This window comes from Pseudophryne corroboree, chromosome 7, assembly GCF_028390025.1.
Source record: "Pseudophryne corroboree isolate aPseCor3 chromosome 7, aPseCor3.hap2, whole genome shotgun sequence".
In the NCBI taxonomy this organism is placed as follows: domain Eukaryota; kingdom Metazoa; phylum Chordata; class Amphibia; order Anura; family Myobatrachidae; genus Pseudophryne; species Pseudophryne corroboree.
Window position 1 is genome coordinate 68492082 of NC_086450.1, and position 144179 is coordinate 68636260.

The 144179-nt window shown below is 47.0% G+C and overlaps 1 long non-coding RNA gene across 1 annotated transcript; it reads left to right on the plus strand.

The window, feature by feature from the left end:
- Nucleotides 1-47542: 47542 nt before the first annotated feature.
- On the plus strand, nucleotides 47543-92041 carry LOC134943377 (uncharacterized). The gene is made up of 4 exons (XR_010181501.1): nucleotides 47543-47623; nucleotides 85110-85138; nucleotides 86251-86440; nucleotides 91926-92041. It is a non-coding gene; the product is annotated as an uncharacterized LOC134943377 (long non-coding RNA).
- Nucleotides 92042-144179: the final 52138 nt, after the last annotated feature.

Consider the following 144179-nt stretch of genomic DNA (forward strand, 5'->3'; position numbering starts at 1 on the left):
ACCTAACCGTGGTTTTTTTATACCACCTAACCGTGGCAGTCCGTCCATAATTGTATACTAGTATCCAATCCATCCATCTCCATTGTTTACCTGAGGTGCCTTTTAGTTCTGCCTATAAAATATGGAGAACAAAAAAGTTGAGGTTCCAAAATTAGGGAAAGATCAAGATCCACTTCCACCTCGTGCTGAAGCTGCTGCCACTAGTCATGGCCGAGACGATGAAATGCCAGCAACGTCGTCTGCCAAGGCCGATGCCCAATGTCATAGTACAGAGCATGTCAAATCCAAAACACCAAATATCAGAAAAAAAAGGACTCCAAAACCTAAAATAAAATTGTCGGAGGAGAAGCGTAAACTTGCCAATATGCCATTTACCACACGGAGTGGCAAGGAACGGCTGAGGCCCTGGCCTATGTTCATGGCTAGTGGTTCAGCTTCACATGAGGATGGAAGCACTCAGCCTCTCGCTAGAAAACTGAAAAGACTCAAGCTGGCAAAAGCACCGCAAAGAACTGTGCGTTCTTTGAAATCCCAAATCCACAAGGAGAGTCCAATTGTGTCGTTTGCGATGCCTGACCTTCCCAACACTGGACGTGAAGAGCATGCGCCTTCCACTATTTGCATGCCCCCTGCAAGTGCTGGAAGGAGCACCCGCAGTCCAGTTCCTGATAGTCAGATTGAAGATGTCAGTGTTGAAGTACACCAGGATGAGGAGGATATGGGTGTTGCTGGCGCTGGGGAGGAAATTGACCAGGAGGATTCTGATGGTGAGGTGGTTTGTTTAAGTCAGGCACCCGGGGAGACACCTGTTGTCCGTGGGAGGAATATGGCCGTTGACATGCCAGGTGAAAATACCAAAAAAATCAGCTCTTCGGTGTGGAGGTATTTCACCAGAAATGCGGACAACAGGTGTCAAGCCGTGTGTTCCCTTTGTCAAGCTGTAATAAGTAGGGGTAAGGACGTTAACCACCTCGGAACATCCTCCCTTATACGTCACCTGCAGCGCATTCATAATAAGTCAGTGACAAGTTCAAAAACTTTGGGTGACAGCGGAAGCAGTCCACTGACCAGTAAATCCCTTCCTCTTGTAACCAAGCTCACGCAAACCACCCCACCAACTCCCTCAGTGTCAATTTCCTCCTTCCCCAGGAATGCCAATAGTCCTGCAGGCCATGTCACTGGCAAGTCTGACGAGTCCTTTCCTGCCTGGGATTCCTCCGATGCATCCTTGCGTGTAACGCCTACTGCTGCTGGCGCTGCTGTTGTTGCCGCTGGGAGTCGATGGTCATCCCAGAGGGGAAGTCGTAAGCCCACTTGTACTACTTCCAGTAAGCAATTGACTGTTCAACAGTCCTTTGCGAGGAAGATGAAATATCACAGCAGTCATCCTACTGCAAAGCGGATAACTGAGTCCTTGACAACTATGTTGGTGTTAGACGTGCGTCCGGTATCCACCGTTAGTTCACAGGGAACTAGACAATTTATTGAGGCAGTGTGCCCCCGTTACCAAATACCATCTAGGTTCCACTTCTCTAGGCAGGCGATACCGAGAATGTACACGGACGTCAGAAAAAGACTCACCAGTGTCCTAAAAAATGCAGTTGTACCCAATGTCCACTTAACCACGGACATGTGGACAAGTGGAGCAGGGCAGGGTCAGGACTATATGACTGTGACAGCCCACTGGGTAGATGTATGGACTCCCGCCGCAAGAACAGCAGCGGCGGCACCAGTAGCAGCATCTCGCAAACGCCAACTCTTTCCTAGGCAGGCTACGCTTTGTATCACCGCTTTCCAGAATACGCACACAGCTGAAAACCTCTTACGGCAACTGAGGAAGATCATCGCGGAATGGCTTACCCCAATTGGACTCTCCTGTGGATTTGTGGCATCGGACAACGCCAGCAATATTGTGTGTGCATTAAATATGGGCAAATTCCAGCACGTCCCATGTTTTGCACATACCTTGAATTTGGTGGTGCAGAATTTTTTAAAAAACGACAGGGGCGTGCAAGAGATGCTGTCGGTGGCCAGAAAAATTGCGGGACACTTTCGGCGTACAGGCACCACGTACAGAAGACTGGAGCACCACCAAAAACTACTGAACCTGCCCTGCCATCATCTGAAGCAAGAAGTGGTAAAGAGGTGGAATTCAACCCTCTATATGCTTCAGAGGTTGGAGGAGCAGCAAAAGGCCATTCAAGCCTATACAATTGAGCACGATATAGGAGATGGAATGCACCTGTCTCAAGTGCAGTGGAGAATGATTTCAACGTTGTGCAAGGTTCTGATGCCCTTTGAACTTGCCACACGTGAAGTCAGTTCAGACACTGCCAGCCTGAGTCAGGTCATTCCCCTCATCAGGCTTTTGCAGAAGAAGCTGGAGGCATTGAAGAAGGAGCTAACACGGAGCGATTCCGCTAGGCATGTGGGACTTGTGGATGCAGCCCTTAATTCGCTTAACAAGGATTCACGGGTGGTCAATCTGTTGAAATCAGAGCACTACATTTTGGCCACCGTGCTCGATCCTAGATTTAAAGCCTACCTTGGATCTCTCTTTCCGGCAGACACAGGTCTGCTGGGGTTGAAAGACCTGCTGGTGACAAAATTGTCAAGTCAAGCGGAACGCGACCTGTCAACATCTCCTCCTTCACATTCTCCCGCAACTGGGGGTGCGAGGAAAAGGCTCAGAATTCCGAGCCCACCCGCTGGCGGTGATGCAGGGCAGTCTGGAGCGACTGCTGATGCTGACATCTGGTCCGGACTGAAGGACCTGACAACGATTACGGACATGTCGTCTACTGTCACTGCATATGATTCTCTCAACATTGATAGAATGGTGGAGGATTATATGAGTGACCGCATCCAAGTAGGCACGTCACACAGTCCGTACTTATACTGGCAGGAAAAAGAGGCAATTTGGAGGCCCTTGCACAAACTGGCTTTATTCTACCTAAGTTGCCCTCCCACAAGTGTGTACTCCGAAAGAGTGTTTAGTGCCGCCGCTCACCTTGTCAGCAATCGGCGTACGAGGTTACATCCAGAAAATGTGGAGAAGATGATGTTCATTAAAATGAATTATAATCAATTCCTCCGCGGAGACATTGACCAGCAGCAATTGCCTCCACAAAGTACACAGGGAGCTGAGATGGTGGATTCCAGTGGGGACGAATTGATAATCTGTGAGGAGGGGGATGTACACGGTGATATATCGGAGGGTGAAGATGAGGTGGACATCTTGCCTCTGTAGAGCCAGTTTGTGCAAGGAGAGATTAATTGCTTCTTTTTTGGGGGGGGTCCAAACCAACCCGTCATATCAGTCACAGTCGTGTGGCAGACCCTGTCACTGAAATGATGGGTTGGTTAAAGTGTGCATGTCCTGTTTTGTTTATACAACATAAGGGTGGGTGGGAGGGCCCAAGGATAATTCCATCTTGCACCTCTTTTTTCTTTTCTTTTTCTTTGCATCATGTGCTGATTGGGGAGGGTTTTTTGGAAGGGACATCCTGCGTGACACTGCAGTGCCACTCCTAGATGGGCCCGGTGTTTGTGTCGGCCACTAGGGTCGCTAATCTTACTCACACAGTCAGCTACCTCATTGCGCCTCTTTTTTTCTTTGCGTCATGTGCTGTTTGGGGAGGGTTTTTTGGAAGGGACATCCTGCGTGACACTGCAGTGCCACTCCTAGATGTGCCCGGTGTTTGTGTCGGCCACTAGGGTCGCTAATCTTACTCACACAGTCAGCTACCTCATTGCGCCTCTTTTTTTCTTTGCGTCATGTGCTGTTTGGGGAGGGTTTTTTGGAAGGGCCATCCTGCGTGACACTGCAGTGCCACTCCTAGATGGGCCCGGTGTTTGTGTCGGCCACTAGGGTCGCTTATCTTACTCACACAGCGACCTCGGTGCAAATTTTAGGACTAAAAATAATATTGTGAGGTGTGATGTGTTCAGAATAGGCTGAAAATGAGTGTAAATTATGTTTTTTGAGGTTAATAATACTTTGGGATCAAAATTACCCCCAAATTCTATGATTTAAGCTGTTTTTTAGGGTTTTTTGAAAAAAACACCCGAATCCAAAACACACCCGAATCCGACAAAAAAAATTCGGTGAGGTTTTGCCAAAACGCGGTCGAACCCAAAACACGGCCGCGGAACCGAACCCAAAACCAAAACACAAAACCCGAAAAATTTCCGGCGCTCATCTCTATATATAATATCACTAGTACTGCAGCCGGACAGGTATATATTATATATTTATTATGTAATGACTGATGACGGACCTGCTGGACACTGTCAGCTCAGCAGCACCGCAGACTGCTACAGTAAGCTACTATAGTATGTATAAAGAAGAAAAAAAAAAAAAAGGAAACAACCACGGGTAGGTGGTATACAATTATGGATGGACTGCCGAGTGCCGACACAGAGGTAGCTACAGCCGTGGACTAACGTACTGTGTCTGCTGATAATATAGACTGGATGATAATGAGATGAAATCAATATATATGTATATATAATATCACTAGTACTGCAGCCGGACAGGTATATATTATATATTTATTATGTAATGACTGATGACGGACCTGCTGGACACTGTCAGCTCAGCAGCACCGCAGACTGCTACAGTAAGCTACTATAGTAGTATGTATAAAGAAAAAAAAAAAAAAAAACACGGGTAGGTGGTATACAATTATGGATGGACTGCCGAGTGCCGACACAGAGGTAGCTACAGCCGTGGACTAACGTACTGTGTCTGCTGATAATATAGACTGGATGATAATGAGATGAAATCAATATATATGTATATATAAATATAATATCACTAGTACTGCAGCCGGACAGGTATATATTATATATTTATTATGTAATGACTGATGACGGACCTGCTGGACACTGGCAGCTCAGCAGCACCGCAGACTGCTACAGTAAGCTACTATAGTAGTATGTATAAAGAAGAAAGAAAAAAACAACAACCACGGGCAGGTGGTATACAATTATGGATGGACTGCCGAGTGCCGACACAGAGGTAGCTACAGCCGTGGACTAACGTACTGTGTCTGCTGATAATATAGACTGGATGATAATGAGATGAAATCAATATATATGTATATATAATATCACTAGTACTGCAGCCGGACAGGTATATATTATATATTTATTATGTAATGACTGATGACGGACCTGCTGGACACTGTCAGCTCAGCAGCACCGCAGACTGCTACAGTAAGCTACTATAGTAGTATGTATCAAGAAGAAAGAAAAAAAAAAAAAAAACACGGGTAGGTGCTAGGTGGTATACAATATTATATATATATTATATACAATTATATATATATATATATAATATATATTAAACTCATAAACTGGTGGTGATTATTAAACTGGTGGTCAGGTCACTGGTCACACTATCAGCAACTTGCAAGTAGTACTCCTGAGTCCTAAGCAGACAATCACAATATATATTATACTGGTGGTCAGTGTGGTCACAAACAATGGCAGTGTGGCTGGCACTCTGGCAGCAAAAGTGTGCACTGTACGTTATATGTACTCCTGAGTCCTGAGTCCTGCTCTCAGACTCTAACTGCTCCCCACTGTCAGTGTCTCCCCCACAAGTCAGATAATACAGTCACACTATCTCTCTCTATCACTTCAGCAAGTACTAGTAGTAGTAGTACTCCTCCTAATGCTCCCCAAATTACTACTGTGTCTCTCTCTGTCTCACTCTCTTCTCGAATCTCTATAAACGGAGAGGACGCCAGCCACGTCCTCTCCCTATGAATCTCAATGCACGTGTGAAAAATGGCAGCGACGCGCGGCTCCTTATATAGAATCCGAGTCTCGCGATAGAATCCGAGCCTCGCGAGAATCCGACAGCGTGATGATGACGTTCGGGCGCGCTCGGGTTAACCGAGCAAGGCGGGAAGATCCGAGTCGCTCGGACCCGTGTAAAAAAAACTGAAGTTCGGGCGGGTTCGGATTCCGAGGAACCGAACCCGCTCATCTCTAATATATACGGCACTCAATCCCACCGAATGGAATGCCCGGGTGCCCTCCTATGACCATACGGTCTATGTAGCAAAACCAATGTGCGGCACTCACTCGGGACTTCAATAAAATAACGACTGCAGCGACAAACTGCTGTTGACGTTTCAGTTGTATTAACTTTCTTCAGAACAAATGAGACAAAACAAAAGACATACCTTATATACCTTCACCTCAGACAAGTGCACTCCGTTTCAGGTCACAGGGTCGAGTCGGGGATAGATGACGTCACTGCTTCACGCGTGACGCTGTGAACGCTCACCCCGCAGGACTCCTGGCTGCCATAGAAACCAATAAACAAAATGTGCAGAAAGTAGACTCCATCACCTGCATGTTCATGACAACTGGTTCATACAGTGTAGGTACATCAATAAAGACGCATAAAAATAATACATACAGCATACTTGCCTACTTTTGAAAAAGCATTTCAGGGAGATGTGAAAGTGACACCTATCAGCGCGGGCACGTATCGCTACATCCGTGAGAGGCGTGTCATAAAAATTACTTACATCCAAATGTAAATGAGCCCCAGAGTTAGTAAGATCTACTTTTTGAAGAAAAGACACTGATATTTTGCAAGATTTGTTCGTGTATTGTGTTTTACAAGAGGCTCCATATACTGTAAAGGGGGGTACTCACGGAGCGATATTCTAAGCAATCTGACTAGATTGCTTAGAATTTAAGCATTATCTCTCCGTGTGTATCCCCTACAGCGATAGCGATGCGCAGCCCCGCACATCGCTATCGCTGCTGCTAGATTGGCCTGCATGCAGGCCAATCTAGCGGGTCGCTCACTTCACCCGCTGGGTGAAATGAGCGGCCCCCCCGCACGCTCAGCACACATCTCTCCCACATCGGCCCATCTATATGGGCCTTTAGTGGCCATAGGGATCATTGTGTCTTATAACCAATGCAGGGAAATGGCACTAATGATCCCATTTGAATGTGTGTTGCTCTGATTTATTTTTCCCCCAAGAATGTAACATCTACATAATGGGGATAAGGTGCAATGAGGGAGATTACTGGTCTATTCAGGGAGTGAGGGAGATTGCTGCTATTTCAGGGAGTCTCCTGCAGAACGAGGGAGGGTAGAAAACTATGACATACAGATCGTGGAACATTAACATCTGCAAGTAAAATGATCGGTAATAACAATACTGTTGCATAAACCATCTTGCTGTGTTTAATCCTGAGCGCTCTTCTGTTACAGAAACCAATTAAGGCTAAATTGTTCATTTAACCCCCTAGGCGCTAATGTATTGAGTCTATTAACCCACCTTGCCTCCCGTTGTAGGAGCGCTTTGTTGCGATCACCTCCTCTAATACTGCTGGGTTGCTGATCAATGATTTTGTATTTCAACGTGTTCAATTGATGTTTGTGCAATTGAAAATGTTTAGCTACGGGCTGTGCCTGAGATTCACCTTCCAATACTGAGCGTATGGCTGATCTGTGCATGGCCATACGTTCACGAAATTGGCGATTAGTCTTGCCAACATAAAGTAGGCCGCACGGGCATCTAATAACATAAATGACGTCAGTGCTGGTACACATCAGGATTTTGACAATCTTTATTTGTTTACCTGAATGCGGATGTGCAAAACTAGTGCCAGTTTCCATGTACCTGCAAGTGGTGCATCCGATGCACTTATAACAGCCTGTTTTTTTTTTGTCATAAAGTGCTGTTGACTGGCTGCCGGTTTTATGTTAGAAATGTCATTGCGGACCAAAAGGTCCGTAATGCTTTTATTGCGGGTATAACTAGATAACAAGGAATGCTGTGCTACCATTTGTAGATCCTTGTCAGAAGTGACTATTGGCCAGGTCTCCTTGGAGATGCCTGCTATTCTTTTGGATAAATGACTGTATCGCTGTACTAAAGGAATTCTCTTGTTGCTTGTTAAAGAGGCTGCAATTTTCAGTTTAAGTGTGTCTGCCCGTGGTGTATTCAGGACCTTGTTTTTAGCAACCATTAATTTATCCCAGTCATATCCACGTTCCCTAAATTGTGTGGCCATTTTGTCTATTTCTAATGCTGTATTTGCAGTGGCGCACCCAGGGGGGGTTTCCGAGCACCCAGAAACCCCCTCCACTAAATTTTTTTTTTTTTAGCTGCATGAGTATTATTAATGGCTGTCTAGCGTCCTCTGCAGCCTGCTGTCTTCCTGGTGGCACTTGTAAGTGCAATAAAAGTTTACTTTATTTTAATTATAGTACATATATATCCATGTGCATACATATATACACATGTATATACATACATACATATAAACACACACACATATGATATATATATATACATGTGTATATATATATGTGTACTGTATGTGTGTGTACATATATATATATATATATATGTATGCATGTTTAATATGCTGTGTGTGTGTGTGTATGTATGTATGTATGTATGTATATATATATATGTGTGTATATATATATATGTGTAGAGATATATATATATATATATATATATATATACAGACACACTAGTTTTACGTACCCAGCATATACAGTCCCCACCCCCGTGATTGGCTCCGCCCAGTTCTAGAAACCCCCCCATGCAAATCCTGCGTTTGCCACTGATTTGCTAGATTGTCAGAAATGCGATGTATTCTTAAAAATTGTGAATAAGGAAGACTGTACTTGCAGGCTGGAGGATGATAACTGGCTGCATGTAAAAAAGTATTTTTATCTGTGGGCTTAGTGTAAATATTAGTGTGGATAATGCAATCACTAACAGAGACTGCCACATCTAAAAAAAATTGTCAGTGGTGCTGCTGTGTGCAGTAAATTTGATGGTTGGATCTAACATGTTGACCACATTGACCATATCATTGAATTCCTGAGTTGATCCATGCCAGATCAAAAACAGATCATCTATGTAACGTGCAAAAAATGTAATCTTACATGCTATATTCGAATTTGAAAAGAACAAGTCCCTTTCTATTTCAAACATGAAACAATTCGCTAACGAAGGTGATACACAAGACCCCATAGCACACCCCTGTAGTTGTACATACCAGTTGTTGTCAAATAAGAAATAATTTCTGGATAATGTCAGTTCCAATAACTCCAGGAAAAACCAAATCTCTGGACCCGCATATGCCAAGTTGTGAGATAACAACCGTCGTGCTGCCTCTATTCCTTTTGCATGAGGAATATTTGTATAAAGGCTTACTACGTCCAAAGTACATAGTAGACAATCTGGAGTGAGTTCAGGTAACTGGTTTAATTTATTGATGAAGTCCGTGGTGTCCTTGAGGTATGTCGGTTGGCCTTGAATTACTGGCTGGAAAAAGCTATCCAGGTATTGCGAGATCTAGTAGTAGATGGAATCCCAAGCCGCTATGATGGGACGTCCTGGGGGTGCTACGGGGTCCTTGTGTATCTTCGGGATGGTGTAGAGGACAGGAGCAACAGGGTGCTCTTGCACCAGAGCCTCTGCCGTCTTGGATGTAATTATGTTGTCCTGCACCGCTTGCTGTAAAATTCTCTGAAGCTCTTTATTAAAAGGGATGGTAGGATCATCTTTTATTTGCTTGTACACAGCGCGGTCGGCCAACTGTCGGTGTAACTCCGTCCTGTATTGTTGGATGTCCTGAACGACCACCCCACCACCTTTGTCAGCCGGGCGAATTACGATGTTAGGATCTTGTTTTAGAGACGTAATTGCTGCTCTTTCCCCTTGTGTCAAATTGTTGTGGGGTCTATTACTTGTTTTGGCTGATTGTAGTACCCTGGCATCCAGGGTGCGTGCAAAACATTTGAGAGCGATGTTGTTAGTATGGGGGTCGAATATAGATGCTTTTTTTTACAACGGTGGCAGATGGCTCAAATTCTTTTTGTGGCTGATGGTTGGCAAAGTATTCTTTCAGTCGAAGTTTTCTGTTTAATTTATAAGAGTCCACTTTCCATTGGAACTCGTCGAATCCAGTTGATGGTATAAAAGTGATGCCTTTGTTGAGTACTGACATTTCGTCAGTGGTAAGTGGCCTTTTAGATAGATTAAATAGATACGTTTTTTGTTTGGCTTTGGACGCTTTTTTATGGTTTTTTTTGAAGATTCTGGCATGTTGGTGGCTGCGGCGGGTGGATCTTCCTTTCGGGCAGCGTGCTTTGCGCGGGTATTCACCCCTAAAGGGGGCTTTCCCACTTGTGTGCCCTCGGAATATTCACCATCACTATGTGAGGTATATCCTCCACTGGAGGAGTCTATGCCGGCCCGTTGTCTGTTACGGGAACGAGCAAACCGTTTGAACTGTGGTTTGCCATCTGGGTTATTAACCCACGAGTATACACGTCCCTCCCTTGATAATCCTTTTGAACTTGTTCCAGTTTGTGTTTTTTAAACTGGATCAAATCTTGCTTGTACTTGTCAATCTGTGTCGACAGTTTCTCTAGCCAACTATTCTCGGTGTCGGCCCGCAGGCTCGTAGTGTGTTGTTCCTCAAAGCTGGCAATAGAATCCTTAAGCAGATTAATTTCTCTACTTGCCTCCTCAATGACTAAGAGGATTAAATAAAAACTGCACTTGTTTAATATCCCAACCCATTTACGGCAAAACTCTATATTGTATTTGCCTAAGGTTGGCATATTGCGCACCCGAAATCCTCGAGGGATTTGTTTCTGCCGGTGGTAATCGGACAGAGTTGCGCCGTGCATGTAGAAGTCAAAATGTTTTTTTTTCATCCTGAGTAATTTATTGAATAGTTGTTCATTACTGTCTGTGCCACTGGTTGTAACCAAATCCTCTTTAAATCTGATGGAATCTGCGTCGGCATCTGAAAACAACCAGGTTTCAACGGCTGTTATGTCGATGTTTCTGTAACCACTGTGTTCTCCCGTGTCGCCAGTGCGTGACATGCTTTCAGAAATGCTGTATGAGAATACACCTTAGTGCAAGGGCAAATGTCCCGCATGAAAGCAGAATAAATAAAATGAGGTGGTACCTGTAGATTCCCGTCTGGTGCGTCCTCACACACGGTGTCGACATCCTTGCTACGGGTAATATAAAGTGCAGTGCTACGGCACTCAATCCCACCAAATGGAATGCCCGGGTGCCCTCCTATGACCATACGGTCTATGTAGGCAAAACCAATGGGCGGCACTCACTCGGGACTTCAATAAAATAACGACTGCAGAGACAAACTTCTGTTGACGTTTCAGTTGTATTAACTTTCTTCAGAACAAATGAGACAAAACAAAAGACATACCTTAAATACCTTCACCTCAGACTATGGCAGCCAGGAGTATGGCAGCCAGGAGTCCTGCGGGGTGAGCGTTCACAGCGTCACGCGTGAAGCAGTGACGTCATCTATCCCCGACTCGACCCTGTGGCCTGAAACGGAGTGCACTTGTCTGAGGTGAAGGTATATAAGGTATGTCTTTTGTTTTGTCTTATTTGTTCTGAAGAAAGTTAATACAACTGAAACGTCAACAGCAGTTTGTCGCTGCAGTCGTTATTTTATTGAAGTCCCGAGTGAGTGCCGCCCATTGGTTTTGCTATATATATATATATATATATATATATATACACATATACAATATCGGATAGGCACTCACCCTTCCCTGTAAATGGAACCCCGGTGCCTTTTGGAAACTTTTACACATACGGCATTTCCTAGCATGCAGTGGCACTCAGGGACAGACTCATGGATATTCAAAACAAACAGTGTTTAATCCATTCCAATGCAAAAAAGAACCATCCAACGTTTCGGGGTGCTAACACCCCTTAGTCAAGGTGAACAAATAAGAAGTGTGTGGTATGACAAAGTGGTTACCTTTATACGTGAAGAAGTCCCGCCAGCGGGAGGTGCAGCAATCATTCAGGGGAAGACGTAAACTTCCTTCCCGACATGTGGGTGGATGACGTCATGTACAGGCGCCGGTCACATTATCCGGCGTCGCGCCGTTGGACGTCCCGGTTTCCCTGGCAACCATCCGCATACACGCTGTCCTATCAGGCAGCTGCTGTTGTAGTTATGGAAACGAGGGGTCCCGGCGGTCATGGTCCAGCGCTGTAAAGACATATAAGACAAGTGTACTGGTGTGACAACAAGTGAAATTAAAAATATATATCCTGTAGCATCAGTCTATTGAAGTTGCGTTAGTGAAATACATTAAAATACATGTATGTCTACTATATTAAATTCTCCTGGAACTAGAGAACATATACATTTAAACCAGAGAACTGTAATTGGTGTAGAACCAAGAGTCCACAACAGAGGTGTCTGCAAATCTCAGACTCACCAACAGTTGATGTCCTCCAGTCCTACACACATGCATATAATGTACACGAGTGCATGATTATACTACTAAATGCATATATACATATCTCCTGTAATAGATTGATTCAAAATACACTCCATTGCATTTTGTCATTAAGTCCCTTGGGTTTGATGGTGGCCAAATTATACATCCATCTAGCCTCAAGTCTCAAGAGGTTACCAGCTCTGTCTCCACCTCTCAAGTTCTTTGGGCAATGGTCGATGATCTGGAACCGTAAGTCGTTAATAGAATGACCATGATCAGCGTAATGGCGAGCTACTGGTTGTTCCGAAGGTTTACCAGACAGTGCGATCTTGACCGCTGATCTATGTAATGCAAACCGTTCACGGGCGTTACGAATGGTTTTGCCCACGTACTGCAATTCACAGGGGCATGTAATTAGATATACTACAAAAGTGCTCGTGCATGTAAGTACATGTCTGATGTTGTATGATCTGCCAGTTGAACAAGACTTGAATGTAGAACCAGGGGTCATGAACTTGCATGTTTCACATCCCAGTCATTTGTAGCACCCTGGGGACCTGGAAAGGAATGTAGTAGATACAGGGTTCCCAAAGCCTGTAATGTCAGAATGGACGATCAGATCTTTGATACTCTTACCTCTGGCATGACATATCATAGGTCTTTTGTTATGTAGTGAGGGTAAAGATTTATCGGTTGCAATAATGGGTCACAGTGCACGTAGGGCCCTAGGTACTACTGGACTGGCGGTGTTATATTTTGTAACAAATGGCAAGATCTGAGTGTCTTTTTTGGTTTTCTGGACTAGTAGGTCCTCTCTTCCCATCTGTGCTACTTCATGCTGACTGTTCTGTAGTGTCTTGCAATCATACCCTCTCTCAATAAAGTGTGATGATACTTCTGTCAAGGCGCCATTCAACTTGGTGGGATCGCTGGTAATTCTTGCCACCCTGATGAGTTGTGATTTGGGCAAACCTTTCTTTAAGGCCCCAGGATGATGACTGTTGTGCCTTAATAGTGTATTCTTATCTGTGGGTTTGTAGAATATTTCAGTTGTCATTCTATTGTTGTTAATGGACACCCTCACATCCAAATAATTTAATGTGACTAGATCACTTGCTGCTGTAACCTTAATGGGAGAATTCCTGCCGTTGATATGTGCAACTAGTGCATCGAATTTAGCTTGGCCGCCAGTCCATAAAATAAAAATATCATCTAAATACCTTGAATAATATAAAATGTGCTGGGATGTATTAGGATCATTAAAGAATAATGTTTGTTCCTCCTGCAACATAAAGGTATTGGCGAATGACGGCGACACATTGCTACCCATCGCAAACCCATTGGTTTGGCGGTAAAATATGCCGTCAAACAAGAAGTAGTTTCTTGTGAGGGTTAATTCCAACAGTGTGAGAAATAGATCCAGGTCTAAGGAATCCATGCCCACATATGTTAGGAATTCCCTCATGGCTCTAAGGCCCAAGGCCTGGGGTATGCTGGTATATAAGCTGCAGATATCAATGGTGCAGATTAAGGTGCCTGTGGGAATGTCCGGTAGTGCCTTAAGTTGATTTAGGAACATAGTAGTGTCCTTGATAAACTTAGGTTGTTGGCAGATCAACGGCTGTAGTATACTATCTAAAAAAGTTGAAATTGGTTGATAAAGTGACTTATGTGCAGAAATAATGGGCCTTCCCGGAGGCTTCTCTATATCCTTGTGTATTTTGGGCACCGTGAACAGAACAGGTACAACAGGAAATTCTTGTTAAAGTGCCGTACATAAATTCTTGGAAATATTCCCGGCTGCTACTGCTAGATCCAAGATAGTATCAATCTCCTGTTTGTATTCGCTGGTGGGATCACGGGCTAGTTCTTGATAAACTTGTTGATCCGAAAGCTGTCTGTAGACTTCGGACTTGTAATCTGACAGGTTCATGATAACAATACCGCCCCCTTTATCGGCGGGGTGGATTACTATGTCCCTGTATGATCCCAACTGTTTCAGTGCTCTGTATTCAGACTTAGATAAATTGTAGTGTCCCCCCGTTGAGGCCGCTGTATATCTGGCTACCGAATCATCTACCAGTCAAATGAAATATTTAATTGAGGCATTCGTGGAAGCGGGATCAAATTGTGATTTACGTGTAGAGCTGATGTAGGCTTGGTGGGGATCTGGAACAGCTGAAGGCATGTGTCGCTGGAAGAATTCCTGTAGCCGAAGTTTGCGCGCAAACTTGTGGAGTTCAACTTGCCAACCAAGTTTATCAAATGTATTTGTCGGCACAAATGATAACCCGTTATTAAGTACTTTTATTTCCATGTCGCTGAGCTTGTCGGTCGGACAAATTGTATATTAAACTTTCATTTTTGTTGAGGCATTTTTGGATCCTTGTGTTTTGTTGGCCCCTGCGGGTGGGCGTCCTCTTGCTCTTGTGCCTGCTATGGTGGCTGGAGAGGTCCCTAAAGGGACACTGGGTGATTCGGAAGGCCTTTCTGAGTCGCCCATGGCAAACTCGCTATCGCTATTTGAAGTTATGAGATCATTGTTGCGATCTTCGCGACGTTTACGCCAGCTGTGTTTGGACCTGTGATTATAGGGCCTGTGGTTGCCCGGGTCACCTCCAGAAAGCCACCGATAGACCCTATTGGTCTCATAGTCTTCTTTGACGGTTAGTTGTTTTCCCCGTTTAAACTTTATGAGTTCCCCTTTGTATTTATTTACTTGCATCTGTAGTTTCTGGATCATGTTCTGGTTGGTGGCCAGACTTAACATATCTTTGTGAGTTGTCTCTAATTGTTGTATTTTTTCACGAGTGACTTTGAGCTCACGGCCTGCCTCTTCCACGACCAGTAACATTAGATCCATACTACATGTGTGTGTGTGAAACTGTTAGGCCTGATGGTGGCGTGAAATATTGATTAAAGAAAGTAAAATAGAATGCAATAAAGGAAAAACGCACAAACATTCCCCCCACAACCGTGATGTTTATGCTGAGAGATGGGAAATGGGGACAAATATTTTTAATTTATGTATACTCATTGTAATACAGGTTGAGTATGCCTTCAAAATCACACATTTTTGGTTCCCCTACTGAGATAAAACACACACACACACACACACACACACACACACACACACACACACACACACACACACACACACAATATATCTCTATATATACACATAATATTTATATAATATGTAATATGTATGTCATTATCTCAGTAGGGGACCTAAAAAAGTGGGATTTTGAATTTTGGATAAGGAATACTCAACCTGGAGGGGTAAGAGTTAACTGTCAATGAGCCGATCTAATGTATTCGTGCGAGCCAGTTTGTTGACTTGACAAAAGCCCAATATACCATATAAGAGGATTTAATACATTTACGATATATTTATGAGCCCTAAAAATACATTTGTGAATATGTTATTTATATATAGTAGCACACACATGCTACACTGCAATATACACTGCTCAAAAGAATAAAGGGAACACTTAAACAACACAATGTAACTCCAAGTCAATCACACTTCTGTGAAATCAAACTGTCCACTTAAGAAGCAACACTGATTAACAATCAATTTCACATCCTGTTGTGCAAATGGAATAGACAACAGGTGGAAATTATAGGCAATTAGCAAGACACCCCCAATAAAGGAGTTGTTCTGCAGGTGGTGACCACAAACCCCTTCATAGCTCCTATGCTTTCTGGCTGATGTTTTGGTCACTTTTGAAAGCTGGCGGTGCTTTCACTCTAGTGGCAGCATGAGGCGGAGTCTACAACCCACACAAGTGGCTCAGGTAGTGCAGCTCATCCAGGATGGCACATCAATGCGAGCTGTGGCAAGAAGGTTTGCTGTGTCTGTCAGCGTAGTGTCCAGAGCATGGAGTCGCTACCAGGAGACAGAGCAGTACATCAGGAGACGTGGAGGAGGCCGTAGGAGGGCAACAACCCAGCAGCAGGACCGCTACCTCCGCCTTTATGCAAGGAGGAACAGGAGGAGCACTGCCAGAGCCCTGCAAAATGACCTCCAGCAAGCCACAAATGTGCATGTGTCTACTCAAACGATCAGAAACAGACTCCATGAGGGTGGTATGAGGGCCCGATGTCCACAGGTGGGGGTTGAGCTTACAGCCCAACACCGTGCAGGACGTTTGGCATTTGCCAGAGAACACCAAGATTGGCAAATTCGCCACTGGCGCCCTGTGCTCTTCACAAATGAAAGCAGGTTCTCACTGAGCACATGTGACAGAGTCTGGAGACGCCAAGGAGAATGTACTGCTGCCTGCAACATCCTCCAGCATGACCGGTTTGGCAGTGGGTCAGTAATGGTGTGGAGTGGCATTTCTTTGGGGGGCCGCACAGCCGTCCACATGCTCGCCAGAGGTAACCTGACCGCCATTAGGTACCGAGATGCGATCCTCAGACCCCTTGTGAGACCATATGCTTATGCGGTTGGCCCTGGGTTCCTCCTAATGCAAGACAATGCTAGACCTCATGTGGCTGGAATGTGTCAGCAGTTCCTGCAAGACGAAGGCATTGATGCTATGGACTGGCCCGCCCGTTCCCCAGACCTGAATCCAATTGAGCACATCTGGGACATCATCTCTCGCTCCATCCACCAACGCCACGTTGCACCACAGACTGTCCAGGAGTTGGCGGATGCTTTAGTCCAGGTCTGGGAGGAGATCCCTCAGAAGACCATCTGCCACCTCATCAGGAGCATGCCCGGGCGTTGTAGGGAGGTCATACAGGCACGTGGAGGCCACACACACTACTGAGCCTCATTTTGACTTGTTTTAAGGACAGTATATCAAAGTTGGATCAGCCTGCAGTGTGTTTTTCCACTTTAATTTTGAGTGTGACTCCAAATTCAGACCTCCATGGGTTAATAAATTTGATTTCCATTAAAAATTTTTGTGTGATTCTGTTGTCAGCACATTAAACTTTGTAAAGAACAAAGTATTTAATAAGAATATTTAATTCATTCAGATCTAGGATGTGTTATTTTAGTGTTCCCTTTATTTTTTTGCGCAGTATATATATATATATATATATATATATTAGAGATGAGTGGGTTCGGTTACTCGGAATCTGAACCCCCCCGAACTTCACACATTTTGCACGGTTCCGAGCAGACTCGGATCCTCCCACCTTGCTCGGTTAACCTGAGCGCGCCCGAACGTCATCATACCGCTGTCGGATTCTCGCGAGATTCATATTCTATATAAGGATCCGCGCGTCGCTGACATTTTTCACTCGTGCATTGGAGATGATAGTGAGAGGACGTGGCTGGCGTTCTCTCAGTTTCTGTGTTCAGTGTGCTGCAAATATCTGTGCTCAGTGTGCTGCAAATATCTGTGCTCAGTGTGCTGCAAATATCTACGTTCTCTGCCTGAAAAACGCTCCATATCTGTGCTCAGTGTGCTGCAAATATCTGTGCTCACACTGCTTTATTGTGGGGACTGGGGACCACCAGTATTATATAGTAGGAGGACAGTGCAGAGTTTTGCTGACCAGTGACCACCAGTATTATACGTTCTCTGCCTGAAGAACGCTCCATAGCTGTGCTGCATTATAGTATATAGTAGGAGGACAGTGCATAATTTTGCTGACCTGTGACCACCAGTATATAATATATAGCAGTACGGTACAGTAGGCCACTGCTCTACCTACCTCTGTGTCATCAAGTACACTATCCATCCATACCTGTGGTGCATTTAAGTTGTGCGCAGTATATATATAGTAGTAGGACAGTGCATAATTTTGCTGACCACCAGTATATAATATATAGCAGTACGGTACAGTAGGCCACTGCTCTACCTACCTCTGTGTCATCAAGTATACTATCCATCTATACCTGTGGTGCATTTAAGTTGTGCGCAGTATATATATATAGTAGTAGGACAGTGCATAATTTTGCTGACCACCAGTATATAATATATAGCAGTACGGTACAGTAGTCCACTGCTCTACCTCTGTGTCGTCAAGTATACTACAAAAGTTCAGTAAAATGACCCAAAAATCAAAATGAAAAGCATCTGATGAGAAGCGTAAACTTGCCAATATGCCATTTACGACACGGAGTGGCAAGGAACGGCTGAGGCCCTGGCCTATGTTCATGGCTAGTGGTTCAGATTCACATGAGGATGGAAGCACTCATCCTTTCGCTAGAAAACTGCATTGACATTCCTAAATGGGCCAGGTGTTTGTGTCGGCCACTTGGGTCGCTTAGCTTAGCCATCCAGCAACCTTGGTGCACCTCTTTTTTTCTTTGCATCATGTGCTATTTGGGGACTAGTTTTTAAATCTGCCTTCCTGTCTGACACTGCAGTGCCACTCCTAGATGGGCCAGGTGTTTGTGTCGGCCACTTGGGTCGCTTAGCTTAGTCACACAGCTACCTCATTGCACCTCTTTTTTTCTTTGCATCATGTGCTGTTTGGGGACTATTTTTTTTAAGTGCCATCCTGTCTGGCACTGCAGTGCCACTCCTAGATGGGCCAGGTGTTTGTGTCGGCCACTTGGGTCGCTTAGCTTAGATATCCAGCGACCTTGGTGCCCCTCTTTTTTTTTCTTTGCATCATGTGCTGTTTGGGGACTAGTTTTTGAAGTGCCATCCTGTCTGGCACTGCAGTGCCACTTCTAGATGGGCCAGGTGTTTGTGTCGGCCACTTGGGTCGCTTAGCTTAGTCATCCAGCGACCTTGGTGCACCTCTTTTTTTTTTTCATCATGTGCTGTTTGGGGACTATTTTTTAAATCTGCCATCCTGTCTGACACTGCAGTGCCCCTCCTAGATGGGCCAGGTGTTTGTGTCGGCCACTTGGGTCACTTAGCTTAGTCACACAGCTACCTCATTGCACCTCTTTTTTTCTTTGCATCATGTGCTGTTTGGGGACTATATTTTAAATCTGCCACCCTGTCTGACACTGCAGTGCCACTCCGAGATGGGCCAGGTGTTTCTGTCGGCCACTTGGGTCGCTTAGCTTAGCTATCCAGCGACCTTGGTGCACCTCTTTTTTTCTTTGCATCATGTGCTGTTTGGGGACTAGTTTTTGAAGTGCCATCCTGTCTGGCACTGCAGTGCCACTCCTAGATGGGCCAGGTGTTTGTGTCGGCCACTTGGGTCGCTTAGCTTAGATATCCAGCGACCTTGGTGCACCTCTTTTTTTTTCTTTGCATCATGTGCTGTTTGGGGACTAGTTTTTGAAGTGCCATCCTGTCTGGCACTGCAGTGCCACTCCTAGATGGGCCAGGTGTTTGTGTCGGCCACTTGGGTCGCTTAGCTTAGTCATCCAGCGACCTTGGTGCACCTCTTTTTTTTTTCATCATGTGCTGTTTGGGGACTATTTTTTAAATCTGCCATCCTGTCTGACACTGCAGTGCCCCTCCTAGATGGGCCAGGTGTTTGTGTCGGCCACTTGGGTCACTTAGCTTAGTCACACAGCTACCTCATTGCACCTCTTTTTTTCTTTGCATCATGTGCTGTTTGGGGACTATATTTTAAATCTGCCACCCTGTCTGACACTGCAGTGCCACTCCGAGATGGGCCAGGTGTTTCTGTCGGCCACTTGGGTCGCTTAGCTTAGCTATCCAGCGACCTTGGTGCACCTCTTTTTTTCTTTGCATCATGTGCTGTTTGGGGACTAGTTTTTGAAGTGCCATCCTGTCTGGCACTGCAGTGCCACTCCTAGATGGGCCAGGTGTTTATGTCGGCCACTAGGGTCACTTAGCTTAGCCATCCATTGACCTTGGTGCACCTCTTTTTTTCTTTGCATCATGTGCTGTTTGGGGACTATTTTTTAAATCTGCAATCCTGTCTGACACTGCAGTGCCACTCCTAGATGGGCCAGGTGTTTGTGTCGGCCACTTGGGTCGCTTAGCTTAGCCATCCAGCGACCTTGGTGCACCTCCTTTTTTCTTTGCATCATGTGCTGTTTGGCGACTAGTTTTTGAAGTGCCATCCTGTCTGACACTGCAGTGCCCCTGCTAGATGGGCCAGGTGTTTGTGTCTGCCACTTGGGTCGCTTAGCTTAGCCACACAGCTACCTCATTGCACCTCTTTTTTTCTTTGCTTCACGTGCTGTATGGGGACTATTTTTTTGAAGTGCCATCCTGTCTGACACTGCAGTGCCACTCCTAGATGGGCCAGGTGTTTGTGTCGGCCACTTGGGTCGCTTAGCTTAGCCATCCAGCGACCTTGGTGCACCTCTTTTTTTCATTGCATCATGTGCTGTTTGGGGACTGGTTTTTGAAGTGCCTTCCTGTCTGACACTGCAGTGCCCCTCCTAGATGGGCCAGGTGTTTGTGTCGGCCACTTGGGTCGCTTAGCTTAGCCACACAGCTACCTCATTGCACCTCTTTTTTTCTTTGCTTCATGTGCTGTTTGGGGACTATTTTTTTGAAGTGCCATCCTGTCTGACACTGCAGTGCCACTCCTAGATGGGCCAGGTGTTTGTGTCGGCCACTTGGGTCGCTTAGCTTAGCCATCCAGCGACCTTGGTGCACCTCTTTTCTTCTTTGCATCATGTGCTGTTTGGGGACTATTTTTTTGAAGTGCCATCCTGTCTGGCACTGCAGTGCCACTCCTAGATGGGCCAGGTGTTTGTGTCGGCCACTTGGGTCGCTTAGCTTAGCCATCCAGCGACCTTGGTGCACCTCTTTTTTTCTTTGCATCATGTGCTGTTTGGGGACTATTTTTTAAATCTGCCATCCTGTCTGACACTGCAGTGCCACTCCTAGATGGGCCAGGTGTTTGTGTCGGCCACTTGGGTCGCTTAGCTTAGTCACACAGCTACCTCATTGCACCTCTTTTTTTCTTTGCATCATGTGCTGTTTGGGTACTATTTTTTTAAGTGCCATCCTGTCTGGCACTGCAGTGCCACTCCTAGATGGGCCAGGTGTTTGTGTCGGCCACTTGGGTCGCTTAGCTTAGATATCCAGCGACCTTGGTGCACCTCTTTTTTTTTCTTTGCATCATGTGCTGTTTGGGGACTAGTTTTTGAAGTGCCATCCTGTCTGGCACTGCAGTGCCACTCCTAGATGGGCCAGGCGTTTGTGTCGGCCACTTGGGTCGCTTAGCTTAGTCATCCAGCGACCTTGGTGCACCTCTTTTTTTTTTTCATCATGTGCTGTTTGGGGACTATTTTTTAAATCTGCCATCCTGTCTGACACTGCAGTGCCCCTCCTAGATGGGCCAGGTGTTTGTGTCGGCCACTTGGGTCACTTAGCTTAGTCACACAGCTACCTCATTGCACCTCTTTTTTTCTTTGCATCATGTGCTGTTTGGGGACTATATTTTAAATCTGCCACCCTGTCTGACACTGCAGTGCCACTCCGAGATGGGCCAGGTGTTTGTGTCGGCCACTTGGGTCGCTTAGCTTAGCTATCCAGCGACCTTGGTGCACCTCTTTTTTTCTTTGCATCATGTGCTGTTTGGGGACTAGTTTTTGAAGTGCCATCCTGTCTGGCACTGCAGTGCCACTCCTAGATGGGCCAGGTGTTTATGTCGGCCACTAGGGTCACTTAGCTTAGCCATCCATTGACCTTGGTGCACCTCTTTTTTTCTTTGCATCATGTGCTGTTTGGGGACTATTTTTTAAATCTGCCATCCTGTCTGACACTGCAGTGCCACTCCTAGATGGGCCAGGTGTTTGTGTGGGCCACTTGGGTCGCTTAGCTTAGCCATCCAGCGACCTTGGTGCATCTCTTTTTTTCTTTGCTTCATGTGCTGTTTGGGGACTATTTTTTTGAAGTGCCATCCTGACTGACACTGCAGTGCCACTCCTAGATGGGCCAGGTGTTTGTGTCGGCCACTTGGGTCGCTTAGCTTAGCCACACAGCTACCTCATTGCACCTCCTTTTTTCTTTGCATCATGTGCTGTTTGGGGACTAGTTTTTGAAGTGCCATCCTGTCTGACACTGCAGTGCCCCTGCTAGATGGGCCAGGTGTTTGTGTCGGCCACTTGGGTCGCTTAGCTTAGCCACACAGCTACCTCATTGCACCTCTTTTTTTCTTTGCTTCATGTGCTGTTTGGGGACTATTTTTTTGAAGTGCCATCCTGTCTGACACTGCAGTGCCACTCCTAGATGGGCCAGGTGTTTGTGTCGGCCACTTGGGTCGCTTAGCTTAGCCATCCAGCGACCTTGGTGCACCTCTTTTCTTCTTTGCATCATGTGCTGTTTGGGGACTATTTTTTTGAAGTGCCATCCTGTCTGGCACTGCAGTGCCACTCCTAGATGGGCCAGGTGTTTGTGTCGGCCACTTGGGTCGCTTAGCTTAGCCATCCAGCGACCTTGGTGCACCTCTTTTTTTCTTTGCATCATGTGCTGTTTGGGGACTATTTTTTAAATCTGCTATCCTGTCTGACACTGCAGTGCCACTCCTAGATGGGCCAGGTGTTTGTGTCGGCCACTTGGGTCGCTTAGCTTAGCCATCCAGCGACCTTGGTGCACCTCTTTTTTTCTTTGCATCATGTGCTGTTTGGGGACTAGTTTTTGAAGTGCCATCCTGTCTGACACTGCAGTGCCCCTCCTAGATGGGCCAGGTGTTTGTGTCGGCCACTTGGGTCGCTTAGCTTAGCCACACAGCTACCTCATTGCACCTCTTTTTTTCTTTGCTTCATGTGCTGTTTCGGGACTATTTTTTTGAAGTGCCATCCTGTCTGACACTGCAGTGCCACTCCTAGATGGGCCAGGTGTTTGTGTCGGCCACTTGGGTCGCTTAGCTTAGCCATCCAGCGACCTTGGTGCACCTCTTTTTTTCTTTGCATCATGTGCTGTTTGGGGACTAGTTTTTGAAGTGCCATCCTGTCTGACACTGCAGTGCCCCTCCTAGATGGGCCAGGTGTTTGTGTCGGCCACTTGGGTCGCTTTGCTTAGTCACACAGCTGCCTCATTGCACCTCTTTTTTTCTTTGCATCATGTGCTGTTTGGGGACTATTTTTTAAATCTGCCATCCTGTCTGACACTGCAGTGCCACTCCGAGATGGGCCAGGTGTTTGTGTTGACCACTTGGGTCGCTTAGCTTAGCCATCCAGCGACCTTGGTGCACCTCCTTTTTTCTTTGCATCATGTGCTGTTTGGGGACTAGTTTTTGAAGTGCCATCCTGTCTGGCACTGCAGTGCCACTCCTAGATGGGCCAGGTGTTTATGTCGGCCACTTGGGTCGCTTAGCTTAGTCATCCATTGACCTTGGTGCACCTCTTTTTTTCTTTGCATCATGTGCTGTTTGGGGACTATTTTTTAAATCTGCCATCCTGTCTGACACTGCAGTGCCACTCCTAGATGGGCCAGGTGTTTGTGTCGGCCACTTGGGTCGCTTAGCTTAGCCATCCAGCGACCTTGGTGCACCTCTTTTTTTCTTTGCATCATGTGCTGTTTGGGCACTAGTTTTTGAAGTGCCATCTTGTCTGACACTGCAGTGCCCCTCCTAGATGGACCAGGTGTTTGTGTCGGCCACTTGGGTCGCTTAGCTTAGCCACACAGCTACCTCATTGCACCTCTTTTTTTCTTTGCTTCATGTGCTGTTTGGGGACTATTTTTTTGAAGTGCCATCCTGTCTGGCACTGCAGTGCCCCTCCTAGATGGGCCAGGTGTTTGTGTCGGCCACTTGGGTCGCTTAGCTTAGCCACACAGCTACCTCATTGCACCTCTTTTTTTCTTTGCATCATGTGCTGTTTGGGGACTATTTTTTTAATCTGCCATGCTGTCTGACACTGCAGTGCCACTCCGAGATGGGCCAGGTGTTTGTGTCGGCCACTTGGGTCGCTTAGCTTAGCTATTCAGCGACCTTGGTGCACCTCTTTTTTTCTTTGCATCATGTGCTGTTTGGGGACTAGTTTTTGAAGTGCCATCCTGTCTGACACTGCAGTGCCACTCCTAGATGGGCCAGGTGTTTGTGTCGGCCACTTGGGTCGCTTAGCTTAGCCATCCAGCGACCTTGGTGCACGTCTTTTTTTCTTTGCATCATGTGCTGTTTGGGGACTAGTTTTTTAAGTGCCATCCTGTCTGGCACTGCAGTGCCACTCCTAGATGGGCCAGGTGTTTATGTCGGCCACTAGGGTCACTTAGCTTAGCCATCCATTGACCTTGGTGCACCTCTTTTTTTCTTTGCATCATGTGCTGTTTGGGGACTATTTTTTAAATCTGCCATCCTGTCTGACACTGCAGTGCCACTCCTAGATGGGCCAGGTGTTTGTGTCGGCCACTTGGGTCGCTTAGCTTAGCCATCCAGCGACCTTGGTGCATCTCTTTTTTTCTTTGCTTCATGTGCTGTTTGGGGACTATTTTTTTGAAGTGCCATCCTGACTGACACTGCAGTGCCACTCCTAGATGGGCCAGGTGTTTGTGTCGGCCACTTGGGTCGCTTAGCTTAGCCACACAGCTACCTCATTGCACCTCTTTTTTTCTTTGCTTCATGTGCTGTTTGGGGACTATTTTTTTGAAGTGCCATCCTGACTGACACTGCAGTGCCACTCCTAGATGGGCCAGGTGTTTGTGTCGGCCACTTGGGTCGCTTAGCTTAGCCATCCAGCGACCTTGGTGCACCTCCTTTTTTCATTGCATCATGTGCTGTTTGGGGACTAGTTTTTGAAGTGCCATCCTGTCTGACACTGCAGTGCCCCTGCTAGATGGGCCAGGTGTTTGTGTCGGCCACTTGGGTCGCTTAGCTTAGCCACACAGCTACCTCATTGCACCTCTTTTTTTCTTTGCTTCATGTGCTGTATGGGGACTATTTTTTTGAAGTGCCATCCTGTCTGACACTGCAGTGCCACTCCTAGATGGGCCAGGTGTTTGTGTCGGCCACTTGGGTCGCTTAGCTTAGCCATCCAGCGACCTTGGTGCACCTCTTTTTTTCATTGCATCATGTGCTGTTTGGGGACTGGTTTTTGAAGTGCCTTCCTGTCTGACACTGCAGTGCCCCTCCTAGATGGGCCAGGTGTTTGTGTCGGCCACTTGGGTCGCTTAGCTTAGCCACACAGCTACCTCATTGCACCTCTTTTTTTCTTTGCTTCATGTGCTGTTTGGGGACTATTTTTTTGAAGTGCCATCCTGTCTGACACTGCAGTGCCACTCCTAGATGGGCCAGGTGTTTGTGTCGGCCACTTGGGTCGCTTAGCTTAGCCATCCAGCGACCTTGGTGCACCTCTTTTTTTCTTTGCATCATGTGCTGTTTGGGGACTATTTTTTAAATCTGCCATCCTGTCTGACACTGCAGTGCCACTCCTAGATGGGCCAGGTGTTTGTGTCGGCCACTTGGGTCGCTTAGCTTAGCCATCCAGCGACCTTGGTGCACCTCTTTTTTTCTTTGCATCATGTGCTGTTTGGGCACTAGTTTTTGAAGTGCCATCTTGTCTGACACTGCAGTGCCCCTCCTAGATGGACCAGGTGTTTGTGTCGGCCACTTGGGTCGCTTAGCTTAGCCACACAGCTACCTCATTGCACCTCTTTTTTTCTTTGCTTCATGTGCTGTTTGGGGACTATTTTTTTGAAGTGCCATCCTGTCTGGCACTGCAGTGCCCCTCCTAGATGGGCCAGGTGTTTGTGTCGGCCACTTGGGTCGCTTAGCTTAGCCACACAGCTACCTCATTGCACCTCTTTTTTTCTTTGCATCATGTGCTGTTTGGGGACTATTTTTTTAATCTGCCATGCTGTCTGACACTGCAGTGCCACTCCGAGATGGGCCAGGTGTTTGTGTCGGCCACTTGGGTCGCTTAGCTTAGCTATTCAGCGACCTTGGTGCACCTCTTTTTTTCTTTGCATCATGTGCTGTTTGGGGACTAGTTTTTGAAGTGCCATCCTGTCTGACACTGCAGTGCCACTCCTAGATGGGCCAGGTGTTTGTGTCGGCCACTTGGGTCGCTTAGCTTAGCCATCCAGCGACCTTGGTGCACGTCTTTTTTTCTTTGCATCATGTGCTGTTTGGGGACTAGTTTTTTAAGTGCCATCCTGTCTGGCACTGCAGTGCCACTCCTAGATGGGCCAGGTGTTTATGTCGGCCACTAGGGTCACTTAGCTTAGCCATCCATTGACCTTGGTGCACCTCTTTTTTTCTTTGCATCATGTGCTGTTTGGGGACTATTTTTTAAATCTGCCATCCTGTCTGACACTGCAGTGCCACTCCTAGATGGGCCAGGTGTTTGTGTCGGCCACTTGGGTCGCTTAGCTTAGCCATCCAGCGACCTTGGTGCATCTCTTTTTTTCTTTGCTTCATGTGCTGTTTGGGGACTATTTTTTTGAAGTGCCATCCTGACTGACACTGCAGTGCCACTCCTAGATGGGCCAGGTGTTTGTGTCGGCCACTTGGGTCGCTTAGCTTAGCCACACAGCTACCTCATTGCACCTCTTTTTTTCTTTGCTTCATGTGCTGTTTGGGGACTATTTTTTTGAAGTGCCATCCTGACTGACACTGCAGTGCCACTCCTAGATGGGCCAGGTGTTTGTGTCGGCCACTTGGGTCGCTTAGCTTAGCCATCCAGCGACCTTGGTGCACCTCCTTTTTTCATTGCATCATGTGCTGTTTGGGGACTAGTTTTTGAAGTGCCATCCTGTCTGACACTGCAGTGCCCCTGCTAGATGGGCCAGGTGTTTGTGTCGGCCACTTGGGTCGCTTAGCTTAGCCACACAGCTACCTCATTGCACCTCTTTTTTTCTTTGCTTCATGTGCTGTATGGGGACTATTTTTTTGAAGTGCCATCCTGTCTGACACTGCAGTGCCACTCCTAGATGGGCCAGGTGTTTGTGTCGGCCACTTGGGTCGCTTAGCTTAGCCATCCAGCGACCTTGGTGCACCTCTTTTTTTCATTGCATCATGTGCTGTTTGGGGACTGGTTTTTGAAGTGCCTTCCTGTCTGACACTGCAGTGCCCCTCCTAGATGGGCCAGGTGTTTGTGTCGGCCACTTGGGTCGCTTAGCTTAGCCACACAGCTACCTCATTGCACCTCTTTTTTTCTTTGCTTCATGTGCTGTTTGGGGACTATTTTTTTGAAGTGCCATCCTGTCTGACACTGCAGTGCCACTCCTAGATGGGCCAGGTGTTTGTGTCGGCCACTTGGGTCGCTTAGCTTAGCCATCCAGCGACCTTGGTGCACCTCTTTTCTTCTTTGCATCATGTGCTGTTTGGGGACTATTTTTTTGAAGTGCCATCCTGTCTGGCACTGCAGTGCCACTCCTAGATGGGCCAGGTGTTTGTGTCGGCCACTTGGGTCGCTTAGCTTAGCCATCCAGCGACCTTGGTGCACCTCTTTTTTTCTTTGCATCATGTGCTGTTTGGGGACTATTTTTTAAATCTGCCATCCTGTCTGACACTGCAGTGCCACTCCTAGATGGGCCAGGTGTTTGTGTCGGCCACTTGGGTCGCTTAGCTTAGTCACACAGCTACCTCATTGCACCTCTTTTTTTCTTTGCATCATGTGCTGTTTGGGGACTATTTTTTTGAAGTGCCATCCTGTCTGGCACTGCAGTGCCACTCCTAGATGGGCCAGGTGTTTGTGTCGGCCACTTGGGTCGCTTAGCTTAGATATCCAGCGACCTTGGTGCACCTCTTTTTTTTTCTTTGCATCATGTGCTGTTTGGGGACTAGTTTTTGAAGTGCCATCCTGTCTGGCACTGCAGTGCCACTCCTAGATGGGCCAGGTGTTTGTGTCGGCCACTTGGGTCGCTTAGCTTAGTCATCCAGCGACCTTGGTGCACCTCTTTTTTTTTTCATCATGTGCTGTTTGGGGACTATTTTTTAAATCTGCCATCCTGTCTGACACTGCAGTGCCCCTCCTAGATGGGCCAGGTGTTTGTGTCGGCCACTTGGGTCACTTAGCTTAGTCACACAGCTACCTCATTGCACCTCTTTTTTTCTTTGCATCATGTGCTGTTTGGGGACTATATTTTAAATCTGCCACCCTGTCTGACACTGCAGTGCCACTCCGAGATGGGCCAGGTGTTTGTGTCGGCCACTTGGGTCGCTTAGCTTAGCTATCCAGCGACCTTGGTGCACCTCTTTTTTTCTTTGCATCATGTGCTGTTTGGGGACTAGTTTTTGAAGTGCCATCCTGTCTGGCACTGCAGTGCCACTCCTAGATGGGCCAGGTGTTTATGTCGGCCACTAGGGTCACTTAGCTTAGCCATCCATTGACCTTGGTGCACCTCTTTTTTTCTTTGCATCATGTGCTGTTTGGGGACTATTTTTTAAATCTGCCATCCTGTCTGACACTGCAGTGCCACTCCTAGATGGGCCAGGTGTTTGTGTCGGCCACTTGGGTCGCTTAGCTTAGCCATCCAGCGACCTTGGTGCATCTCTTTTTTTCTTTGCTTCATGTGCTGTTTGGGGACTATTTTTTTGAAGTGCCATCCTGACTGACACTGCAGTGCCACTCCTAGATGGGCCAGGTGTTTGTGTCGGCCACTTGGGTCGCTTAGCTTGGCCACACAGCTACCTCATTGCACCTCTTTTTTTCTTTGCTTCATGTGCTGTTTGGGGACTATTTTTTTGAAGTGCCATCCTGACTGACACTGCAGTGCCACTCCTAGATGGGCCAGGTGTTTGTGTCGGCCACTTGGGTCGCTTAGCTTAGCCATCCAGCGACCTTGGTGCACCTCCTTTTTTCTTTGCATCATGTGCTGTTTGGGGACTAGTTTTTGAAGTGCCATCCTGTCTGACACTGCAGTGCCCCTGCTAGATGGGCCAGGTGTTTGTGTCGGCCACTTGGGTCGCTTAGCTTAGCCACACAGCTACCTCATTGCACCTCTTTTTTTCTTTGCTTCATGTGCTGTTTGGGGACTATTTTTTTGAAGTGCCATCCTGTCTGACACTGCAGTGCCACTCCTAGATGGGCCAGGTGTTTGTGTCGGCCACTTGGGTCGCTTAGCTTAGCCATCCAGCGACCTTGGTGCACCTCTTTTCTTCTTTGCATCATGTGCTGTTTGGGGACTATTTTTTTGAAGTGCCATCCTGTCTGGCACTGCAGTGCCACTCCTAGATGGGCCAGGTGTTTGTGTCGGCCACTTGGGTCGCTTAGCTTAGCCATCCAGCGACCTTGGTGCACCTCTTTTTTTCTTTGCATCATGTGCTGTTTGGGGACTATTTTTTAAATCTGCCATCCTGTCTGACACTGCAGTGCCACTCCTAGATGGGCCAGGTGTTTGTGTCGGCCACTTGGGTCGCTTAGCTTAGCCATCCAGCGACCTTGGTGCACCTCTTTTTTTCTTTGCATCATGTGCTGTTTGGGGACTAGTTTTTGAAGTGCCATCCTGTCTGACACTGCAGTGCCCCTCCTAGATGGGCCAGGTGTTTGTGTCGGCCACTTGGGTCGCTTAGCTTAGCCACACAGCTACCTCATTGCACCTCTTTTTTTCTTTGCTTCATGTGCTGTTTCGGGACTATTTTTTTGAAGTGCCATCCTGTCTGACACTGCAGTGCCACTCCTAGATGGGCCAGGTGTTTGTGTCGGCCACTTGGGTCGCTTAGCTTAGCCATCCAGCGACCTTGGTGCACCTCTTTTTTTCTTTGCATCATGTGCTGTTTGGGGACTAGTTTTTGAAGTGCCATCCTGTCTGACACTGCAGTGCCCCTCCTAGATGGGCCAGGTGTTTGTGTCGGCCACTTGGGTCGCTTTGCTTAGTCACACAGCTACCTCATTGCACCTCTTTTTTTCTTTGCATCATGTGCTATTTGGGGACTATTTTTTAAATCTGCCATCCTGTCTGACACTGCAGTGCCACTCCGAGATGGGCCAGGTGTTTGTGTCGACCACTTGGGTCGCTTAGCTTAGCCATCCAGCGACCTTGGTGCACCTCTTTTTTTCTTTGCATCATGTGCTGTTTGGGGACTAGTTTTTGAAGTGCCATCCTGTCTGGCACTGCAGTGCCACTCCTAGATGGGCCAGGTGTTTATGTCGGCCACTTGGGTCGCTTAGCTTAGCCATCCATTGACCTTGGTGCACCTCTTTTTTTCTTTGCATCATGTGCTGTTTGGGGACTATTTTTTAAATCTGCCATCCTGTCTGACACTGCAGTGCCACTCCTAGATGGGCCAGGTGTTTATGTCGGCCACTAGGGTCACTTAGCTTAGCCATCCATTGACCTTGGTGCACCTCTTTTTTTCTTTGCATCATGTGCTGTTTGGGGACTATTTTTTAAATCTGCCATCCTGTCTGACACTGCAGTGCCACTCCTAGATGGGCCAGGTGTTTGTGTCGGCCACTTGGGTCGCTTAGCTTAGCCATCCAGCGACCTTGGTGCATCTCTTTTTTTCTTTGCTTCATGTGCTGTTTGGGGACTATTTTTTTGAAGTGCCATCCTGACTGACACTGCAGTGCCACTCCTAGATGGGCCAGGTGTTTGTGTCGGCCACTTGGGTCGCTTAGCTTGGCCACACAGCTACCTCATTGCACCTCTTTTTTTCTTTGCTTCATGTGCTGTTTGGGGACTATTTTTTTGAAGTGCCATCCTGACTGACACTGCAGTGCCACTCCTAGATGGGCCAGGTGTTTGTGTCGGCCACTTGGGTCGCTTAGCTTAGCCATCCAGCGACCTTGGTGCACCTCCTTTTTTCTTTGCATCATGTGCTGTTTGGGGACTAGTTTTTGAAGTGCCATCCTGTCTGACACTGCAGTGCCCCTGCTAGATGGGCCAGGTGTTTGTGTCGGCCACTTGGGTCGCTTAGCTTAGCCACACAGCTACCTCATTGCACCTCTTTTTTTCTTTGCTTCATGTGCTGTTTGGGGACTATTTTTTTGAAGTGCCATCCTGTCTGACACTGCAGTGCCACTCCTAGATGGGCCAGGTGTTTGTGTCGGCCACTTGGGTCGCTTAGCTTAGCCATCCAGCGACCTTGGTGCACCTCTTTTCTTCTTTGCATCATGTGCTGTTTGGGGACTATTTTTTAAATCTGCCATCCTGTCTGACACTGCAGTGCCACTCCTAGATGGGCCAGGTGTTTGTGTCGGCCACTTGGGTCGCTTAGCTTAGCCATCCAGCGACCTTGGTGCACCTCTTTTTTTCTTTGCATCATGTGCTGTTTGGGCACTAGTTTTTGAAGTGCCATCTTGTCTGACACTGCAGTGCCCCTCCTAGATGGACCAGGTGTTTGTGTCGGCCACTTGGGTCGCTTAGCTTAGCCACACAGCTACCTCATTACACCTCTTTTTTTCTTTGCTTCATGTGCTGTTTGGGGACTATTTTTTTGAAGTGCCATCCTGTCTGGCACTGCAGTGCCCCTCCTAGATGGGCCAGGTGTTTGTGTCGGCCACTTGGGTCGCTTAGCTTAGCCACACAGCTACCTCATTGCACCTCTTTTTTTCTTTGCATCATGTGCTGTTTGGGGACTATTTTTTTAATCTGCCATGCTGTCTGACACTGCAGTGCCACTCCGAGATGGGCCAGGTGTTTGTGTCGGCCACTTGGGTCGCTTAGCTTAGCTATTCAGCGACCTTGGTGCACCTCTTTTTTTCTTTGCATCATGTGCTGTTTGGGGACTAGTTTTTGAAGTGCCATCCTGTCTGACACTGCAGTGCCACTCCTAGATGGGCCAGGTGTTTGTGTCGGCCACTTGGGTCGCTTAGCTTAGCCATCCAGCGACCTTGGTGCACCTCTTTTTTTCTTTGCATCATGTGCTGTTTGGGGACTAGTTTTTTAAGTGCCATCCTGTCTGACACTGCAGTGCCCCTCCTAGATGGGCCAGGTGTTTGTGTCGGCCACTTTGGTCGCTTTGCTTAGTCACACAGCTACCTCATTGCACCTCTTTTTTTCTTTGCATCATGTGCTGTTTGGGGACTATTTTTTAAATCTGCCATCCTGTCTGACACTGCAGTGCCACTCCGAGATGGGCCAGGCGTTTTTGTCGGCCACTTGGGTCGCTTAGCTTAGCTATCCAGCGACCTTGGTGCACCTCTTTTTTTCTTTGCATCATGTGCTGTTTGGGGACTAGTTTTTGAAGTGCCATCCTGTCTGGCACTGCAGTGCTACTCCTAGGTGGGCCAGGTGTTTATGTCGGCCACTTGGGTCGCTTAGCTTAGCCATCCATTGACCTTGGTGCACCTCTTTTTTTCTTTGCATCATGTGCTGTTTGGGGACTATTTTTTAAATCTGCCATCCTGTCTGACACTGCAGTGCCACTCCTAGATGGGCCAGGTGTTTGTGTCGGCCACTTGGGTCGCTTAGCTTAGCCATCCAGCTACCTTGGTGCACCTCTTTTTTTCTTTGCATCATGTGCTGTTTGGGGACTAGTTTTTGAAGTGCCATCCTGTCTGACACTGCAGTGCCCCTCCTAGATGGGCCAGGTGTTTGTGTCGGCCACTTGGGTCGCTTAGCTTAGCCACACAGCTACCTCATTGCACCTCTGTTTTTCTTTGCATCATGTGCTGTTTGGGGACTATTTTTTTGAAGTGCCATCCTGTCTGACACTGCAGTGCCACTCCTAGATGGGCCAGGTGTTTGTGTCGGCCACTTGGGTCGCTTAGCTTAGCCATCCGGCGACCTTGGTGCACCTCTTTTTTTCTTTGCATCATGTGCTGTTTGGGGACTAGTTTTTGAAGTGCCATCCTGTCTGACACTGCAGTGCCACTCCTAGATGGGCCAGGTGTTTGTGTCGGCCACTTGGGTCGCTTAGCTTAGCCATCCAGCGACCTTGGTGCACCTCTTTTCTTCTTTGCATCATGTGCTGTTTGGGGACTATTTTTTTGAAGTGCCATCCTGTCTGGCACTGCAGTGCCACTCCTAGATGGGCCAGGTGTTTATGTCGGCCACTTGGGTCGCTTAGCTTAGCCATCCAGCGACCTTGGTGCACCTCTTTTTTTCTTTGCATCATGTGCTGTTTGGGGACTAGTTTTTGAAGTGCCATCCTGTCTGACACTGCAGTGCCCCTCCTAGATGGGCCAGGTGATTGTGTCGGCCACTTGGGTCGCTTAGCTTAGCCACACAGCTACCTCATTGCACCTCTTTTTTTCTTTGCTTCATGTGCTGTTTGGGGACTATTTTTTTGAAGTGCCATCCTGTCTCACACTGCAGTGCCACTCCTAGATGGGCCAGGTGTTTGTGTCGGCCACTTGGGTCGCTTAGCTTAGCCATCCAGCGACCTTGGTGCACCTCTTTTTTTCTTTGCATCATGTGCTGTTTGGGGACTAGTTTTTGAAGTGCCATCCTGTCTGACACTGCAGTGCCCCTCCTAGATGGGCCAGGTGTTTGTGTCGGCCACTTGGGTCGCTTTGCTTAGTCACACAGCTACCTCATTGCACCTCTTTTTTTCTTTGCATCATGTGCTGTTTGGGGACTATTTTTTTAAATCTGCCATCCTGTCTGACACTGCAGTGCCACTCCGAGATGGGCCAGGTGTTTGTGTCGACCACTTGGGTCGCTTAGCTTAGCTATCCAGCGACCTTGGTGCACCTCTTTTTTTCTTTGCATCATGTGCTGTTTGGGGACTAGTTTTTGAAGTGCCATCCTGTCTGGCACTGCAGTGCCACTCCTAGATGCGCCAGGTGTTTATGTCGGCCACTTGGGTCGCTTAGCTTAGCCATCCATTGACCTAGGTGCACCTCTTTTTTTCTTTGCATCATGTGCTGTTTGGGGACTATTTTTTAAATCTGCCATCCTGTCTGACACTGCAGTGCCACTCCTAGATGGGCCAGGTGTTTGTGTTGGCCACTTGGGTCGCTTAGCTTAGCCATCCAGCGACCTTGGTGCACCTCTTTTTTTCTTTGCATCATGTGCTGTTTGGGCACTAGTTTTTGAAGTGCCATCCTGTCTGACACTGCAGTGCCCCTCCTAGATGGGCCAGGTGTTTGTGTCGACCACTTGGGTCGCTTAGCTTAGCTATCCAGCGACCTTGGTGCACCTTTTTTTTTCTTTGCATCATGTGCTGTTTGGGGACTAGTTTTTGAAGTGCCATCCTGTCTGGCACTGCAGTGCCACTCCTAGATGCGCCAGGTGTTTATGTCGGCCACTTGGGTCGCTTAGCTTAGCCATCCATTGACCTAGGTGCACCTCTTTTTTTCTTTGCATCATGTGCTGTTTGGGGACTATTTTTTAAATCTGCCATCCTGTCTGACACTGCAGTGCCACTCCTAGATGGGCCAGGTGTTTGTGTTGGCCACTTGGGTCGCTTAGCTTAGCCATCCAGCGACCTTGGTGCACCTCTTTTTTTCTTTGCATCATGTGCTGTTTGGGCACTAGTTTTTGAAGTGCCATCCTGTCTGACACTGCAGTGCCCCTCCTAGATGGGCCAGGTGTTTGTGTCGGCCACTTGGGTCGCTTAGCTTAGCCACACAGCTACCTCATTGCACCTCTTTTTTTCTTTGCTTCATGTGCTGTTTGGGGACTATTTTTTTGAAGTGCCATCCTGTCTGACACTGCAGTGCCCCTCCTAGATGGGCCAGGTGTTTGTGTCGGCCACTTGGGTCGCTTAGCTTAGCCACACAGCTACCTCATTGCACCTCTTTTTTTCTTTGCATCATGTGCTGTTTGGGGACTATTTTTTTAATCTGCCATCCTGTCTGACACTGCAGTGCCACTCCGAGATGGGCCAGGTGTTTGTGTCGGCCACTTGGGTCGCTTAGCTTAGCTATTCAGCGACCTTGGTGCACCTCTTTTTTTCTTTGCATCATGTGCTGTTTGGGGACTAGTTTTTGAAGTGCCATCCTGTCTGACACTGCAGTGCCACTCCTAGATGGGCCAGGTGTTTGTGTCGGCCACTTGGGTCGCTTAGCTTAGCCATCCAGCGACCTTGGTGCACCTCTTTTTTTCTTTGCATCATGTGCTGTTTGGGGACTATTTTTTAAATCTGCCATCCTGTCTGACACTGCAGTGCCACTCCGAGATGGGCCAGGTGTTTGTGTCGGCCACTTGGGTCGCTTAGCTTAGCTATCCAGCGACCTTGGTGCACCTCTTTTTTTCTTTGCATCATGTGCTGTTTGGGGACTAGTTTTTGAAGTGCCATCCTGTCTGGCACTGCAGTGCCACTCCTAGATGGGCCAGGTGTTTATGTCGGCCACTTGGGTCGCTTAGCTTAGCCATCCATTGACCTTGGTGCACCTCTTTTTTTCTTTGCATCATGTGCTGTTTGGGGACTATTTTTTAAATCTGCCATCCTGTCTGACACTGCAGTGCCACTCCTAGATGGGCCAGGTGTTTGTGTCGGCCACTTGGGTCGCTTAGCTTAGCCATCCAGCTACCTTGGTGCACCTCTTTTTTTCTTTGCATCATGTGCTGTTTGGGGACTAGTTTTTGAAGTGCCATCCTGTCTGACACTGCAGTGCCCCTCCTAGATGGGCCAGGTGTTTGTGTCGGCCACTTGGGTCGCTTAGCTTAGCCACACAGCTACCTCATTGCACCTCTGTTTTTCTTTGCTTCATGTGCTGTTTGGGGACTATTTTTTTGAAGTGCCATCCTGTCTGACACTGCAGTGCCACTCCTAGATGGGCCAGGTGTTTGTGTCAGCCACTTGGGTCGCTTAGCTTAGCCATCCAGCGACCTTGGTGCACCTCTTTTTTTCTTTGCATCATGTGCTGTTTGGGGACAAGTTTTTGAAGTGCCATCCTGTCTGACACTGCAGTGCCACTCCTAGATGGGCCAGGTGTTTGTGTCGGCCACTTGGGTCGCTTAGCTTAGCCATCCAGCGACCTTGGTGCACCTCTTTTCTTCTTTGCATCATGTGTTGTTTGGGGACTATTTTTTGAAGTGCCATCCTGTCTGGCACTGCAGTGCCACTCCTAGATGGGCCAGGTGTTTATGTCGGCCACTTGGGTCGCTTAGCTTAGCCATCCAGCGACCTTGGTGCACCTCTTTTTTTCTTTGCATCATGTGCTGTTTGGGGACTAGTTTTTGAAGTGCCATCCTGTCTGACACTGCAGTGCCCCTCCTAGATGGGCCAGGTGTTTGTGTCGGCCACTTGGGTCGCTTAGCTTAGCCATCCAGCGACCTTGGTGCACCTCTTTTTTTCTTTGCATCATGTGCTGTTTGGGGACTAGTTTTTGAAGTGCCATCCTGTCTGACACTGCAGTGCCCCTCCTAGATGGGCCAGGTGATTGTGTCGGCCACTTGGGTCGCTTAGCTTAGCCACACAGCTACCTCATTGCACCTCTTTTTTTCTTTGCTTCATGTGCTGTTTGGGGACTATTTTTTTAAAGTGCCATCCTGTCTGACACTGCAGTGCCACTCCTAGATGGGCCAGGTGTTTGTGTCGGCCACTTGGGTCGCTTAGCTTAGCCATCCAGCGACCTTGGTGCACCTCTTTTTTTCTTTGCATCATGTGCTGTTTGGGGACTAGTTTTTGAAGTGCCATCCTGTCTGACACTGCAGTGCCCCTCCTAGATGGGCCAGGTGTTTGTGTCGGCCACTTGGGTCGCTTTGCTTAGTCACACAGCTACCTCATTGCACCTCTTTTTTTCTTTGCATCATGTGCTGTTTGGGGACTATTTTTTAAATCTGCCATCCTGTCTGACACTGCAGTGCCACTCCGAGATGGGCCAGGTGTTTGTGTCGACCACTTGGGTCGCTTAGCTTAGCTTAGCTATCCAGCGACCTTGGTGCACCTCTTTTTTTCTTTGCATCATGTGCTGTTTGGGGACTAGTTTTTGAAGTGCCATCCTGTCTGGCACTGCAGTGCCACTCCTAGATGGGCCAGGTGTTAATGTCGGCCACTTGGGTCGCTTAGCTTAGCCATCCATTGACCTTGGTGCACCTCTTTTTTTCTTTGCATCATGTGCTGTTTGGGGACTATTTTTAAATCTGCCAGCCTGTCTGACACTGCAGTGCCACTCCTAGATGGGCCAGGTGTTTGTGTCGGCCACTTGGGTCGCTTAGCTTAGCCATCCAGCGACCTTGGTGCACCTCTTTTTTTCTTTGCATCATGTGCTGTTTGGGCACTAGTTTTTGAAGTGCCATCCTGTCTGACACTGCAGTGCCCCTCCTAGATGGGCCAGGTGTTTGTGTCGGCCACTTGGGTCGCTTAGCTTAGCCACACAGCTACCTCATTGCACCTCTTTTTTTCTTTGCTTCATGTGCTGTTTGGGGACTATTTTTTTTGAAGTGCCATCCTGTCTGACACTGCAGTGCCCCTCCTAGATGGGCCAGGTGTTTGTGTCGGCCACTTGGGTCGCTTAGCTTAGCCACACAGCTACCTCATTGCACCTCTTTTTTTCTTTGCATCATGTGCTGTTTGGGGACTATTTTTTTAATCTGCCATCCTGTCTGACACTGCAGTGCCACTCCGAGATGGGCCAGGTGTTTGTGTCGGCCACTTGGGTCGCTTAGCTTAGCTATTCAGCGACCTTGGTGCACCTCTTTTTTTCTTTGCATCATGTGCTGTTTGGGGACTAGTTTTTGAAGTGCCATCCTGTCTGACACTGCAGTGCCACTCCTAGATGGGCCAGGTGTTTGTGTCGGCCACTTGGGTCGCTTAGCTTAGCCATCCAGCGACCTTGGTGCACCTCTTTTTTTCTTTGCATCATGTGCTGTTTGGGGACTAGTTTTTTAAGTGCCATCCTGTCTGACACTGCAGTGCCACTCCTAGATGGGCCAGGTGTTTGTGTCGGCCACTTGGGTCGCTTTGCTTAGTCACACAGCTACCTCATTGCACCTCTTTTTTTCTTTGCATCATGTGCTATTTGGGGACTATTTTTTAAATCTGCCATCCTGTCTGACACTGCAGTGCCACTCCGAGATGGGCCAGGTGTTTGTGTCGGCCACTTGGGTCGCTTAGCTTAGCCATCCATTGACCTTGGTGCACCTCTTTTTTTCTTTGCATCATGTGCTGTTTGGGGACTATTTTTTAAATCTGCCATCCTGTCTGACACTGCAGTGCCACTCCTAGATGGGCCAGGTGTTTGTGTCGGCCACTTGGGTCGCTTAGCTTAGCCATCCAGCTACCTTGGTGCACCTCTTTTTTTCTTTGCATCATGTGCTGTTTGGGGACTAGTTTTTGAAGTGCCATCCTGTCTGACACTGCAGTGCCCCTCCTAGATGGGCCAGGTGTTTGTGTCGGCCACTTGGGTCGCTTAGCTTAGCCACACAGCTACCTCATTGCACCTCTGTTTTTCTTTGCTTCATGTGCTGTTTGGGGACTATTTTTTTGAAGTGCCATCCTGTCTGACACTGCAGTGCCACTCCTAGATTGGCCAGCTGTTTGTGTCGGCCACTTGGGTCGCTTAGCTTAGCCATCCAGCGACCTTGGTGCACCTCTTTTTTTCTTTGCATCATGTGCTGTTTGGGGACTAGTTTTTGAAGTGCCATCCTGTCTGACACTGCCGTGCCACTCCTAGATGGGCCAGGTGTTTGTGTCGGCCACTTGGGTCGCTTAGCTTAGCCATCCAGCGACCTTGGTGCACCTCTTTTCTTCTTTGCATCATGTGCTGTTTGGGGACTATTTTTTTTAAGTGCCATCCTGTCTGACACTGCAGTGCCACTCCTAGATGGGCCAGCTGTTTGTGTCGGCCACTTGGGTCGCTTAGCTTAGCCATCCAGCGACCTTGGTGCACCTCTTTTTTTCTTTGCATCATGTGCTGTTTGGGGACTAGTTTTTGAAGTGCCATCCTGTCTGACACTGCAGTGCCACTCCTAGATGGGCCAGGTGTTTGTGTCGGCCACTTGGGTCGCTTAGCTTAGCCATCCAGCGACCTTGGTGCACCTCTTTTTTTCTTTGCATCATGTGCTGTTTGGGGACTAGTTTTTGAAGTGCCATCCTGTCTGACACTGCAGTGCCCCTCCTAGATGGGCCAGGTGATTGTGTCGGCCACTTGGGTCGCTTAGCTTAGCCACACAGCTACCTCATTGCACCTCTTTTTTTCTTTGCTTCATGTGCTGTTTGGGGACTATTTTTTGAAGTGCCATCCTGTCTGACACTGCAGTGCCACTCCTAGATGGGCCAGGTGTTTGTGTCGGCCACTTGGGTCGCTTAGCTTAGCCATCCAGCGACCTTGGTGCACCTCTTTTTTTCTTTGCATCATGTGCTGTTTGGGGACTAGTTTTTGAAGTGCCATCCTGTCTGACACTGCAGTGCCCCTCCTAGATGGGCCAGGTGATTGTGTCGGCCACTTGGGTCGCTTAGCTTAGCCACACAGCTACCTCATTGCAACTCTTTTTTTCTTTGCTTCATGTGCTGTTTGGGGACTATTTTTTTGAAGTGCCATCCTGTCTGACACTGCAGTGCCCCTCCTAGATGGGCCAGGTGTTTGTGTCGGCCACTTGGGTCGCTTAGCTTAGCCATCCAGCGACCTTGGTGCACCTCATTTCTTCTTTGCATCATGTGCTGTTTGGGGACTATTTTTTAAATCTGCCATCCTGTCTGACACTGCAGTGCCCCTCCTAGATGGGCCAGGTGTCCAGGCAGCCAGACCGAGCGGTGGGGGTGGTGGGCGCAGCAGGCGGGAGGACAGGAATGAGCACACTCTGTGATCGCCAATCACTACAGCGGCACCTGGCATGTGTGAGGGGGTTGACGGACATTAGAGGGTGACTGATTGTATATATATTAGAGATGAGCGGGTTCGGTTGCTCGAGATCCGAACCCCCCGAACTTCGCCCATTTTACACGGTTCCGAGGCAGCCTCGGATCTTCCCACCTTGCAAGTCGCCACCGAGCCCGGGGCTTGCTGTACTCGGCCATCCCCTGCCAGGATTCCAGCATCGGTATGCTGACCAGAGGCAGAACTCTGGGAGGCAACGGAGTCATCTGCCGCCGGGCTCCTGCTCTGAAGGGGGGCTCTTCTCCCCCAATTCTGTGACACCATTGAAGTAAGTTAATTGATAGCTGCCACTATCTTTTCACCATATGAAGTTACTTCTCTGAAAATTACACATAACTTCATATTGGGGGTAATTCCAAGTTGATCGCAGCAGGATTTTTTTTAGCAATTGGGCAAAACCATGTGCACTGCAGGGGGGGCAGATGTAACATGCGCAGAAAGAGTTAGATTTGGGTGGGTTATTTTGTTTCTGTGCAGGGTAAATACTGGCTGCTTTATTTTTACACTGCAATTTAGATTGCAGATTGAACGCACCACACCCAAATCTAACTCTCTCTGCACATGTTATATCTGCCCCCCCTGCAGTGCACATGGGCCCTCATTCCGAGTTGATCGGTCGCAAGGCGAATTTAGCAGAGTTACACACGCTAAGCCGCCGCCTACTGGGAGTGTATCTTAGCTTCTTAAAATTGCGACCGATGTATTCGCAATATTGCGATTACTAACTACTTAGCAGTTTCAGAGTAGCTCCAGACTTACTCTGCCTGTGCGATCAGTTCAGTGCTTGTCGTTCCTGGTTGACGTCACAAACACACCCAGCGTTCGCCCAGGCACTCCCACCGTTTCTCCGGCCACTCCTGCGTTTTTTCCGGAAACGGTAGCGTTTTCAGCCACACGCCCCTGAAACGCCGTGTTTCCGCCCAGTAACACCCATTTCCTGTCAATCACATTACGATCGCCGGAGCGAAGAAAAAGCCGTGAGTAAAAATACTTTCTTCATAGTAAAGTTACTTGGCGCAGTCGCAGTGCGAACTTTGCGCATGCGTAATAAGCGGATTTTCACTGCGATGCGATGAAAAAGAACGAGCGAACAACTCGGAATGAGGGCCATGGTTTTGACCAACTGCTAACAGAATTCCTGCTGCGATCAACTTGGAATTACCCCCATAGTTACAATTCTCATGCTTCCTGTACTGGAGCAAATAGCTTCATCAGTAAAGTGTCTGCTGTCAGTGGGTTCTAATCCTGAGTATGACTGCTAAGAAATGTATGATTTATAATAAAAGACAATGAAATGTATATATATATATATATATATATATATACAGTATATATAAAAAAAATTCAGAACACTCCATACACATACATATATGCACACATACATACATATATTTATCTAAATATAAGGGGGGGGGGGGGGGGGCAACTGGTATGAACTTGCCTCCGGGCAACTGTGACGAACTTACGCCACTGATGCTGACTGTCGGTCAGCCATACCACACCCGTACATATATATGGTACACAGCAGGATTATTTAATCTCCATTTCTTATTGGGTACTATTCTTTGCACTGTAGCACTTTTTAATTATTTGTTTGATTTTTTTCTTGAATAAACTCTTTTATGCGTGATCAATAAAGGTTATGTGTTATTTCATCTTTCTGTGTGACACATATATTATAGTTTTGTGTAAGCTTCGTACAAAAAAACCTTTTGAGATTAAAAATACCAGTGGTTTATCTTGTACAGCTTTTTTTCCACTTGAAACCGGTTCTGGCGTGCTTCGTGCAGGCCAGGCTGCTATTAAATAGATCCTTGTTAGTTTATCTGTTTTGAGAAAACACTGACATTTAACCACTTAACTGACAATTTTCTCCCTCATAACTGGTCAGAAATTGTAAATTTTTGTTTAATTTAATAAAGTTTAAAAACTTGTTTTAAATAAAAATAAAAATATTTGATAAAAAAAAAATATGCCTGGGGGTGTCTCTCATCCTCTCGTGTCCATAGGCCCCAATTGTAAACTTTCCTCCTAGGGTCAAATTACCTAAATGGGCGTTACCTATCTCCCACCCCCAGTGTAAGTATTACCCCCCCACCTCCATAGGGTATTATTCATCCCCCTCCACACATGCAGAGCACAGTGACTGACTGGTCATCAGGACCCCTTGCTGCAGCTGATCTCTGCACTTGCAGAGATCAGCTAATAGTGCTCATGACTGCCCTTTTGGCCCCGATGCATGAGCTCCATAATACCGTTTGTACGGCATTCTGGGACACGATTCTAGCAGTGATATCGGTGGTCACAGACCGCTGCATCACTGCCTGGAAGACCGCAAGGTCAAAGGAGATCGGTGGTGCACACGTGCAGAATGGATCTCCCCTTTAAAAGCCAGGGGAGTCGCACGAGAGATCAAGGGTGCGCACCGGGTGTCACCACACCCGGTGACGCCTCTGGTTACGGATACTCATCACCAGAAGGGCTGCAGGATGATCCATAAGTCATCATGGCATAACTGCTGGACCGGGAAAACACCATTTCTGCACCAGATAAATCACTGCTACACTACCAACATTGATGTTTTGCTAACATACTAAACATGCCAACATTTCAACAGTGTTGATATAATGACTGTCAACACAATATACCACACCCACTTTGCATTAGTCATTGCCTTATCTTCTACTTCTGTGCTTTTACCATGATGACGTATTTCTGCAAAACTCTGTTTGATGAAGAACAGGACGCTGCTCACTGGGCTCCTGCGGGAAGGGCTTTACTGAGCCGTCATTTCACAAACACGTTGTTCTCTTTCCTCAAGACAATACAAAAGTACATTTAAAAAGATATAATGCACCCCACGCCACTCTCTTTCTACCATTTACAAATAAATAATTGACCAGGCTTTTCCCTCTGTACCTAAGTTTATTGGGGACTAGGAGTCTGATCAAAATGGATTGATAGAAGAAGATGATTGGTCAGAAGTATTTAGCAATACGTTTTCCTCATCTACAAATGTCCTGGTTACTGAGACACACTATAAGGTACTCACGCGCTGGCAGTGGCGTAAGTTCGTCACAGTTGCCCGGAGGCAAGATAAATATTGGTGCCCCCCTATTTCCTATATTAAGATAAATATATGTATGTACGTACGTGTGCGTATATATATATATATATATATATACATATGTGTGTGTGTGTGTGTGTGTGTGTGTGTGTGTGTGTGTGTGTGGAGTGTTCTGAAAAAAAATTATATGCTGTATTTATACAATTAATTGTCTTTTATTTTAAATCACACATTTCTTAGCAGTCATACCCAGGATTAGAACCCATGACCTGTTACATTAACATCAGACACTTTTTGCTCCTGTAGTGGAAGCTATTTGCTCCTGTAGTGGAAGCATGAGAATTCTAACTACATGAAGTTATGTGTAATTGTCAGAGAAGTATCTTCTTATAGTTAAAATTCTCATATTTCCTATACAAGAGCAAACAGTGCTTACAATGTAATAGGTTGTGGTTTCTAATCCTGGGTGTGATACTTGTAAAATGTGTATATTCAGTATAATAAAGAGGGTGTGACTTGTAAGGTACAGGGACCAGTGAGAAAGTCGGCCACTGAAGAGATAGTGGCAGCTATCAATTAACTTAATTCAATGGTGTCACAGAATGGGAGGAGAGGTGCCCCCCTTCAGAGCAGGAGCCCGGCGGCAGATGACTCCGTTGCCTCCCAGAGTTCTGCCTCTGCGCGCTGGTATCATTGCCCTAATCTGCTTGCTAAAATGTACCCTGGAGACCATAACACTTGCTGGAGATGTATGGTGGTGGTTGGAGCACCTCTACATATTTGGTGGGATTGTCTTCTTCTTAAGCCTTTTTGGTTAAAGGTAGTAGAAACGGCGAAAATCATACTTCAGGAGAAATTGCCTTTTTGTCCTAGCTTTTGGCTCTTAAATCTACTACGTAGGCCCAAATCTCAGTATAAAAAGACACCCTTACACCACATTCTTAATGCTTCAAAGGCGGTCTTACCGGGTGTAGTACGGTATGCCGGCTCTCGGGCTCCCGGCGACCAGCATGCCGGCGCCGGGAGCTTCCGGCGACCAACATGCCGGCACACTCGCTGCGCTCACCACGCTGCGGGCACGGTGGCGCGCTACGCACGCACACACTATTTTATTCTCCCTCCAGGGGGGGTCGTGGACCCCCACGAGGGAGAATAGCTATCGGTATGCCGGGTGTCGGGATTCCGGCGCCGGTATACTGTGTGCCGGGATCCCGACATTCGGCATACTGAAGACCACCCGTCATACCAGTGCACTGGAAGTCTAATGTTATTCCTACTATGTCTGAATGGTGTACACGTTTGGACCATTACATGGCCATGGATGACCTTTTCTTTTCCCAAGCCTTTACAGCTATTTGGTATCCGTAGCTGGTCTACAAAGAATCAGATCATTACTAATCCTTACATTAGGAGACAACACGAATTCAGTGAGTATGGGCCTAATTCAGAGTTGATCGCAGCAGCAAATTTGTTAGCAGTTAGGCAAAACCATGGGGCTAATCCCAAGTTGATCGCAGCAGGAATTTTGTTAGCAGTTGGGCAAAACCATGGGGGTGATTCCGAGTTGTTCGCTCGCTAGCTACTTTTAGCAGCATTGCACACGCTAAGCCACCGCCCTCTGGGAGTGTATCTTAGCTTAGCAGAATTGCGAACGAAAGATTAGCAGAATTGCGATTAGAAATTTCTTAGCAGTTTCTGAGTAGCTTCAGACTTACTCCTACACTGCGATCAGTTCAGTCAGTTTCGTTCCTGGTTTGACGTCACACCAACGCCCAGCGTTCGCCCAGCCACTCCCCCGTTTCTCCAGACACTCCCGCGTTTTTCCCTGACACGCCTGCGTTTTTCCGCACACTCCCAGAAAATAGCCAGTTTCCGCCCAGAAACACCCACTTCCTGTCAACCACACTACGATCAGCGGAACGATGAAAAAACTTTGTTACGCCTTGAGTAAAATACCAAACTTTTGAGCTAATTTACTTGGCGCAGGCGTGCTGCGTACATTGCGCATGCGCAGTTTGCAACTAATCGCTCCGTAGCGAAAAAAAATAACAAGCGAACAACTCGGAATGACCCCCCATGTGCACTGCAGGGGAGACAGATTTAACATGTGCAGAGAGAGTTAGAATTGGGTGTGGTGTGTTCAATCTGCAATCTAATTTGCAGTGTAAAAATAAAGCAGCCAGTATTTACCCTGCACAGAAACAAAATAACCCACCCAAATCTAACTCTTTCTGCACATGTTATATCTGCCTCCCCTGCAGTGCACATGGTTTTGCCCAACTGCTAACAAAATTCCTGCTGCGATCAACTTGGAATTACCCCCCATGTGCACTGCAGGGCGGGCCGATATAACATGTGCAGAGAGAGTTAGATTTGGGATTTGGGTGAGGTGTGTTCAAACTGAAATCTAAATTGCAGTGTAAAAATAAAGCAGCCAGTATTTACCCTGCACAGAAACAATATAACCCACCCAAATATAACTCTCTCTGCGGGGGGGATTCAATTGTTTGAAAAGTCGGCTGGGTGTGTGTTTTTTCCTGTCTATTAGATAGGAAAAAACAGACACCCAACTGACTTTTCAAACAATTGGATAACCCCCTGCAAATGTTATATCTGCCCCACCTGCAGTGCTCATTGTTTTGCCCAGCTGCTAACAAATTTGCCTCTCGTTCTTGCTTGTCTTATTGTTCCCCTTGCTCTCCTTTCTGCTGTCTGCTTTACTTTATATTATGGGATGTTTTACTGTATGTGTAACAGAGCTTACGCTATTTATAAACAGGTGACCATGTAATTGTTCTGCTGGATATTAAGCTAATTCTACAATGTCCTGTTTTGAAACATACTGAGATGTTGCTTGCTTTTCTAGTATTTTATGAAACTGAAAATACTTAATAAAAACAAATTACAAAAAAAAATAAAAAAATAAAAAATAAAATAAAAAATAATATATATATATATATATATTGCAAGTTAAATCACATTTAAAGCAAAGCACAATTTTTGGACCATATGACAAACGTAACAAATATTTTATATTACAAAAAAAACATTCATATGATTAATCTGATACTATTGATGCACTGATTATATAAGCATGAAAACCATCTACCATCCTCTAAATTGTTCATAATTATATTTCTGATCATTTTCTTTTGTGTACAAAAAGCGTGTCAGTAAAAACTGGTAACCCTGCTGTATGTACATTTAAAATCTTATATTTTATTGCCTCATTTTACAATTATTCTTTTGTTTGATGTATAAGGGTGGGATGTACTAAGCATCGCATCCGTGATGCGGTACATCCTGTCTTTTTTCAGGTACATACCAGCGTTAATAACGCAGGTATGTACTTAGAAATGCACAAAGGACAGCTCTCCTGATAAGAGCTGTATTTTGAGATAGAAGGACCTCCAGGTTTAGTACCTGGTAGTCCTTTTGCACATGTGCAGTGTGACACACGCGCCACAGGGGGTGCTGGGAGGGATCCAATTGGATCCCCCTCAGGGGGAAACTTGAAGAGAAGCCCATAGGCTTCTATTGGGCAACACCATCTAAAGAGCTGGTACATATGGAAAATGTGAGCAAATTCCCAAAACTGCAGTTTTCGGATGTTTGGCTGCATTTTCTCTTTAGTACATCCCGCCCTAAGTGAGTCATCTTTTATTAGGAGGATTTTTCACTGCAGTTAAAAATACTAAGGAATCGATTTTATAAAATTTTCAAGCTGTTACAACTTGATAAGAACTCTGGGCCTGATGATGAGCAATTATCGGCCGACTGTGCATGTCTATGGGGGTGATTCAGACCTGATCGAAGATGTGCTAAATTTAGAACATCTACGATCAGCTTCCCTGACATGCGGGATGACGCCCAGCACAGGGCTAGTCCGCCCCACATGTCAGGCCCTACCCCGTCGTACAAGTACAAAAGCGTCGCACAGCGGCGATGCTTTTGTGTTGTAGGAATAGCTCCCAGCCAGCGCCGCTCCTGCGCGCTGGCAGGGTGCTACTCAACGCTGCCCGGGTTGCAGCGGCTGCGTGTGACATCATGCAGCCGCCCCCCCCAATGGTCCGGGCACGCCTGCGTTGCCCGGACTGCGCCCCCTAAATGGCAGCCAAATACCGCCGGCCCGCCCCCTCCCGCCCAGCGACCGACTCTGCCTGTCAATCAGGCAGAGGCGATCGCAGGGCTAAGACAGCCGTCGGCTGTCTGCCATGCGCCGGCGCACTGCGGCGGCGGCGCGTGCGCACTTCAGACCAGATCGCTGCTGTGCGAACACGCACAACAGCGATCAGGTCTGAATTAGCCCCTATGTATTAAACCTTGGAGAGAGATAAGGTGGACAGAGATAAAGTACCTGCCAACCAGCTCCTAACTGTTATTTTTCAAGCACAGCCTGTAACATGGCAGTTAGGAGCTGATCGGCTGGTACTTCATCTCCATCCACTTTATCTCTCTCCAAGAATTAGTACATCTACCACATAGACGCACAGTGCATGTTCCAAGATGGCCTTGCAACGGCAGTCGCAGAGAGGATTTGTTTGCAAAGTGATTGACAGTCAGGGACCGATTGGGGGAGGTCACGGGGGAGTGGAGACAAAAACGCAGTTGAGTTGAGAACATATGGCTACTTAGAAGCCTGTTCCGATCTGCAAGCGACGTGACACCTCCCCGCATCTCCACCCTTACGCACACACCCACACCCTTGGTACACCTGACTAGCCTTAAATATCTCAAATCTGCTAGTGGCTGCTCCAAAGCCGTCTGCATTCTGATTTTATTTGACAAGCCAGCAGTACAAAAGTGATAAGTACAGGTATGATGTGCAAATGATTCTATCTATTGAGGGCTGTGAAAACGTATGGGGCAATGGGGGTCATTCCGACCTGATCGCACGCTAGGTTTTTTCGCTGCGGTGCGATCAGGTCAAAACTTGGCAAAACTGCGCATGCGTATGCACCGCAGTGCGCAGGCGCGTCGTACGGGTACATAGCGGATCATTGCTTAGCGATGGATTTAACGAAGAATCCGTTCGCACAGCCGATCGCAAGGAGATTGACAGGAAGAGGGCGTTTGTGGGTGGCAACTGACTGTTTTCTGGGAGTGTTTAGAAAAACGCAGGCATGTCCAAGCGTTTGCAGGGTGGGTGTCTGACGTCAATTCCGGGCCCGGACAGGCCGAAGTGATCACAGCGGCTGAGTAAGTTCAAACCTACTCAGAAACTGCACAAAACTTTTTTGGACAACTCGGCTGCAAAAGCGTTCGCACACTTGCAAAGTGAAAATACACTCCCCTATAGTTGGCGACTATCTGATCGCAGCGCTGCAAAAAGTAGTGTAACCCTGATTAAGGGTTTATATAACACAATTAAACTAAGGTAGTTCAAATATTTTAATAAAAATTAAGTATAAGCATATTGAAGTTAACTAATGTTTGTATATGCATTTTCTGAGGTAAATAATATAGTTCACATATATGTAATTGTATGTACATTGATGTAAATGTAGTGGTAAATACAATTTAAGCTTATTTTATGGTTTCACAGTTCATCTAAACGGTTAATGTCCTTGTGCTCCTAACTGTCAATCGGGTGGTATTCATGTGACCGCCGGTCAGCTGACCGACAGTCACATGACCTCCTCCACCAGCCCGATGGGTCACTATCCCGATGGTCGGCATGCCGACCAACAGGGACTATTTCCACTCGTGGGTGTCCACGACACCCATAGAGTGGGAATAGAACCCGTGGCGACCGCAGGTCGCCACCGAGCCCACAGCGTGGCGAGCGCAGCGAGCCCGCAAGGGGCTTGCTGCACTCACCCCTCCCCACCGGGATCCCGGCGTCGGTATGCTGCCGGTATCCCGGCGTCGGAAAGCTGACCGGCGGTCAGGAGACTGCCGGTCAGCAGTACTACACCCCTGTCAATCACCTAGTGGGGTGATTGCCAGTGGGCGGGGCATCACCTCAGAGTGGGTCATGTGACTACTAGAGAGGGGTGGATAGGTGCTGTCAGTGTAGCTGACAATGAGACTGCAGATCCTCTGGTGGGAGCACACACCTCATTGCTGCTCCGGCCGTCGCCCACATTAGAGGTGAGTGGTATACATTGCGGCGGCTGGAGGGGGCTTAGTGTGTGAAGCCAGAGCAGAGCTTCCTGGCTGTAAAGGTGGCGTCAACGGCATTGAGGCTCAGCACTGTTCACAGAACCCGGCATCAGTGCTAGTCAAATCAACCAGCGGTATTAGAAGGGCGCGTCTGTGACAGGGAGGCGGAGAGGGTTCCTTCCTGTACCCCGAGTTATGGCAGCTCTACCTACTACAGACACAGACTCTGACAGTCATAACACAGAAGCCGCAGCAGCAGAGGCTCCATTCTGTGTGGCTGTAAGTGTAAGGGAGAAGTTGGGGGAGTGTGCGCAGGAGGCGGAGACTGAGCAGCAGTGAGGCATTTGTAAGTGTAATACTATACTCACCCCAGCTACACCGAGGCAAAGTGACAGCCCCTGCACTGCAGCTAATATTGCACGCACTTGTAACTTCAAAGGAGTAAATATCTTAGACTAATACTTTGTAGCTATTATAGCAGCTAAGTGACAGTTAATCCAAGAAGATAAAGTACAGTATAGCTGCATAAAATATAATTGATCTCATCTACGGAGGTTCATAAACATTGTAGAGGTAGCTACATTACTCAGCTCACATAATAAGCAGCACCATCTGTGACATTGCTACCTATTGCGCCAACTCCATAACAGTTGCAGAACTACTGTAGCTAACAGAACTACACACAAGTTAGTAGAAGAGTGGCAGGACCGTAGAGTGGCTGCATGTGTGACTCCATATAGTAAATGAGAGGCTCGTAACTAAGATCTAATGGAGGCAGATGAAGAGTAATATGCTGCCTTTTTGGATTTTAAACAAATGTAGCTACTAATATATAAAGCAAAGTTAAAAACTGGAAAGGACATTTTTATTTGATGGCTACAGTTGAGTTTTACGGAGGAGTGCATGAAATATAAAAGGACTGAACTCTTTCCTGAAGGAGATTAAACGCAGCTATATTGAGTAGGTGAATTGTAATTTTCTGCGTGAATCAAAAACATTTCTACATTCAACTAAAGAGTTTGTTAAACAGAGAAATATAACTTCAAACTCAGTTTAGGCTTACAAGGAGAAGCGACAACATACAGTACAGCACATATTGGCCCTCATTCCGAGTTGTTCGCTCGCAAGCTGCTTTTAGCAGCTTTGCACACGCTAAGCCGCCGCCTACTGGGAGTGAATCTTAGCTTATCAAAATTGCGAACGAAAGATTCGCAATATTGCGAAAAGACTTCTCTGTGCAGTTTCTGAGTAGCTCGAGACTTACTCTTCCAGTGCGATCAGTTCAGTGCTTGTCGTTCCTGGTTTGACGTCACAAACACACCCAGCGTTCGCCCAGACACTCCTCCGTTGTTCCAGCCACTCCCGCGTTTTTCCCAGAAACTGTAGCGTTTTTTCAAACACTCCCATAAAACGGCCTGTTTCCGCCCAGAAACACCCACTTCCTGTCAATCACATTACGATCACCAGAACGAAGAAAATACCTCGTAATGCCGTGAGTAAAATACCTAACTGCATAGCAAATTGGCGCAGTCGCAGTGCGAACATTGCGCATGCGCAGTTAGCGGAAAATCGCTGCGATGCGAAGAAAATTACCGAGCGAACAACTATTAGTCAGCACTATAGCACCATAGTGCTGACTAATCCTTCACAGTGGAACTAGTGAAATAGTTAAAGATATCTCACAGTTAACGAAACTTAAGATCCTCCTTAAAGGGCCCCAACGTAAGTGTACCGACATTACTGCAGTACACAGTGAGACAAATTTGAACCCGGGTTTATAGTTATGATTTTTGTTTTGTTTTGTTATTTGTATTTAATAGGGCATATCTATGTGTTCTACAACTACATACGGTGCAACTATTAGATAAATGTTAATGTTGGCAATGTTATTATACCTATGTGCTTACATTAAAACCTATGTATTTGTCTGTTGCATAACATTCTAGTGTAATATTCTTTGTGAAAGCAGATAAAGAATACAGGTATTCTTATACAGCAACAATTTCAGGTGTAAATGTCATGGTATTGTTTAAAATAGTACAACTGTAATCTCACATGCCTACACATAGGACACAGATTGCCTACCCATCAGGCTTACCCAAGCAAGCCAAATAGAATATAGCTTGGGTGGAGGCACATATGTATTAAGTACCCCTGGGTGGTGAGAGAGGGGTTACAGTAGCTAGCGAGCAATCAACTCGGAATGACCCCCAATATGTAATAGCCTGTGAGGTACAGGCTGCTCGGGAATTTCTATGAGTCTGCCCATATTTTTAAAAGGAGCAATCATTTACAAGGCAAAACCTCACAGAACTTCCTGAACAGCCTGCACCTCGCAGGCTATTACATATTACCCTTGGTGTGGCATTTATTAAGGCTTTAGCTATGAGCAGAAATGTTCACATACTGTATTTCTAGCCTGTAATTGAATAGGTCAAATGACAGCTGAGGCAAAATTCAGGAAACTGATCCGTCACCCCGAACGTTGGTGAACTTTATTTGAATGCAAGAAGTGATGTTCAGCCTGCAATGCTAATGCATGGTAACCGTACAGTGTAAGTACAATAACAGTGTACAGTATCTAGGCAGGCCCATCATATGACACACCATAAAATGCATTACAAAGATATACAAGTACACAGTGAAATGTTTAACAGTGATGTGTTGGTGTAAAGAGTGTGTACATTGTGTTTTATCATCCTATACATTACTTTACTACAGCTGGTGGTGACAGCTTAAATATTTTACTTGACAACATCCAGTCTGCCCTATAGAAGCCCAAACACAGAGGTGTGATAAGAATTTCTGGTGTTTCTTTTTATGGGTTTATGGCGCTGCAATATACAGATGGAGCCATCTTTATCTTGGTCTTTAATAGGATTTACTGAGCCAGGGCAGTCGGACTTGGGGGGTCAGTCCGAGTTGATCGTAGCTGTGCTAAACTTAGCACAGCTACGACCATTTTCCCTGACATGCGGGGGGACGCCCAGCACAGGGCTAGTCCGCCCCACATGTCAGTGCCGCCCCCCCCCCCGCACAAATACAAAAGCATCGCACAGCGGCGATGCTTTTGTATTTCTGGAGTAACTCCCGGCCAGCGCAGCTCCTGCGGCTGTCTGGGAGTTGTTAGTCGCTGCCGCTGGCCTCAGCGGCTGCGTGAGATGTTACGCAGCCGCCGCGGCCGCCCCCCCCCCCCAACGGTCCGGCCACGCCTGCATTGGCCGGACCGCGCCCCCTAAAGGGCAGCTTAACGCCGCCGTCCAGCCCCCTCCAGCCCAGCGACCGTCTCTGCCTCAGAGGTGATCGCTAGGCACCGACGTCTGCCATGCGCAGTTCTGACCCGATCGCTGCGCTGCGACAAACTGCAGCGAGCAATCGGGTCGGAATGACCCCCTTAATCCCCTGCTGTAATGACCTAATCCCCTGATGTATTGTTCTCTCTGTATTGTATTGCAGCTGAGAACACTAGATGAAAGGCTTATGCTAATAAACCTTGGTGCACCTAGGCGCAGCAGAGAGGCCAAGATGCGCGTGGCTCCATCTGTACTTCCCTGCAAAGCAAATAATGTTTTGTTATTTAGTTTGTTTACCTTTGCAAAAGTATGCCCATTTTTTAATGATAAGCTGGAGGCTGTGACTAGGGTGATGCGACTGAGTGGCCACCATGCGCTCCCCACCATGGCCGCCCACCACTGCCACTCTGGCATTAATGTGTGGCTTCATGAATAGGCCCCTGGTTCTCCCGACTGGTGTCTGCGGTGCCCACAGGTGACACCCATTCCTGTCAACGTTGTGGACATAACATAATGCGGTTATAGCATTGCCTGTCAGTGACCTGCTTCTGCTCCTGAGCTGTGTGCAGGGGGAAGGAAACACAAGAAGGTACGTTAGCCACCGGGGAGCAGAACACAAGACATACGTGTGGAGAGTGCATAAATGTACAGATAGATTAGGGAGAATTACATACTGTAGCACATGTGTGGGCATACAGATGTGGTAGAGAGCACATGGGTGGGTATACAGATGTGGTAGTTGTAGAGAGAGCACATGGGGGGCATACAGATGTGGTGGTGGTAGAGAGAGCACATGAGTGGGCATACAGATGTGGTAGAGAGAGCACATGAGTGGGCATACAGATGTGGTGGGGTTAGAGAGAGTACATGTGTGGGCATACAGATGTGGTGAGGATATAGAGAGCACATGTGTGGGCATACAGATGGGGCAGTGGTAGAGAGAGCACATGGGTGGGCATACAGATGTGGTGGCAGTGAGAGCACATGGGTGGGCATACAGATGTGGTGGGGGTATAGGGAGCACATGGGTGGGTATACAGATGTGGTGAGGGTAGAGAGAGCACATGGGCAGGCATACAGATGTGGTGACAGTGAGAGCACATGTGTGGGCATACAGATGTGGTGGTAGAGAGAGCACATGTGTGGGCATACAGCTGTGGTGGTAGAGAGAGCACATGTGTGGACATACAGATGTGGTAGTGGTAGAGAGAGCACATGGGTGGGCATACAGATGTGGTGACAGTGAGAGCACATGTGGGGGCATACAGATGTGGTGGTAGAGAGAGCACATGGGTGGGCATACAGATGTGGTGGGGTTAGAGAGAGCACATGGGTGGATAAACAGATGTGGTGAGGGTAGAGAGAGCACGTGGGTGGGCATACAGATGTGGCAGTGGTAGAGAGAGCACGTGTGGGCATACAGATGTGGTGAGGGTAGTGAGAGCACATGGGTGGGCATACAGATGTGGTGGGGGTAGTGAGAGCACGTGGGTGGGCATACAGATGTGGTGGTAGTAGAGAGAGCACATGGGTGGACATACAGATGTGGTGGCAGTGAGAGCACATGGGTGGGCATACAGATGTGGTGGGGGTAGCGAGAGCACATGGGTGGGCATACAGATGTGGTGGTAGTAGAGAGAGCACATGGGTGGACATACAGATGTGGTGACAGTGAGAGCACATGGGTGGGTATACAGATGTGGTGGGGTTAGAGAGAGCACATGGGTGGGTATACAGATGTGGTAGTTGTAGAGAGAGCACATTGGGGGGGCATACAGATGTGGTGGTGGTAGAGAGAGCACATGAGTGGGCATACAGATGTGGTAGAGAGAGCACATGAGTGGGCATACAGATGTGGTGGTGGTAGTGAGAGCACATGGGTGGGCATACAGATGTGGTGGTAGTAGAGAGAGCACATGGGTGGACATACAGATGTGGTGACAGTGAGAGCACATGGGTGGGTATACAGATGTGGTGGGGTTAGAGAGAGCACATGGGTGGGTATACAGATGTGGTAGTTGTAGAGAGAGCACATTGGGGGGCATACAGATGTGGTGGTGGTAGAGAGAGCACATGAGTGGGCATACAGATGTGGTAGAGAGAGCACATGAGTGGGCATACAGATGTGCTGGGGTTAGAGAGAGTACATGGGTGGGTATACAGATGTGGTAGTGGTAGAGAGACCACTTGGGTGGGCATACAGATGGGGCAGTGGTAGAGAGAGCACATGGGTGGGCATACAGATGTGGTAGAGAGAGCACATGAGTAGGCATACAGATGTGGTGGGGGTAGAGAGAGCACATGGGTGGGTATACAGATGTGGTGAGGGTAGAGAGAGCACATGGGCAGGCATACAGATGTGGTGACAGTGAGAGCACATGTGTGGGCATACAGATGTGGTGGTAGAGAGAGCACATGTGTGGGCATACAGATGTGGTAGTGGTAGAGTGAGCACATGTGTGGGCATACAGATGTGGGAGTGGTAGAGAGAGCACATGAGTAGGCATACAGATGTGGTGGGGTTAGAGAGAGTACATGGGTGGTTATACAGATGTGGTGAGGATAGAGAGAGCACATGGATGGGCATATTGATGTGGTAGAGAGACCACTTGGGTGGGCCTACAGATGGGGCAGTGTAGAGAGCACATGAGTGGGCATACAGATGTGGTAGTTGTAGAGAGAGCACATGGATGGGCATACAGATGTGGTAGTGGTAGAGAGACCACTTGGGTGGGCATACAGATGGGGCAGTGGTAGAGAGAGCACATGGGTGGGCATACAGATGTGGTGGCAGTGAGAGCACATGGGTGGGCATACAGATGTGGGGGTAGTGAGAGCATATGGGTGGGCATACAGATGTGGTAGTGGTAGAGAGAGCACATGGGCAGGCACACAGATGTGGTGGGGGTATAAAGAGCACACGGGCAGGCATACAGATGTGGTGGGGATATAGAAAGCACATGGGTGGGTATACAGATGTGGTGAGGGTAGAGAGAGCACATGGGCAGGCATACAGATGTGGTGACAGTGAGAGCACGTGTGGGCATACAGATGTGGGGGTAGTGAGAGCATATGGGTGGGCATACAGATGTGGTAGTGGTAGAGAGAGCACATGGGCAGGCATACAGATGTGGTAGTGGTAGAGTGAGCACATGTGTGGGCATACAGATGTGGTAGTGGTAGAGAGAGCACATGAGTGGGCATACAGATGTGGTAGGGTTAGAGAGAGTACATGGGTGGTTATACAGATGTGGTGAGGATAGAGAGCACATGGATGGGCATACAGATATACAGATGTGGTAGAGAGACCACTTGGGTGGGCCTACAGATGGGGCAGTGGTAGAGAGCACATGTGTGGACATACAGATGTGGTAGAGAGCACATGGGTGGGCATACAGATGTGGTAGTTGTAGAGAGAGCACATGGATGGGCATACAGATGTGGTAGAGAGACCACTTGGGTGGGCCTACAGATGGGGCAGTGGTAGAGAGCACATGTGTGGACATACAGATGTGGTAGAGAGCACATGTGTGGGCATACAGATGTGGTAGTGGTAGAGAGAGCACATGAGTGGGCATACAGATGTGGTAGAGAGAGCACATGAGTAGGCACACAGATGTGGTGGGGTTAGAGAGAGCACATGGGTGGGTATACAGATGTGGTGAGGGTAGAGAGCACATGGGTGGGCATACAGATGGGGCAGTGGTAGAGAGAGCACATGGGTGGGCATACACATGTGGCAGTGAGAGCACATGGGTGGGCATACAGATGTGGTGGTAGAGAGAGCACATGAGTGGGCATACAGATGTGGTGGGGTTAGAGAGAGCACATGGGTGGGTATACAGATGTGGTGGGGTTAGAGAGAGTACATGGGTGGGTATACAGATGTGGTGGGGTTAGAGAGAGTACATGGGTGGGTATACAGATGTGGTGGGGTTAGAGAGAGTACATGGGTGGGTATACAGATGTGGTGGGGTTAGAGAGAGTACATGGGTGGGTATACAGATGTGGTGAGGGTAGAGAGAGAACATGGATGGGCATACAGATGTGGTAGAGAGACAACTTGGGTGGGCATACAGATGGGGCAGTGGTAGAGAGAGCACATGGGTGGACATACAGATGTGGTGGCAGTGAGAGCACATGGGTGGGCATACAGATGTGGTGGCAGTGAGAGCACATGTGTGGGTATACAGATGTGGTGGGGTTAGAAAGAGCACATGGGTGGGCATACAGATGTGGTGGGGATAGAGAGAGCACATGGGTGGGCATAGGGGATGCGGTCAAGATCCCGCCGGATGAAATCCCGGTGGTCGGAATCCCGACAACGGGATCCCGACCGGCACAATCCCGACATATTCTCCCTCTGTGGGTGTCCACGACACCCATAGTGGGAGAATAAATTAGTGTGCCAAGTGTAGCGAGGCACCGTGCCCACAAGGGGCTGCGTTACGCTCGCCCCCCTGTCGGGATTGTGCTGCTCGGGATCCCGGTGTCGGTATTCTGACCACCGGGATTTCATCCGGCGGGATCTCGTACTGATCCCGGGCATAGAGATGTGGTGGGGTTAGAGAGAGCACGTGGGTGGACACATAGATGTGGTGGGTATACAGATGTGGTGGGAGTGGAAAGAGCACATGGGTGAGCATACAGATTTGGTGGGGGTAGGGAGCTCACATGGGCAGGCATACAGATGTGGTGGGGGTATAGAGAGCACATGGATGGACATACAGATGTAGTGGGGGTATAGAGAGCACATGGGTGGGCATAAAGATGTGGTGGGTGTAGAGAGAGCACATGGGCAGGCATACAGATGTGGTGGGGGTATAGAGAGCACATGGGCAGGCATACAGATGTGGTGGGGGTATAGAGAGCACATGGGCAGGCATACAGATGTGGTGGGGGTATAGAGAGCACATGGGCAGGCATACAGATGTGGTGGGGGTATAGAGAGCATATGGGCAGGTATACAGATGTGGTGGGGGTATAGAGAGCACATGGATGGACATACAGATGTGGTGGGGGTATAGAGAGCACATGAGTGGGCATAAAGATGTGGTGGGTGTAGAGAGAGCACATGGGCAGGCATACAGATGTGGTGGGGGTATAGAGAGCACATGGATGGACATACAGATGTAGTGGGGGTATAGAGAGCACATGGGCAGGTATACAGATGTGGTGGGGGTATAGAAAGCACATGGATGGACATACAGATGTAGTGGGGGTATAGAGAGCACATGGGTGGGTATACAGATGTGGTGGGGGTATAGAGAGCACATGGGCAGGCATACAGATGTGGTGGGGGTATAGAGAGCACATGGGCAGGCATACATATGTGGTGGGGGTAAAGAGAGCACATGGGCAGGCATACAGATGTGGTGGGGGTATAGAGAGCACATGGGCAGGCATACAGATGTGGTGGGGGTATAGAGAGCATATGGGCAGGTATACAGATGTGGTGGGGGTATAGAGAGCACATGGATGGACATACAGATGTAGTGGGGGTATAGAGAGCACATGGGTGGGCATAAAGATGTGGTGGGTGTAGAGAGAGCACATGGGCAGGCATACAGATGTGGTGGGGGTATAGAGAGCACATGGGCAGGCATACAGATGTGGTGGGGGTATAGAGAGCACATGGGCAGGCATACAGATGTGGTGGGGGTATAGAGAGCACATGGGCAGGCATACAGATGTGGTGGGGGTATAGAGAGCATATGGGCAGGTATACAGATGTGGTGGGGGTATAGAGAGCACATGGATGGACATACAGATGTAGTGGGGGTATAGAGAGCACATGGGTGGGCATAAAGATGTGGTGGGTGTAGAGAGAGCACATGGGCAGGCATACAGATGTGGTGGGGGTATAGAGAGCACATGGATGGACATACAGATGTAGTGGGGGTATAGAGAGCACATGGGCAGGTATACAGATGTGGTGGGGGTATAGAAAGCACATGGATGGATATACAGATGTAGTGGGGGTATAGAGAGCACATGGGTGGGTATACAGATGTGGTGGGGGTATAGAGACACATGGGCAGGCATACAGATGTGGTGGGGGTATAGAGAGCACATGGGCAGGCATACAGATGTGGTGGGGGTATAGAGAGCACATGGGCAGGCATACAGATGTGGTGGGGGTATAGAGAGCACATGGGCAGGCATACAGATGTGGTGGGTGTATAGAGAGCACATGGGCTGGGATACAGATGTGGTGAGGGTATAGAGAGCATATGGGCAGGTATACAGATGTGGTGGAGGCAGAGAGAACACGGGGGCATACAGAAATGGTGGCGGTAGAGAGAGCACATGGGTAGGCATACAGATGTGGTGGGGGTATAGAGAGCACATGGGCAGGTATACAGATGTGGTGGGGGTATAGAAAGCACATGGATGGACATACAGATGTAGTGGGGGTAAAGAGAGCACATGGGTGGGTATACAGATGTGGTGGGGGTATAGAGACACATGGGCAGGCATACAGATGTGGTGGGGGTATAGAGAGCACATGGGCAGGCATACAGATGTGGTGGGGGTATAGAGAGCACATGGGCAGGCATACAGATGTGGTGGGGGTATAGAGAGCACATGGGCAGGCATACAGATGTGGTGGGTGTATAGAGAGCACATGGGCTGGGATACAGATGTGGTGAGGGTATAGAGAGCATATGGGCAGGTATACAGATGTGGTGGAGGCAGAGAGAACACGGGGGCATACAGAAATGGTGGCGGTAGAGAGAGCACATGGGTAGGCATACAGATGTGGTGGGGGTATAGAGAGCACATGGGCAGGCATACAGATGTGGTGGGGGTATAGAGAGCACATGGGCAGGCATACAGATGTGGTGGGGGTATAGAGAGCACATGGGTGGGTATACAGATGTGGTGGGGGTATAGAGAGCACATGGGCAGGCATACAGATGTGGTGGGGGTATAAAGAGCACATGGGCAGGCATACAGATGTGGTGGGGGTATAGAGAGCATATGGGCAGGTTTACAGATGTGGTGGGGGGTATAGAGAGCACATGGATGGACATACAGATGTAGTGGGGGTATAGAGAGCACATGGGTGGGCATAAAGATGTGGTGGGTGTAGAGAGAGCACATGGGCAGGCATACAGATGTGGTGGGGGTATAGAGAGCACATGGGCAGGCATACAGATGTGGTGGGGGTATAGAGAGCACATGGGCAGGCATACAGATGTGGTGGGGGTATAGAGAGCACATGGGCAGGCATACAGATGTGGTGGGGGTATAGAGAGCACATGGGCTGGGATACAGATGTGGTGGGGGTATAGAGAGCACATGGGCAGGCATACAGATGTGGTGGGGGTATAGAGAGCACATGGGCAGGCATACAGATGTGGTGGGGGTATAGAGAGCACATGGGCAGGCATACAGATGTGGTGGGGGTATAGAGAGCACATGGGCAGGCATACAGATGTGGTGGGGGTATAGAGAGCACATGGGCTGGGATACAGATGTGGTGAGGGTATAGAGAGCATATGGGCAGGCATACAGATGTGGTGGGGGTATAGAGAGCACATGGGCTGGGATACAGATGTGGTGGGGGTATAGAGAGCACATGGGCAGGCATACAGATGTGGTGGCGGTATAGAGAGCACATGGGCAGGCATACAGATGTGGTGGCGGTATAGAGAGCACATGGGCAGGCATACAGATGTGGTGGGGGTATAGAGAGCACATGGGCAGGCATACAGATGTGGTGGGGGTATAGAGAGCATATGGGCAGGCATACAGATGTGGTGGCGGTATAGAGAGCACATGGGCAGGCATACAGATGTGGTGGGGGTATAGAGAGCACATGGGCAGGCATAAAGATGTGGTGGCGGTAGAGAGAGCACATGGGCAGGCATACAGATGTGGTGGGGGTATAGAGAGCACATGGGCAGGCATACAGATGTGGTGGGGGTATAGAGAGCACATGGGCAGGCATACAGATGTGGTGGGGGTATAGAGAGCACATGGGCAGGCATACAGATGTGGTGGGGGTATAGAGAGCACATGGGCTGGGATACAGATGTGGTGGGGGTATAGAGAGCACATGGGCAGGCATACAGATGTGGTGGCGGTATAGAGAGCACATGGGCAGGCATACAGATGTGGTGGGGGTATAGAGAGCACATGGGCAGGCATACAGATGTGGTGGGGGTATAGAGAGCACATGGGCTGGGATACAGATGTGGTGAGGGTATAGAGAGCATATGGGCAGGTATACAGATTTGGTGGAGGCAGAGAGAACACGTGGGCATACAGATGTGGTGAGGGTATAGAGAGCACATGGGCAGGCATACAGATGTGGTGGGGGTATAGAGAGCACATGGGCAGGCATACAGATGTGGTGGGGGTATAGAGAGCACATGGGCAGGCATACAGATGTGGTGGCGGTAGAGAGAGCACATGGGCAGGCATACAGATTTGGTGGAGGCAGAGAGAACACGTGGGCATACAGATGTGGTGAGGGTATAGAGAGCACATGGGCAGGCATACAGATGTGGTGGGGGTATAGAGAGCACATGGGCAGGCATACAGATGTGGTGGGGGTATAGAGAGCACATGGGCAGGCATACAGATGTGGTGGCGGTAGAGAGAGCATATGGGCAGGTATACAGATTTGGTGGAGGCAGAGAGAACACGTGGGCATACAGATGTGGTGAGGGTATAGAGAGCACATGGGCAGGCATACAGATGTGGTGAGGGTATAGAGAGCACATGGGCAGGCATACAGATGTGGTGAGGGTATAGAGAGCACATGGGCAGGCATACAGATGTGGTGGGGGTATAGAGAGCACATGGGCAGGCATACAGATGTGGTGAGGGTATAGAGAGCACATGGGCAGGCATACAGATGTGGTGAGGGTATAGAGAGCACATGGGCAGGCATACAGATGTGGTGAGGGTATAGAGAGCACAAGGGCAGGCATACAGATGTGGTGAGGGTATAGAGAGCACATGGGCAGGCATACAGATGTGGTGAGGGTATAGAGAGCACATGGGCAGGCATACAGATGTGGTGAGGGTATAGAGAGCACAAGGGCAGGCATACAGATGTGGTGAGGGTATAGAGAGCACAAGGGCAGGTATACAGATGTGGTGGGGGTATAGAGAGCACATGGGCAGGCATACAGATGTGGTGAGGGTATAGAGAGCACAAGGGCAGGCATACAGATGTGGTGAGGGTATAGAGAGCACATGGGCAGGCATACAGATGTGGTGAGGGTATAGAGAGCACATGGGCAGGCATACAGATGTGGTGGGGGTATAGAGAGCACATGGGCAGGCATACAGATGTGGTGAGGGTATAGAGAGCACATGGGCAGGCATACAGATGTGGTGAGGGTATAGAGAGCACATGGGCAGGCATACAGATGTGGTGAGGGTATAGAGAGCACATGGGCAGGCATACAGATGTGGTGAGGGTATAGAGAGCACAAGGGCAGGCATACAGATGTGGTGGAGGCAGAGAGAACACGTGGGCATACAGATGTGGTGAGGGTATAGAGAGCACATGGGCAGGCATACAGATGTGGTGGGGGTATAGAGAGCACATGGGCAGGCATACAGATGTGGTGGGGGTATAGAGAGCACATGGGCAGGCATACAGATGTGGTGGCGGTAGAGAGAGCATATGGGCAGGTATACAGATTTGGTGGAGGCAGAGAGAACACGTGGGCATACAGATGTGGTGAGGGTATAGAGAGCACATGGGCAGGCATACAGATGTGGTGAGGGTATAGAGAGCACATGGGCAGGCATACAGATGTGGTGAGGGTATAGAGAGCACATGGGCAGGCATACAGATGTGGTGGGGGTATAGAGAGCACATGGGCAGGCATACAGATGTGGTGAGGGTATAGAGAGCACATGGGCAGGCATACAGATGTGGTGAGGGTATAGAGAGCACATGGGCAGGCATACAGATGTGGTGAGGGTATAGAGAGCACAAGGGCAGGCATACAGATGTGGTGAGGGTATAGAGAGCACATGGGCAGGCATACAGATGTGGTGAGGGTATAGAGAGCACATGGGCAGGCATACAGATGTGGTGAGGGTATAGAGAGCACAAGGGCAGGCATACAGATGTGGTGAGGGTATAGAGAGCACAAGGGCAGGTATACAGATGTGGTGGGGGTATAGAGAGCACATGGGCAGGCATACAGATGTGGTGAGGGTATAGAGAGCACAAGGGCAGGCATACAGATGTGGTGAGGGTATAGAGAGCACATGGGCAGGCATACAGATGTGGTGAGGGTATAGAGAGCACATGGGCAGGCATACAGATGTGGTGGGGGTATAGAGAGCACATGGGCAGGCATACAGATGTGGTGAGGGTATAGAGAGCACATGGGCAGGCATACAGATGTGGTGAGGGTATAGAGAGCACATGGGCAGGCATACAGATGTGGTGAGGGTATAGAGAGCACATGGGCAGGCATACAGATGTGGTGAGGGTATAGAGAGCACAAGGGCAGGCATACAGATGTGGTGGAGGCAGAGAGAACACGTGGGCATACAGATGTGGTGGGGGTATAGAGAGCACATGGGCAGGCATACAGATGTGGTGAGGGTATAGAGAGCACATGGGCAGGCATACAGATGTGGTGGGGGTATAGAGAGCACATGGGCAGGCATACAGATGTGGTGAGGGTATAGAGAGCACATGGGCAGGCATACAGATGTGGTGAGGGTATAGAGAGCACATGGGCAGGCATACAGATGTGGTGAGGGTATAGAGAGCACAAGGGCAGGCATACAGATGTGGTGAGGGTATAGAGAGCACATGGGCAGGCATACAGATGTGGTGAGGGTATAGAGAGCACATGGGCAGGCATACAGATGTGGTGAGGGTATAGAGAGCACAAGGGCAGGCATACAGATGTGGTGAGGGTATAGAGAGCACAAGGGCAGGTATACAGATGTGGTGGGGGTATAGAGAGCACATGGGCAGGCATACAGATGTGGTGAGGGTATAGAGAGCACAAGGGCAGGCATACAGATGTGGTGAGGGTATAGAGAGCACATGGGCAGGCATACAGATGTGGTGAGGGTATAGAGAGCACATGGGCAGGCATACAGATGTGGTGGGGGTATAGAGAGCACATGGGCAGGCATACAGATGTGGTGAGGGTATAGAGAGCACATGGGCAGGCATACAGATGTGGTGAGGGTATAGAGAGCACATGGGCAGGCATACAGATGTGGTGAGGGTATAGAGAGCACATGGGCAGGCATACAGATGTGGTGAGGGTATAGAGAGCACAAGGGCAGGCATACAGATGTGGTGGAGGCAGAGAGAACACGTGGGCATACAGATGTGGTGGGGGTATAGAGAGCACATGGGCAGGCATACAGATGTGGTGAGGGTATAGAGAGCACATGGGCAGGCATACAGATGTGGTGGGGGTATAGAGAGCACATGGGCAGGCATACAGATGTGGTGAGGGTATAGAGAGCACATGGGCAGGCATACAGATGTGGTGGGGGTATAGAGAGCACATGGGCAGGCATACAGATGTGGTGGCGGTAGAGAGAGCACATGGGCAGGCATACAGATGTGGTGGCGGTATAGAGAGCACATGGGCAGGCATACAGATGTGGTGAGGGTATAGAGAGCACAATGAGTATGCAACGTGGCTGTGGTACGGGCAGCCGCAGAAGCCTGATTTTCTATCTTATGCTAATGCAATAATTCATAGGCTAATGCATGGGTTTGTGCATCTGCAAGCGGTTTTACGCCTGCCCTGAAACGCCGTATTTCCCGGAAAGACAGAGTACTGTCTCACTAGGAGTAGGACAGACATACAAAAAAAACCCTTAAATATGCATCAGTGCAGGAGTTGTGTGCAAAATGTCGCCAAACAGCGATCCATCTACCTCCAAATCAGGCCCACTGAGTGGTGAAATAGGCTGATTTCATGAATACAAACTGCATTTCTGTAGCCTCATAAATCAATCTTTTTGTGTGTTTTGAAACAAGCAGGTTATTTTATATGTTGGGTAAAATCATCACCGAGCATTCCTCCCTAAGGGCCTGATTCGTCAGACGCAGAAGCAATCGCAGTAGCGTCTATTGCCGACCACCCATCTGCGACTTTATACAGATGTCGCTAATAACTCCTTTACCTTGTGTACCTCCGTGTGGCTGAATGTGCAAGGCCTGAGTCGCCCACTTTTAGCATCCGTGCACACTGTAATACTAATTGGTGCGTCCTTATACACCACCATCGGTCACACTATCGGGATGTGCAACTGCCCTATGCAGCGTCTCCGCATCTGTGTGTCTGGGAATGCAGCCGCTTTCACTGACACTCCCATAATAGGGCATACTGTACCTCAGACCCACTCTCTGTCAGCCCCCCCCCCCCCCCCCCCCCGGCTGGAACACACACTGACATCACTAGCTCTCCCTCTTGTGCAGCAGCAGAACCAGGCAGCCAGAATGTGAGTAGGACAGTATGCAGTGCAGGCAGACACAAAGGAGTATCAGGTTTCATGAACTACAGTACCAACTGAACTTCCCAATCAGAGGATAGATAGGAGAGGGGAGAGAGCTATATTTTTCTATGTGTAGTTTAAGGTTGTTAAATTGTCTTTATTCCACTTCAAGAAACCTTTATAAAATAGATGTCTCTCAAATAGGTGGAGCTATAAACAGTACTCAGGCATTATTAAACTATTAGTTTAAATCTACCGTAATATACACCATTGGTTTAAATTTAATATACACAATCCATACCTCTTAACATACATGACCGATTCCAGGAGGGACAAAACTCTATCTACGTGGGTTTCCCTTTACAGTGCCTCCAGAAAGTATTCACAGCGCTTCACTGTGTCCATATTTTTTTGTTATGTTACAGCCTTATTCCAGATTGGAATAAATTCATTTTTTCCCTCAAAATTCTACACACAATACCCCATAATGACAACGTGAAAAAAGTTTTTTTTCAGATTTTTGCAAATTTATCAAAAATAAAAAACTAAGAAATCACATGTACTGTACATAAATATTCACAGCCTTTGCCATGAAGCTCAAAAATTAGCTCAGGTGCATCATGTTTCCACTGATCATCCTTGGGATGTTCCTAAAGCTTAAATGGAGTCCACCTCTGGTAAATTCAATTGATTGGACATGATTTGGAAAGGCACACACCTGTCTATGGCCCTCATTCCGAGTTGATCGCTCGCTAGCTACTTTTAGCAGCCATGCAGACGCATAGTCACTGCCCACGGGGGAGTGTATTTTCACTTTGCAAGTGTGCAAACGGCTTTGCAGCCGAGCTCAGCAAAAAACATTTTCTGCAGTTTCTGAGTAGGTCTGGACTTACTCAGCCCTTGCGATCACTTCAGTATTTTTGTTCCCGGAATTGACGTCAGACACCCGCCCTGCAAACGCCTGGACACACCTGCGTTTTTCCAAACACTCCCTGAAAACGGTCAATTGCCACCCACAAACGCCTTCATCCTGTCAATCTCCTTGCGATCGGCTGTGCATATGGATTCTTTCGTTAAATCCATCGCTCAGCAACGATCCACTTTGTACATGTATGACGCGCCTGCCCATAGCGGTGCATACGCATGTGCAGTAGTTACCTGATCGGAAAAACGGCAGCGAGCAATCAACTCGGAATGACCCCCAATATAAGGTCCCACACTTGACAATGCTTGGTTTGTGCTCAGACATGCACTAAATCAAAGGGATTGTCTGTAGACCTCCGAGACAGGATTGTCTTGAGGCACAAACCTGGGGAAGGGTACAGAAAAATATCTGCTGCTTTGAAGGTCCCAATGAGCACAGTGGCCTCCATCATCCGTAAATGGAAGACGTTCGGAACCACCAGGACTCTTCCTAGAGCTGGCCGGCCGTCTAAACTGAGCGATCGGGGGAGAAGGGCCCTAGTCAGGGAGCTGACCAAGAACCTGATGGTCACTCTGTCAGAGCTACAGCATTCCTCTGTGGAGAGAGGAGAACCTTTTAGAAGGACAACCATCTCTGCAGCAATCCACAAATCAGGCCTGTATGGTAGAATGGCCAGACGGAAGCCACTTCTTAGTAAAAAGCACATGGCAGCCTGACTGGAATTTGCCAAAATGCACCTGAAGGACTTTCAGACCATGAGAAACAACATTCTCTGGTCTCATGAGACAAAGATTGAACTCTTTGGCGTGAATGCCAGGTCTCATATTTGGAGGAAACAAGGCACCGCTCATCACCAGGCCAATACCATCCCTACAGTGAAGCATGGTGGTGGCAGCATCATGCTTTGGGGATGTTTTTCAGCGGCAGGAACTGGGAGACTAGTCAGGATAGAGGAAAAGATGAATGCAACAATGTACAGAGACATCCTGGATGAAAACCTGCTCTTGACCTCAGACTGGGGCGACGGTTCATCTTTTAGCAGGACAACGATCCTAAGCACACAGCGAAGATGTCAAAGAAATGATTTCAGGACTACTCTGTGAATGTCTTTGAGTGGCCCAGCCAGAGCCCAGACTTGAATCCGATTGAACATCTCTGGAGAGATCTGAAAATGGCTGTGCACGGATGCTTCCCATCCAATCTGATGGAGCTTGAGAGTTGCTGCAAAGAGGAATGGGCAAAACTGACCAAAGATAGGCGTGCCAAGCTTGTGGCATCCAGTGCCGTTTCTTGCGGCGGGCGAGCCGTGCAACCGCACGGGGCGCCCGCCGCGGCACTTCATGAGCACTTTCAAACCCCCCTCCCCTCTCCTCCCGAGTGCCCAGTTCGGGGGGCGGGGTTTCACGGAATGACGCGTTTGCGTCGTGACATCACGACGCAATCGCGTCATTCCACGAAACCCGCACCCCGAGCTGGGCACTCGGGAAGAGGGAGAAGGCGGAGCCAAGCCGGCCAGCGCTGCGCAGACGACGGAGAGGCGGCTGAAGAGCGGGAAGAACCGCTTCAAATGTAAGTCAGCCCCTGTCTCTCCCCCCCCCCCCCCACCTGCCGTACTGTGTAAAATGCGGACACTTGTCTGCCGGAATGTGTAAAATGGGGATGCTTGTCTGCCGGAATGTGTAAAATGGGGACACTTGCCTGCCGTAATATGTAAAATGGGGACTCTTGTCTGCTGGAATGTGTAAAATGGGGACACTTGCCTGCCGGAATGTGTAAAATGGGACACCTGTCTGCCGGAATGTGTAAAATGGGGACACTTGCCTGTTGTACTATGTAAAATGGGGGCACGTGCCTGCCATAATGTGTAAAATGGGGACACTTGCCTGCCATAATATGTAAAATGGGGACACTTGCCTGGCGGAATTTGTAAAATGGGGGCACGTGCCTGCCGGAATGTGTAAAATGGGGGCACGTGCCTGCCGCAATGTGTAAAATGGGGTCACTTGCCTGCCATACTGTGTAAAATGGGGGCACGTGCCTGCCGCAATGTGTAAAATGGGGACACTTTCCTGCCGCAATGTGTAAAATGGGGACACTTTCCTGCCGCAATGTGTAAAATGGGGACACTTTCCTGCCGTACTGTGTAAAATGGGGGCACGTGCCTGCCGCAATGTGTAAAATGGGGACACTTGCCTGTTGTACCGTGTAAAATGGGGGCACGTGCCTGCCGCAATGTGTAAAATGGGGACACTTGCCTGCCATGCTGTGTAAAATGGGGACACTTGCCTTCCGTAATGTGTAAAATGGGGACACTTGCCTGCCGGAATGTGTAAAATGGGGGCACGTGCCTGCCGCAATGTGTAAAATGGGGTCACTTGCCTGCCATGCTGTGTAAAATGGGGGCACGTGCCTGCCGCAATGTGTAAAATGGGGACACTTTCCTGCCGCAATGTGTAAAATGGGGACACTTTCCTGCCGCAATGTGTAAAATGGGGACACTTTCCTGCCGTACTGTGTAAAATGGGGGCACGTGCCTGCCGCAATGTGTAAAATGGGGACACTTGCCTGTTGTACCGTGTAAAATGGGGGCACGTGCCTGCCGCAATGTGTAAAATGGGGACACTTGCCTGCCATGCTGTGTAAAATGGGGACACTTGCCTTCCGTAATGTGTAAAATGGGGACACTTGCCTGCCGGAATGTGTAAAATGGGGGCACGTGCCTGCCGCAATGTGTAAAATGGGGTCACTTGCCTGCCATGCTGTGTAAAATGGGGGCACGTGCCTGCCGCAATGTGTAAAATGGGGAGACTTTCCTGCCGCAATGTGTAAAATGGGGACACTTTCCTGCCGCAATGTGTAAAATGGGGTCACGTGCCTGCCGCAATGTGTAAAATGGGGACACGTGTCTGCCGCAATGTGTAAAATGGGGACACTTTCCTGCCGCAATGTGTAAAATGGGGGCACGTGCCTGCCGCAATGTGTAAAATGGGGACACTTGCCTGTTGTACTGTGTAAAATGGGGGCACGTGCCTGCCGCAATGTGTAAAATGGGGACACTTGCCTGTTGTACTGTGTAAAATGGGGGCACTTGTCTGCCGCAATGTGTAAAATGGGGACACTTGCCTGTTGTACTGTGTAAAATGGGGGCACGTGCCTGCCGCAATGTGTAAAATGGGGACACTTTCCTGCCGCAATGTGTAAAATGGGGGCACGTGCCTGCCGCAATGTGAAAAACGGGGACACTTGCCTACCGTGCTGTGTAAAATGGGGACACTTGCCTGCTGTAATGTGTAAAATGAGGACTTTTGTTTTTTTTATCCTGTGGTGGCCGTGATGATGAGATCAGATGAGGCCACGCCCATCTTAACAAAGCCACGCCCATTTTGACGAGGTCACACCCCCTTGCATACTTTTTCTCTTTATATATATGGGGGGGGGGGCGCGTTTTTTCTTATGTGAATGGGGGGGGGGGGGGGCACATTTTTAAATCTCGCACTGGGAGCCAAATTAGCTAGAAACAGCCCTGGTGGCATCATATTCAAAAAGACTTGAGGCTGTAATTGCTGCCAAAGGTGCATCAGCAAAGTATTGAGTAAAGGCTGTGAATACTTATGTACATGTGATTTCTTAGTTTTTTACTTTTAATAGATTTGCAAAAATCTCAAATACACTTTTTGACGTTGTCATTATGGGGTATTGTGTGTAGCATTTTGAGGGTTAAAAAATAATTTAATCCAGTTTGGAATAAGGCTGTAACATAACAAAATGTGGAAAGAGTGAAGCGCTGTGAATACTTTCCGAATGCACTGTAATTTATGATTGCAATCACTTCTGTTGAAATACCGGCCCTCATTCCGAGTTGATCGGTCGCAAGGCGAATTTAGCAGAGTTACACACGCTAAGCCGCCGCCTACTGGGAGTGAATCTTAGCTTCTTAAAATTGCGACCGATGTATTCGCAATATTGCGATTACTAACTACTTAGCAGTTTCAGAGTAGCTCCAGACTTACTCTGCCTGTGCGATCAGTTCAGTGCTTGTCGTTCCTGGTTGACGTCACAAACACACCCAGCGTTCGCCCAGGCACTCCCACCGTTTCCCCGGCCACTCCTGCGTTTTTTCCGGAAACGGTAGCGTTTTCAGCCACACGCCCCTGAAACGCCGTGTTTCCGCCCAGTAACACCCATTTCCTGTCAATCACATTACGATCGCCGGAGCGAAGAAAAAGCCGTGAGTAAAATTACTTTCATCATAGTAAAGTTACTTGGCGCAGTCGCAGTGCGAACATTGCGCATGCGTACTAAGCGGATTTTCACTGCGATGCGATGAAAAATACCGAGCGAACAACTCGGAATGAGGGCCACCTTTCTTATCAATTAGATAGTTCAATACAAGTGATGCCATTAAAGTGTGTACACATAGGGGGTAATTCCAAGTTGATCGCAGCAGGATTTTTTTTAGCAGTTGGGCAAAACCATGGTGGTCATTCCGAGTTGTTCGCTCGGTAATTTTCTTCGCATCGCAGCGATTTTCCGCTAATTGCGCATGCGCAATGTTCGCACTGCGACTGCGCCAAGTAAATTTGCAAAGAAGTTTGGTAATTTACTCACGGCATTACAAGGGCCCTCATTCCGAGTCGTTCGCTCGGTATATTTCATCGCATCGCAGTGAAATTCCGCTTAGTACGCATGCGCAATATTCGCACTGCGACTGCGCCAAGTAATTTAACAATGAAGATAGTATTTTTACTCACGGCTTTTTCTTCGCTCCGGCGATCGTAATGTGATTGACAGGAAATGGGTGTTACTGGGCGGAAACACGGCGTTTCAGGGGCGTGTGGTTAAAAACGCTACCGTTTCCGGAAAAAACGCAGGAGTGGCCGGAGAAACGGAGGAGTGTCTGGGCGAACGCTGGGTGTGTTTATGACGTCAAACCAGGAACGACAAGCACTGAACTGATCGCAGATGCCGAGTAAGTCTGAAGCTACTCTGAAACTGCTAAGTAGTTTGTAATCGCAATATTGCGAATACATCGGTCGCAATTTTAAGAAGCTAAGATTCACTCCCAGTAGGCGGCGGCTTAGCGTGAGCAACTCTGCTAAAATCGCCTTGCGAGCGATCAACTCGGAATGAGGGCCAAGGCTTTTTCTTCGTTCTGGTGATCGTAATGAGATTGACAGGAAGTGGGTGTTTCTGGGCGGAAACTGGCCGTTTTATGGGAGTGTGTGAAAAAACGCTGCCGTTTCTGGGAAAAACGCGGGAGTGGCTGGAGAAACGGGGGAGTGCCTGGCCGAACGCTGGGTGTGTTTGTGACGTCAAACCAGGAACGAAACTGACTGAACTGATCGCAGTGGCAGAGTAAGTCCCGAGCTACTCAGAAACTGCAAAGAAATTTCTATTCGCAATTTTGAGAATCTTTCGTTCGCAATTTTGCTAAGCTAAGATTCACTCCCAGTAGGCGGAGGCTTAGCGTGTGCAATGCTGCTAAAAGCAGCTTGCGAGCGAACAACTCGGAATGAGGGCCCATGTGCACTGCAGGGGAGGCAGATTTAACATGTGCAGAGAGAGTTAGATTTGGGTGTGGTGTGTTCAATCTGCAATCTAATTTGCAGTGTAAAAATAAAGCAGCCAGTATTTACCCTGCACAGAAACAAAATAACCCACCCAAATCTAACTCTTTCTGCACATGTTATATCTGCCTCCCCTGCAGTGCACATGGTTTTGCCCAACTGCTAACAAAAATCCTGCTGCGATCAACTTGGAATTACCCCCATGGTGAGATCCTTGCTATGCCCGATTTTGACTATATGATTTCCCTTGAACTCCCCCAGAGCCCAGATAGCACACATTTTTACTATCTGTACTTTCGATTTTGTCTACAGTATGGTGGTCATTCCGAGTTGTTCGCTCGCTAGTAGTTTTTAGCAGCCGTGCAAACGCTATGCCGCCTCCCACTGGGAGTGTATTTTAGCTTAGCAGAAGTGCGAACGAAAGGATCGCAGAGCGGCAGCAAAGTTTTTTTGAGCAGTTTTAGAGTAGCTCAATACCTACTCAGCGCTTGTGATGACTTCAGAGTGTTCAGTTCCTGTTTTGACATCACAAACACGCCCTGCGTTCGGCCAGCCACGCCTGCGTTTTTCCTGGCACGCCTGCATTTTTACGAACACTCCCGGAAAACGGTCAGTTGACACCCAGAAACGCCCACTTCATGTCAATCACTCTGCGGCCAGCAGTACGACTGAAAAGCTTCGCTAGACCCTGTGTGAAACTACATTGTTCGTTGTAATAGTACGTCACGCATGCGCATTGCGCCGCATACGCATGCACAGAAGTGCCGTTTTTTTGCCTCATCGCTGCACAGTGAACGAATGCAGCTAGCGATCAACTCGGAATAACCTCTTATGTACGATTTTGACTAAGTGCCAATTTTGATTATGCTTTGTACTAGATAGAACACTAGATAGTCAAGATCGACTTGCCTGCACAGTCCATCTAGCCTTACGATACCAACCCACGGGAGTGCGCATCGGGATTGAACGGTAACACCTAGCTATTTCCACTAACTTTCCTTGCGATTTTGACTATATAGTCAAAATCGAAAGGAGAAATCTCACCGTGTGTACACACCTTTAGAGTGAAGTCCAGGTAGAGAGCATTTTGCCCGTCCTGGAATGGGTCATGTAGGGAGGTATGCACAATGTAATATACACCCCCCTTCCCCCGGGCCCACCTGTCTTAAGTGCCCCCCTAAGGATTAATCTGGCCCTGCACTGAACAGCCCATTTTTGTGTCACCTCGCAGGAACGCCCATCATTTTTCCACAATATGTCTGATACCATCTATCCCGATCGCAACAGCACCTTTGTGCGTACACCCTGCGTTCACATGCACCGTAGGAGTTTTAGAGATTTTTGCGCATGTTCGGTTGCCATAACTCGCTCAGCTTTCAAAACATCGGCATCGCGTGCAGAATGTGAGTCATGCCCTAAGTCTCTTGCATGTTATTTTTTTTCCATTTTAGATCATTTCAGCTTTTACTGTTGAACTTTGCTCACCGTCTATTATTGCACTGCTTGAGTTGCTTTGACATGTAATACTCGTAAAGATGTTACAATAACAAGGAGTGTATTTTCTCATTGTCTGATAGGGAGTTGTTTGCTAAAACTATGTATCACGAAATTCGTAAAAATTACCCCCCCCCCCCACCTTCCCCCGTGACCTTCTTGTAAACTGCTCCATCTCTGCGCCCCTCCCAGTGCCTTTTCCTCTTCTTTGGGGCTATAAATAAAACTATTCCTCTCCTCCAGAAATCATAAGATCTTACTCTTCTGTTCCAGTTACAGGTATGTACCAGTTAGAGGTATGTGCATAGATTCTTTCTAGTGCGTTGGTCTCTTATTATCAGTTGTCACTTAATGTAATTATTACAGGTTGAGTATCCCTTATCCAAAATGCTTGGTACCAGAAGAATTTTGGATATCGGATTTTTCCGTATTTTGGAATAATTGCTTACCATAATGAGATATCATGGTGATGGGACCTAAATCTAAGCACAGAATGCATTTATGTTACATATACACCTTATACACACAGCCTGAAGGTCATTTAGTACAATATTTTTTATAACAGTGCATTAAACAAAGTGTGTCTACATTCACACAATTCATTTATGTTTCATATACACCTTATACACACAACCTGAAGGTCATTTAATACAATATTTTTAATAACTTTGTGTATTAAACAAAATTTGTGTACATTGAGCCATTAGAAAACAAAGGTTTCACTATCTCAGTCTCACTCAAAAAATTCCGTATTTCAGAATATTCCGTATTTCGGAATATTTGGATATGGGATACTCAACCTGTATTGTGTTTCTCCAGACGTTATTGTGTATGTGCTACAGTATATGTAGTCTATGTACATATATTTAAGTTCTCTTCTATACTTTTCAATATTAGATACTTATTAATATTGGCTCATGTAATCACCGTTAAAACAATTAATGTCTCATAAAAGGAGATCCCTCCAGGGGTTAAAGTGGGCCGGAACGGGGCGGAACTGCGTTCCGTCACCTCCTTCTGGAGGCGGAACCGTTCCGCCTCCGCCAGCCCACCTTCCCCTGGTTATACCCGAACAGATTCTGCAGATGAGCCGCGCTGCATGTCTAAATAGATGAGGGAGGCGGGCGGCACTACAGTGACATGGCCCGCCTCCCTCCTCCTATGACAAGCTGGGAATGAAACGCGGTGACGTCATGGAGCGACGTCTGCCTCATTCCCATCAGCGCGCCGCACACACCGCACAGGGAGCAGCAGAGGAGCTGCTGCTGGACTTGCAAGGCGGAAAGAATGCCGTCGCAGTGCAGATTTGGAGCGGGCACAGACATAAGAGCACCCAGACAGCTCCTACCTTACACGCAGCTGCACCTACTCTGTTCTGGATGTGGGAGGTGCACACAGCAGCCCACAGGGTACAGTGAGTGAATGCTGAAGGGAGGTATGGGGGCGGGGGGGGGGGTTCTACTTATATCACATGTCTCTAAATAGTATTCTGAGGTTTAGGGGTTTTTTTTTTTTTCAAATCGTTTTTTTTTGGGGGGGGGGGGGCGGGGTTTGGGGGGTGTTGTTAGTACTCATTGAGGATTTCTGGGGTTGTTATTAGTGAATAAGGGTATGGGTGCTTTGGGGTGTTATTAATGAATGAGGGTCTGGGTGCTCTGGGGATTTTATTAATGAATGAGGGTGTGGGTGCTCTGGGGTGTTTTTAATGAATGAGGGTGTGGGTGCTCTGGGGTGTTTTTAATGAATGAGGGTGTGGGTGCTTTGGGGTGTTATTAATGAATGAGGGTGTGGGTACTTTGGGGTGTTATTAATGAATGAGGGTGTGGGTGCTCTGGGGATTTTATTAATGAATGAGGGTGTGGGTGCTTTGGGTGTTTTTAATGAATGAGGGTGTGGGTGCTCTGGGGTGTTTTTAATGAATGAGGGTGTGGGTGCTTTGGGATGTTATTAATGAATGAGGGTGTGGATGCTCTGAGGATTTTATTAATGAATGAGGGTGTGGGTACTTTGGGGTGTTATTAATGAATGAGGGTGTGGGTGCTCTGGGGATTTTATTAATGAATGAGGGTGTGGGTGCTTTGGGTGTTTTTAATGAATGAGGAGTGTGGGTGCTGCTGATGTATTAATAAAGGAATGGTGGATTGGGGTGTATTAGGTCAGGTTATGGATCTGCTTAGCTGACAAATGAACCAAACTAATATAAAGTGTGTGTTGGGGGCAGCAGTGACTAGGGCAGTGGTTCTCAACTGTGTACCGTGCCTCTGGACCAGTGGCAATCAAAAGAAGGGGCAGCTATTTCAAAATCTGGCATGAGCCAATCACGGCTCGGGGACTGGCAGCTTCTCATTAGCTGGCGGTCCGGGAGCTATGAATGGCGCACAATTGGCGCCAGATTCAAAGTGCAGCCTTGCTTCTTTTGAATAGCAGCCGGTCTGTGAGCCAGGACTATCTGGCAGCCGCTGCCAGCTTTACACCACAGCCAGGACCTGATGATTCAGGCCACAGCCACTGATACAGGAGACCCAATGCTCCAGAGTCCAGGCTTTCAGGATGCAGGGGGTGAGAAAGTAGCAGGGGGTGAGTTGGGGGAGGGCGTGAAAGAAGCAGGGGGTGAGACAGGGAGGGGGTGAAAGAAGCAGGTGGTGAGTTGGGGGAGTGAGAGGAGCAGGTGGTGAGTTAGGGGAGTGAGAAGAGCAGGGGGTGAGATGGGGGAGTGAGAGGAGCAGGGAGTGAGTTGGGGGAGTGAGAGGAGCAGGGAGTGAGTTGGGGGAGTGAGAGGAGCAGGTGGTGAGTTGGGGGAGTGAGAGGAGCAGGTGGTGAGTTGGGGGAGTGAGAGGAGCAGGTGGTGAGATGGGGGAGTGAGAGGAGCAGGGAGTGAGTTGGGGGAGTGAGAGGAGCAGGTGGTGAGTTGGGGGAGTGAGAGGAGCAGGTGGTGAGTTGGGGGAGTGAGAGGAGTAGGGGGTGAGATGGGGGAGTGAGAGGAGCAGGTGGTGAGATGGGGGAGTGAGAGGAGCAGGGGGTGAGATGGGGGAGTGAGAGGAGCAGGGGGTGAGATGGGGGAGTGAGAGGAGCAGGGGGTGAGATGGGGGAGTGAGAGGAGCAGGGGGTGAGATGGGGGAGTGAGAGGAGCAGGGGGTGAGATGGGGGAGTGAGAGGAGCAGGGAGTGAGTTGGGGGAGTGAGAGGAGCAGGGAGAGAGAGGTGCAGGGGGTGAGATGGGGGAGTGAGAGGAGTAGGGGGTGAGATGGGGGAGTGAGAGGAGCAGGGAGTGAGATGGGGGAGTGAGAGGAGCAGGGAGTGAGTTGGGGGAGTGAGAGGAGCAGGGGGTGAGATGGGGGAGTGAGAGGAGCAGGGGGTGAGATGGGGGAGTGAGAGGAGCAGGGGGTGAGATGGGGGAGTGAGAGGAGCAGGGGGTGAGATGGGGGAGTGAGAGGAGCAGGGGGTGAGATGGGGGAGTGAGAGGAGCAGGGGGTGAGATGGGGGAGTGAGAGGAGCAGGGGGTGAGATGGGGGAGTGAGAGGAGCAGGGGGTGAGATGGGGGAGTGAGAGGAGCAGGGAGTTTGTTGGGGGAGTGAGAGGAGCAGGGAGAGAGAGGTGCAGGGGGTGAGATGGGGGAGTGAGGCACAGGGAGTGAGAGGTGTAGGGGGTAAGAAAAGGAGAGAAAGATTCAGATTATTAGACACAAAGGAGAGCATATAGGGAGTATGGGATACCTAGGATGAAGATATGGACACATGAGGAGAGTGACAGACAAAGGAAACAAGAGAGAGGTGAGCAAAGGTTGTTCAACATATACTGCTATATTGTGAATCGAATCTAAAATTAGGAGGGGGAGGGCACTGCTGTGGGCATTGTGTGTGTATAGGGCACTAGTATGTTGGGCGGGCAATGTGAATAAGAGTGTGCTACTGTGAGGCATTATTTTTAATTAGGGGTACTTTGAGTGGCCACGCCCCTTCCTTGTGAGGCCACACCCCTTTTGCGTTGCGCACCTTCGGCGCGCATAGGGGGAGGGGTCGTGGGGGAGATGAGTTCCCCCACCTCTCCAGTACCACTTTAAGCCCTGGATCCCTCTAATGTATTAGTTTAAAACATATGTGATAAGTATAATGTGCCGCAATCAGTGTACTCCATATTCCTTCTCCCTAAGGGCTTGTACAAATGGGTGAGAATTTTAAGCGTTTAAATGCATCTTCCCAAAGCCTATTATCCATGCTCTAATGTTGATAACTGCAAAATCATATAATTAAAAGGACCGGAACATAGAAATTTTCTGACAAAGGTTCATTATGGGGCAGATTCAGCCGGGGTTCCGCATGTTAACTCAACTGTAGAAGGAAGATTCTTCTCGTAGCCTGTGGAGCTGTGAACAGAATCTGCTTACTGTAACTGGCAGATAAATGCACCATCAGCAACTTGCTGAAAAGGATTGCGGCTGCGTCGGCATTGGAATGGAATCTGAATCAGGCATATGGAAGCAGCAGCAATAGCTGTAATATGTTATGTTAATGCAGCAGGAGTCGTCACGCCTTGGGGAGGGATGTTTAGATGTTGAGGAGAGGGGGTCCTAGCATTGGGGAGAGGAAGCAGGTATTCAGTGGGTGCTGTCATTGGACGGGTGCAAGCACGTGGCAGGGTGCATAGTTACAGGAGGAGGGGGGGGTGACTTGTGAGCAGGGTGGGGGATGAGGTAGTGAACTTGCTGCAGAGACCCAGTGCTAGCAACTAGGCTGGCACACTGATACCAGACGAGGGGACGGAAGGGGGAATGCTAATCAGCCCCTGGGTACAGCGTGACAGTGGCAGAGGGTTCTGTTGGCACTAGTATGAGTGCCCAGTGCCAGGTGCTCCTTGTTCGAGGTAATGTATGATGGGAGTAATGTGAGCAGTAGGGGGCAGTGAGAGGTGGGGGAGCAGTTATGTGGGCTGTGAGGTGTGATGGGGTAGTTTGATCTGTGGAAGGGGCAAGGCAGTGAGATATGGAGGGTTATGAAAGGCGTAATTAGAAGGCTATGGGCAGATGTGGAGGGAGGTAACAGTAAGAGACATATATCTTTTTTTTTAAGAGGGGGGGGGGGCGGTCAACAATGTGCCTAGGGGCGGCCTGACCCATAAATCTGCCTCTTCTCCCAGCAAGTGGCACCACTAGGCACGTGCCTAGTGGAATATCCACCACTGATGGTGTGGGAGAGACAGTCTCCTGTGGTGTCATGGCTCGCAAGGTCTTAGCTCCTAAACATGAAGAGGTGAAGCAATACAGCCTACAGGGCAGCCAGAAGCCAGCAATCAAACCTGCTCCCACCAACTCTCCCGCCACACCATTGGACACCGCGGCTCGCAGGTGGTAAAGTCCCAGAAAAACGATTGTGAGGTTATGTCATGCTCATGCCTGCAACTTTCATGTTTTTACATAAGGTCCATAGGGGATCATTCAGACCTGATCGCTAGGCAGTGATTTTTGCAGTCCTGCGATCGGATAGTCACCGTCTACAGGGGGAGTGTATTTTTGCTGTGCAAGTGTGCGATCGCATGTGTAGCAGAGCTGCACAAACTGATTTTGTACAGTCTCTGTCAGGCACCCTCCCTGCAAACGCTTGGACACTAGAGATGAGCGGGTTCGGTTTCTCTGAATCCGAACCCGCCAGAACTTCATGGTTTTTTTCACGGGTCCGAGCGACTCGGATCTTCCCGCCTTGCTCGGTTAACCCGAGCGCGCCCGAACGTCATCATGACGCTGTCGGATTCTCGCGAGGCTCGGATTCTATCGCGAGACTCGGATTCTATATAAGGAGCCGCGCGTCGCCGCCATTTTCACACGTGCATTGAGATTGATAGGGAGAGGACGTGGCTGGCGTCCTCTCCGTTTAGAATTAGAATAGATTAGAGAGACACTTGATTTACTAATTTTGGGGAGCATTAGGAGTACTCAGTAGTGTACAGTGCAGAGTTTTGCTGATAGTGACCAGTGACCACCACTTTTATTTATAATCCGTTCTCTGCCTGAAAAAAGCGATACACAGCACACAGTGACTCAGTCACATACCATATCTGTGTGCACTGCTCAGGCTCAGGCCAGTGTGCTGCATCATCTATTATCTATATATAATATTATATATATCTGTCTGACTGCTCAGCTCACACAGCTTATAATTGTGGGGGAGACTGGGGAGCACTACTGCAGTGCCAGTTATAGGTTATAGCAGGAGCCAGGAGTACATAATATAATCCGTTCTCTGCCTGAAAAAAGCGATACACAGCACACAGTGACTCAGTCACATACCATATCTGTGTGCACTGCTCAGGCTCAGGCCAGTGTGCTGCATCATCTATTATCTATATATAATATTATATATATCTGTCTGACTGCTCAGCTCACACAGCTTATAATTGTGGGGGAGACTGGGGAGCACTACTGCAGTGCCAGTTATAGGTTATAGCAGGAGCCAGGAGTACATAATATATTATATAGTGAGTGACCACCAGACACACAGTGCAGTTTATTTAATATATCCGTTCTCTGCCTGAAAAAAGCGATACACACAGTGACTCAGTCAGTCACATACCATATCTGTGTGCACTGCTCAGGCTCAGGCCAGTGTGCTGCATCATCTATATATATTATATATCTGTCTGACTGCTCAGCTCACACAGCTTATAATTGTGGGGGAGACTGGGGAGCACTACTGCAGTGCCAGTTATAGGTTATAGCAGGAGCCAGGAGTACATAATATTATATTAAAATTAAACAGTGCACACTTTTGCTGCAGGAGTGCCACTGCCAGTGTGACTAGTGACCAGTGACCTGACCACCAGTATATAATATTAGTAGTATACTATCTCTTTATCAACCAGTCTATATTAGCAGCAGACACAGTACAGTGCGGTAGTTCACGGCTGTGGCTACCTCTGTGTCGGCACTCGGCAGCCCGTCCATAATTGTATATACCACCTAACCGTGGTTTTTTTTTCTTTCTTTATACATACATACTAGTTACGAGTATACTATCTCTTTATCAACCAGTCTATATATTAGCAGCAGACACAGTACAGTGCGGTAGTTCACGGCTGTGGCTACCTCTGTGTCGGCACTCGGCAGCCCGTCCATAATTGTATATACCACCTAACCGTGGTTTTTTTTTCTTTCTTTATACATACATACTAGTTACGAGTATACTATCTCTTTATCAACCAGTCTATATATTAGCAGCAGACACAGTACAGTGCGGTAGTTCACGGCTGTGGCTACCTCTGTGTCGGCACTCGGCAGCCCGTCCATAATTGTATATACCACCTAACCGTGGTTTTTTTTTCATTCTTTATACATACATACTAGTTACGAGTATACTATCTCTTTATCAACCAGTCTATATTAGCAGCAGACACAGTACAGTGCGGTAGTTCACGGCTGTGGCTACCTCTGTGTCGGCACTCGGCAGCCCGTCCATAATTGTATACTAGTATCCAATCCATCCATCTCCATTGTTTACCTGAGGTGCCTTTTAGTTGTGCCTATTAAAATATGGAGAACAAAAATGTTGAGGTTCCAAAATTAGGGAAAGATCAAGATCCACTTCCACCTCGTGCTGAAGCTGCTGCCACTAGTCATGGCCGAGACGATGAAATGCCAGCAACGTCGTCTGCCAAGGCCGATGCCCAATGGCATAGTACAGAGCATGTCAAAACCAAAACACCAAATATCAGTAAAAAAAGGACTCCAAAACCTAAAATAAAATTGTCGGAGGAGAAGCGTAAACTTGCCAATATGCCATTTACCACACGGAGTGGCAAGGAACGGCTGAGGCCCTGGCCTATGTTCATGGCTAGTGGTTCAGCTTCACATGAGGATGGAAGCACTCAGCCTCTCGCTAGAAAACTGAAAAGACTCAAGCTGGCAAAAGGCAAAGCACCGCAAAGAACTGTGCGTTCTTTGAAATCCCAAATCCACAAGGAGAGTCCAATTGTGTCGGTTGCGATGCCTGACCTTCCCAACACTGGACGTGAAGAGCATGCGCCTTCCACCATTTGCACGCCCCCTGCAAGTGCTGGAAGGAGCACCCGCAGTCCAGTTCCTGATAGTCAGATTGAAGATGTCAGTGTTGAAGTACACCAGGATGAGGAGGATATGGGTGTTGCTGGCGCTGGGGAGGAAATTGACCAGGAGGATTCTGATGGTGAGGTGGTTTGTTTAAGTCAGGCACCCGGGGAGACACCTGTTGTCCGTGGGAGGAATATGGCCGTTGACATGCCAGGTGAAAATACCAAAAAAATCAGCTCTTCGGTGTGGAGGTATTTCACCAGAAATGCGGACAACAGGTGTCAAGCCGTGTGTTCCCTTTGTCAAGCTGTAATAAGTAGGGGTAAGGACGTTAACCACCTCGGAACATCCTCCCTTATACGTCACCTGCAGCGCATTCATAATAAGTCAGTGACAAGTTCAAAAACTTTGGGTGACAGCGGAAGCAGTCCACTGACCAGTAAATCCCTTCCTCTTGTAACCAAGCTCACGCAAACCACCCCACCAACTCCCTCAGTGTCAATTTCCTCCTTCCCCAGGAATGCCAATAGTTCTGCAGGCCATGTCACTGGCAATTCTGACGAGTCCTCTCCTGCCTGGGATTCCTCCGATGCATCCTTGCGTGTAACGCCTACTGCTGCTGGCGCTGCTGTTGTTGCCGCTGGGAGTCGATGGTCATCCCAGAGGGGAAGTCGTAAGCCCACTTGTACTACTTCCAGTAAGCAATTGACTGTTCAACAGTCCTTTGCGAGGAAGATGAAATATCACAGCAGTCATCCTACTGCAAAGCGGATAACTGAGGCCTTGGCATCCTGGGTGGTGAGAAACGTGGTTCCGGTATCCATCATTACTGCAGAGCCAACTAGAGACTTGTTGGAGGTACTGTGTCCCCGGTACCAAATACCATCTAGGTTCCATTTCTCTAGGCAGGCGATACCGAAAATGTACACAGACCTCAGAAAAAGAGTCACCAGTGTCCTAAAAAATGCAGCTGTACCCAATGTCCACTTAACCACGGACATGTGGACAAGTGGAGCAGGGCAGGGTCAGGACTATATGACTGTGACAGCCCACTGGGTAGATGTATGGACTCCCGCCGCAAGAACAGCAGCGGCGGCACCAGTAGCAGCATCTCGCAAACGCCAACTCTTTACTAGGCAGGCTACGCTTTGTATCACCGCTTTCCAGAATACGCACACAGCTGAAAACCTCTTACGGCAACTGAGGAAGATCATCGCGGAATGGCTTACCCCAATTGGACTCTCCTGTGGATTTGTGGCATCGGACAACGCCAGCAATATTGTGTGTGCATTAAATATGGGCAAATTCCAGCACGTCCCATGTTTTGCACATACCTTGAATTTGGTGGTGCAGAATTTTTTTAAAAACGACAGGGGCGTGCAAGAGATGCTGTCGGTGGCCAGAAGAATTGCGGGACACTTTCGGCGTACAGGCACCACGTACAGAAGACTGGAGCACCACCAAAAACTACTGAACCTGCCCTGCCAGCATCTGAAGCAAGAAGTGGTAACGAGGTGGAATTCAACCCTCTATATGCTTCAGAGGTTGGAGGAGCAGCAAAAGGCCATTCAAGCCTATACAATTGAGCACGATATAGGAGGTGGAATGCACCTGTCTCAAGCGCAGTGGAGAATGATTTCAACGTTGTGCAAGGTTCTGATGCCCTTTGAACTTGCCACACGTGAAGTCAGTTCAGACACTGCCAGCCTGAGTCAGGTCATTCCCCTCATCAGGCTTTTGCAGAAGAAGCTGGAGGCATTGAAGGAGGAGCTAACACGGAGCGATTCCGCTAGGCATGTGGGACTTGTGGATGCAGCCCTTAATTCGCTTAACAAGGATTCACGGGTGGTCAATCTGTTGAAATCAGAGCACTACATTTTGGCCACCGTGCTCGATCCTAGATTTAAAGCCTACCTTGGATCTCTCTTTCCGGCAGACACAGGTCTGCTGGGGTTGAAAGACCTGCTGGTGACAAAATTGTCAAGTCAAGCGGAACGCGACCTGTCAACATCTCCTCCTTCACATTCTCCCGCAACTGGGAGTGCGAGGAAAAGGCTCAGAATTCCGAGCCCACCCGCTGGCGGTGATGCAGGGCAGTCTGGAGCGACTGCTGATGCTGACATCTGGTCCGGACTGAAGGACCTGACAACGATTACGGACATGTCGTCTACTGTCACTGCATATGATTCTCTCAACATTGATAGAATGGTGGAGGATTATATGAGTGACCGCATCCAAGTAGGCACGTCACACAGTCCGTACTTATACTGGCAGGAAAAAGAGGCAATTTGGAGGCCCTTGCACAAACTGGCTTTATTCTACCTAAGTTGCCCTCCCACAAGTGTGTACTCCGAAAGAGTGTTTAGTGCCGCCGCTCACCTTGTCAGCAATCGGCGTACGAGGTTACATCCAGAAAATGTGGAGAAGATGATGTTCATTAAAATGAATTATAATCAATTCCTCCGCGGAGACATTGACCAGCAGCAATTGCCTCCACAAAGTACACAGGGAGCTGAGATGGTGGATTCCAGTGGGGACGAATTGATAATCTGTGAGGAGGGGGATGTACACGGTGATATATCGGAGGGTGAAGATGAGGTGGACATCTTGCCTCTGTAGAGCCAGTTTGTGCAAGGAGAGATTAATTGCTTCTTTTTTGGGGGGGGGTCCAAACCAACCCGTCATATCAGTCACATACGTGTGGCAGACCCTGTCACTGAAATGATGGGTTGGTTAAAGTGTGCATGTCCTGTTTTGTTTATACAACATAAGGGTGGGTGGGAGGGCCCAAGGACAATTCCATCTTGCACCTCTTTTTTCTTTTCTTTTTCTTTGCGTCATGTGCTGATTGGGGAGGGTTTTTTGGAAGGGACATCCTGCGTGACACTGCAGTGCCACTCCTAGATGGGCCCGGTGTTTGTGTCGGCCACTAGGGTCGCTTATCTTACTCACACAGTCAGCTACCTCATTGCGCCTCTTTTTTTCTTTGCGTCATGTGCTGTTTGGGGAGGGTTTTTTGGAAGGGACATCCTGCGTGACACTGCAGTGCCACTCCTAGATGGGCCCGGTGTTTGTGTCGGCCACTAGGGTCGCTAATCTTACTCACACAGTCAGCTACCTCATTGCGCCTCTTTTTTTCTTTGCGTCATGTGCTGTTTGGGGAGGGTTTTTTGGAAGGGACATCCTGCGTGACACTGCAGTGCCACTCCTAGATGGGCCCGGTGTTTGTGTCGGCCACTAGGGTCGCTAATCTTACTCACACAGCTACCTCATTGCGCCTCTTTTTTTCTTTGCGTCATGTGCTGTTTGGGGAGGGTTTTTTGGAAGGGACATCCTGCGTGACACTGCAGTGCCACTCCTAGATGGGCCCGGTGTTTGTGTCGGCCACTAGGGTCGCTAATCTTACTCACACAGTCAGCTACCTCATTGCGCCTCTTTTTTTCTTTGCGTCATGTGCTGTTTGGGGAGGGTTTTTTGGAAGGGCCATCCTGCGTGACACTGCAGTGCCACTCCTAGATGGGCCCGGTGTTTGTGTCGGCCACTAGGGTCGCTAATCTTACTCACACAGCTACCTCATTGCGCCTCTTTTTTTCTTTGCGTCATGTGCTGTTTGGGGAGGGTTTTTTGGAAGGGCCATCCTGCGTGACACTGCAGTGCCACTCCTAGATGGGCCCGGTGTTTGTGTCGGCCACTAGGGTCGCTAATCTTACTCACACAGCTACCTCATTGCGCCTCTTTTTTTCTTTGCGTCATGTGCTGTTTGGGGAGGGTTTTTTGGAAGGGACATCCTGCGTGACACTGCAGTGCCACTCCTAGATGGGCCCGGTGTTTGTGTCGGCCACTAGGGTCGCTTATCTTACTCACACAGCGACCTCGGTGCAAATTTTAGGACTAAAAATAATATTGTGAGGTGTGAGGTATTCAGAATAGACTGAAAATGAGTGTAAATTATGGTTTTTGAGGTTAATAATACTTTGGGATCAAAATGACCCCCAAATTCTATGATTTAAGCTGTTTTTTAGTGTTTTTGGAAAAAAACACCCGAATCCAAAACACACCCGAATCCGACAAAAAAAATTCGGTGAGGTTTTGCCAAAACGCGTTCGAACCCAAAACACGGCCGCGGAACCGAACCCAAAACCAAAACACAAAACCCGAAAAATTTCAGGCGCTCATCTCTATTGGACACGCCTGCGTTTTTCCAGACACTCCCTGAAAAAATGCACAGCAGCGATCAGATCTGAATGACCCTCATAGTGTTAATTTTCTACGTAGTTGCAGGACTGTTTTCTGACTGCAGTTTACCCTGGCTGGTACATTGATATTCCTTACATACATGTTCATGTGCTGGCTAATAATTTGTAACATTTGTACAAACTGTATGCAGAAATTAATTCATTAAATTCATGTCATTTTGTCTTTTTTAAGATTAGACATCATGCATCATCCAAACCCTGGTAAGACCACCTATCCTATTTTAAATCTATCTATCTATCTATCTATCTATCTATCTATCTATCTATCTATCTATCTATCTATCTATCTATCTATCATATTCTCTGTTTCAATGAATCTGTTAAGAGTCCTGCTTTCCTGCATCTCATCATCTCATTGTCCATCTGACCTTCTGCCTCCTCCATTTTTCATTAATAGAAGCCTACCACAATGCCAAAATGTCTAGAACCTGCACATACTAGTAATGAGGAAAGGGTGCCTGCTGAACAAATGCACACATACAGTATTGCCAGGTTCTTCTCACTGCCGGAACCCATAGAAAGTGCACGGAAAATGTGACATATGGGGCTGAATTCAGTTAGCCGCCATCATGACACGCCCGCGAGTAAGGGCGGCTATACGATGCACTTACGGTAGCTCCAGACTCACTGACCTTTCTACATAAAAATCAGGAATCCTGGGTGAGATTGGGACACAAGGTGGGTGAGTTTTGCTGCCGTTGCTGGAGTTTCTACGATGTTGAAACAGTTACTCACCACCCTTTCTCCTAATTGAATGGCAATGATATTGCTCAGGGCATAACTTTATTCTGTGCCCCATACTGTACCTGCGGCTGTCACTACTCAGCCCTTTTGTGTCAGTCAATAGAGGTCCATCAGTGATGAGAAGAAGGCAGAGTGGGAATGTTGAGCAAAAGTTTGAGCCAAACTCTTCCCTTCTCTGACATCTTCCACATTCTGTTGCCTTTAGCAGGCAAGTGTCAAATAAATATTCCCACCAAAGGCACTACTGCTGAGATTTGCCAGTAGGAGCCATTTAGACCTCAATATTCAGCCAGATCTAATGTAAATCAAGCTCTGTTGTGTTGGTCATCAAAGTCACCCAAGCTTGTGGCCCAAATGGTGGATTTGGGGAGATCAGTTGCTTGATTTTGTCCATATTTCAGAGAGACCGCAGTGGGACAAGAGCCAGGCAGCTCAGTTTAGGGATAAGGCAGTAGACTGTGGCAGTGGTAGGCAGCCCAGGCAGTTATTACATCACATAGCTACCACTATTATTACACTGATATTTAGTTCTTTAATTAAAAAATAACAATGACCATGCTTTGTTTTAGGTCAGCACCACAACCCCCCGGGGCACCAAAACCCAGGGCATGGTGCACCTCACCATGGAAGCCACCCTCCACCACATGGACACCAAAACCCTCATGGTGGACACGGACCAGCACCACATGGTCAACATGGACCAGGGCCACATGGCCACCAGGCCCCCCATGGAAAGCATTAGCACTTTGTCATGAAATGGTGAGTCTGGTAGTGAAAGGACTACTGCATACTGTACATCAGATAAGGGGATCCGGTTTCTAGGTCGACAGTAACTAGGTCGACACTATATATAGGTCGACCACTATTGGTCGAAAGTAACTAGGTCGACAAGGTTTCTAGGTCGACAGGGTCTCTAGGTCGACATGTTATAGGTCGACAGGTCAAAAGGCCTAGTTACTATCTACCTTCCATATCACACCCCAGATAAGTTGCCATTAGAATGTTGTTCAGGGTTAGCGCATTTGTGTAGCAGACTGTATTAGTGACATGCATATGGATGTGCAGGAGAAAGCCGCGGGACGCCATTTGGTTCCCCTGCTAGTATTTTACTCTGCTCTTTCCTCTGCGGAAATTAATGAATTATTGTAAAAAGTAATGGCCAACCACTGTTTTCTTTAATTATTTCTTCACACCCCTTAGTTCTGTATAACTGTTGCCTCTATTTAATGTAACCCTTCAGAGACTTTCCTAATATTATTATCAGTATTATTTTCATTCATTAATAGTTTAATAAAATATATTTTATCAACTTCCAATTTTAATTGCAAGAATATAATATACAATAAAAATACAGGGAGGAGTATAGGTAAACCGTGATGAAGTATACACGTATGGCCTGATTCTGATTCACCTACAGTGACGGTAAGTCCTATGTGACTAGTTTTCCATTTTCAGAATCAGACGCCAGCCCCAGCCCTCAGGAGCAGCCGTCATGACTAGTTACGCCACTTACACCTCTTCCATGTTTTGTGCAGAACATGCGACTGAAAATGGCGTACGCTCTGCATACACATAAGGTCACATGTCTGGCAGCACGTTTCTCTTACGTCCAATTGCTACTCAGATGCCACCCAGTAATACCCATTCAGAAACTGGCGTATCTATAATGGATGCAGCGGGGTCCAGGGTATCCATACACCGCACACCGTGCACCCATATAATTATACTTACCTCCCCACCATTTCTGGTGGCAATTTTCCCGGTAGATTTGCGCCAAGCAGAAGCCACCGGGAACAAGGTGCGAGCACCATAATCCCAGAGACCAGTCCATGCACACAAAGCCAGAGTCTACAATGCTGCCAGAGTGGAGGGGAATACATGGAGCCTGCATGAGGAACCTCTCCTCTCCTTCCCTGCATTCAACTGTCACAGACAAATGACTGAGATGTATACTTTAAGCTGCATTTGCAGCTACAACCAGAGCCGGCCCTAACCGATATGATGCCCTAGGAAAGATTTTGGCTGGTGCCCCCTAGCACTGCAGCTAGTTTCGCCTCAGACCCTGCAGCCCTTTCTCAGCACCATCACCACTCACCCATAGCAGTACTTATTTTGGTGTTCCTACCCACTATATTTTAAATAGGAACAGTGCACACACTCAGCGCGACAAAAAGGGGCGTGTTCTTTTGGGAGGGAGCATGGCCACACAATAGTACCCCCAATTCAAATTATGCCACACAGTAGTGCAACTTTATTCACATTATATCATGCGATAATGTCCCTTATTCACATTACACCACACAGTAGTACCACTTTACCTTATATACGTTACTCCTCACAGTAGTGCTCCTTAATCACATTACATTACACTGAATTGCTCTTTATTCACATTACACCACACCATATTGCTCTTTATTCACATTAGACCAACAGTAGTGCCTTTTCTATGCATTACGCTATACAGTAGAGCACCTTATACACATAATGCCACACATTAGTAATGCCTTTATATACATAATACCACACAGTAATGCCACTTACACATATGACACACATTATTAATGTCCTTTTAAACATAATGCGCCTTACACATTATGCCAACCTTTATTAATGCCCTTATACACATAATGACACACATAATGCCCCTTAAACATATCTGAACACTATTGCATAACGAACCTACCCACAACAGCACTCACCCGGCCGCTAACACTGTGACCTCTGCCTCTGCTTGGATACAGATATGTCATACGTCTTATTTTCATTGCTATGTGACTAGGATACACAAGCAGCTTCTGCTGATTAAAATGATATGTATCATGCCTATATATTCTCTGTGTGACTATGGCTGTAACTGTAATGTAGCATTTCATATGCAGATACAGCCGCAGGCACACACAATATATAGGCATGCCGCATATCATTTTAATTAGCAGAAGCTGCTTGTGCCCCTAGGCATGCCAAATGCCCTAGGCATTTGCCTAGTTTGCCTATGCCTAGGGCCGGCTCTGGCTACAACACATGTGCAGATTGCTAAGCATACCTGCGTAACAGACTCAAAACAGAAGGGAATTTGTGGGGAAAAGAGAGCCACATACAGTAAATTGAATAGAAGTCTGAGAGTTTCCACTTACATCTAGTCTCCCCGCACTTTAAACAGCCATTCTGGTATGCCATGTCATGCGTATTATTCACAAAATGCATCTTATTTGGCAAAAACAGACGCCCAACGCTAACGGAGTTGCACTGGACCTATCAGCTCACTCACACCAGGCATCTCCTGCTGTGTGGTGTAGTATTGAGGCAAGATGTATGAGGACACATCCATACATTATATTATCAGCTCCACATCTGACCATGTATTTCCTTTTGCAGCCCATCTACTTACTTCTTTGAAGTTTTAGCAATATGGTTCAGCTATAATTGATTGCAGGGGGTGCTACAACCCCTTTTAAGATGGCAGGACATACAACATAAGCTATTTATCAATTTGCGCACAGAGAATGATCACATCACACATGCCTACTCTACCGGATCCACCAGGAGGCTCCCGAAAATCGGGTGACTCTCTCGGCCCCCCAGAATAGTAGGCAGGTCTCCCAACATTTGTGCACCCCCTGGACCCGACCTCCCACTTTGCAAGTAAAGTGGGCAGTCTGGGTGGTCGATGACGAAATGCTTGCTGAATTGCGTCATCGTAGCCACGACTCCCGCTCTTTAATGACGATAATCTCGGCATTATAAAGCGGGGGCGTGGCGGCCGAGACACGTCATCATAGCCATGCCCCCGCTATATAATTCCGAGATTACCGGCATTATACTGTGTTGGGCGTGGCTACAATGGCCGTACCGCCCCTCACCTCCAGCCCACCCCCGTGACACGTCATCGCCCCCCCTCCCCCGCACCACCCCCCTCACTGAGCCGACCTGGTTGCTTTTCCCGCAGAGAGCAGCCAGGAAGTCGGCAAGTATGGATCACATTATGATTTTATACATTCAATCAAACCATTTTGTCAGCTTGCATAGATCATAGAGGTTGTAGTATACCATACACTGAAAATAAATTCATTATAATCAATCAATCTGCCTATACACACTGCAATTCAATTGTTCTGCATGAGTTTGGACAAACTATAAGCAATGTTTTGGGTTATATTTCATTGTTTTACATTATTAGTGTGTCAAAAATTGCAACAATTGTATAATCTTGTTATAATCAAATTGCAAGCTAAAAACATCACAAGTGCAGGAAGCAGAATAATATAGCAGCTTCTTATAGTTCACACTAGGTGATTCTTCGCGCCCTACGGGCGCTATTCACACCGTCGTAAGGAGCTAAGCCCCCTTAACCCTTGCATGCCCTTGTGGTATGCAATATTTGTATTATATGGAGTATTACCTCCAATCATAATTGTGTGAGTTGCTAAAAATTGCATGGACAAAAGGCATGCGATGGTTAAGGGGCCGTAACCCCTTGCAACGGCGTGAACAGCGCACGCAGGGCCTGATGAATCACCTAGTAGGTGCTGTGGTTGGGGGAGTGGCGGGTGCGGGGGAGAGGCAGATGGAGGAGGGGGTCCGGGGGTGCCGCGTATGGGGCACGGTCACGCTATCTATTCTACCTACAGGGGGGTCGTGGACCCCAAGAGGCAGAAAAGTTGTCGGTATGCCGGTTGTTGGGATTCCGGCGCCGGTATACTGTGCGCCGGAATCCCAACAACCGGTATACTGAATACCACCCGGCTGGCAGAACTGACTGACTGACTGGCTGAATCAATGTAACACTGCACACCGACTGCACTGCACAGCACTGTCGCCTTTTACATTGATTCAGCGTCCAGACATTACCCTCTGCGATATCACCCACTCTATCCGTTACATTAGCCATCTTGGGGCTTCCAGGCGGCAGCCCAGGTGCTGTGTTGCAGAGTCAGGGCCTCTGGGGATCTGGGCGCGGCTGGGAGGCACTTCTGTGACATCACACGCAGAGGAAGCTCCGGGGCTCAGAGATTATGCGGTGCAAGGAGGGCTATGAAAGCCTTCCGCTGCGCCGCTTTCTTACACATCTATGCCGGTGGCAGCTGCAGCTTTTGTTCCACCTGCGCCATGGCTAGGGAGTGGGGCTTGTTGATGACGGAGGGGGAATGTGGACTGGCAGCAGGACATAAGGGGTCATTCCGACCTGATTGCTAGCAGGCTACTTTTAGCACTGCTGCGATCAGGTAGTTGCCGCCTACAGGGGAGGAGGATATCTCTGTGCAGGGCTGCAAACGCTTGTGCAGAGAGCTGCACAAACAAAAGTTTTAGCAATCCCTGCACAGCTCAGGACTTACTCACCCGCTGCGATCATCCAGGATGGAGCGGGCGTCAGGATCCCTCCCTGGAAACGGCTGGGCACGCCTGCGTTTGAACGGACAGTCCCTGAAAACGGTCAGTTGACACCTCCGGCCGGCCTCTTCCTGTCAATCTTCTTGCGTTCAGTGCTGCGAACGCTTTCTTCGTTATTCTTGTTGCTGCCCGGCGACGGGCGTTGCCATGCAGCGACGCGCCTGCGCGTTGCCGCCCGCGTGCATGCGCAGTCCTGACCCGTTCGCACGGCTGCAAAAAAAGTGCAGCGTGCGAACGGGTCGGAATGACCCCCATAGGACGCTGCAGTAAAATGTTTTTTTCCCCTATCTACAGCACAGAGACTTGCTGCAAATGCAGTGGCATACCCTCCAGCTGTACCTTTTTGGCAGGTACAGTCCCTTTTTTTTTATAGTCTGTACCGATTTTTGGCTCTCCAAACTTCCATTGAAAGTATAGTAAAAGGGACGTGGTCACACAACTTTACCCGTGGCCCCGCCCCCTTTTCGAATTTGAAGCGATTGTTATGTGTAACTTGTTGGAGGGAATGGTGCTGCAGATGCAGTGGGCCTATTTTGGGGTGTGGGCCTGGAGCGCAGCTCCATCAGCCCCATTGTTAATCCTGCTCTGGGAACACACAGCAGCCAAAGGGCAGAGCCTCCCATTGGATGTAACCTGTGTGGGAGGGCGTTTCTCGCCCAATCAGCTGTGGACTGGGTATGATAGAGCTGCCACTAACCCAATGAGAGCTCCTAGCCACGCCCAGCGTTATACACACAGTCACAGAGTCACAGATCTGGGCTATTATATAGGATATTATTGGTTTTAGTTTTGTTAAATTCTGTCTATTGCTATTAACTTACAATGAGTAATAATTTTTTCCCTTTTCCAATTTCAGATTGAGAATCGCTGTAGTATCCTGTACAAGACAATGAAAAAAGACTTCAAATCCTCTTTTACAAATCTACAGTCCAGTATGCATATAATGTATATTAAATAAAAATCTCACATCTACACATGTAATTTTAATCACTACCTCCAAATCTATATAGCCATCTGATATGTTTTTTGCTTATAATTATAACCAACCATGTGTGTTTTCGGTAGAGATGAGCGGGTTCGGTTCCTCGGAATCCGAACCCCCCCGAACTTCAGCCTTTTTACACAGGTCCGAGGCAGACTCGGATCTTCCCGCCTTGCTCGGCTAACCCGAGCGCGCCCGAACGTCATCATCCCGCTGTCGGATTCTCGCGAGGCTCGTATTCTATCGCGAGACTCGGATTCTATATAAGGAGCCGCGCGTCGCCGCCATTTTCACACGTGCATTGAGATTGATAGGGAGAGGACGTGGCTGGCGTCCTCTCCGTTAGAATAGATAGAGACACTTGAGTTGATTACTTAGTAATTTTGGGGAGCATTTGGAGTACACAGAGTGCAGAGTTTTGCTGATAGTTACTAGTGACTGACCACCACCAGTTTTATTTATTATTTAATATAATCCGTTCTCTGCCTGAAAAAAAACGATACACAGTCACATACCATATCTGTGCTCAGCCTCAGTGTGCTGCATGATAATATCATCTATATGTATATCTGACTGTGCTGAGTGCTCACTGCTCACACAGCTGAATTGTGGGGGAGACTGGGGTGCAGTTATAGCAGGAGTACAGTGCACACTTTTGCTGCCAGTGTGACTGACCAGTGACCACCAGTATATTGTCTGCCTGAAAAAGTTAAACACTCCTGTGGTGTTTTTTTTTTTTATTCTATAAACGCATTCTGCTGACAGTGTCCAGCAGGTCCGTCATTCATTTTATTATATAAATATTTACCTGCAGTAGTGTTATTTTTTTTTGTTCATCTCTATCATCTTTATCATCTCTATACTAGCAGACGCAGTACGGTAGTCCACGGCTGTGGCTACCTCTGTGTCGTCAGTGCTCGTCCATAATTGTATACCTACCTGTGGTGGGGTTTTTTTTTCTATCTTCTTCATACTAGTAGTTTAGGAGTCTGCTGACAGTGTCCAGCAGGTCCGTCATTATATTATATATACCTGCAGTAGTGATATATATATATTTTTTATATCATTATCATCTCTATACTAGCAGACGCAGTACGGTAGTCCACGGCTGTAGCTACCTCTGTGTCGTCAGTGCTCGTCCATAATTGTATACCTACCTGTGGTGGGTTTTTTTTTTCTATCTTCTTCATACTAGTAGTTTAGGAGTCTGCTGACAGTGTCCAGCAGGTCCGTCATTATATTATATATACCTGCAGTAGTGATATATATATATTTTTTATATCATTATCATCTCTATACTAGCAGACGCAGTATGGTAGTCCACGGCTGTAGCTACCTCTGTGTCGTCAGTGCTCGTCCATAATTGTATACCTACCTGTGGTGGGTTTTTTTTTTTCTATCTTCTTCATACTAGTAGTTTAGGAGTCTGCTGACAGTGTCCAGCAGGTCCGTCATTATATTATATATACCTGCAGTAGTGATATATATATATTTTTTATATCATTATCATCTCTATACTAGCAGACGCAGTACGGTAGTCCACGGCTGTAGCTACCTCTGTGTCGTCAGTCACTCATCATCCATAAGTATACTATCCATCCATCTCCATTGTATACCTGAGGTGCCTTTTAGTTGTGCGCATTAAAATATGGAGAACAAAAATGTTGAGGTTTAAAAAATAGGGAAAGATCAAGATCCACTTCCACCTCGTGCTGAATCTGCTGCCACTAGTCATGGCCGAGACGATGAAATGCCATCAACGTCGTCTGCCAAGGCCGATGCCCAATGTCATAGTACAGAGCATGTAAAATCCAAAACACAAAAGATCAGTAAAAAAATGACTCAAAAATCAAAATTAAAATCGTCGGAGGAGAAGCGTAAACTTGCCAATATGCCATTTACCACACGGAGTGGCAAGGAACGGCTGAGGCCCTGGCCTATGTTCATGGCTAGTGGTTCAACTTCACATGACTATGGAAGCCCTCATCCTCCCGCTAGAAAAATTAAAATAGTTAAGCTGGAAAGAGCACAGAAAAGAACTGTGTGCTCTGAGATGGTATCACAAATCCCCAAGGAGCGTCCAAGTGTGTCAGAGGTTGCGATGCCTGACCTTCCCAACACTGGACGGTAAGAGGTGGCTCCTTCCACCATTTGCACAACCCCTGCAAGTGGGGACAAATTAATACTCAGTGAGGAGGATTTACACTGTGAAAGGGGTGAGGAATCGGAGGATGATGATGAGGTGGACATCTTGCATCTGTAGAGCCAGTTTGTGCAAGGAGAGATTGATTGCTTCTTTTTTGGTGGGGTCCCAAACAAACCATTTCAAAGTCATTTCAGCCACAGTTGTATGGCAGACAATGTAGCTGAAATTATGGGTTTGTTAAAGTGTGTATGTCCTGTTTATACAATATAAGGACGGGTGGGAGGGCCCAAGGACAAGTCTATCTTGCACCTCTTTTTCTTCTTTGCATCATGTGCTGTTTGTGGACTAGTTATTTTAAGTGCCATTCTGTCTGTAACGGCAGTGCCACTCCTAGATGGGCCAGGTGTTTGTGTCGGCCACTTGTGTCGCTTAGCTTGGCCATCCAGCTACCTCATTGCACCTCTTTTTCTTCTTTGCATCATGTGCTGTTTGGTGCCTATTTTTTAAATCTACCATCCTGTCTGCCACTGCAGTGCCACTCCTAGATGGCCCAAGTGTTTGTGCCGCACACTTGTGTCGCTTAGAATAGTCATACAGCTACCTCATTGCGTCGCTTTTTCTTCTTTGCATCATGTGCTGTTTGGGGACTAGTTTTTGAATAGTGCCATCTTGTCTGCAACTGCAGTGCCACTCCTAGATGGGCCAGGTGTTTGTGCCGCACACTTGTGTCGCTTAGAATAGTCATACAGCTACCTCATTGCGCTGCTTTTTCTTCTTTGCATCATGTGCTGTTTGGGGACTAGTTTTTGAATAGTGCCATCTTGTCTGCAACTGCAGTGCCACTCCTAGATGGGCCAGGTGTTTGTGCCGCACACTTGTGTCGCTTAGCTTAGTCATACAGACACCTCGGTGCAACTTTTAGGCCTAAAAACAATATTGTGAGGTGTGAGGTGTTCAGAATAGACTGGAAATGAGTGGAAATGAATGTTATTGAGGTTAATAATACCGTAGGAGCAAAATTACCCCCAAATTCTGTGATTTTAGCTGTTTTTATGTTTTTCCCCAAAAATCATCCAGAACCAAAACCAAAACCAAAACACGAAAGGGTGGTTTTGGCAAAACCAAAACACGAAAATGGAATTAGAACCAAAACCAAAACACAAAACACGAAAAGTGCCAGCCGCACATCTATAGTTTTCGGTACCAGTAACTACACAATAAGTTCATAACAGAAGTCTCATGTTTCTGTACAAAAGACTCTTATTAGTGGAAAGTGATCTGTTAAAATGACCACAGTACTCTGGAGAGCTGCAGAAGTGTGTCTTTACTACCTGCAATTCAAACTGCACAATGGCTTCCTGTACAACAAAAACTTCCTGTATGACAAGTGGATAAAATGATGCAATCCACATACAGCATACATGTACTGTACATGCCACTTTTTCAACAAATACTGTAGAACAATAAACAAGTGTGTGGGTGTAGAACAGTGTGACAGGTGTTGGATGTGGGGGAAGTGCAACAAAAGGACTAACTGAACAAATGGGAGATTTGGGGGGAATGTACTAAGCCTTGGAGGGGTGTAGTAGTGTATGCCGGCGGCCGGGCTCCCGGCGACCAGCATACCGGCGCCGGAATCCCGACCGCTGGCATACCGACAGCTGGGCGAGCGCAAATGAGCCCCTTGCGGGCTCGTTGCACTCACCACGATGCGGGCACGGTGGCGCGCTACGCTATTTATTCTCCCTCCAGGGGGGCCGTGGACCCCCAAGAGGGAGAATAAATGTCGGTATGCCGGCGGTCGGGATTCCGGCGCCGGGATGCTGGACGTCGGGAGGCCGGCCGCCGGCATACAGAAGACCACCCCCTTGGAGAGTGATAAAGTGGCAAGAGATAAAGTACCAGCCAATCTGCTCCTAACCAGTGGTGACCATAGAGTGGAGGAATGGGTACAAATTACCCAGGCCCAGGGTTGATGGAGGGGCCCATTGAGGGCCCAGTGGGGGTCCCGGGCCCTCTCCCCCTTACCTGGCTGCAGCTTTTCTCCTCAGCCCAGCACTTGCCTCTGTGTGCTGGGCTGCAGTGTGGCGATGGAGGCACTAAAAATTAGAGATGAGCGGGTTCGGTTCTCAGGGAACCGAACCCTACCGGACTTCACGCCACGAGCCCGGATCCTAGTCAGGCTCGGGTTTTCCCGCCTGACTCGGAAACCAGAACGAGGCAAAACATCATCATCCCGCTGTCGGATTCTCGCGGGGTTTGTATTCCATATAAACAGCCGCGCGTCACCGCCATTTTCTCTCTGGCATTGGAGAGTGTAGAGAGAGGACGTGTCTCCGTCCTCAGTGTTCGTGTCTTGTGCTCAGGGCCGTTTCTTGGGAATCGCACGGGGAGCCCGCCGCGGCAGTGACTGTGGCTCCCTGCTTCCCCCTCCTCCCTCTCCCCGAGCATCCAGCTCAGGGGGCAGAGTTTCGGGGAATAACGCGGTTGCGTCATGACGTCACGACGTAACCGCGTCATTCCGTGAAACTCCGCCCCCCCAGCGGAGTACTGAGGAGGAGGGGGAGCCAAGCTACGAAGAGGAAGAGGTGGCCGGCGCGAGGAGTGACTGGTGAGGTGGGCCGAAGAGCGGGAATTGCCTCTGTTCGTATTCTCTTTCTTTCTTTCTTTCTTTCTTTCTTTCTTTCTTTCTTTCTTTCTTTCTTTCTTTCTTTCTTTCTTTCTTTCTTTCTTTCTTTCTTTCTTTCTTTCTCTCTCTCAAATGGGGACACTTGCGTACCATAATGTGTAAAATGGGGACACCTGCTGTAATGTATAAAATGGGGACACTTGCCTGCCATAATGTGCAAAAAGGGGACACTTGCCTGCCGTAATGATTGAAATGGGGACTCTTGCCTGTGTTTTGTGTAAAATGGGGACTCTTGCCTGCCGTAATGTATAAAATGGGGACTCTTGCCTGCTGTAATGTGTAAAATGTGGACATTTGCCTGCCGAAATGTGTGAAATGGGGACTCTTGCCTGCCGTGATGTGTAAAATGGGGACTCTTGCCTGCCGTAATGTGGGGATTTAATGTATCAAGGGCATTATGGTGTGTGGCATAATATGGTGCTGGGGCATTACTGTGTGGGGCTTAATATGGTATAATTTTTTTTTCCTATGGTGGGCGTGATCTGTTGGTGCAGGGTCAAAAACTGGGGTGTGAGCTAATCTTTTCAGATGAGGCCACGCCCATTAAAACGAGACCACGTTGTATGTTATTAGGGGGGGGGCGCATTTTTTAAACTCGCACTGGGAGCCAAATTGGCTAGAAACAGCCCTGCTTGTGCTGCTTCTGTCCAGTCACAGTGGTTGTGTCCTCTACTGCCATATGTCCAGTGCTGCTGTATAAGTCCAGTCCAGTGGTGCTGTGTTGTGCTGCATCAGTTCAGTGGTGTATTGGGCTGCATCAGTCCAGTCACAGTGGTGGTGTTCTCTGCTGTCATATGTCCAGTGCTGCTGTATAAATCCAGTCCGGTGGTGCTGTGTTGTGCTGCATCAGACCAGTGGTAGTGTGTTGTGCTGCATCAGTCCAGTATAATTTCAGTGATCCTGCCGCATAAGTCCAGTTATTCTGCCATATAATTACAGTGGTACTGGCGTATAAGTCCAGTCCAGTGATACTGCCGTATATGTCCAGTGATACTGCCATATAATTCCAGTGATCCTGCCGTATAAATCCAGTGACCCTGCCGTATAAATCCATATAAGTCCATATAATTCCGTATAAGTCCAGTCCAGCGGTGCTGCCATATAAGTTCAGTGGTGCTGTCCTGTGCTGTATATTATTTACTCCAAATAAAGGGGATATTAATATTTAATCCAAATAATTTTCACAGGGTTTGCCCTGTGTGGTGTAGAGGTACGCTCTCCTGTACCGCATATTGGGGGTCATTCGACCCGATCGCTCGATGCAGTTTATCGCATCGCAGTGATCGGGTCGGGACCGAGCATGCACTGGCGCCGCAGTGCGCCGGCGCATGGCAGCTGTCAGTGCCCAGCGATCGCCTCTGAGACAGAGGCAGTCGCTGGGCGGGAGGGGGCTGAATGGCGGCGTTAAGCCGGTGTTTAGGGGGAGCGGTCCGGCCAACGCAGGCATGGCCGGACCGTTGGGGGGGGCGGTCCGCGGCGGCTGCGTGATGTCACTGCTGCCACTAGTCATGACAAAGATGATGAGATACATCAACGTCGTCGGCCAAGGCCGATGCCCAATATGATAGTAGAGGGCATGTAAAATCCAAAAAGCCAAAGTTCAGTAAAAAGAACAAAAAAAAGAAATTTAAATGGTCTGAGGGGAAACGTAAACTTGCCAATATGCCATTTATGACACGGAGTGGCAAGAAACGGCTAAGGCCCTGGCCTATGTTCATGACTAGTGATTCAGCTTCACATGACGATGGAAGCCCTCATCCTCCTGCTAGAAAAATGAAAAGAGTTAAGGTGGAAAAAGCACAGAAAACAACTGTGCGTTCTAAGATGGTATCACAAATCCCCAAGGAGAGTCCAAGTGTGTAGGCGGTTGCGATGCCTGACCTTCCCAACACTGGACGGGAAGAGGTGGCTCCTTCCACCATTTGCATGCCCCCTGCAAGTGCTGGAAGGAGCACCCACAATCCAGTTTCTGATATTCTAATTGAAGATGACACTGTTGAAGTACACCAGGATGAGGATATGGGTGTTGCTGGCGCTGAGGAGGAAGTTGACGAGGAGGATTCTGATGGTGATGTGGTTTGTTTAAATGAGGCACAGAGGGAGACACCTGTTGCCCGTGGAATAAAGAAGCTCATTGTGATGCCTGGGTAAAATACCAAAAAAGCCACATCTTCGGTGTGGAATTATTTCTCCACAAATCCGGACAGCAGGTGTCAAGCCGTGTGTTGCCTCTGTCAATCTGTAATAAGTAGGGGTAAGGATGTAAACCAACTAGGAACATTCTCTCTTATACGTCACCTGTAGCGCATTCATCAGAAGTCAGTGTCAAGTTGTGAAACTTTGGGTAAGAGCGTAAGCAGTCCACTAAAAACGAAATCCCTTCTTCCTCTTGTACCCAAGCTCTTGCAAGCCACACCACCAACTCCCTCAACGTCAACTTCCTCCTCAGTCAGGAACGTCAGTAGTCCTGCAGGCCAAGTCACTGGCAAGACTGAGGAGTCCACTACTAACCGGGATTCCTCCAGAGGATCCTTGAGTGGTACGCCTGCTGTTGCTGCCGCTGCTGTTGTTGCTGCTGGAAGTCGATCGTCATCCCAGAGGGGAAGTCGGAAGACCACTTGTACTACTTCCAGTAAACAATTGACAGTCCAACAGTCCTTTGTGAGGAAGATGAAATATGACAGCAGTCATCCTTTTGCAAACCGGATAACTGAGGCCTTCACAGCTATGTGGGTCCGGTATTAGACGTGCGTCCGGTATTCGCTATTAGTTCAGTGGGACTTAGAGAATTGTTTGAGGTACTCTGTCCGCGGTATCAAATCCCATCTAGGTTCCACTTCACAAGGCAGGCAATACCGAGAATGTACAGAGACGTCAGAAAAAGTGTCCTCAGTGTCCTACAAAATGCAGTTGTACCCACTGTCCACTTAACCACGGACATGTGGACAAGTGGAACAGGGCAGACTAAGGACTATATGACTGTGACAGCCCACTGGGTAGATGTATGGCCTCCCGCAGTAACAACAGCAGCGGCACCAGTAGCAGCATCTCGCAAACGCCAATTCGTTCCTAGGCAGGCTACGCTATATATCACCACTTTCCGTAAGAGGCATACTGCTGACAACCTCTTACGGAAACTGAGGGACATCATCGCACAATGGCTTACCCCAATTAGGCTCTCCTGGGGATTTGTGATATCGGACAACGCCACCAATATTGTGCGTGCATTACATCTGGCAAATTCCAGTACGTCACATGTTTTGCACATACAATTAATTTGGTGATGCAGAATTTTTTGAAAAATGACAGGGGTGTGCAGGAGATGCTGTTGGTGGCCCGAAAAATTGCGGGCCACTTTGGACATTCAGCCACCGCGTGCCGAAGACTGGAGCACCAGCAAACACCCCTGAACCTGCCCTGCCATCACCTGAAGCAAGAGGTGGTAACGAGGTGGAATTCAATACTCTATATGCTTCAGAGGATGGAGGAGCAGCAAAAGGCCATTCAAGCCTACGATATAGGCAAAGGAGGGGGAATGCACCTGACTCAAGCGCAGTGGAGAATGATTTCCGTCTTGTGCAAGGTTCTCCAACCCTTCGAACTTGCTGCACGTGAAGTCAGTTCAGACACTGCCAGCTTGAGTCAGATCATTCCCCTCATCAGGCTTTTGCAGAAGCAGCTGGAGAAATTGAAGGAGGAGCTAAGATGGAGCGATTCTGCTAAGTATGTGGGACTTGTGGATGGAGCCCTTCATTCGCTTTGCCAGGATTCAAGGGTGGTCAATCTGTTGAAATCAGAGCACTACATTTTGGCGCCCGATCCTAGGTATAAAGCCTACGTTGTATCTCTCTTTCCGGCAGACACAAGTCTGCAGAGGTTCAAAGACCTGCTGGTGAGAAAATTGTCAACTCAAGCGGAACGTGACCCGTCAACAGCTCCTCCTTCACTTTCTCCTGCAACTGGGGCTGCGAGGAAAAGAATAAGATTTCCTAGCCCACCTGCTGGCGGTGATGCAGGGCAGTCAGGATCGAGTGCTGACATCTGGTCCAGACTGAAGGGACCTGCCAACGATTACTGACATGCCTACTGTCACTGCATATGATTCTGTCACCATTGAAAGAATGGTGGACGATTATATGAGTGACAGCATCCATGTAGGCATGTCAGACAGTCAGTACGTATACTGGCAGGAAAAAGAGGCAATTTGGATGCCCTTGCACAAACTGGCTTTATTTTACCTAAGAGTGTTTAGTGTAGCCGATAACCTTGTCAGCGATCGGCGTAGGAGGTTACTTCCACAAAATGTGGAGAAGATGATGTTCATCAATTCAAAAGGAATTATAAATTCCTCCCGGAAGACCTTTACCAGCAATTGCCTCCAGAAAGTACACAGGGACCTGTGATGGTGGATTCCAGTGGTGATGAATTAATACTCTGTGAGGAGGAGGATGTACACAGTGAAAGGGATGAGTAATTGGAGGATGAGGATGAGGTTGACATCTTGCCTCTGAATGGAAATGAGTGGAAATGAATGTTATTGAGGTTAATAATACAGTAGGATCAAAATTCCCCCCAAATTCTGTGATTTTAGCCATTTTTATGTTTTTTACAAAAATCATCCAGATCCAAAACCAAGCCAAAACCAAAACACGAAAGTGGAATTAGAACCAAAACACAAAACACAAAAAGTGACAGCCACACATCTCTAGTAAAAAATGTAAGGCCCCTGCTCATGCTTAGTAGAGAACTTGGTGGCCATCTTGGCAAAGGATATGAAGCCTTCCTGGAGCACAGAAAAACTAGAGTCTGCACAGTAGCGCACTCCTCTTTCAAAAAATCTGGCCCTGTAAGGAGCTTAAACCAGCAAATAGGTTGGCAGGAAAGGGATAACTATCACGGGTTGTTTATGGGAGGTCAACACTCATGTGTACAGTGAGTATATCGACCTCACAATGTCGGATCCCAACCCAGATTTAATGCTCCTTGGAGCATTTTAACCGTGTGTGTATTATAACTTTAAACATGCCGGTTCTGACACTGTGGATCTTTAGGCTGGATTCATGGTCTCCTAAGGGGCTGAATTCAACCCTTGACCCAAGGCCGCCGAGAGCTGACAAGGCACTGAGTACTGGAGAGGAGGCGTAGCCAAATAAGTGAAACATGGCCATGCCCCCTAAAAACATGTGAAGAAATACTTTGCCAAAACCACCCTTTCGTGTTTTGGGTTTGGATCTGGATGATTTTTGAAAAAAACATAAAAACAGCTAAAATCACAGAATTTGGGGGTAATTTTGATCCTACGGTATTATTAACCTCAATAACAATCATTTCCACTCATTTCCAGTCTATTCTGAACACCTCACACCTCACAATATTGTTTTTAAGCCAAAAGGTTGCACCGAGGTTGCTGGATGACTAAGCTAAGCGACACAAGTGGACAACACAAACACCTGGCTCATCTAGGAGTGGCAATGCAGTGTCAGACAGGAGGGCAGATATAAAAAAAGGCCCCAAACAGCACATCATGCAAAGAAGAAAAAGAATTGCAATGAGGTAGTTGTATGACTAAGCCAAGTGACACAAACAATTGGCCCATCTAGGTGTGGCACTGCAGTGGCAGACAGGAGGGCAGATAAAAAAAAGGCCCCAAACAGCACATCATGCAAAGAAGAAAAAGAATTGCAATGAGGTAGTTGTATGACTAAGCCAAGCGACACAAACAATTGGCCCATCTAGGCGTGGCACTGCAGTGGCAGACAGGAGGGCAGATATTAAAAAAAGGCCCAAAACAGCACATCATGCAAAGAAGAAAAAGAATTGCAATGAGGTAGTTGTATGACTAAGCCAAGCGACACAAATAATTGGTCCAACTTGGCGTGGCACTGCAGTGGCAGACAGGAGGACAGATATAAAAAAAAGGCCCCTAACAGCACATGATGCAAAGAAGAAAAAAAGGTGCACCGAGATTGCTGTATGACTAAGCTAAGCGACACAACCATCTGGCCCATCTAGTAGTGTCACACAGTGGCTGAATGTCGAGAGTGGGCCGCAATTGTTCGGTCCACTGACAGCATCTCCAGCATGCTCCAGTAACTTTAAAAAAATTCTGCAATTGGTGGACTTATACGGCAGTACCCCAGGACTAATACAGCAGTACCCCTGGACTCATACGGCAGTGTCACACAGGATGGCACTTTTCAAAAACTAGGCCCCAAACAGCACCTCATGCAAAGATGTCGAAGAGGTGCAGTGAGGTAGCTGTATGACTAAGCCAAGCGACACAAACAATTCCAACTGGAATTATACGTCCAAATCACTGAAATTATACATCCAAATCACTGTAATTAATTGGCAAGATCACTGTAATTAATAATTATATAAATCACTGGAATTAATTGGCAAGATCACTGTAATTAATAATTATAAATCACTGAAATTAATTGGCAAAATCACTGTAATTATACGTCCAAATCACTGGAATTAAATGGCAAAATCTCGCTATCGCCTGCCTAGTGAAGTGGAATCTAGATGGGATTTGGTACTGGGGACACAATACCTCCATCAATTGTCTAAATCCCACTGCACTAATGGCAGATACCGGGCGCACGTCTAACACCAACATAAGTGTCAAGGCCTCAGTTATGAGGGCTTCCATCGTCATGTGAAGTTGAACCACTAGTCATGAACATAGGCCAGGGCCTCAGCCGTTCCTTGCCACTCCGTATCGTAAATGGCATATTGGCAAGTTTACGTTTCTCCTCAAACCATTTAAATTTCTTTTTTTTTGGTTCTTTTTACTGAACTTTGGCTTTTTGGATTTACATGCCCTCTACTATCACATTGGGCATCGGCCTTGGCAGACGACGTTGATGGCATTTCATCGTCTATATCATGGCTAGTGGCAGAAGCTTCAGCACTAGGAGGAAGTGGTTCTTGATCTTTCCCTATTTTATCTTCCAAATTTTTGTTCTCCATTATTTTTGGAGAGTTATATAACACAATATGCGGCACAGAAATGACTGATAGCTGATGGCCAAGACACTACCACTGGTCTGATGCAGCACAACACAACAATACTGTAAGGGACTTGTAGTTGATGTTATTATTATTATTATTATTATAATACTGTAGCAGTGGACATATAACAACTAGTGATGAGCGGGTTCGGTTCCTCGGAAACCGAACCCCCCCGAACTTCACCCATTTTACACAGGTCCGAGGCATACTCGGATTCTCCCGTATGGCTCGGTTAATCCGAGCGCGCCCGAACGTCATCATCCCGCTGTCGGATTCTCGCGAGATTCGGATTCTATATAAGCAGCCGCGCGTCGCCGCCATTTTCACTCGTGCATTGGAAATGTTAGGGAGAGGACGTGGCTGGCGTCCTCTCCGTTTATTAATAATATTTGTGCTACTGCTTATTGCTTAATTGTGGGGACTGGGGAGCAGCTGTATTATATAGGAGGAGTACAGTGCAGAGTTTTGCTGACCAGTGACCACCAGTATACGTTGTCTGCCTGAAAAACACTCCATATCTATGCTCAGTGTGCTGCATATATCTGTGCTCACACTGCTTAATTGTGGGGACTGGGGAGCAGCTGTATTATATAGGAGTACAGTGCAGAGTTTTGCTGACCAGTGACCACCAGTATACGTTGTCTGCCTGAAAAACACTCCATATCTGTGCTCAGAGTGCTGCATATATCTGTTCCCACACTGCTTTATTGTGGGCACTGGGGACCACCAGTATATTATATAGGAGGAGTACAGTGCAGAGTTTTGCTGACAGTGACCACCAGTATATATAGCAGTACGGTACGGAAGGCCACTGCTCTACCTACCTATGTGTCGTCAAGTATACTATCCATCCATACCTGTGGTGCATTTCAGTTGTGCGCAGTATATATAGTAGTAGGCCATTGCTATTGATACTGGCATATAATTCCACACATTAAAAAATGGAGAACAAAAATGTGGAGGTTAAAATAGGGAAAGATCAAGATCCACTTCCACCTCGTGCTGAAGCTGCTGCCACTAGTCATGGCCGAGACGATGAAATGCCATCAACGTCGTCTGCCAAGGCCGATGCCCAATGTCATAGTAGAGAGCATGTAAAATCCAAAAAACAAAAGTTCAGTAAAATGACCCAAAAATCAAAATTGAAAGCGTCTGATGAGAAGCGTAAACTTGCCAATATGCCATTTACGACACGGAGTGGCAAGGAACAGCTGAGGCCCTGGCCTATGTTCATGGCTAGTGGTTCAGAGTCACATGAGGATGAAAGCACTCATCATCTTGCTAGAAAAATGAAAAGACTTAAGCTGGCAAAAGCACAGGAAAGAACTTTGCGTTCTTCTAAATCACAAATCCCCAAGGAGAGTCCAATTGTGTCGGTTGCAATGCCTGACCTTCCCAAAACTGGACGGGAAGAGCTTGCGCCTTCCACCATTAGCACGCCCCCTGCAAGTGCTGGAAGGAGCACCCGCAGTCCTGTTCCTGATAGTCAAATTGAAGATGTCACTGTTGAAGTACACCAGGATGAGGATATGGGTGTTGCTGGCGCTGGGGAGGAAATTGACAAGGAGGATTCTGATGGTGAGGTGGTTTGTTTAAGTCAGGCACCCGGGGAGACACCTGTTGTCCGTGGGATGAATATGGCCATTGACATGCCTGGTCAAAATACAAAAAAAAATCACCTCTTCGGTGTGGAATTATTTCAACACAAATGCGGACAACAGGTGTCAAGCCGTGTGTTGCCTTTGTCAAGCTGTAATAAGTAGGGGTAAGGACGTTAACCACCTCGGAACATCCTCCCTTATACGTCACCTGCAGCGCATTCATCATAAGTCAGTGACAAGTTCAAAAACTTTGGATGACAGCGGAAGCAGTCCACTGACCACTAAATCCCTTCCTCTTGTAACCAAGCTCCTGCAAACCACACCACCAACTCCCTCAGTGTCAATTTCCACCTTACACAGGAAAGCCAATAGTCCTGCAGGCCGTGTCACTGGCAAGTCTGACGAGTCCTCTCCTGCCTGCGATTCCTCCGATGCATCCTTGAGTGTAACGCCTACTGCTGCTGGCGCTGCTGTTGTTGCTGCTGGGAGTCGATCGGCATCCCAGAGGGGAAATCGGAAGACCACTTGTACTACTTTCAGTAAGCAATTGACTGTCCAACAGTCCTTTGCGAGGAAGATGAAATATCACAGCAGTCATCCTGCTGCAAAGCGGATAACTCAGGTCTTGTCAGCCTGGGTGGTGAGAAACGTTGTTCCGGTATCCACCGTTAATTCAGAGGCAACTAGAGACTTGATTGAGGTACTGTGTCCCCGGTACCAAATACCATCTAGGTTCCATTTCTCTAGGCAGGCAATACCGAAAATGTACACAGACCTCAGAAAAAGAGTCACCAGTGTCCTAAAAATGCAGTTGTACCCAATGTCCACTTAACCACGGACATGTGGACAAGTGGAGCAGGGCAGACTCAGGACTATATGACTGTGACAGCCCACTGGGTAGATGTATTGCCTCCCGCAGCAAGAACAGCAGCGGCGGCACCAGTAGCAGCATCTCTCGCAAATGTCAACTCGTTCCTAGGCAGGCTACGCTTTGTATCACTGCTTTCCATAAGAGGCACACAGCTGACAACCTCTTACGGAAACTGAGGAACATCATCGCAGAATGGACTCTCCTGGGGATTTGTGACATCGGACAACGCCAGCAATATTGTGCGTGCTTTACATCTGGGCAAATTCCAGCACGTCCCATGTTTTGCACATACATTGAATTTGGTGGTGCAGAATTATTTAAAAAACGACAGGAGCATGCAAGAGATGCTGTCGGTGGCCCGAAGAATTGCGGGCCACTTTCGGCATTCAGCCACCGCGTGCCGAAGACTGGAGCACCACCAAACACTCATGAACCTGCCCTGCCATCATCTGAAGCAAGAGGTGGTAACGAGGTGGAATTCAACCCTCTATATGCTTCAGAGGATGGAGGAGCAGCAAAAGGGCATTCAAGCCTATACATCTGCCCACGATATAGGCAAAGGAGGGGGAATGCACCTGTCTCAAGCGCAGTGGAGAATGATTTCAACGTTGTGCAAGGTTCTGCAACCCTTTGAACTTGCCACACGTGAAGTCAGTTCAGACACTGCCAGCCTGAGTCAGGTCATTCCCCTCATCAGGCTTTTGCAGAAGAAGCTGGAGACATTGAAGGAGGAGCTAAAACAGAGCGATTCCGCTAGGCATGTGGGACTTGTGGATGGAGCCCTTAATTCGCTTAACCAGGATTCACGGGTGGTCAATCTGTTGAAATCAGAGCACTACATTTTGGCCACCATGCTCGATCCTAGATTTAAAACCTACGTTGTATCTCTCTTTCCGGCAGACACAAGTCTGCAGAGGTTCAAAGACCTGCTGGTGAGAAAATTGTCAAGTCAAGCGGAACATGACCCGTCAACAGCTCCTCCTTCACATTCTCCCGCAACTGGGGGTGCGAGGAAAAGGCTAAGAATTCCGAGCCCACCCGCTGGCGGTGATGCAGGGCAGTCTGGAGCGAGTGCTGACATCTGGTCCGGACTGAAGGACCTGCCAACGATTACTGACATGTCGTCTACTGTCACTGCATATGATTCTGTCACCATTGAAAGAATGGTGGAGGATTATATGAGTGACCGCATCCAAGTAGGCACGTCAGACAGTCAATACGTATACTGGTGGTCATTCCGAGTTGTTCGCTATTTTTTTCGTTCGCACAAGGTATGCGCAAAATTGCGAACATGTTGCAAAATTGCGAATATCCGCCTCCAACGTATTTTTGCCAATTCGTTCGCAGTATTACACAAAGTGGGCGTACGCCAAATGACATCGCAGCAATGCGGAGGCATAGCATTAACACAAACGTCAACGTAAAAATACGAAGTTTTAGTAGATTTACACATTCTTCTTAAAAGTGCACACTTTTGCGGAAAATCGCACAACAATGGGTTTTTTTTCTATTAAGTGAAATTACACCTTTCAGTTTAAAGTCCACAAGCCCTCCTCAATTACCAATCCAATTAGTGTAATGAATGAGAATGTTCATGACCAATTAAGTGTTCTTAAAATACCTGAAGAACACTTTGTAGGCATAATTGGCCATCAACATTTAAATGTTAAAAATATAAATATAGATGTTTTAAAATGTGCCTGTTTTTTTTGTTTTTTTGTGTCGAGGTTTAGTTAGTGAATGAAGGTGTTTACATGTTTATTTAGACAATAACCTCCTAACTGTATTTTTTTAAATAAATCTTACGTTAGATGTGTGAAATGTTTAAGGTAATAATTTTCTGCTAGGCAATCTGGTGTTCCTTTATTGCATTAATAAACACAACACCCGCTTATCTTGAAATATATAGTTTTTTATTTTTTATTTTAAAACTGTAAATTTAACATATATTTATTAAAAAATTAACCAAATTTTTGTAGCTGGTCAACATTTTCCAGCAAGGCTAGAAGATTTAGCCGCATGTTGGCCAGAATGCCCGCAAAAGTTGTGGGATCTCCAACTGCAACATCTGAAATTAAGAGGCAACATAAACATTACTAACTTACTCACATTACTTATTTTACAAGCAAGGCACAAAGCACACTTTAATGCAGGTATGTCCAAACTGAGGCCCTCCAGCTGTTGTGAAACTACATATACCAGCATGTCAAGACACAGTTTTGGGGTCAGAGAATGCAAAACTGTGTCAGGGCATGCTGGGATGTGTAGTTTCTCAGCAGCTGGAGGGCCGCAGTTTGGACAGGCCTGCATTAATGCCTAAGTGACTACATCATGTCTGATTTAAGGATAAATCAGTAGCAGAACAACACAGAAGCCTGCTCAGCAATGTTTGTTTTTAACTATTATTTTTGTAAAAAGTGTACCACACCATGGGTAAAATTTACTAATATGGGAGTTCTATTTAAGATGGGACGTTGACCATAGCAACCAATCAAATTCAACATATTATCTTGTAGAAGGGGCCACAAAAATTGCAAGTATAATCTTATTGTTTGCTATGGGCAACATCCCATCTTAAAGAGAACTACCATCTTAGTAAATGTAACACCATGTTGGCATTCATTCACATCTGGAGTGAAGCCGACTTATCTTTTTGGGGATTGGCCCTGCATCATCACACTGCATATCAACATCTTCAGAAGGACAACATATTGTAGCATACCCACACTCCCTGAAAGCCTGCCTTACTTACTACATAAGGTCCAACATGTTTTTAAATTAAAAAATTTTTTTTTTGAGTGTAAATTTCACATAAAAAATCACTGTGTCCTTAGCCAGCCTAACAAAGTGAAGCATGCGAATTCAATGTGCAAATATTGGAAAACCCAACCACAAGTGTAAAAGTCCAACAACATACTACACTCCACTCACGTCTAACTGTTTAGCAGATAATGTTGCACATACAAACCCTGTTGTCCTGGGCAACCCTGTCGACATAATGAGTGTCGACCTAGAGTGGGCATCTTCAACATTGCAGACGTAGACACTGTACATCTAATGTTCCTCACACAAATGTAAAAGCAACATCCATACCATGATGAAGAAGACAAACATTTTACCTTGGTAAAAGATTTTACCCAGTACAACACTGCATTTATTAGAATGTGTAGTGAAATTCGGTTAATAAATAAATGTCAATGAGTGTCAACTTACTGTCCTGTCCCACTTGTTCTCCTCCCAGAAGTGCCTCCGGGGCCTCTGCTGCCCATTCCAAAGGTGGGGATGGCAGCTGGATGGGGGATGGCGGCTGGATGGGGGATGGCGGCTGGAAGGGGGAAGGAGGCTGGATGGGGGTAGGAGGCTGGATGGGGGAAGGAGGCTGGATGGTGGAAGGAGGCTGGAAGGGGGAGCTTGGTACAGAGGGTGGGTCAGATTGAGAGGGGGAGGGTGGCGGAGAGGTGGGTTGGGTCACAGAGGGGGAGGGGGCCAGAGAGGGGGAATGGGAAAGAGAGGGTGAGGTGGGTGGAGTGGTGCTTGGTCCTACAGAGGTGGAGGGGGACAGAGAGGGGGAATGGGAAAGAGAGGGGGAGGGGGGCTGAGAAGGGGCCTGGGAAGGAGAGGGGGAATGGGTGTGAGAAGGGGAGGGGGGATCAGAAGGGGACTGGTCGGGGCTCCCAGCAACAGCAGCTTGCCGTTGTGTCGGCCTAGAATGACATATGTAATATTTTGTTTGTAGCATGAAAATTTATAACAACAGCATTTTTCTATTACTCTGTTCTGTCCCATGTTAAAGACACAGGGGTAACATTAATAGGTTTTTCTAATTTTGAAACTGGTGAGGTTGCCCATAGCAACCAAACAGATTATATGTAACATTTATTAAGCTGCTTCTAGAATATAATAGATTGAATCTGATTGGTTGCTATAGGCAACATATCCAGTTCTTTAAAAAAAAAAACCCAATTAAAATTATTACACTGAGCAAGTTAGTGGGTTCAGTTGACAGCCTGTGTAGCAACTCTGTACAACAACATGCACTTTTTCAGAAGCACCTTGCTACACAGTCAGTACTGCTTGCCCTACCCACACACACTCATGTTTATTCTACAAGTTTATTGTAAGTGTGCTAATTTTCACACTCTCACTTAGTGAAAGTATGCAAAGTATTTGCGAAAATGTGTTATGCACTGTAATATATTACTTACTGCGCCCACGTAGGGTCCGGATTTGTTGTCTCAGCTCCGCCAACAGGTCCGGCGTACGCCTGCGGAGATTGCTCCAGCGCCTCTCGAGCTGGATCACGGACCTCCGGCTGCGGACGCGGATCCGCAATAAGCGGCGGACCTCCGCGTAGGCCTCGCGCTTTACCCTATTTGGGACAAAGGGCCCTGCGCGGCCTACGCGGCAGTCCATCACCGCTACCAGGACGCGCAGCTCGCGGCGCGGGAAAGCTGCTGCGCGCATCATGGCAATGGCGTTTTCCATATATGGGCTTATATTTATAGTTTTTGGTTGCATGTGATTGGTTGGAAATGTATGGTGTCATCTGTAATCAACTTTATTGATATGTGTACATTGATGTGCAGGACAGTTTGTACAGTTCTCATGTGCGGAGATTCGCACCCGCGGACAAACACACACACACACACACACACACACACACACACACACACACACACACACACACACACACACACACACACACACTCATATGGATTCTCATAAAAAACAGGTTAGACTTCAAATATATCTTAAAAAATAACATTTTGTTTTTAATAAAAACCATTGGATACAACAATCTTCCACAACATATATGGAAAGGAGAATATTATATAAATAAAACTACTGAAACAATATAAAATATTCACTAAAATCACTCAGAAATGTGCTCAGAAATGTCCACCGTGCTTCATTAATTTTACGCATACACCCACACAGGTGCATGCAGGGCGTTCACATAGCCAGTGCAGCAATTACTGGACCAATTAGCAAAATATACACCTGCGCGAAATTCCGCACCGGAAAACGCAAGCAGCTATAAATACCCGAACACTCGTGCATACACACATGCTACCAGCAACATGGCTACTCGTGAGCAGACGGCAGCAGAGATGGACGAGGTGCAGAAGCAGATGGCAGCACTAACACAGAGAAGATTAGCACTGCGGAGGCAGATGCTTGATTTTGCAAATGTAGACTCTGAAATTCCAGGACCCAGTACTATACAAACTCCTTCTGCTACCCAGGAGTTAGGAGTGAATCCCCTGCCAGACATAGCTAGTGGGGAAACTGAGGGTGATTCTGGACTAGCAGCTCAAACACAAACTACACAAGCAGCTAGTGAAGAGGAAGATGGTGATGAAGGTCAGGATGATAGCTCACAGGCTACTTCCAGAAAAAAAAAAGAGACAGCCCGCATTCACTAAGAGGGAGTTACGGATTTTGGTCACACAGGCCATGCAAAAAATACATCGAGGACCCAAAAACATGGGTGCTGCAACCAAAGACAGAATTTAGAGGGACATCACTAATTCTATTAATGAAGTCGGCTCAATAGTCCGCACCTCGCAGGAAGTTCGAAGACGGTAAGTGTATATTGCCAGTCCATTTTCTGTGCCAAGTATTATTATAAAGTAACTTAGATGTGATGTTGCCTATAGCAACCAAATGCATAGCATGTGTACTATATATTAAAGCAGGTTTCCAAAATTTAACACTACCTTACCCTGTTTTTCACCACATATGTAGTTGGGCCGACTTCAAATCCCGCCTGAAGGGCAAGAGGTCTGCGGAGTGGAATGCCTCGAGGGCAACTGGGGGAGGACCAGCTGCCACTATGGAGTACACAGATCTGGAGGAGATAGCAATAGACTGTGTGAGCTACGAGGAGGGGGTTGGGGTGTCTTATATGGACACGGACCTGCCTGAAATACTCCATGCACATGACTTGCCAGGTAAGTTTACACACTTTTTTTTTTAAATTTAAAATGTAAACAAAAGTCTCATATTGTTTTTCTCTACTCTTTTTCCACTCATTCTTCTATTTGCTTTGCACATAACACAGCACAGGGGGGTGAGCAGGTAGAGTCACAGGAGGGTTATGTGGCTGAGGCTGAGGTGGAGGGACCTAGTGTGTCTGGCAGTGTGGGACCACAAATCCCACCCATCCAGATTCCAACTGGCCCCCCCACCCAACCCTCTGCTATCCCGGAAATCCTGACTGAAATAGCCAGGTATGGTGAGAGCCTGAATGCTTTTCAGGACAGGATGCTCCGGGAGGTAAGCCAGATACCTGTCCGGCTCACTGAGCACAGAACCAGTGTGGAGCAAGGTGTAGCTCAAATCTGCCAAGGTCTGGCAGAGATCAGGCAGGGACAAGATCAACTCGCCTCCTCCTTCCATGAACTTGCCAATTCCATTCGGCAAGGGCTCCAGGACATCGCTGTCTCCCTTGCCCACAGTGGCAGAGAGCCAGCCACATCAGCTCCCTCCCCCTGCCCAGGAAGAACATCCCACTGGGCAGGGCCCTCGAAGGTCGCTCCGCAGACCAAGCCAAGAAGAACATCATCAGGCGGGGGGAAAAAAGAGAAAGTGATGTCTCTCCAGATGGGCAGCACCCATGTTTTACATGTTGCCTCGATGTATTTTTTGATTTTGGCTTGTGTGGCCAGAATGTAGAACTCCCTCAAAGTGAAATGTTTTGTTATAATTGTAGCCTGTGAGTTATTTGTTCCTACACCTGATCCATCTTCCTCTTCCTAGCGTGCTGTGTATGTTTGTGTTTGTGTGTTTGTTCCGGAATCTACCTCAGTTCCCCTAAAAGTTTAGTCTGGCTGGGGGTTCACTTACTTAATTGATAAAAACAAATTCTGGCAGAATAAGGGGTTACCATAGTACTGGGTTCTGCTCTGTGCATTTGCCCAATGCCATCTGCTTGCTGCTATGTCCATCTCTGTATGTGATGCTCATTTGTAGCCATGTTGTGTTGATTTTGTCCTTTATTTGAAGTAAAAAAAAATTACTTTACATTTGTTTGTGTGTTTTATTAAAGGTTATGCACTCATGAAAACTGTGCCCTGTAAACTTGAACATGGCATATTGACATTTGTGGAACAAGGGAACAATCAGAATATTAAGACAAACATTGCATAGTGTAATTTTTAATCTGTATGCCTTGCACAACACTTAAATTAACATATACAAAAAAAAAAACCCCAAAAAATTGGGTTACTAGGGGCAACATGCCATAGTATTAGATATGGACACATATTGTTAAAATATAAAAAAAAAACAAAAAAAAATATTAAATGTAGGCTGCCTTATGGTGCTCATGTTAATTGGTATGTACAAAGGAATATGTCTATGTTGAGAAGATTTAGCTGATGTAGTTTATTAGTTAGTTTAGTCACATTTGAGATTATAAAACAAAAAAATTAAACATGCATTTAACATCAGTTAATTTTAATTGGTTCAAAAAATACAGTTCATTATTTGTGAGTGTGTCAGATTTGTTTGGCCTAAAAAAACAAATCTGAAGTGGTCATATAATTGCTGCTTGTATTATTTAGTAAGAGCAGTGTTTTGCAAGTAAATGCTCAACAGGTGAATTCAGTTGCTAATTAATTGCTAATTAGAGCAGACACACGCTTGTAACAGTACTTCGCAAGTGCTGAGTAGCTGCAGACTCACTCTTCTGCTGCGTGTAGATTGCGAAAATTTGTCAAGTACTTTTAACATAGGATACGCATTTTTGCCAAAAACACGCCTACTGCTGGATGCATACTCCCACACTAGCCGCCCACTTTCACGCCCATGTTGTAGGATTGCGAAGCCGTGCCTCTGCCACGCCTCCGTCACTCCCCGTTTTCGTTTGTGTATTCCGAGCAGTTTTCTTTGTAGTAATTCTGCACAAGTGTCGTATCGCTATGAATGCGCATGTGTATTTACGCTTTTGCGCATGCGCAGTTTGTGGTTTTCCTGCCGTTTGCCATGCGATGATCCGCTGCGAACAACTCGGAATGAGGGCCACTGGCAGGAAAAAGAGGCAATTTGGAGGCGCTTGCAGAAACTGGCTTTATTTTACCTAAGTTGCCCCCCCTCCAGTGTGTACTCCGAAAGAGTGTTTAGTGCAGCCGCTCACCTTGTCAGCAATCGGCGTACGAGGTTACTTCCAGAAAATGTGGAGAGGATGATGTTCCTCAAAATGAATTATAATCAATTCCTCCGTGGAGACATTCACCAGCAATTGCCTCCAGAAAGTACACAGGGACCTGAGATGGTGGATTCCAGTGGGGACGAATTAATAATCTGTGAGGAGGGTGATGTACACAGTGAAAGGGGTGAGGAATCGGAGGATGATGATGAGGTGGACATCTTGCCTCTGTAGAGCCAGTTTGTGCAAGGAGAGATTGATTGCTTCTTTTTTGGTGGGGGCCCAAACCAACCAGTCATTTCAGTCACAGTCATGTGGCAGACCCTGTCGCTGAAATGATGGGTTCGTTAAAGTGTGCATGTCCTGTTTATACAACATAAGGGTGGGTGGGAAGGCCCAAGGACAATTCCATCTTGCGCCTCTTTTTTCTTTCATTTTTCTTTGCATCATGTGCTGTTTGGGGACAATTTTTTTGAAGTGCCATCCTGCCTGACACTGCAGTGCCACTCCTAGATGGGCCAGGTGTTTGTGTCGGCCACTTGTGTCGCTTAGCTTAGTCACACAGCGACCTTGGTGCACCTCTTTTTTTCTTTGCATCATGTGCTGTTTGGGGACTATTTTTTTGAAGTGCCATCCTGTCTGACACTGCAGTGCCACTCCTAGATGGGCCAGCTGTTTGTGTCGGCCACTTGTGTCGCTTAGCTTAGTCACACAGCGACCTTGGTGCGCCTCTTTTTTTCTTTGCATCATATGCTGTTTGGGGAGTATTTTTTTGAAGTGCCATCCTGCCTGACACTGCAGTGCCACTCCTAGATGGGCCAGGTGTTTGTGTTGGCCACTTGTGTCGCTTAGCTTAGCCATCAAGCGACCTTGGTGCAAATTTTAGGACTAAAAATAATATTGTGAGGTGTTTAGAATATACTGAAAATTAGTGGAAATTATGGTTATTGAGGTTAATAATACTATGGGATCAAAATGACCCCCAAATTCTATGATTTAAGCTGTTTTTTAGGGTTTTTTGTAAAAAAAACACCCGAATCCAAAACACACCCGAATCCGACAAAAAATTTTCAGGGAGGTTTTGCCAAAACGCGTCCGAATCCAAAACACGGCCGCGGAACCGAATCCAAAACCAAAACCCGAAAAATTTCCGGTGCACATCACTAATAACAACAGCGTATACCACTGTGACTGCCTCGTCACTGGAATGACTGATGGACAGGACACTACCACTGGTCTGATGCAGCAAAACACAACAACACTGTAAGAGACTTGTGGTTGTTGTTATAATTATTATAATACTGTAGCAGTGGACATATAGCAGCAGCGTATACCACTGTGACTGCCTCGTCACTGGAATGACTGATGGACAGGACACTACCAAAGGAAAGCAAAGCGAATGCCAAAAAAATATTTAAATACATTAATAGAAAGAGATTAAAGAAGGAGAGTATATGCCCTTTAAAAGACAAGTTGGGAGTCTTAAGCAAAAATGATAATGACATAGCGGACACACTAAATGAGTTTTTTTCAACAGTATTCACTAGAGAGGACCCAATTCAGGGACTGACACACAATCTCAATAATGAGAATATCCCACTGATAGGTACTTATTTAAGCGAGGAAGTAGTCTGTGACCGATTAAAACATTTAAAGATAAATAAATCACCAGGGCCCGATGGTATTCACCCAAGGGTTCTAATGGAGCTTCACTCTGAACTGTCAAAACCGCTATCTTTGATCTTTAAGGATTCAGTTATATCAGGTATGGTTCCCAAAGACTGGCGTATAGCGGAAGTAGTGCCTATATTCAAAAAGGGAAGTAAAGCTGAAGCAGGTAATTATAGACCAGTTAGTCTTACATCTATAGTGGGGAAAGTATTGGAAGGTATTCTAAGAGATAGTATTCAGAAGTTCCTTGAAGTCAATAAGGTCATTAAAAGGAATCAACATGGGTTTATGAAGGACAGATCCTGTCAAACCAACTTACTTGGCTCTTATGAAACAGTAAGCGCAAACCTAGATCAGGGTAAAGACGTGGATGTAATCTTTTTAGACTTTGCCAAAGCGTTCGATACTGTACCACACATGAGACGTATCTACAAGCTACAAGAATCAGGGCTAGGAAGCACAATATGCACTTGGGTCAAAAACTGGTTAGATAATAGGGAGCAGCGCATTGTGGTTAATGGATCTTTTTCAACTTGGACTGAAGTGCTAAGTGGTGTTCCGCAATGCTCAGTATTAGGACCGCTATTGTTCAATATTTCCATTAACGACCTAACAGAAGGTCTAGAGAGCATGGTGTCAATTTTTGCAGATGATACCAAATTGTGTAAGGCTATAAATACAGAGGAGGATGCCGAGTCTCTTCAGAATGACTTAGTTAAATTAGAAGCATGGGCAGCCAAATGGAGAATGCGCTTCAACACAGACAAGTGTAAGGTAATGCACTGTGGTAACAAGAACAAAAATTACACCTACCTACTAAATGGGGTAAAATTAGGGGATTCTGTACTGGAAAAGGACTTAGGTGTCCTCATAGATAGCAAACTAAGCAGTAGTACCCAAAGTAGGACTGCAGAAAAGAAGGCTAATAAGATATTAGCATGCATAAAACGGGGTATTGATGCTAGGGATGAGAGTATTATACTCCCGTTATATAAATCACTAGTGAGGCCACACCTTGAATACTGTGTACAATTCTGGGCACCGTACTACAAAAAGGATATCCTGGAGCTAGAAAAGTTTCAGAGGAGGGCGACCAAACTAATTAAGGGCATGGAGACGATGGAATACAAGGAAAGGCTTGAAAGACTAGGCATGTTTACATTGGAAAAGCGGAGACTAAGAGGGGATATGATCAACATCTACAAATATATAAGGGGACAATACACAGAGCTTGCGCGGGACCTGATTTTGGTTAGATCAACACAGAGGACTCGTGGACACTCGCTCAGGTTAGAGGAAAGGAGATTCCGCACAATACGGCGTAAAGGCTTTTTCACGGTAAGGACAATACGTGTTTGGAATTCCCTGCCTGAGGGAGTTGTAATGGCGGAATCTGTCAACACCTTTAAGAATGGGTTAGATAAATTCCTAATGGATAAGGATATCCAGGGGTATGGTGCATAGTCATGCATTATAGTTACTATAAATAGGGATAAAATGCAACGGTTGACAGCAGCATCAGTCAGAAATTTTAGTCAAATCATCATGCATAGGAGACCACAAATAGGTTGAACTCGATGGACAATTGTCTTTTTTCAACCTCAGATACTATGTTACCACTGGTCTGATGCAGCACAACACAACAACACTGTAAGTGACTTGTGGTTGTTGTTGTTATTATAATTATTATAATTCTGTAGCAGTGGACATATAGCAGTAGCGTATACCACTGTGACTGCCTCGTCACTGGAATGACTGATGGACAGGACACTACCACTGGTCTGATGCTGCACAACACATCAACACTGTAACAGACTTGTGGTTGCTGTTATAATTTTTAAAATACTGTAGCAGTGGACATATAGCAGCAGCGTATACCACTGTGACGGCCTCGTCACTGGAATGCCTGATGGACAGGACACTACCACTGGTCTGATGCAGCACAACACAACAACACTGTAAGAGACCTATACAGCTACACTGGATATATGGCAGCAGAGGACACCAACACTGTGACTGGCTGGACTGATTCAGCACAATACACTGACTACACTGGACTGGACAGCACAACACAGCACAAGACTCGCCACCCCAGTTTCCCGCCCCCACACAGACACTGAACACTGAGGACACGTCCTCTCAATACACTCTCCGAGACTGGAGTGAAAATGGCCGTGACGCGCGCCTCCTTATATGGAATCCAAATCCCGCGTGAATCCAACAGCGGGATGATGACGTTTTGCCTCGTTCGGGTTTCTGAGTCAGGCGGGAAAACACGAGCCTGGCTCGGATCCGAACTCGAATGGTGAAGTTCGGTACGGTTCGGTTCTCTGAGAACCGAACCCGCTCAACTCTAGTTTTTACTGTGTAGAGTGAAATGGTGGGACACAGAATTCTCCTGCTTAGCTCATATGAGAGACCTGGTTAATATCTGCTAGAAAGCTGTTCCAGCATTAATGCTCAGCTACCGTCTTTCAGTATACACTTACTGGCTGGGGAGCTGTATGAAACCACACTCTGCTGAAGCTCCGCTCTATTACCAGTGTACATGCATAGCCGTAACTAGCGGTGCATCTGCACTGTGGACGCATCCGCTAACACACATATGCCACATAGGGTTGCGCCGCACAAGGGAGACCAGCGTGCAGCTGACAAGCTGCTGCGCCCAGCAACCTTGTCAGCGTGTGATATAGATTGCTGGCCGCTGCAGCTTGTGGTCTCCATGCTAGTCTCTCCCGCTATGTCAGGACTCGAAGTAGCTGCTCCCCCGTGCTGTGGTCCTGCGGCACCGGGCTTTCGGAGCGGTTACTCCCCCTGTGCTGTGGGCTCACTGGAAGAGTGGCAGCTCCCTCAAAGGCCGGCAAGTCTCTCTATCTCTCTCTGTCTCTCCCCTCTCTCTCCCCCTGCCTAATGTGAAAAAAGGGGGTCTCTGCTGCCTAATGTGTAAAAAGGGCGACTCTGTCTGCTTAATGTTTAAAAAAGGGGGACGCTTCTGCTGTAATGTGTATAAAACGGGGACTCTCCTGCTGTAATGTGTAAATAAGGGGGACTCTCCTGCTGTAATGTGTAAAAAAGGGGGACTCTGCTGTCTAATGTGTAAAAAGGGGGACTCTGCTGCCTAATGTGTAAAAAGGGGGACTCTGCTGCCTAATGTGTAAAAAGAGGGACTCTGCTGCCTAATGTGTAAAAAGGGGGACTCTGCTGCCTAATGTGTAAAAAGGGGGACTCTGCTGCCTAATGTGTAAAAAAGGGGGACTCTCCTGCTGTAATGTGTAAAAAAGGTTGACTCTGCCTGCCTAATGTGTTAAAAAGGGGGACTCTGCCTGCCGTAATGTGTATAAAAGGGGACTCTGCATGCCGTAATGTTTAAAAAGGGGGACTCTGCCACCGTAATGTGTAAAAGGGGGAGTCTGCCTACCTTAATGTGTAAAAAGGGGGACTCTGCTGCCATAATGGGTAAAAAAAGGAGGCTCTGCCTGCCGTACTGTGTGAAAGGGGACTCTGCCCGCCATACTGTATAAAAATGGACTCTGCCTGCCATACTGTGTGAAAGGGGACTCTACCTTGAGTAATGTGTAAAATGGGGCTCTACCTGGCGTAATGTGTGACAGAGGCTCTACCTGGCGCAATGTGTAAAAGGGTCTTTAACTGGTGTGTTATGTGTAAGTGTTGCTACTGTGCGGCGTATTTGAATAATGGAGACTTCTGTACAGTGTAATATGAATTGGTATTATTGTATAACCACACCCCTTCCCCGTGAAGCCACGCCCCTATATTTTTGACACACGCCTACAGCGCGCACTGGTCCTGTTTTCTATATCCGGGCGGTGGGGGCGCCGATGCTGTTTCTTGCACACAGTGCTAAAATGTCTAGTCACGGCAGTGTGTACATGTTACAGTGAGTACAGCTGCACCTGCTATCTATTAATAAACACCACTTGTTAAGTAACTGGACTATTCATCGTTTTAGTTATCCACTGGTGCGCGCCTATATATCTCTGCAAAGTCAACACCTGCACACAGATCACAGAATATTCACAATGGGACAGATGTAGCTAAAGATCCAGGCCTCCACATAAAAATAGGCCCATCATCATAAGTATTTCTAGTTTTCCAACAAAATTATGCAGTTGTTCTATTTTTTTGCATTTAGGGAGACAATGGGACTGATAGCGTGGGGGTGTACAGTACATGCCACACACAGCACTGACCATACCCACATGGCACTGGCCACACCAACACAACACCGGTCACAGCTCCTCCCCTTCTCAGTATAAATCCATGAACATTTTCAGCCCCAATCCAGGCATTGGCCCTTAATCCAGGCATTGGCTCCTATCAGAGCTACCGAACCAGAGCTGGGGTTCTTTGATGAATAACCCTGAAAAAAATGATTTCTTATTGCAGCAATATGCCATGATTAGGAATGATGATTTTCAGGGGTCCCCACTGCCACTAATGATAAATAGACCCCTAATACAATTAATCAACATCATACTTACCGACTTTTTGGCTGCTCTCTCCGGGAGAGAGCAGCCAGGTCGGTTCGGCAGGGGGGCGGGCTGCGATGTGAGTGCAGAGGGGGGCGGACCGGAGGCGTGACGTAGGCGGGCCGGGGGCGTGTCGGAGGTGGGCCGGGGGTTTACTACGGGAATCGTCCTGTGTAAGCCTCGCCCCCCGCTGTGTAATGCCGCTATTACCGACATTATACAGCAGGGGGCGTGGCTATGATGACGCGATTCAACAAGAATCGCATCATCGCCTGCCCGGACCGCCCACTTTACTTGCTAAGTGGGCGGCCGGGCAGGGGGGGGGGGACTCCTGTAATCGGGAGACTTGCCTGCTCTTCCGGGGGGCCGGGAGGGTCACCCGATTTTCGGGAGCCTCCCGGCCATTCCGGGAGAGTAGGCAAGTCAACATACATCTGGATAGAAAAAAAAAAGGAGAAAATAGGGAGGGTCTACAAGTTTGGCGCACAGCAGCCCGTCCACTGACAAAATACCTATGTAAAAATCACCGATTTTACCAAAACAATATATAGAAGAAGCAAGTGTTGGTATTTATCTGTGTCCAGGGCGCGTAAAAAAAGAAAAAGGTAATGAAACTTAACACATCCCTTGTCAAATGGGTATATGATCTCTTCTCCAGATTATGCAGGCCTATGAGTCCTTTCGTTCAGGTGAATCTTCTCGTTATAAATGGCTCCCAGTTCATGTCAAAATGGAGAGAAATAAGAGAGAAAAGAAATGTGTAGCACCGTTTACAACAGCTAGAATCGAGAATTCCACACAATGAAAGTTTTTAAGGGCGTACCCCACTCACACAGAAACAAGTAAGTGGGTTCCCGTAAAGGTATCTTTATTGCTAGTTTTTTTCTCCAATCCCCTCAGGTTAGGTTCACGTAATTAAGCGTGCCTGAATCTCACACCACATGGGGTACTGTAAACACGTAGGGGTAGTGTCTGAGGCAATTTCAATGCGTACCCTCACTTACACAGAGCAAAGCCAGAACATTCATATAACGGTTTCTTTATATCAACAAAAATCCTCAGGTGCGTACCCCAACTCACTCAGTAAACGATGAATGACTCCTATAAAGGTTTCTTTAAATAGATTCACTGGTATCCCTTTGGTGGATCCACAAGAGGAAAAGGAACTCTTTCTCCCAAATGCCAGACCAGAGTCATGAAAAAAATCCTTCTTTCTAAAACAGGTTTTTTATTCCAGACATAGTCCAAATTCATACAAAGAAATCACCACACATGGTGACAGAAAAAATAAAAAAGTAAAAATTTAAAAGTACAATAAAAATTCCAAAGGCAAAATTTGAGATAATAATCGGCGTGATTATTCCCTTTTTCCAGAAAACTACTCACAGTACAGTCGTCTGTACTGTGAGTAGTTTTCTGGAAAAAGGGAATAATCACGCCGATTATTATCTCAAATTTTGCCTTTGGAATTTTTATTGTACTTTTAAATTTTTACTTTTTTATTTTTTCTGTCACCATGTGTGGTGATTTCTTTGTATGAATTTGGACTATGTCTGGAATAAAAAACCTGTTTTAGAAAGAAGGATTTTTTTCATGACTCTGGTCTGGCATTTGGGAGAAAGAGTTCCTTTTCCTCTTGTGGATCCACCAAAGGGATACCAGTGAATCTATTTAAAGAAACCTTTATAGGAGTCATTCATCGTTTACTGAGTGAGTTGGGGTACGCACCTGAGGATTTTTGTTGATATAAAGAAACCGTTATATGAATGTTCTGGCTTTGCTCTGTGTAAGTGAGGGTACGCATTGAAATTGCCTCAGACACTACCCCTACGTGTTTACAGTACCCCATGTGGTGTGAGATTCAGGCACGCTTAATTACGTGAACCTAACCTGAGGGGATTGGAGAAAAAAACTAGCAATAAAGATACCTTTACGGGAACCCACTTACTTGTTTCTGTGTGAGTGGGGTACGCCCTTAAAAACTTTCATTGTGTGGAATTCTCGATTCTAGCTGTTGTAAACGGTGCTACACATTTCTTTTCTCTCTTATTTCTCTCCATTTTGACATGAACTGGGAGCCATTTATAACGAGAAGATTCACCTGAACGAAAGGACTCATAGGCCTGCATAATCTGGAGAAGACATCATATACCCATTTGACAAGGGATGTGTTAAGTTTCATTACCTTTTTCTTTTTTTACGCGCCCTGGACACAGATAAATACCAACACTTGCTTCTTCTATATAAAGTCAACATACATCATCCATCTGCTCCAACACTGTTATGTTCTCTATACAGCACAGTGCATTTATCCTGGATTGCGTGGGCCTCATTCATCACCACTTTGCCTGACTGGCTATAGTCTGTGTGATAGTCATTGCTGAGTAAGGGGGCGTACCTTACACCCTGCCTGTCTGACACTGGAGATTACAGAGGTTTGTACACAAACAAACCTCATACTAGAAGAATGTGGCATGGATGTCCTGTGTGCGTATTGTGTGTATACAGATGTAGCCACCTTTATCTTGAGTGGCCGCGGCGGTTGTCCCGTTCGACCATACGCAGCGTACTGTGGCGTAGCGAGGCGCGCCTAGCCACAGAGAGGCTATCTAATCGCACGGAGACAGACATTTGACGTTTGGCGTTACCTTTACGTGTAATACCTGCGATCAGCCACCAGATGTCGCTTTTTACAATCACCACTGCGCATGCGTGTGGTCTCCCGTAAAATACAATACTGACATACATAATAAGGACTACTTTACTAAGGCGTCTCATTACGCTGCATACAGCAAATACTGTACTCATTACGCTGCATTATTTAATACAGTACTGTATATACAGTACGACACCGACGCAAATACAGTAGTACAGCATACAGTATATGATCCATCTACAATACTTTATGAATACTGTATGTGAGCGTCCAAGTCCCGCAGACAAAACACAGTACTGTAAAACCAGTAGTGTACACTGTCGCAAATGGATGTGTGTTACAAGTTCACTATTGCCTCTCAAGATTAGGAATTTTCTACAGTATGTTATCGTCCTAATCCCGTAGCCATTACAGCATAATCAAAACCAACGGATTTATACATTTGTCTGCGGCGAAGTGGTGAAGTGTTTCGCTTCCTATACTCAGAGTCCAGGGTTCGATTCCTTAAGTACGAATGCATGTTACTGTAGTTTTTTTCAGACACTTTATTATTTTTTTTATTCACATACTGTAAACCAGGGCATACAGTAGCTGCATGAGCGGTTCTATGCGATCGAGTCCGGTGTACCATAATGTGCAGGTTCTATGCAGGTTAAGGTACTATGCTCCGTACACAGTACACATACAATTCTGTAGCTGGGCAGACTGAATAGAAATGGCTACCACCTATGACTCCTTGCCCCACAGAGGCCCTAGGCTACGGAGCAAGTAATAGTCCAGATTGTACAGACTATGGGGCAATGCTGAAGGAGCGTCACAATCCCCTAGCTAAAATACACAGTATGCATATTATGGTACACCGGACTCGATGACATACTGTAGCACACTGGCAAAATGGCCGCCGCCCCTGAACCCTTGTGCAGGTTATGGGGCAATGCTGAAGGAGCGTCACAATCCCCTAGCCAAAATACACAGGGGAGGGATAAGCTACTGTAGGATTGCATACAGTATTACGGTACACCGGACTCAATCGCATAGCACACTGTCAAAACGACCACTACCCCTGAACCCCCACCTCGTGGCAGGCAGCAGTTGGGTATGGAATGAGAAATGGCATAAGCTGTGCAGGCTACGGGGCGATGCTGAAGGAGCGTCACAATCCCCTAGCCAAAATACACAGGGGAGAGATAAGCTACTGTAGGATTGCATACAGTATTACGGTACACCGGACTCAATCGCATAGCACACTGTCAAAACGACCACTACCCATGAACCCCCACTTCCTGAACCCCCACCTCGTGGCAGGCAGCAGTTGGGTATGGAATGAGAAATGGCATAAGCTGTGCAGGCTACGGGGCGATGCTGAAGGAGCGTCACAATCCCCTAGCCAAAATACACAGAGATACTGTAAGCGAGGTCTATGCACATTACAGTACTGTACGTTACACCGGGCTCGGTCGCATAGCAAACTGACAAAACACAAGTTTTACAGTACATACAGTAAAGCAGGCCAAAGCTGCAGGAGAGTTTCTACTGTAAAGGTTCTATGCACCGTACGGTAATGTACACATACCTGTACAATTCTATAGCAGGGCAGACTCAATTGAAATGGCTACCGCCTGTGACTCCTACAGTAGCTCCTAGGAGGCACTCAGCTATGGAGCAAATAACAGCACAGATTTTGCAGGCTACGGGGCAATGCTGAAGGAGCGTCACAATCCCCTAGCTACAATACACAGGGGTGATAGAGATAATCGAGTGGCTGGAGGGGGGTCCCCTTGATTTAAGGGGCCCCCACTCCTCCAGGGTACTCCGGCCAGGTGTGACTAGTTGGGTATTTAATTCCATGGCCGCAGGGACCGGTATAAAAGTCTCCCCCGGCTGTGCATTATCTGTCCAGCTAGTGGAGCCCAGTGCTGATTCAAAAAATATGGGGAACCCCTACGCTTTTTTTGTCCCCCTTATTTTTTGCACCAGGACCAGGCGCAGAGCCCGGTGCTGGTTCTAAAAAGATGGGGGATCCCGTGTCCATTTTTTCCGTATTCCTTCCGGAATTCGACTGCAATTGCATATACAGTACTGTACCCCTTAATGTCACTGCTTACAGTATACAGTATTTAGACATGAGCTTGTGTACAGTATCTGTCATGAGGTGCTTTTTTCACTGACACTATAACTTTTTTCTATTGTGATATACTGTACAGAGGCGGCAAACTAGCCAAACGGGAATAATCAGCTTCTGCAGAATAAAATGAGATGCTACAGTACATGCCTATATTCTGTGAGTGACTGCGGCTCTATGAAATTAAATCAGAAAATTTAAATATGAAATGCATTACTAATGTGTGGCATTACTGTACTGTATGTGTATAAGGTGTACTACAATATTTTCTGGTGTAACATAAGGAAAGGGCACTACTGCATGGTCTAATGCAGTGGTTCTCAAACTTGGTCCTCAGGACCCCACACAGTGCATGTTTTGCAGGTAAACCAGCAAGTGCACAGATGTATTCATTACTAACTGACACATTTTAGAAGGTCCATACAGTAGGTGGAGCTAATTTTTTCACTTGTGATTCTGTGAGACCTGCAAAACCTGCACTGTGTGGGGTCCTGAGGACTGAGTTTGAGAACCTGTGGTCTAATGTAAATAAAGATGAATGTGGTGGGGTGTAATGTGAATAAGGGGCATTACTGTTAGGAGTAATGTGGTACTATGATATGATGTCATGAGAATAAGAGACACCACTGCATGATATAATGTGAATAAAGTTGCAGTACTGTGTTGTGTCATTTCATCTTCGGGTATTATTGTGTTACCATGCCCCTTCCCAGCAAGAACATACTGTACACTGTTTTGGGCTGGCACTAAATGTGCACATTGTTCTTATTTAGATTATAGGGGGTAGGAGCGCCAAAATGGGTGATGGTGCTGGGAAAGGGGTGCAGGGTTAGAGGCGGAACTACGTAGCATCTGTGCAAGAGGGCATCAGCCAAAATCTAGCCTAGGGCATCATGTTGGTCAGGTTTGGCTCTGATAATACTGTATACTGTACTCTTACTGTACTTTGCATTCAATACAGATACTGTTTGCACACAGGTTTTACATGAATCATTGGCAATGCTGCAGGAGTGTCTCATTAGGCAATCTAAAATATACCACGACTATGGGTGGGGATACAGTAGGGAAGTTCTGTCACCATAAGCTGTCTGCTGTGTATAGCATATTTCCATCTGAGATGCATTTGTGTGTTTGTAATAAGAAAAAAACATTTTACTGTACATTTAGTGGATACAGTATTTCTCCCCCATAATGACGTATCATACTGTACAGGTACCCTCATGTACTGTACCGTACCATACTGTAAAATTGAATATTTATTGGAAAAACATCAATATTAATGTAAAAATAAAGTATTACAACATCCGATTCCATGTACTGCACTGATCAAAATGTACAGTACTCTTATTCAGGACTTATAAAACTGAAAATAACTGTTCATACAGTACACATCAATAACATTACTACTGTATAATATTCTACATTAGTTTATGCAATAATCAGACAAAGGCAATTTTATCATTTTTTTTAATAATGCACCAATTTAAAATTTTAAACAGAAAATACAGAACTACATATTTGTGGCTTGACCATTTCTTTCAACTACAACAGGTAATACTTTATACAGGTGATTTATATAATTATTACAATGTTCAGGTGTGAGTACTTCTAGCCAAAATTTCTTTATCCCATCCACCAGTTGCTGTTTTGTTGTTGGCTTTGCAACACTCCTAACGTACCTCTTCAATTGAGCCCACACTAATTCGATTGGGTTCATGTCTGGTGATCTATATAAAAATAAAAAAAAAGCGTATAGAAAAAATTAATTACATTACAGTAAATAGAGAAAATTAAACATACAATATTGTACTGTTTATTAAACAAAAATTTTTTTTACAGTACTAGAGTGCTATCCAAAATTTTACTTGTACACTGTTGAAAGAATACTCACTCTGGTGGTGTGCGTTCCCAATTCATACCTTTCTCTTCCATAAATTTGGCTGAGGCGGAGTGTTTAGGATCATTGTCTTGGAATATCCTATGGTGAGTTGGGTAATATTTATTCACAAATGGCACCATACATTTCTCTACTATTGTTTCTTGGAAATATTTCTTATCCATGATTCCTACAGAAATCAAAAAATGTTGTTCATTAATAAGCAACTCCTTTTATTGTGCAGTTACACGTACTCTACAGTACAACATGTATTTTTACAGAACACAGGCACAGAATAAAGTATAGTACTGTACCTTCGAAAAATAATAGGGGACCAGCTCCTAATCGTGATATGCCTCCCCATACATGGATTTTCAATGGATGCTTTGGGGGTGGTTTTAAAGAGATATGGTTACGTTTCCTGAATGACATTCTGGAGAACCGCTCAAGGGCAACAGACGATTCATCTGTGAAAATGACATCATCAAATGTTTCACCACTCTCAATCCATCGCCGTGCCTGTTCCACTCTCTTTTCTTTATTCACATCTCTTATCATTGGAGATATCCTGTGAAGAGCCAAAAATAATGAAATCAGATACAGTTATGAAATTACAGATTTACAGATTACTGTATATACAGTAGACTGTATGTGCAGTATACTGTATTATATACCTACTGTATACATTAAACTGTACATACAGTACATTAAGTTACATACAGAGTAATATATATATATACATACTGTACATACACACAAACACACACACACACACACACACACACACACACACACAGTATACAGTATGTAATCATCACAATAAGCCGGCAATGCTTCATTGCTGTCTCTGAGTGCCTATACAGTAGGTATCTCTTTTGGGATAGAATATATACAGTATATACACACACACATACTGTATATAGTATAAAGTACACACTCTGTATAATGATTTATGGCATTATTATATCACGTATCAAGGGATTATTAACAGTGCATTTACTGTATGGTTTATACTGCTTTCAGTATTTTACCTTGTTGCGCCAAAGGTCCATCCCATTTTCCGTCGCATCCTTCTGATGCTGGTGGCCGATATGTCCAGGTCATACTTGGAATGGAGAATTCGTTTTATTTGCAGAGCAGTACGCTCATCATCCTCACGAGTTAGTTCCTCCACAATTTGTTGCACTCTCCTACAGTACAATACAGTATGAAAAATATGAATTCATGAACAGCACAATCACAGTTACAATTGATGAAGTTTTTATTTTATTTCAAAAAAATTGTTTATGGTATAAAGCAAGTCATTTAAACATTACAGTAGTGTACAGTACGTACCATGTGCATTTTGTAGGAAATACAAATCTGGGCGTTGTTCTCTCGAATGCATGATAGCGCACCGTTTCTAAAGTGACTATAATGCCACTTTCCTTGAGCCATGCATGGATCTCTTTGATGGTTTTATTTTCTTTTTTCATGTTGGCGATTATCTTGCTCATCGTTTTGTTGATAGTTACTGGCATGTTGTCCAACTATAATTCCTGTATGGAGAGAAAACATTTGTGAATACTGTAGTCTAAAATTTACACATCTGAAAATGCATAAGAGTTTTATGATAGAAGTTAATACTGTACATGTTTACTATCCAGTACCTGATGTTCAAATTTAAGTATTGTATACTGTACAGTACTGAAAATACAACTTCAGTGTTATGGACTGTATGAAACAGATACAGTACAGTAAATAACCCTCCTTGGAAGTGCATGGGCCCTGTGAGACTTACAGTAGTGTACAGCATAAGGGTCGACTGACATGATGTACAAGCATTACATACAGTACATGTCAGTACTGTATGTAAATTCTTCAATTATTGCCTAACAACAATGCTGCTTACTGTATATTAAATACTGTAGGCCTAGAAATGTGCATCTCAATATAGTAGTTAAAAACACAGGGGCCTATGTGGATAAGCGAGTTCTATGCACACTAAAAATGGCCACCGACCGTGAACCCCCAGCACGTGGCAGCGCTCGGATATGTAGTGAGATACAGTATGGCATACATTTCACAGTTCAGGGGGCAATGCTGAAGGAGCGTCACAATCCCCTAGCTCAATTACACTGGGATAAGCGAGGTCTACTGTATGCACATTACGGTATACCGAGCTGGCTCGCTTAGCAACCTGACAAAATGGCCGCCGACCGTGAACTCCCAGCACGTGGCAGCGCTCAGATATGGAGTGAGATACAGTATGGTACAGTCCAGGGGCAATGCTGAAGGAGCGTCACAATCCCCTAGCTCAATTACATTGGGATAAGCGAGGTCTATGCACATTACGGTATACCGAGCTGGATCGCTTAGCAACCTGACAAAATGGCCGCCGACCGTGAACTCCCAGCACGTGGCAGCGCTCGGATATGTAGTGAGATACAATATGGCATACATTTCACAGTTCAGGGGGCAATGCTGAAGGAGCGTCACAATCCCCTAGCTCAATTACATTGGGATAAGCGAGGTCTATGCACATTACGGTATACCGAGCTGGATCGCTTAGCAACCTGACAACATGGCCGCCGACCGTGAACTCCCAGCACGTGGCAGCGCTCGGATATGGAGTGAGAGATGGTATACATTTTAAAATACACCGGGATAAGTTGTATAGGCCATGGAGCAATGCACAGGGACATTCATCATTTACGTACAGTATATAAATAATTGTAAACCGTAAATGAAAGAATTACCGGTCAAATACTGTATGACGAAACTGTGTCAATGAGCTGGAACAGTATGGCCTGTGAAGAAGTTTTCGAAGGCAGAAACGGAGAGCAAATTATCAGGAGATTTCTGAAAGGTCGGAGAAGATCCACACAGCAAGTCTGCTTACGAGGAAACAGCTTTGCAAAGTGGGTAGCGGGGCGGTGACTGAGACGCTCTTTTATTCACATTCACACAAAAGGAATTCTTACCGCTGTGATTGGTGCCAATATAGGCGCATTCATCCTTACACCAATCACAGAGCATACTGTACTTTTGAATGTGAATAAAAGAGCGTCTCAGTCACCGCCCGCTACCCACTTTGCACATCTGTTTCCTCGTAGGCAGACTTGCTGTGTGGATCTTCTCCGACCTTTCAGAAATCTCCTGATAATTTGCTCTCCGTTTCTGCCTTCGAAAACTTCTTCACAGGCCATACTGTTCCAGCTCATTGACACAGTTTCGTCATACAGTATTTGACCGGTAATTCTTTCATTTACGGTTTACAATTATTTATATACTGTACGTAAATGATGAATGTCCCTGTGCATTGCTCCATGGCCTGTACAACTTATCCCGGTGTATTTTAAAATGTATGCCATACTGTATCTCACTACATATCCGAGCGCTGCCACGTGCTGGGAGTTCACGGTCGGTGGCCATTTTGTCAGGTTGCTAAGCGATCCAGCTCGGTATACCGTAATGTGCATAGACCTCGCTTATCCCAATGTAATTGAGCTAGGGGATTGTGACGCTCCTTCAGCATTGCCCCCTGAACTGTGAAATGTATGCCATATTGTATCTCACTACATATCCGAGCGCTGCCACGTGCTGGGAGTTCACGGTCGGCGGCCATTTTGTCAGGTTGCTAAGCGATCCAGCTCGGTATACCGTAATGTGCATACAGTAGACCTCGCTTATCCCAGTGTAATTGAGCTAGGGGATTGTGACGCTCCTTCAGCATTGCCCCCTGAACTGTGAAATGTATGCCATATTGTATCTCACTACATATCCGAGCGCTGCCACGTGCTGGGAGTTCACGGTCGGCGGCCATTTTGTCAGGTTGCTAAGCGATCCAGCTCGGTATACCGTAGTGTGCATAGACCTCGCTTATCCCAATGTAATTGAGCTAGGGGATTGTGACGCTCCTTCAGCATTGCCCCCTGAACTGTGAAATGTATGCCATACTGTATCTCACTACATATCCGAGCGCTGCCACGTGCTGGGGGTTCACGGTCGGTGGCCATTTTTAGTGTGCATAGAACTCGCTTATCCACATAGGCCCCTGTGTTTTTAACTACTATATTGAGATGCACATTTCTAGGCCTACAGTATTTAATATACAGTAAGCAGCATTGTTGTTAGGCAATAATTGAAGAATTTACATACAGTACTGACATGTACTGTATGTAATGCTTGTACATCATGTCAGTCGACCCTTATGCTGTACACTACTGTAAGTCTCACAGGGCCCATGCACTTCCAAGGAGGGTTATTTACTGTACTGTATCTGTTTCATACAGGAAACTAATTGCAGTCCATAACACTAATATTAAGCCCACTCCATTATCCACTCCTCCCCTGTGTATTAAACACCCCCTACCACCCTGGAAGTCATGTACCAGGGCCCCTTCATTCAGCACAATGCCCCCTTCTACAGTTTAGTGTTCTCCTTCCTGCCCCATCTGTGCAGTAAAGGAATAATTAGCAGAAATTATTTCTCCAGGTCCTACTGTACATACTGAGCGAAAGATAGAACCCCCCCTATCCCCCGCGGAGCATCAAAGCTGCCGCTGATAGCTCCCCCCACCCCTTCCGCTGGTGAGTGGGTAGGGGCCCCAGTGCATTGCTGTGTCCAGGGGCCCACACTGCTGTTAAGATGGCTCTAGTAATTGAGCTAGGGGATTGTGACGCTCCTTCAGCATTGCCCCTGGACTGTACCATACTGTATCTCACTCCATATCCAAGCGCTGCCACGTGCTGGGAGTTCACGGTCGGTGGCCATTTTGTCAGGTTGCTAAGCGATCCAGCTCGGTATAACGTAATGTACATAGACCTTGCTTATCCCGGTGTACTACAGGTATGTGCAGTAGTACTGAATGATTGCTATCACTTGTGGTGAAACACCTATCTTATCAAATACAGTAACTACTGTACAGTATAGTTGTTCGCACAGGTGATGGTAATCATACTGTATATTTAAACTGAAGTCCGTAACAGAGCATTCTGTCCCTCCTGCAGAGGTTCTTGTTGGGAGGCACAGGGAAAAAAGGCAAATACTGTACAGTATTTGCACTTTACTGTTGTGCACTTTATTTGAAAATGTACAGTTGTTTGCTATTTTTAGCATGCTGTGCTTTACATGTTTTCTTATTGTGGTTTTTATATTTTTAGACAAAAGACAAAGAATGCAGACTACCAGATTTTACGGGAGTGCCAAAACCCACCCATCAGTGGCACAGAAACTTGCTGCATTAGTCCCACAAAAGAAGAAGAAAACTGCCAAGGCGGCTCAGAAAGAAAATGTGGTGAAACCACGAAAAAATGCCAAGGCAAAGAATAATACGTTGGAGATGATATGTGGTGTGGCAAATGATGTAATTGTTCCATCTCCTGCAGATCACAGTGTTCAGCCAATGAATCTGGAAATACCGGTGCTAGAGGACGTGACAAACACGCTGCATCAGGAAGCTTCTTTTTTGGACCATGTAGCCACCCCTGGACAAGAAGACATGACACATTCACCACGAAGAAGGTTGCATTTCACAGATGTGAACACCAAAGTGCAGGACTGCCAGTGTACCTGTCCTGTTTTACTAAAGGAGCTACTCAGTAAGGTGACCAATATGGAGTCAGAAGTTGGTGGACAGGTCAATCAGCTGCAGACCGATGTGGCTGGCCTTAAAGAAGGCATAAAGGAACAGATGGTAGAAGCCATGAAGAAAGTCATTGAACAAACGAGGGAAGAATGGCAAGTTGGAGTTTGCCGCACCATCATTGCAACACACCACCAAGCGGTTCAAGTCAGCGGCCTGGACGACCGAGGCCTGGAGGACCGCAGAGGAGGCCTGGAGGACCGCAGAGGAGGCCTGGAGGACCGCAGAGGAGGCCTGGAGGACCGCAGAGGAGGCCTGGAGGACCGCAGCGGACTGGACGAAGTCAGCGGCATGGACGACCACAGAGGAGGCCTGGAGGACCGCAGAGGAGGCCTGGAGGACCGCAGAGGAGGCCTGGAGGACCGCAGAGGAGGCCTGGAGGACCGCAGAGGAGGCCTGGACGACCGCAGAGGAGGCCTGGAGGACCGCAGAGGAGGCCTGGAGGACCGCAGCGGACTGGACGAAGTCAGCGGCATGGACGACCACAGAGGAGGCCTGGAGGACCGCAGAGGAGGCCTGGAGGACCGCAGAGGAGGCCTGGAGGACCGCAGAGGAGGCCTGGACGACCGCAGAGGAGGCCTGGACGACCGCAGAGGAGGCCTGGACGACCGTAGAGGAGGCCTGGGGGACCGCAGCAGCGGACTGGACGAAGTCAGCGACTTGGACGACCGCAGAGGAGGCCTGGAGGACCGCAGAGGAGGCCTGGAGGACCGCAGAGGAGGCCTGGAGGACCGCAGAGGAGGCCTGGACGACCGCAGAGGAGGCCTGGACGACCGCAGAGGAGGCCTAGACGACCGTAGAGGAGGCCTGGGGGACCGCAGCAGCGGACTGGACGAAGTCAGCGACTTGGACGACCGCAGAGGAGGCCTGGAGGACCGCAGAAGAGGCCTGGAGGACCGCAGAAGAGACCTGGAGGACCGCAGAAGAGACCTGGAGGACCGCAGAGGCCTGGACCACAGCAGCGGACTGGACGAAGTCAGCGACTTGGGCGACCGCAGAGGAGGCCTGGACGACCGCAGAGGAGGCCTGGACGACCGCAGAGGAGGCCTGGACGACCGCAGAGGAGGCCTGGGGGACCGCAGCAGCGGACTGGACGAAGTCAGCGACTTGGACGACCGCAGAGGAGGCCTGGAGGACCGCAGAAGAGACCTGGAGGACTGCAGAAGAGACCTGGAGGACCGCAGAGGCCTGGACCACAGCAGCGGACTGGACGAAGTCAGCGACTTGGGCGACCGCAGAGGAGGCCTGGACGACCACAGAGGCCTGGAGGACCGCAGAGGAAACATGGAGGACCGCAGAGGAGGCCTGGAGGACCGCAGAGGAGGCCCGGAGGACCGCAGAAGAGACCTGGAGGACAGCAGAGGAGGCCTGGAGGACCGCAGAGGAGGCCTGGAGGACCGCAGAGGAGGCCTGGAGGACCGCAGAAGAGACCTGGAGGACAGCAGAGGAGGCCTGGAGGACCGCAGAGGAGGCCTGGAGGACCGCAGAGGAGGCCTGGAGGACCGCAGAGGAGGCCTGGAGGACCGCAGAGGAGGCCTAGAGGACCGCAGAAGAGACCTGGAGGACCGCAGAGGAGGCCTGGAGGACCGCAGAGGAGGCCTGGAGGACCGCAGAGGAGGCCTGGAGGACCGCAGAGGCCTGGACCACAGCAGCGGACTGGACGAAGTCAGCGACTTGGACGACCGCAGAGGAGGCCTGGAGGACCGCAGAAGAGACCTGGAGGACCGCAGAAGAGACCAGGAGGACCGCAGAAGAGACCTGGAGGACCGCAGAGGAGGCCTGGAGGACCGCAGAGGGCTGGACGACCGCAGAGGCCTGGATTCAAGTGTGCTGTTGCCAGGAACACCAATGATGACCAGCACACCTGCTCACAGGCCACTTCGCAATACATTCGGAGGCTCTCTGAACAATATTGCCCTGGCTGTCATCTCAACTTCCCTGGACGACCATCTGTACAGAGCTTCAAATGGACATATTCAGAAATATGCATATTCTCTGTTCCAGCACCATGTACGGTACGACAAATACTTGACGTGGGCCAATCGTGTGAACTTTGATGGTTCCAAGGGCAAACTTCCGCTGCCCAAAAATCTGGTACATGACATCATGGCTAGGTGTGAACGCCGCGTGAGGATTGGTGATCCAGAAAAGAGGAAGATAAGGGATACCATAAACTCTGTGCTGAGAACGAAGAGGAAAATGACTTGGAAGCTCGACTATGATGAAACCAGATCATTACCTACCTCCTAGCTTCAGCACATCAGCTTCACACAGCTGAAGCTAAAAAATTGTGTCAATGTACCTGTATGACCTGTACATTTTCTGGGGCTGCATGCACTGTGCTGAATCCACTTGGAGCAGCTCGGTTACTCAAAGGGGAGTGCATGAACTTGGCTCACCACATTCCTGGTAATGTAAGGGCCTGTTACAAGTTGCCCCTTTTATTCCTGTTGATTTTTTGGGCGCTGCTGTATCTATCCAGTAGCAGCCGAGTCCATTGTGCTGTGTCCATCTGGGGCCTTGGGCTGCGTTTCCATCCAGGGGCTGCTGTTGTCAGTCCTCTATTCTGGTGTCCGTATGCGACAGTGTTAAAAAGCAAAAGACAAAAACGAAAAATAATTCAAAAAAGCAAAACCTAAAAATAAAGTACAAAAACCATTACCCCGCACCACCACCACAAAAAAATAAATTATAAAAATGTTAAAGTTGATATTGTTACTGTATTTGTGCTGTTACCTTTTGATTAAAGTACCGTACAGTATGTGTGATGTTGGCTTTATTACAATACAGTACAGTATGTGTGATGTTACATGTTCCAAATGATTTTGTCCGTAAATAAAGTGTTTCTTAAAATAAACATGACGTGGTTTCCAATGTTTGTATTCCCAACTTCCTGTACTGTATAAATTAGTACTACTGTATGATGGGAATTCAATTAAGAGTGGTATACTGTATGTAAAACAACTTGGTTAGGCATCTTGCATTTCATATTTTAATAAAAACCACAGGAAACTTCTATTTTTAAAAGTTTATTGAAGAAAAAAAAGGTGTTTTTTTTTAAATAAAGTTTGAAAGTTAATTAAAACAAAAAAGTAGTTTGTTCTTCGTTACATTCTTTTCTTGTGTATATAGATATCTGTGGGGAAAAAAAAAAAAAAAAGTATTAAAGTAAAGACACTCATGTTCATTTGTTTTCCAAGAAAATTTGTGGAACCACACAGCCCAGCAATAAGTCATGCTGGGCTGTGTGGTTCCACAAAAGGCATGCGGTACAAAGTGAAATAGTGGTGTCAGTGGTCAGCACTTTGACACGCTAACATTTGTGGAACCACACAGCAATGGCTGACACACATAAAATGGCTGACACACACAAAATGGCTGACACACACAAAATGCCTGACACACACAAAATGCCTGACACACACAAAATGCCTGACACACACAAAATGCCTGACACACACAAAATGCCTGACACACACATGCTGGAGTGAAAACACATGTTTGCCAAACAGTCGACAGCACATGTCGGCCAGATGGCCGACCAAACTTGCTCCAAATCACCCCAAACTGGCCAGAAAGCACCCCAGCACACTCAGGAGGTACTGTACACCACAGCTAAATTAGGAGAGAATTTCATTACAAACAGCCAGATCTTGCAGATTATCTGCCAGATAATTGTATGGTGTACAGTATGCCTATCTTATACAGTAGAAAAAGATACTATACAATGGAGTACAAGAACAAAAATTTTTATTAAATAAAATTAAATTAATCTTAATAAAACATTAAAAAAGTGGTCCACTAAGAGGTGGACCACCACCCGCAGGAGCTGGATGGCACGCTGCAACTGTTCTGTGGGAAAAAAAGGACAGTATTACAAAACAAATACTGAATACTTTACAGTGTAGTAATGGCAATACAGTACTTTACTCTATATTAGACAATATTGTTATTTACAATGTACAGTACTGTATTGTCAGTACAGTAAATCAAACACTACTGTATGCTGTCGAGGTAATTTAAACATTGCTTTAGTTTACCTCTTGTATAAGTGGGCTGCTGCCTGCCCGCTTCTGGGCCAGCCCACCTATCTTGCCCCTGTCTGGGGCCCCCATAAATAATTGGCACTATATTGGAGAAAAAAAAACATTTAGTCACATTCAAATAGTAAACAATTATTACTGTATACTGTAGGTACAGTATTATACTGTATTGCTGGTATTCAAAATATAAAGTACTGTACAAGAGTTTAGCTTCAATAGGTCATAAACAAATTGTCAAAGGAATTAAACACCACAGTACAAATACTGTAGACATTTACTGTATGTATTAGCAGTCATGACATTTCATGACCGCTTCAGAAAAAAGAGGGTTACAGTACTGTAGGTGGTGTTGTAGGGAGTACTATCCATAATAGTGGACTGTACTCAGAGCCAGCCATAAATAATATGATTCCCTAGTCAAGTTTTTGGATGCTGCCCCCTTGCACAGATGCTATTTCCGCCTCTGAGCCTGTACCCCTTTCCCAGCACCATCACCCCTCAACCATAGCAGTCCTCATTTTGGTGCTCCTCCAACTTACTGTACTGTATGTTTAAAATAGCAACAGTGTGCACATTCGGTGTGCATCCCAAAACGGTGCATGTTCTTGCTGGGAAGGGGCAAGGCCACACAGTAATTCCCCAATCTGAAATGACGCCACACAGTACTGCAACTTTATTCACAACATATCATGCAATAGTGTCTCTTTTTCTCGTTACATCATATGATAGTACCACATTACTCCTCAAAGTATTCCCACTTATTCACATTGCATCACATCATATTGCTCTTTGTTCACATTAGACCACACAGTAGTGCCCTTGCTACAGTATATGTTACACAACAAAGTACTGTATACACATAATGCTGCACATTAGTAATGCATTTTGTATGCACAGAATATACTGTAGGCATGCTGCATATCATATTAATCAGCAGAAGCTGCTTGTGCCCCTGGGCATTTGGCAAGTATGCCTATGCCTAGGGCAGGCTCAGACTGGAGATCAGTACGTAATCCCGCTGGACGGGATCCCGGCAGTCAAAATACAGACGCCGGAATCCCGACCACACAATCCCGACAGGGGCGGCGAGCGGAAAGCAGCCCCTTGCATGCTTGCTTCGCTCGCCACGCGGTGGGCACGGTGCCTCGCTACGCTCTACACACTATTATATCAGTAGTCAGGAAACGCAGCATGCATTTGTGGAGTGAAGAGGGTGAAAAAGGAGAGAAAGTACAGTTTGTACTGTAAGGTTATGTCAGAGGGTGTGAAGATGATCAGCTCAGTGTTATACATGTTACAGTAAGTTAGAATACAGTACAGTGCATTATGTATTTCTATTTTATTACCAGGTGTCTCCTCCACTGGTTGGCGACGGACTGTAAAAAGATAATACAGTACAGTTAGTCATATCAGTTTGACTTAAAATAATGTTGGAGAAAAAAAAAATACTGTAATTACAGTACCAACTATTGCTACTGTACAGTATATTTACCAAAAATGTATTCTGGCTCGTCGTCTGTGGGTAAAAGAGAAGAATATTATAAGATACAGTATACAGTAAAAAGTATAGTAATAGTACACTAGTGTCCAGGCCCAGTGTCAGGTGGGTAAAAAAAGGTATGCTTGTGACAGGCATGGTGATTCCAAGGGACCCCACCGAGACCATCAGAAAATTTGTGAGTGACCCGTATGCCGGTGATTATGACTAGAATAAGGTAGCAACTCTTTTTTCTTTTGAATTATGTATACTGTACAGTACTGTATGTGCATATTGTACAGTACACTTAAAATATTTAGCAGTTACTGTAGTGGTAATTTTTGGGATGACAGTATTAGCATACTGTAAGCATCCAACTGAGGCCCCCAAACAGATGCCGCCACTAGGTACAGTACGTGCCTCTCGTGCCTAATGGGAAATTCATCACTGACAGTATCTAGAGAGATGAATGGAGAGACAGTGACAAGGGGTGAGAGAGAGAGAGAGAGAGAAATTGAGTAAGATGGGTGTTTTTTTTAGAACAGGATGTTGTCCATACAGTAGCAACCAATCAAATATTACCTACTGTACTGTATTATCGTCTGTAAGTGTAACTAGATACTGTAAATGTTAATGTGGGATGTGATCGGTTGCTACTGTATGGGCAATATCACCAGTTCAAACAAAAACAATTTTCATCCGATTTCTACGCATTTGCCAGAAAAATCTGATGAAAAGTGCTACTCTGATGGCATCAGATCAATGTCAGTAATAATTCTTACCACTAAATGCAGCAGCATCATCATCATCCTCCTCCTCCTCCGTGGCCTGTTCCAGTGTAGGGCCTGTGAAAAAAAACATTAATGTGAAAAAAAAAAGGTTCATTCCAGGAAATACACATACCCTCCAACATGACCCGCCCCACTAGGTACAAAATGCTCTGGTTCTGGACTTCCCTCTTAATTTATTATTGCCATCACCTGTGAAGAAACAGCTTTCTTATCATATAACTAGTTCAACACAGGTGATGGAAATCATAAATTAAGAGGGAAGTCTAGAAACAGAGCAGTGCGGCGGGTCATGTTGGAGGGTCTGCATACAGAAACATAGAATTTGATGACAAATACTGTAAGAACCACTTTGCCCATCTAATCTGCCTCTTTTTTTTAACCTTTTTTTTACATCAAACCTTATAACAATTTTCCCCAAACATCACATGATGCAAAGATAAATAAATAAAAAAAGAGGTGCAAGATGGAATTGTGATTGGGCCCTCCCAACCACCCTTATGTTATATAAACAGGGTCTGCCACACGACTGTGGCTGAAATGACTGGTTGGTTTGGGCCCCCACCAAAAAAAGAAGCAATCAATCTCTCCTTGCTCAAACTGGCTCTACAGAGGCACGATGTACCGGACTGGACTTACTTAATGGGTGCAGTGAGGTGATGGACATAGAGATAGAGTCCTGGTCCTCCTCCTCCGCCACCGCCTGTGACAGTGTAGGGCCTGTGAAAGCAAAAAATCCATGAAATATACTTTTGTATTCTGTGTTGAATACAGTAAAGCAAAAATTCAGTCAGGAATTGGAGGAGGAGAGTAAATTTCGCACACAGAGACGAGAATGTCGAGGCCAGAATCAGGGGGTAGTGGAGGAGGGTTAGGATACCGTACCTCACCCTGTTGGGATTGCTGCAATCAGGATGCCACTGTCGGTCACCTGACCGCTAGAATCCTGACTGCTGGTCACGCAAACCCAACCCATTGGTTTAACACAATGTACAGTACAGTACAATACTGCAGTTTACTTACCAAGTTGGGGAGAGGGTTTTTCATCCTCATCCTCACTGTCAATAATTACTGAGTTGAAAATAAAAAAATATTATAAACAAAATACAGTAGAGTACAGTTACTACAAAATTGCACAGTAGTACAGTGCTACAGGAGGCAGAGATATATTCATAATACAGTAGGAGCAGAATGACTGTCCAGCGGTAGGGGACATACAGTACTGTATTTAAAAGACCTGCTGTCTGGATCCCGACATTCAGAATGCAGAGTGTGGATTCAGAGTATGATTGGAGGGTTAGGCTAGTGGAGGGTGGGTCGGATGCACAATTTTGGGCACCATAATACAAAATGGATATCGTGGAACTACAAAAGGTTTAGAGGCGGGCGACCAAAGTGATGAAGTGGATTGAGAAGATGGAATACAAGGAAAGGCAGGCTAGGCATGTTTACATTGGAAAAGAGGAGATTAAGAGGGGACATGATTAACCTTTACAAATATACTGTATACAGTAAGGGGACAATACACAGGAACGGTTTTTGATAAGATGGACACAGAGGACACGTGCACAGTAACTCTTGTTGAAGTAGAGGCGATTTCGCACAGAGGCGAAAAGGGGTCTTCACAGTGAGGGAAATACTGTACAGTACATGTTTGGAATTCCCTGCCTGAAAAGTAATAAAAGTGGACTTGGTCAATACTTTTAAGAATGGGCTTGAGAAAATCCTACTGTACTTACTATAATCTGGCTCCTCTTCCTCCCCCGAATCAATGGGAATGAGCTCCTCCTCTGTATCAATTACGAGGCGGTCTGTGTGTAAAAGATGACAAGTATTGTAAAATACAAAAATTACAGTAATACTGTAGGAAACTAGTGTGTCTGTAACAAAAAGTAATTATTACCACTTCCGGAGCTCTCGGATGGTGTCGGCGGTGGTGGTGGTGTTGGTACTGTGGGAAAAAAAATAACAGTACTGTAAGTGAAGCTGTCAATTTGAAACATGTACTGTACAGTATCCAGGACACATGTACAGTAGTGTAACAACGATGACAGTAGCACCAGAATTCTCGTTACACAATACCTGGCAGCGCAGCAGGTGGTGGTGGTGGTGGTGGTGGTACTGTGGGAAAAAAAATAACAGTACTGTAAGTGAAGCTGTCAATTTGAAACATGTACTGTACAGTATCCAGGACACATGTACAGTAGTGTAACGATGACAGTCACACCAGAATTCTCGTTACACAATACCTGGCAGCGCAGCAGGTGGTGGTGGTGGTGGTGGTGGTACTGTGGGAAAAAAAATAACAGTACTGTAAGTGAAGCTGTCAATTGGAAACATGTACTGTACAGTATCCAGGACACATGTACAGTAGTGTAACGATGACAGTCACACCAGAATTCTCGTTACACAATACCTGGCAGCGCAGCAGGTGGTGGTGGTGGTGGTGGTGTTGTTGGTACTGTGGGAAAAAAAATAACAGTACTGTAAGTGAAGCTGTCAATTTGAAACATGTACTGCACAGTATCCAAGACACATGTACAGTAGTGTAACAACGATGACAGTAGCACCAGAATTCTCGTTACACAATACCTGGCAGCGCAGCAGGTGGTGGTGGTGGTGGTGGTGGTGGTACTGTGGGAAAAAAAATAACAGTACTGTAAGTGAAGCTGTCAATTGGAAACATGTACTGTACAGTATCCAGGACACATGTACAGTAGTGTAACAACGATGACAGTAGCACCAGAATTCTCGTTACACAATACCTGGCAGCGCAGCAGGTGGTGGTGGTGGTGGTGGTGGTACTGTGGGAAAAAAAATAACAGTACTGTAAGTGAAGCTGTCAATTTGAAACATGTACTGTACAGTATCCAGGACACATGTACAGTAGTGTAACGATGACAGTCACACCAGAATTCTCGTTACACAATACCTGGCAGCGCAGCAGGTGGTGGTGGTGGTGGTGGTGTTGTTGGTACTGTGGGAAAAAAAATAACAGTACTGTAAGTGAAGCTGTCAATTTGAAACATGTACTGCACAGTATCCAAGACACATGTACAGTAGTGTAACAACGATGACAGTAGCACCAGAATTCTCGTTACACAATACCTGGCAGCGCAGCAGGTGGTGGTGGTGGTGGTACTGTGGGGAAAAAAATAACAGTACTGTAAGTGAAGCTGTCAATTGGAAACATGTACTGTACAGTATCCAGGACACATGTACAGTAGTGTAACAACGATGACAGTAGCACCAGAATTCTCGTTACACAATACCTGGCAGCGCAGCAGGTGGTGGTGGTGGTGGTGGTGGTACTGTGGGAAAAAAAATAACAGTACTGTAAGTGAAGCTGTCAATTTGAAACATGTACTGTACAGTATCCAGGACACATGTACAGTAGTGTAACAACAATGACAGTAGCACCAGAATTCTCGTTACACAATACCTGGCAGCGCAGCAGGTGGTGGTGGTGGTGGTACTGTGGGAAAAAAAATAACAGTACTGTAAGTGAAGCTGTCAATTTGAAACATGTACTGCACAGTATCCAGGACCAAAAAGGGGTCCGGCCAATAAACAATCTGCATCAGAGAAGCAAGATACAGTATGCTTAAAGTATACAGTACTATATACTAGATCGCCAACAAACGTAAATTAACAAACAACTATCACTGGAATTTACCATCCTCATCCCGTAGCGAAGCACGGGTATTCAGCTATCTACAATGTTATTTATACTTTGTGTTTAATATTTACATTTAGTTTTGTAAACAGACATTCTTAACATTAACGGATTGCAGCGAGTTATCTGTGATGGTCAGGACAGGGGGTTGGGACTATAGAAATCACTATGTACTGTACACTACTGTATTTGACAATACTTACCAGCTTGGCGGCGCCTGTCCCGCCTCCTGTGACGTCGTGCTACCAGCCCTGTAAAAATATATATACAGTATAATGGCAGCATACTGTACAGCCAATGAAATTCAACATTGACAGCATCTTTATGACATCACAATAAATGGAATTGTTCATTCTAGTACCCTGCACCTAATCACTCAGGAGGGCATAGTGTACTGTACTGTCTTCAAAACTTAAGGGGCACATTTCTAAATGTGACATACAGTACACTTACAGTATCGCTACAGTACAGTAGGTCCAGGGTATTAGACAGAACACTACCTTTATAGACATTGTAACACGCATAAGCATTGCCCTTATAAACATTATGACACACATCAGCATGCAGCCCTCCCACCCTTAACCATCTCAGTACTGTTCATTACATTACAAATTGATTTCATGACAGATGATGCAGTACTCACCTGAATTCATCTTATTCACGTCATGTCACAGTAGTGCAGTTTATTCACGTCACAGTACTGTCCTTGATTCACGTTGTGTCACACAGTAGAGCACCGTATTCACGTCACAGTACTGTCCTTGATTCACGTTGTGTCACACAGTAGAGCACCGTATTCACGTCACAGTACTGTCCTTGATTCACGTTGTGTCACACAGTAGAGCACCGTATTCACGTCACAGTACTGTCCTTGATTCACGTTGTGTCACACAGTAGAGCACCGTATTCACGTCACAGTACTGTCCTTGATTCACGTTGTGTCACACAGTAGAGCACCTTATTCACGTTACTGTACGTCACAGTAGTGCAGTAGTATATCCACATTACGTCACAAAGTAGAGATCTGCCAGTCATGAACCTTATGCAAGAGTAATGCACGTCAGAACACATTAGGCCACTGTAACATCCCTTAGAATAATTTCTGCCAAAGTAACATCCCTTAGAACACTGTACTATCTGAAACACAAATTTCGGCACACTGCACGACACACTGCAATTAAACCACACAATGCACTGCACGACTGCGTGATATGACAAACTGCACA